General features: G+C 42.2%; 1 protein-coding gene across 11 annotated transcripts; it reads right to left on the bottom strand.

Moving 5' to 3' along the window:
* Positions 1–29,607: 29,607 nt before the first annotated feature.
* On the bottom strand, positions 29,608–98,960 carry LOC144603984 (E3 ubiquitin-protein ligase RBBP6-like). Of its 11 annotated transcripts, XM_078417915.1 has the most exons (19): positions 97,827–98,960; positions 89,208–89,307; positions 84,108–84,144; positions 79,411–79,500; positions 70,893–70,937; positions 64,292–64,380; positions 64,094–64,190; positions 62,937–63,076; positions 57,432–57,604; positions 54,776–54,879; positions 49,416–49,457; positions 47,760–48,154; positions 46,143–46,230; positions 44,436–44,496; positions 44,298–44,355; positions 38,475–38,834; positions 36,896–36,997; positions 33,438–35,225; positions 29,608–31,574 (listed from the first exon to the last, which is right to left on the bottom strand). In XM_078417915.1, the coding sequence occupies exons 1-19, from the start codon at positions 97,990–97,992 to the stop codon at positions 29,966–29,968; spliced, it is 5,544 nt and encodes a 1,847-aa protein (XP_078274041.1). In that variant the 5' UTR covers positions 97,993–98,960; the 3' UTR covers positions 29,608–29,965. The 11 variants fall into 11 exon arrangements, with proteins under 11 accessions (XP_078274041.1, XP_078274042.1, XP_078274044.1 ...); XM_078417916.1 differs by lacking the exon at positions 49,416–49,457; XM_078417918.1 differs by lacking the exon at positions 79,411–79,500.
* Positions 98,961–114,346: the final 15,386 nt, after the last annotated feature.

The following is a 114,346-nucleotide window of genomic DNA, read 5'->3' as shown; positions in this document are numbered from 1 at the left end:
CATGATGACCTTCAGTATTCATCCCAAGTGTGAGAAAAACGCTTTCTTCACCTCCCTGTCCATCTGACTTTCCACTTTCAGGGAACTGTGCACCTGCAATCCCAGATCTCCCTATTCTTGTCTACCATTAACTATGTAAATCCAGCCCTGGTTTGACATAACAAAGTCACCTTACACGTGTCCGAGGTCAATTCCATTTTCTAGTCCTTGGCCCACCTTACCAACTGATCTAGATTTTGTTATAAACTTAGATGTAGAGGTTTGCTTTAAAAAATACATCCATATTAAAACAGGGGAGCTGGAGGCAAACATATATTGGAAAGACCAGGTCTGGAAAGAAGCTACAAAAAATTAGGACAGCAAATTAAATTTAGTGTATTAAAAAAAGATGGAAAAGGATAATGCTTATTACTGATTACATAAGGAAAGTGGAAAAAAGAGGTACAGTGATAAAGAAAACAAAATATGATTTTTTTGATCAAGATAAAAAATAATCAAAGATTAATCACACTAATAAGCAAAAAATAGACCAAATGCAGGCAGAAATGCAGTTTAAATCAGCATCATAATAGGAATTGATATTGTAGGCCGAAGGTCATGTTCCTATGTGGCACTGTTCTGTGTTTGTATGCTCTATTTCTGGATGAGGGGTGGAAGCAGAAATATTAAAAGATATTCAAGAAATGATTAAAATACATGAAATATTTATCATTGGATATTTCAACTAAGCCAATGTTAACTGGGCTGAATAGATAGGTGAAAGAGTAAGGGAATGTATAGGACTCCTTTCTAACTGAATCGGCAAGAAGTAGCAAACAAACAATTAGGGGAGAAGTCAGAAAAGCAATTAGGAAGGCAAATACAATCTATGCAAATCATCAAGGAACATTAACAACATAGGAAAATATTTTACAAACATATTGTAAATAAGATTGAGATGGGAATAGGGTTATTAAGGGTAGACAGAACTATGCCACAGGTAACAACAGGCAGATGACGGAAATATTACGCCAATATATCATATGATGACACGTGTAGAGCATTTAAAATTTAGCAATCATTAACTAATCAGAAACAAATGGATAAAACCCAGAGTCTGGGTCAATAGCATCCACACAATTAAAAAAAGAGAGAGAACATACACATTATTTAGTCATTCATTATCAAGTTGCAGTGGAGGCTTAGAGAATAATCAGTTCAATACCTACTGTTAAGAAGAGTGATGGAATACATGATGGTGAAGTCATCTTAACATCGATGATAAGAGTATTAACGGCAAGGAGAGAGTCGAAGAACATCTAGAAATAAACAATACAATAATGAATAGTTGTAAAGGAATTTCGAACCTGAACAGACTTTTTTTTTTAAAGCTTGCACAGGGAATAGTTAAAGGAAATATAGTACATTGGATTTATGCAGTTTTTCCAGAAAGCCTTTGAGTAATGAATAAAGTCAGAGAGCGCTGAGGCGGAGGAGAAGGAGCAGACAAGTGCTAGCTGGCCTTGAGAGAGTAGGCAGGAATGTTAGCAAAGGATAGCTACTCACAGTGGATGAAAGCAGCTAGTCTTGATCCATGAGAATCAGGTTCTTCATAATTTATATCCATGATTTGGACAGAATCCTTGCCAACAGTATAGGGGTTGAAACATAGAAACATAGAAAATAGGTGCAGGAGAAGGCCATTTGGCCCTTCGAGCCAGCACCACCATTCATTGTGATCATGGCTGATCACAATCAGTAACCCCTGCCTGCCTTCTCCCCATATCCCTTGATTCCGCTAGCCCCAAGAGCTCTATCTGACAAATGGTGGCCATTCAGCTTGTCATGTCTTGAGCTTGCTCTACATCAGAGCAGCTCACAGGTTCCACCCACCCTTCTTGCAATTTTTTTCCTCATAATTATTGAATTCTGTTTTGAATGCGACAATGGAACCTTTATCCATCACAACCATGAACAATGCATTCCACGTTCCATCAGAGTCATCTGCATTAAATCATCTTTCTTCATAACCCTGCTAGAGAGGGGGCTTTACCCGATCTCCTTTTAGGAAATGATTCTGGGCAAATGGTTGATGTGTCAGTGAGGGAGTATTTTGGAACCAGTGACCATATTTCTTATTTGTTTCAAGATAGTTATGAAAAAATATAGGACTGCTCCTCAAGTCAAAGCCCTAAATTTAGGGAAGGCTGATTTTGATGGCATCATACAGGGACTTGAAGAAGATGAATGGGAGAGACTGTTTGCTTGTAAATTAGTCTTGGCCGGTAGAGGTTTTCAAAACTTGGACTAGAATAATTCTGAGCCAACACATTCCTAGTTGGGTGAATGGCAAGGCCAGCAAGATAAGGGAACCTTGGTTGACGAGGGTTATTGCGGGTCTGATCAAGAAAGAGGAGGACCATATGCCAAGAATAGAGACATAATGGTCTGCAGATGGTGGAATGTTGAGCAAAAAACAAAGTCCTGGAGGAACCCAGTGGGTCAAGCAGCATTTGTGGAGGGAAATAGATGTTTCGGATCATTCAGACTGATCATGTCAGGTATAGACTACTGTGATAAAGCCAATCCATTGAGTGTAAGGGATGTAGGAGTATACTTAAGAAGGAAATTCGGATAAAGATATCTTACTAAGGAGAATCCTGAAAGAACCTATAAATGTCTTAAAAATAAAAGTGTAGCTATGAAAAGAGGAGTTCCCTTTAAATATCAATGTGATAACCTATGTTTGGAACCCCAGGACTTGGGCAAGGTCTGGAATGAACACTTCATGTCTGTAATTACCATGGGGAAGGACATGAAAATTAGTGCTTTCCAGGAAGAGAACAGTGATCTCTGGAGTATATTAACATTTAAATGGATCCAGTGTTGGAGGTCTTCAAATGCATAAAGGTGGATAAATTCTTAGGACCTGACCAAGTGTATCCTAGGATATTATGTAAAACGAGAGAGGAACTTGGCAGGGATTGTTACATCTTCATTAGCTACATGGGAGGCATCAGAAAACTGGTGGATGGGCTGTAGTATATCATCTCCAGGTTTGACAATGACAACTCTGCTGTTGACCAAATCATGTGAAGTACAGGAGAGAGATAGAACACCTGGTTGGATGGTGGCACAACAACAACCTCTTGTCAATGTCAACAAAACCAATGGATGAATCTTTGACCAGATAGGGGAAGGTGGGGACCATTTGCCAGTTTTCATTTTGGGTCAGCAGTGGAGAAAGTTAGCAGCCTCAAATTCCTGAGCATTAACTTTTCGGATGACATGTTGTGAGCCCAGCACATGGATGTGATAATGAAGAAGAAGCATCAACAGTTCTACTTTTGGCATGTCACCAAGTACTCGAACAACTTCTACAGATGTACTGTAGAAAGTATTCTGACTGGTTGTATCATGGCCAGGTACAGCAATTCCAACACACAAGAATGCAAGAGGCTGCAGAGAATGGTCCATCACGGGCACAGCACTCCCCTCCGTTGAAAGCATCTACTTGAGGCGCTGCCTCAAGAAGGCAGCACCTATCATCGAAGATCACCATTGGGCCATGCTCTCCTCCTGCTGTTACCATCGAGCAGGAAGTATAGAAGCCTGAAATCTCACACCACCAGGTTCAGGAAGAGCCACTTTCCTATAACTATCAGGTACTTGCACAGACTTGCACAACCACAGTCCAACCGCAACAACGGAACGCTATTGGCCTCTTCATGCACTACCATGGATTTGTTTTCAAAGTGTGTATTTTTGCACGAATGTTTAGTTTTTTGCATATCTTTTTAATTTCACTCCTGTGTAATTTCTGTGTACCATATGCATAATTCTCATCTTTATTTGCTTTCTGTGTCTGTGCCTGTAATGCTGCTGCAAGCAAGATTTTCATTATACCCCGTGCAGAAGCCAATAAACTCGACTTGATGTCGTGCCTTCATTTAAGAGCAGCAGGGGTAAGCCGAAAAACTACAGTCACGGGAACCTTATATCAATGGTGCAAAAATTACTGGAAATGATTCTAGGGGTTGGGATGTATTTGAATTGTAATTGAGTGTATGTTCTGAGGCATCGGAGAAGAAGTTGAATGGAAATAAACAGTAAGATAAGGTAAGGTTTTTATTCTGCACTTCCTCCCAGTGCAGTCAGGATGGCAATGAGAGCGGGGGCATGCTCCTCCTGCAGATGTGGCAGATCAGGGTAATGTGGCGACCAGAACTGCACACAATACTCCAAATGTGGCCAAACAAATATTTTCTACAGATGTAACATGACTTCCTAACTTTTGTAATGCCCAGCCAAGTGAAGGCAAGCATGCCAAATGCCCTCTTTATTACCCTATCTCCTTGTGATAGAGCTATTGACTTGCATTTTTGCGTAATCTGCAAACTTGTTAAACAGCCCACCTACATTTCATCCACATCATTTATATGTGTCACAAACAATGGAGGTGCATCACTGATCATTGCAAAACACCACTAGTCCCACACCTCCAGTCAGAGAAACATACCTCACTATTACCCTCTGTCTTCTATGACTAAACCAATTTTGATCCTCATCTACCAAGTCACCATGGATCCCATGTATAGTAATCTTCCGCATCAGCATACCATGAGGGACTTTGTCAAATGCCTTGATAAAACCTTGTAGACACTATCCACTACCCCACCCTCATCAATCGTCCTCATCAGCTCTTTAAAAAACTCAATCAAGTTGTAAACTTACACAAAGCCCTTCTGATTTTCCATAATAAGACCATGCTTTTCCAAATGCAAATTAATCCTATCCCTAAGAATCTTCGCTGTAGCTTCCCTTTTACAGATATTAAGCTCTTCAGCCTACAATATACTGGATTGCCTTTCTTAAACAAAGGGACAACATTGGCCACTCTCTAGTCCTCCAGGACCTCACCTGTGGCTATAGAGAATACAAAGATCTTCATGAAGGTCCGACCAATTCTCTCTTGCTTCGCTCAATAACCTGGGATAGATTCCATAAGGCCCTGGTGACTTATCCTCCATAAAGTTTTGTAGAGACCCAACAACAACTCCTCCTTGATCTCATTTAGTGACTTACCTACTTCTTCTGACTCCACACATAAACTGCCTTTTGTCTTTTCTGAAGAAGGGTCTCGACTCGAAACGTCAACCATTCCTTCTCTCCAGAGATGCTGCCTGTCCCGCTGAGTTATTCCAGCATTTTGTGTCTACCTTTGATTTAAACCAGCATCTGAGGTTCTTTCCTACACATTCTTTGTCTTTGACTGGTCCTAGCCTTTCCTTAGCTGCTCTCTTGTTTTTAATGTATGTATACAATGTTGTAATCCTCACATAGGACATTTCATGCCCCCCTTCGGTCCTCTTGATTCCTGTTTTGAGTTCTCTCCTACTTTATATTCTTCAAGGACCTTGTCTGAATTCAACTTCCAGAACCTTCTATATGCTTCCTTTTCCTTTTTGACTGAATTCATCATCCAAGGTTCCTGAACATTGCCATCCTTGCCTTTCTTCCTCACTCGAACATTCCAGTTCTTAATTCTGATCAGCCAGTCTTTAATGACTCCCACATGAAAGACTGAGAGATTTGGGACTCTATATGACGGTATTGGATGCAGCTATTTTTTTTTTTTTAAATAGGATCAATATCATATTAAGTGTATAAAGTTATCAAGATATATGGATGAAAGGTTAATAAGTGGAATAATGGGACAGATCATTCACGAATGATGGATCCCGTTCAAGGGCCAATTTTCTTCTGCTGACTAGAAATTCATTATAACATTCTGGACAACAGAAATGGCTGCCTTCTTATTTAGGCACGTGTCCTCTTCTCTCTGGCATGCTGTGCTTGCCTCCTTTGGCAAGCCACTTGAACATTGCAATTTCTGTTGGTGAGCTTCAGTTGACCTCATCTGACTCACTTTCCTACTTGCTTCATGGGAGAAAAATGTGAAGAAAGTCTAAGCATGTACTGCAAATAAAAATAATCTCCAAATCTCCAAGATCTCCAAACTCCATAGAATGACAACTTAGTATTTTCAGAGAAAGGAACAAATTAAATTTATGATTTGCTATAATATGAATTAGTGCAGAAAGATTATCTTTGACATGTTAGCCCTTAAATGTTGAATTCCTTTCAAATCTCAAATGCTTTGGTGAAAATAAGTATAGCTTTATGCAGTATTATACAATTATCTATCAATGTGCAGATTAGTCACACCTCTTCCAAGTTGCATTAAACACAGAGATCAATGGACTTGGTTCCTGATCCAGGTAATTAGCCTTTTGCCTCAGAGGACACCAATCCATCCCTTTTTGGGGAGTTAGTAATTAGCCTTGAGAATACACAGGGTGACGGGTGATCTTAAACATTCTTCTATTGCAGGTTACTCTGCACTGACCAGGGCTAAATATGAAACAATTGGAGTGCATGGCACGGTGCCAACAACATCATGATTTAAAGATATTCTGTTACATTTAAGAATCCATTGCATCTCATGGTGGCAGTTTTGGATTCTTAAAGGAATAGTTGTGCAGAACACATTTCCTTGAACCCACATTACAAGACATTTTGCAGCCAGTCTGTAGAATGGAATTCTACCCCCAGGGATTGTAGCCCCTTACAGAGTTCACCAGAACAACTGATTGTATGCGGTATTGTTTTCATTCTGTAATTTGCAAACCCTGATGCTGGGTGCTGCTGCCTGACCTGCATGTTCCCCACACTGAGAATTAGTCAGTTTCAAAATCATTGTGAAATACAGCAGAGAAGTAAAGTGGTCTACATATGATTCAATTTTAATCTACACTGATCATGAAAGTACTTCAGTTGCAGAGTGCTGTTGGTCTGGTACTTACCACTGTAATGGCGTGAATAAAAATTAAAACACCAGAAACATTTTTTTTTTGAAAGCTGTACATTTTAAAGTCACAGAATCATAGTTATATGACACAAAAACATGCCTCAGCCCAACTTATCCATGGCGACTAAGATGTTTATCGTAATCACTCCCATCTGCCCACATTTGTTCCTACACCTTTAAACTTTTTTTATGCATGTAACTGTCCACATTATAAATGTATGGACCTCGACAGCTTCCTCTGGCGGCTCTTCCGTTAACCCACCACCTTCAGTGTGAAAAAGATTTTACATTCCCCAATCCTGGGAAAAAGACTGTGACCAGCCACTTTTTCTATGCTCCTCGTAATTTCATGTACTGCTACAATATCCCTCATAATACATAATCCCTCAACCTCCTCGGCTCCAGGGAAAAAAGTCTACCAGGCCTCACGTTATAACTCAAGCCCTCCACTCCCAGTAATAACCTAATGACACATTATTGCACCTCTCCATCTTAATATCCTTCCTGTAGTTGGGCGACAAGAACTGTGCATAATACTATAGACAATAGGTGCAGGAGTAGGCCATTTGCCCTTCGAGCCAGCACCACCATTCAATGTGATCATGGCTGATCATTCTCAATCAGTACCCCGTTCCGGCCTTCTCCCTATACCCCCTGACTCTGCTATCCTTAAGAGCTCTATCTAGCTCTCTCTTGAAAGCATTCAGAGAATTAGCCCCCACTGCCTTCTGAGGCAGAGAATTCCACAGATTTACAACTCTCTGACTGAAAAAGTTTCTCCTCATCTCCGTTCTAAATGGCCTACCCCTTATTCTTAAACTGTGGCCCCTGGTGCTGTACTCCCCCAACATTGGGAACATGTTTCCTGCTTCTAACGTGTCCAACCCCTTAATAATCTTATATGTTTCAATAAGATCCCCTCTCATCCTTCTAAATTCCAGTGTATACAAGCCTAGTCGCTCCAGTCTTTCAACATACGACAGTCCTGCCATTCCGGGAATTAACCTAGTAAACCTACGCTGCTTGCCCTCAATAACAAGAATATCCTTCCTCAAATTTGGAGACCAAAACTGCACACAGTACTCCAGGTGTGGTCTCACTAGGGCCCTGTACAACTGCAGAAGGACCTTTTTGCTCATATGCTCAACTCCTCTTGTTATGCAGACCAACATTCCATTGGCTTTCTTCACTGCCTGCTGTACCTGCATGCTTCCTTTCAGTGACTGATGCACTAGGACACCCAGATCTCATTGGACGTCCCCTTTTCCTAACTTGACACCATTCAGATAATAATCTGCCTTCCTATTCTTACCACCAAAGTGGATAACCTCACACTTATCCACATTAAACTGCATCTGCCATGCATCCGCCCACTCACACAACCTGTCCAAGTCACCCTGCAACCTCATAGCATCTTCCTCACAGTTCACACTGCCACCCAGCTTTGTGTCATCTGCAAATTTGCTAATGTTACTTTTAATCCCTTCATCCAAGTTATTAATGTATATTTTAAATAGCTGCGGTCGCAGCACCGAGCCTTGCGGTACCCCACTAGTCACTGCCTGCCATTCTGAAAGGGACCCATTTATCCCCACTCTTTGCTTTCTGTATGCCAACCAATTTTCTATCCATGTCAGTACCCTACCCCCAATACCATGTGCTCTAATTTTGCCCACTAATCTCCTATGTGGGACCTTGTCGAAGGCTTTTTAAGACTCCATGAATGGTCTTATCAACTGTTTGAGCAGTTCCAACATGATGTCCCAACTCTTGTACACAATTCCCTGACCAATGAAGACATGAGTCAACCGTGTTTAATTGTCATATGTACCAGAATCTGAGCAATGAAATTCTTATTTGCTCCAGCTTTACAGGCACATTAAATGCAGCAAAGAAAATAAATAAATACAAAATATATGTATAAGCAAGCATGCCAAATGCCTTCTTCCACACCCTGTCCACCGTATGTCCACTTTCATTGAACTATGTACCTGCATGTATCTCTCTTCTGCTATATTCTCCTGAAGCCTGTCATTTACTGTTTAAGTCCTGCCCTGGTTTAACTTAACTTATCAAAATGAAACACCTCCCTTTTACCCCAGTTAAATTCTGCCTGCTGATCCTTGGCCCACTTCATCTAGGTCCTGTGGTAATCTTAGATAAGACCATAAGATACAAGAACAGAATTAGGCCATTCGGCCCATTGCATCTGCTCCACATCTGCTCTGCCATTCGATCACGGCTGATCTATCTTTCCCTCTCAGCCCCAATCTCTTGCCTTCTCCCCGTAATCTTTGACACCCTTACTAATCAAGAACGTATCAATCTCTGCTTTCAAGCAAAGTTATTTGGACCCATAGCAAGAGTGGTTCAGAGTAGCGATCCTGAGACCTGTAAAAACAATTGAAGAATTCAAGCTCACTCTCTACCTCGGCAGCTGTGGAATTTAAATTAGGTCAATAAAGTGGAATTATTTAAAAAATACAAGTAAGCTGTCCTAAACGTGACCTCAGACCCGCCGACGTGACCCACTTTTTGTGTCTTCTGAAATGCCCTGCAAGTCATACAATTCCAAGGAACCTGGGGACAAGCATTAAATAAACAAAATAAATTTCCACTCTGCTGCTGCTGTTGCTGCTGCTACACTCCCTCCTTTCCAGGGCAGTTCTCCTGAACGTCCAATCCACTGCATTCACACCTCCTGCACCCCTTCACCATGTACCTCCAGCTGCGTCTCCTTCATAATAAACTGCAAACAAGAGTGCCCGAAACTAGACTTTTTCTTGGCTGTTATGTGGAACAAAGGGAAGTGAAACTGGAATCAAAGCTGGAAGCAATGTGCAGAATAACTAAAAACACGGCCTTAAGAAGTTAGCGAGCAGGTTTGAGGTCAGAGCTGGTGGTTTCCTGGAAAAGATTTTCTTGAGTTTCCCCATTGGTGTTTTGAAGTGACATGTGTACTAATCACACAAGCACATGCACTTCATTGTTTGGAGGTCAGAGGAAGGAGCATTAATATCAAACAGGTGAGGTGCTGGAGTTAGGCAAGTGGAATGTGATGGAATTCTGCAATCACATCAAAAACACAGCAGTCACAAATCAGGATCAAAGAGGCAAATTATTTTATTTTGGAAAGGTCATATTTTACTGGCAGAAGTGTGAAAAACCATGAAATTGATTTAGCAAAACCCTGCCTGGAGACCAGGAAAAACACTCTGGAGCAGCCTACATTCTTGCAGAAGGTCACAGATGAAAGTGTAATGAAAATGCCACATAAGGGAGTCAGACACAAATAACGTGTAGCTTGCAACCTGGAATAACCACAGCTAATGACAGAGAATCACAGAGTTAGCACTCAATCAGGCCCTTCAGCCCACATGTCTCTGATAACAATCAAGCACCCATTTATATTAATTCTCCCACCTTTCCATCAACATCCACCAGTTTCAACCATTCTCCTACACAGAGTGACAATTTACAGGGGGCTGTAGCTGACTTCAGATCAGAAGGCTACGTGTTCAAATCACGTCGGGGTCACCAGATGTTGCGGACACGGAGCTGTCCGTCGAAGAATGAAGCAGCACACGACGTTCATCCAACACCACTTTAATTCCCTCCACCACTCCTCTCTCCCCTCTCTGCCGCGCGCCAGCTTCCCATACTCCCCCGGGGCACCTCCTGACCTGTCCCGAGCCGAAGGTTATGTACTGCGCGTGGTTCACCACCAGGGGGCGCTACACTATTAATTCACCATTCCACATCTTTGGAATGTGGGGGCAACCCAGGGCACCTGGAGGAAACCCACAGAGTGACGGCCAGCACCAGAGGACAGGGAGAGCAGCGCCACCTGTAGGAGACGCCACACCCAGGCGCATGGCTTACTACATAATGGAAGAGTAGATCGTTGGGATGTGAATTTCCAGAAAATATTTGATGATGTGCCTGTTACTTTTCTTCTTTGGCATTCTCTTAGGATCCTTGCTCTCACCCATGTTGTGAGGTGTTTACGAGGTCATTGTAGCGAACGGCAGGCTGAGGGGGCAGACGGAGAGGTGATTTAAGCGGCGGTGTGGTGTTTCTGTCACTTGCACAGAGCTTCTCTGTTCACAGTGTGTAGTCCCGAGCTTCTCCAAACCATGCTGGAGAGTCACTCCCTACTTGGTCATGGCCAAAGAGTCTCGTCCCCAGTGGAGTTATTGAATTCATAGAACATAGAACAATAGCCCAGGAACGGTCCCTTCGGCCCACCTGTACATCCCAAACAAGAAGGGTCTCACCTATTCCTTTTCACTGGAGATGAATGCCTGACCCACTGCGTTATTCAAGCATTTTGTGTCTATCTTCAGAGTAAACCAGTATTTGCAGTTTCTTCCTTCTTAAACATGAGGCCAAGTTAAACTAATCTCTGCCTCCATATCCCTACTTTCCCTACATATCCATGTGCCTATCGAAAAGCCTCTGGAACATCACTATCATCTTCCTCCGCCACCACTTCTGGGCGAGCTTTCTAGGCACCCACCACTCTCTGCGTAAAACTAAACTTGTCCTGCACATCTCTTTAAAATATTGCCTCTCTCACCTCAAAGCTATGCCCTCTAGACCTTGACATATCCACCCTGGGGAAAAAGGTTCTTACTGTCTACCAATCTATGGCTCTCATAATTTAATATTATTCTATCATAGAAACATAAAAAATAGGTGCAGGAGTAGGCCATTTGGCCCTTCGAGCCAGCACCGTCATTCAATATGATCATGGCTGATCATCCAAAATCGGTACCCCGTTCCTGTTTTCTCCCCATATCCCTCAAATCCAGTAGCCCTAAGAGCTCTATCTAACTCTCTCTTGAATACATCTCCCATATCAGATCTCCCCTCAACCTCTATGTTCCAAAGAAAAGAATCCAAGTTTGTCAATCTCTCCTTACAGCTAATGCCCACTAATCCAGGCAGCATTCTGGTAAACACTTCTGCATTCACTCCGAAAGCCTCCACATCCTCCCTGGAAAAGGGCGACCAGATCTGCACCCAATACTCCAAATGTCACCTGACCAAAGTCCTACAAAACAGCAACAGGACCAAGGAAGCTTTAAGTACATAGTCAATACAGCTATACAGCATGTAAACAGGCTCTTCAACCTAACGTATCCATGTCAATCACATTGCCTATCCGAACTAGTCCCACTTTCCTGCACCTGCCCCATGCCCCTATAAACTTCCAAGTTCATAGCCGAATAAGGCCATTTGGCCCATCAAGTTTACTCCGCTATTCAGTCGTGGCTGATCTATCTTTCCCTCTCAACCCCATTCTCCTGTCTTCACCCCATAACCGCTGACACCCTTACCAAACAAGAATTTGTCAATCTCCACCTTAAAAATATCCATTGACTCCACAGCCTTCTGTGGCAATAAATTCCACAGATTCACCACCCTCTGACTAAAGAAATCCCTTCTCATTTATTTTCTAAAGGTACGTCGTTTTATTCTGATGGCCTCTGGTCCTATACTCTCCGACTAGTGGAAGTACCTGTATAAGTATCTTTAAATGTTGTAATTGTACCGCCTTTACTTTTTCTTTCCTTTGGCAGCTTATTCCACAAAAGCACCACCCTCTATGTGAAAAAGTTGCCGCTAAATACCTTTTAAATCTCACCTAATCCTGTGCCCTCTACTTTTAGATTCTTCTGTCTGGGGAAAGCGACTATGGCTATTCACCTTATCTGTTTGCCTCATGATTTTATATACAGCTATAAGATCACCGCTCAGCCTCCTGTGCTCCAGGGGATGAAGACTCAGCCTATCCAGCCTCTCCAGATAACTCAAACTTCTAGATCCGGTGACATCCTTGTAATTCTTTTTTGTACCCTTTCCATTTTAATTACATCCTTTCTGTAGCAGGGTGACTAGAACTACACACAGTACTCTAAATGTGGTCTCACCAATGTCTTGCACAGATGTTACATGATGTCCCAACTCTTGTATTCAATACCCTGACTAATGAAAGTTTCCTTGAATCATTTTCTCAGTTCTCAGACACACAGGCACAGACACACACACACACACACACAGCCACACACACACAGATACACATACACACATGCAGACACACAGGCACAGACACACACACACACACACACACATAGAAGCATAAACTGACATCACAGGCACACACAGCCACACATAGATATACACAGGGTCACACAGGCACAGACACGCAGACACAGATACATATACACACACAGATACACAGACAGGCACACAATTACATTTCTATACAAATAGATTTGGACACTAAATGAAAGGAATGAAAAGTTTTTAAATGGCCGCAATATTGAAGCAAAGAGGCAGCACGGTTGCACAGTGAGTGGAGGGCTTCTAGCTCACAGCTCCTGTAACCCTGTGTTCACTCCTGAATTCAGGTGCTGTCCATGTGGTGTTTGCGTGTCCTCTCTGTGATCATGTGGGGTTTTCACTACATGAGCGGATTTTGTAAGGTTGTGGCCACAGTAAATTGTCTCTGGCGTGTAAATGTGTAAATGTGAGCGTAAGTGTAAAGCATCATAAATGATGGGATGGAACGGCCTCCTTCTCTGTCTTAAGAAATATACAATATGGAAACAGATACTTGATCATTCCATTATTCTCTTCTTGAAAAGTCATTGTTCTGTAAAAAATTGCATAATATCCAAGACTATGAGAAAAAAGCTTAAATTCTGACAGTTAGATATTATCTGAATAAACTACACAAAATTAAACCAACGAGGAGATGTAACAGTGATGTATCAATATCCTAGAGCTCCATGACAGAAAGGCAAATCAGATCCACAAACATCACAAACTCAACCGCTTCCTTCTGTGTTGCAGTTGTTCAATGATTCTAAATTTCCAATGATAGGTGTTTGCATTTTCTGGCCCAGCTGGGAGTGCTTAGGTCTACAGCCATGAACCACATTTTTTGTAAACCACAATGAATACCTGTGGCCTTGATTCATTAATGAACAGTGATTTTTCTGCTTCCTTTCAACATGCCATGGTATTTTTTGTAAGGAGCTGCCCTTTCTTCAGGAAACCCTTTAAGGCCCACACCTTTCAGTGCTGGTTTGAATCCACCTTATACAATAACAAGGACTCACATATTGCTTCAACTTGTGTGCAATGGCATCAGTTCAACAACACAGCAACTGAAGTCTAACTGCAGATTCAGCCCCCTGCTGTATATGTAAATACTCAAGGCTGCAGATACTGCAAAGAAGAATTTAGGATTTATTACAGTTCAATAATGATGGTTCGTTACTGGCTGCCTCTTAAAGAATATTCTCTGGTTGTTGGACCTGTCATGTTCTCTGCAGGATTATTTTCCTCACTCATTACTCTCTACCTTCTACTGGTGTGGTCACTGAAGTGGGAAAATAAATCGATAGTACAGGCGGCTGTAACTGTGTAGCCGAGGAGACAGTAGTTTGGCAATCACTTCAGTAGAAACCAGCAGCAGCTGTTGGGTTGAAAAACAGTGTCATGCTATGATTCTCAGAACTGGAGCTAGTCTGAGTACAACAAGGCTATGATCTGGAGTTCTAGAGTTAGAGTCAGGAGTAGAATTGTAGGTATATAGAATCAGGATTAGATCTGGAACTGGTTGGATGTTGAAGATTCATATCATCTACCAGAAGTCAAAAAAGTATGTTCTGCAAAATAATTAGTGAAGCTCGATTGGTGAGTGAGCAGCAGAGAGGAGGAGCAGCTAGGGAGATTAAAAACTAGTAAGGGCGGCTCAGTGACGTGGCGTTAGAGTTGCTGCCTTGCAGCACTGGAGACCTGGGTTCGATCCTGACTACGGATGCTGTCTGTGTTGAGTTTGTATGTTCTCCCTGTGACAGTGTGGGTTTTCTCCGGGTGCTCTGGTTTCCTCCCACGTTCCACAGTTGTGCGGGTTTGTAAGTTAATTGGCTTCTGTAAATTGTTCCTAATGTGTAGGATGGAACTGGTGTATGTGTGATCATTGGTCGGCACAGACTCGGTGTGCTAAACTAAGCTAAACTAAAACCTTTAATGTCCTGGAGAGTCTGCCCCTAGGGGTTGTGGAAGGTTGTTTTTCACAGACTGGAGGCCTGTGACCAGTGGTGTGCCTCGGGGATCAGTGCTAAGCCCATTGCAGTTTGTCATCTATATCAATGATTTACACGAGAACATACAGGGCACGATTAATAAGTTTGCAGATGACATTAAAATATGTGGTACTGTAGACAGTGAAGATGGATAACCAAAATTACCACCGAATTTTGATCAGCTGTGCAAGTGGGCTGAGGAATGGCTGATGAAGTTTAACTCAGATAAATGTGAGGTGTTGCATTTTGGGAAGCCAGGACAGGATCTTTGTAATGTGCAGCAGGGGCCTGGGAAGTGTTGTAGAGCAGCGGGATCCTGGAGTATAAGTATATAGTTCCCTCAATGTGGAATTGGGTGTAGAAATTGTGAATGTAGAAGAATTATACAAGATGTTGGTGAGGCTGCACTTGGAGTTTTGACCAGATTTGGTCGCCACGCTGTAGGAAGGATGCCATTGAGCAAAATAGCCTTTTACCAGGACGGGAGGGCCTGAGAAGTTGGAAGGGAGAACGGAGAGGTTGGGCTATAGGGAGATGCTAGGACTGTATTCCTTGAGAGCAGGAGGCCGAGGAGTAATCTTGTAGAGGTGTATAAAAACACGAGGGGAATAGATAGGATGAATGCACAGAATCTCTCCCGAGGGTAAAGGAATTAAGTACAAAAGGGCAAAGGTTTAAAATGAAAGGGGCAAGATTGAATAAGAGATGCAAGGAACTGTTACGTGAAAAAAAAAAATTCTTGGATATACTTAAACATCTTAATGTTCACTGTAAACGTATGCCCTCCATCGTAAGACATCTCTGCCATGTGAAAATGTTTCTTACTACCTCCCCATCTATTCCTTTTAATAATTTTGTAAACTATTGATTCCACCCCCTCGTTTACTGAATTGAATTGAATTAAATACTTTATTGTCCATGTGACAAAGTCACTGTGGAATCCTTTGTTTACAACATCCACGTTCAACGTTCAACATTCAACATTGCTTTTGGGTAAGCATGCTCTGTTTACCCAAGGTAAGGTCATGTGATAGGAGTAGAATTAGGCCATTCTACTCCATCTTACGAAGGGAGAGGGGAGAGGAAGGAGGGGGGAGGGAGGGGGAGGAGGGGAGGGGAGGAGGGAGGGGGGGAGGGGAGGTGGGAGGAGGGGAGAGGGAGAGGGGGAGGAGAGGGTGCTGCACCAGTGCAGGAGAGGTTTGGGCCCAACGGGTCCACTTGGTCTAGTAGGTATTATTCCTGTAGTTTGGAAGTGACGTGAACATTCAGTAGTTCAATGATACTTATTGTCACATGTACCGAGGTACAGTGAAATTCCTTTTTTGCAAACAGTTCAGTTTCTACACATAAGCACAATCTTAGTTAAGTATGTGTATAGGAATAGTACACTGAGATAGTATGCACGAGTTGCTATTTTTGGCACCATTTTTCAAGATTCAAGTATGGAAGTTGTTATAAATGTAGAGGTCTTGACTTGACCACAAAGGCCGGTTGTCCTGGCGGCATTGCAGGGTCGGGCTGGCCAAGCAAGGTTGTTGTCTCCTTGCCCACCGCTCCACGCTTCGTGCCGCTGCAGGCCGTGTCTGATCCACATGCTCGGACTCTTTTTTTTATATCAAAAAATTTATTCAGTTATTTAAAAACAATATTTACAATGCAATAAAACAAAACAGAACCCACCGCCAGAATACAATTCAAACAAATATACCAAATGAAACTATTAGACAACTATATTACAACCCCTATCCAGGATGCATCCAATCCCCCGCGCTGCCCAATGGACCCGGAAATCCCCCAGGGTGCCCGTGGACAGCACGTAGTCCCTCTCCAACACCACCCGGGCGCGGACATAACCCCGGAAAAGGGACAGGCAGCTGGCTCAGGCAGAGCCCTCTTCCACCTGGTGCCGTGAGTTGTGGATGGCCAGCTTGGCCAGGCCCAGGAGCAACCCAACCAGGACATCCTCGGCCCTGCCCTCTGCCTTACGCACAGGGTGTCCAAAGGTGAGGATGGTGGGTGAGAAGTGCAGCCAGAAGGCAAGGAGCAGCTCCTTTAGATATTGGAACAAGGGCTGCAACCTCACACACTCCATGTACAAGTGGTACACAGACTCTTTCAGCCCGCAAACGTGGCAGGCGGCTGGCGAGTCTGTGAACCGCCCGAGAAACAGGTTGCAGAGGACTCCTCGGTGCAGTGCCCTCCACCCCAGATCCCCGATGGAGAGGGGCAGAATCCCTGCGCAGAGGGACCCCCACCGGGGGGGGGGGCATGCTCGGCCTCGGAGCGGCACCCGATCCAGTTGAGCCCCACGCTGCTGCAAGCCCACTCCACTGTGTCCTCAATCTGGACGCATCGACCTGCGAAACATCATCCCTCACCTCACCCCGCCAGCACTGAGTCCCCACATCCCGGGGGCACCTTCTGTAGCCGACCTCATGAGTAAGACCTCACTCCATTTAGCGGCACCTTTGTTTCCCTGCATCCGCCACCACCGCCATCTTGAATCTTGAAATGATAAGCGGTGGGAGAATATGGGTGGAAGGGGAAGAGGGAAATATAGGACTGAGACACAGGGGAGACGCAGGTGAAGGATCCATCTATGACAGCAGGGGGAAACCACATTTACTAAAGAAAGAGGCATCCTGGATCTCCTAGAATGGAAAGCATCTTGAGAGCAAGTGCCACAGAGATGGAGAAAGATGGAGAGCAGGTGATAGTATCTATGCAAGAGACAGGGTGGGTGGAGGCATCCTCCGGATAACAGTGGGAATTGATGGGTTTCTAATAGACATCAGTTGATTGTCTGTCCACCGGGATGGAGACAGAGAGATCAAGAAAGGGGAGAGAGGTGTCAGAGATAGTCCAAATGAATTTGAGGGCAAGGTGGAAATGAATGGTAAAGTTAATGTAATCAACGAGTTCTGCACTGGTGCAGGAGGCAGCACCGATGCAGTCAATGATGTAGCGGAGAAAGAGTTGGGGGATGTTGGCAGTGTATGTTTGGAACAAAGTCTGTTTGAAGTAACCAACAAAAAGACAGGCATAGCTGGGGCCCATGTAGGTGCCCATAGCCACACCTTTAACTTGAAGAAAGTGAGATGAATCAAAAGAAAGGTTGATGAGAATGGACAAGTACTGCTTGGAGGAGGAGAGTATTAGTATAGGGAAATTAATTGGGTCTCTGTTCAAGGAAGAGCCGGGGGACTTTTAGACCTTCCTGGTGGGGGATGGATGTGTAAAGGGACAGGACGTCCATTGTAAAGATGAGGCAATGGGGGCCTAGAAATTGCAAGGTATTGGAGTGCATGTGAAATGTTGCAGATGTAGGTTGGAAGGGACTGGACAAGGGAAATGTTTCTTCACCCTCTTTAACTTGAGCACATCCTTCCTATAATCTGGCACCCAAGACAGTACACAATATTCCATGTGCAATCAGACCAATGTCCTGTACAACTAGAAAATATTGTTCACCAATTGTGCTGCCAGCTTCAGATATCTTTAGACATGGACATTGAGTTTCCTTAATACTTTCCAGGGACCTGCCATTCATAGGGTCTTGGCATCTTGTTCTGCACAGACATTGCAGGCTGTTGGGCCTGTTCTTGCGCTGTCCTCTTCCATGTTCTATGTTCATGGTATGTCCTGCTCTCGTTAGACCCCCAAAATGCATCACCAGTACACCAACATTCTGCATTGAAGCATAAATCTAACATCAAATTATCAATGGATGATTTGCACGTAAAATAACCAGTTCATGGTTTGCACTTGAAATCAGCGTTGCATGATTTGCACGTAAAATCATTCGTGCATGATTTGCACATAAAACGTGAACAAAGGATATAATCTTCTTGTGGAGGCTTTGTAGGCCAATAGTGTCCTCTGGTGGACAAGTCGCGTTACTCCACATTTGTGCAGCATTTTGGAGAAATGTGGACATCTATCTCCAGGCTTTTCCCCAGAGCTGCAGCTGTGCCTTTGAGATATGCTCCATGCTTTGTTCTTAACATTTCCTCCATCTTTTCTGTATATATGATTGGGCAGGGTGGAGGGGAGGGGAGGGGAGTGACGGGCGAGAGTAGGGGGGGGGGAGAGTGGAGGGGGACAAGGTAGAGGGGGCAGAGTGGAGGGGGCAGTCGAAGGACAGAGTGAAGAGACAAGGGATAAAATGGTGGAGGGTGGAGTACAATGGACAGAGAGGAGGGAGTGTAGTGGAGGGAGACAGGGTAGAGGGGATGGTGGAGGAGCATAATTGAATGGCAGAATGGTGGAGTGGAGGGGCAGAGAAGAGGGTATAGTGGAGGGGGTTACACTATGGGGGGGGGCAGGGTGGAGGAGGAGAGATGAGTGTGGTAGAGAGGTTAGAGTGGAGGTAGATAGTGGATGGGAACATAATAGCGAGGGAAGAAAGGAGGGGGATAGAGTGGAGGGGGATAGAGTGGAGGGGGATAGAGTGGAGGGGGATAGAGTGGAGGGGGATAGAGTGGAGGGGGATAGAGTGGAGGGGGATAGAGTGGAGGGGGATAGAATGGAGGGGGATAGAGTGGAGGGGGATAGAGTGGAGGGGGATAGAGTGGAGGGGGATAGAGTGGAGGGGGATAGAGTGGAGGGGGATAGAATGGAGGGGGATAGAGTGGAGGGGGATAGAGTGGAGGGGGATAGAGTGGAGGGGGATCGAGTGGAGGGGGATCGAGTGGAGGGGGATAGAGTGGAGGGGATAGAGTGGAGGGGGATAGAGTGGAGGGGGATAGAGTGGAGGGGGATAGAGTGGAGGGGGATAGAGTGGAGGGGGATAGAGTGGAGGGGGATCGAGTGGAGGGGGATCGAGTGGAGGGGGATAATGGATGGGGAAAGAGTGGAGGGCAATAGAGAGTGGAGGGGATAGAGTGGAGGGGGATAGAGTGGACAGGAATCGAGAGGGGATAGGAAGGAGGGGGACAGGACGGGGGGTAGAGAAAGGGGGTGCAGAGGAGAAGCAGAGAAAAGTTTCTGAGAAGAGTTTAGTCAAGGAGTGGAGGGGCCAGAGAGAATGGAGGCTCAGAGGAATGGGCTCTGAGATGAGTGAGCTCAGGGATGATGGGCCCAGAGATCAGGGAAGGCTAGTTTTGAGGGGCTGTGGGTGTTGAGTAGATAGAATGGAAGTAGAGGGGTGTGAAAGAGGGGGGGGGGGGGGGGAGAAGAGTAGGCGGAGAGTAGGGGACAGAGAGGAGGGTGTTCAGAGAGAAAAGATGAGTGTGTGAGATGAGATTGTGACAAGTAGTGGGGAGAGGAGGAGGTGGGAAGAGGAGAGATGTTATGAAGGGACGAGGAGAGGAGAGGGGAGAGAGAGAAGAGGGGAGAGGTGAAAGTGGTCCTGCGAAATGCTGAATTTCCTCAGTCTCCTCAGGAAGCAGTGGCATCAATGTGGTCGGTCCACGACAGGTCATTGGTAATATTAACGACAAGGAACTTGAAGCTCTCAGCCATTTCCACATCGGCACCATTGATGCTGACTGGGGCATGTACTCCACCATGCTTCCTCAATAACTAGTCAATAACTAGGTCCTTTGTCTTGCTGACATTGAGGGAGAGAGAGGTTGATGTCCTGGCACAATGTCACTAATTTCTCTATTTCCTACCTGTACTCCATCTCCTCATTGGTCATGATTTGGCCCACAACAGTGGTGTTGTCTGCAAACATAGATGGAATTAGAGCCGAATTTAGTCATACTGTGTATAGAAAGTATAGTAGAGGACTGAGAAAGTATCGAAGGTAGACACAGAATGCTGAAGTAACTCAGTGGGACAGGCAACATCTCTGGAGAGAAGGAATGAGTGATGTTTTGGGTCAAGACCCTTCTTCAGATTGAGAAATTATCCTTGTGGGGCACCATGGTTTAGAATTATTGTGGAGGAGGTGTTGTCACCTCTACTTCCTGAGGAAATTAAGCTTGTCTCCAATGACTATTACAAACATCTACATGACTAATACAAACATGTATCATCTAAAACATACTGTTAGGTTCCATCCCAGATTAGATGTCTCTGCAACTGATGCACTATAATACTAGGAACTTTAATCTATCTATTGTACTTGAGTTTAAAGTGATTGTATCTATGTGCGGTATATCTGATCTGTTTTGACAGCAAGCAAAACAAAGCTTTTTACTGTTCCTCTGCTGTATGAATAATAAACCTAAACCTAGTTTGACAATTTCATTGTTGTGTTTTAACTCTCCAGGGGTCTCCCTTTCATTCCAAGTGAGGTTTGGCTTATCTCTAACTATGGATATCTTTCCAATGGCTGATTTTGTCCCATGAAGTTGAAAGTTTCTTTGGGACTTCTTCCTCCTAAGGTGTCCAGTTTGAGGGTGGAATGAAGGGTGTTTCTATTCCAAATCACTAAATTGATGCATTAATTTGATTTTCATACACCTGTATAACTTCAGCAATTCCATCGGGATCTGTTCTATATGGGGTTTTAGGATTAGGTTTATTATTATTGTCACATGTACAGTGCAAAGCTTTGTATTGCATGCTGACCAATCAAATCTAATCGGATGATACTATACATAAACACCATGAAGCCAAGCTAAACTACAATAGGTCCAGCAAAGGGGAAGATATGAAGTGCAAAATATAGTTCAGCATTGTAGCACACCATTTCCAGAGACAAAGTCCAATGTCCACAATGGGGCAGAGGTTAACCTTACAGTACCCTGGCTTATGGAAGGACTATTTAGAAGCCTGATAACAGAGAGCCAAAAGCTGTTCCTGTCTGGTGGTAGTTGTTTTCAAGCTTCTGTACCTCCTACCCAATAGGACTATAGAGAAGAAGGAATGACTGGGGTAGGACAAGTCCCTGATTATGTTGGCTGCATTTTCAAGGCATAGGGAAGTGAGGATGAGATCAATGGTGGGGAGTCTGCTCTGGACTGTGCTACATCCACAATTCTCTGCAATTTCCTATGATCTTGAGCAGAGCTGTTCGCAAACCAAGTTGTGATGCATCCCGACAGTATGCTTTCTAAGGTGCATCTGTGAAAGTTTGTAAGAGTAATTGGAGATGCCAGATTTCCTCAGGCTCCCGAGGAAGTAGAAGTGCCGCGATGCCTTCTTGGTTCTCGTTTAAAGTTGGTCCACAGCAGATCATTGGTAATATTAATGCAGTTGGTACAAAGGCAAGGCCCCTTTTTAGTATCCTCACTTGAGTTTTAGTGGAAATAAATATTTGTTGAAGATTAACAATGTTTTTTCCAAACAGTGGGATCTGCCTCTCTTAATTTGGGGTGCACTTTAGTTTAATGAATGCATCCATATTCCATATTTTTTTGTTGGGGCTTTATTCTCCATCCAGTTAATATTTCACCTGGACAGCTTACAACCCAACAGTATGAATATTGATTTCTCTAACTTCAAGTAACCCTTGCTTTCCCTCTCTCTCCGTCCCTCCCCCAGCCTAGTTCTCCAAATATTTTCACTGTCCTACTGATTAAATGTTACTGATTGTGTGCCTTGTTGTCACCTTAGACCTCAACTAACAACATTCTACATTTCCTTGATCATTGTATGCTTTGATCTGTTGTTTTCGCACCCTACCTTTCCATATCTCTAGTCTCCCTCTCCACTGACTCTCAGTCTGAAGAAGGGTCTCGACCCAAAATGTCACCCATTCCACATCTGGGAATGAATAGGCATTGGAGAGGGTCCAGAAGAGGTTTACGAGAATGATTCCAATCACTCTACAACTTTGGAAACGTTGAATTACTCAACTTGCAGTAAGCAGCATTTGCCTCCCTGTATCTTGCAATAACCTTTCAGGGCAAGGTGCTTGTTGTCAGAAATAAGAAAGAGGTTTAACCCCAGAGCTTGCATGGTGGGGAAGCAGGATGGGGAAAAATAGCCAATATAGGATGTTAGGAGGGTAATACATAGATGTGTCATGTATTTAGCTTTCATGGCACAGCTAGCTTAGGTGGGGTAAAAATAGCTGCAGGAGGCGGCCATTTGGCCCTAGTTTAAGGTAATAAAACTAATACACTCTGAATAGCAAGCTTCCTTATCTATTGAGGGTGTATAGTTGTTCGCAGTTCTGTTTAGGTTATTATCTGCTACAACCCTGGCATTACAGCTAATTGACATCTATGGGAGAGAGATTTTAAGGAAGTGTGGATTAGAGAATTCTGGGGAAAGACAAAGATGAAAGGTTACAAAGACATTGATTAATGGTGACTTATTTCAAATCCACAAGTCACCATTGTGTCATGAGAATATAAAATGCTGTAAGTACTGTGAATCTTTGAAACACTTTGGGTTCCTCAGTGTTTCCTGGTGCACACTGTTAAGATCTTCAATAAACCGACTTGTTATAGACTCACCGCTGATCTACGAGCTGTTTTATTTTGTGTCTGTGTCTACCTATGTAAGTAAAGCCAAATACAGGGTGTGGATGTAGCACAAAATTCCCTCCTACAATTGGCGTCGTGAGTAGGATACTACACAGGACAATCTTCAACAATGTGGCTCTGAAATAGGCTAGTATGTTTAATTTTACCATCCATAGTTAGAGGAGATTCCATATAGTTGTTGGACGACCATAAGTTGTAGTATCAAAAGGACAAAGTGGAGAAAAATAAATAAAAAGGAAAAACATGTTCACTTTACTGGACAAGATCAGTGAAGAAGTAAGACGACAGGTACTACTAACGCAGTGGGGCGCTGTGGGACAGACACAAGGCAGGGCAAGTTGTGTTGGTGACAAACTTAAACGTGGTTTAAAAATGTAAAATATCAGTTGGATACTCAACGTACTGAGGATGGCTACTGGTAAGAAAGGTGCTGACATCAAATGGCAAGAGGTCCATAGTACAAACTATAGTAAGCATTGAAATTAAAATGTCGCAGAATAGAGATCTGGTCATGGTAAAATCCTCCCGAAAGGGGGTTGCTCTCCAGCCCCGGTGGGAGGGATCAGTGTTATTGTGGCAAGAGAAACATGTGCCCTAGTGGACATGAGAGTGACTGCTAAATGGAAACATTGGACTGGGTTGAAATAGTATAAACCAGAGAGGAAGAACTCAACACAACTAGCAATTAGCTGGATTTATTTATGTTTTTGCAGGTTTCTAATAAACACGCATCAGGCTAGATTCATGAGCGCTCCAACGAGACATTTAATCATCAGAAGCCCTAACTGGTACAAGAGGGAAATTGGTGGGACTGGATACATTTGTTAATTATGTAAATACAATCACCTGCACAAATGGGGCTACACTAATGATAAGAGAAGTGGTGCAGTGCGGAGGGGGAAATGTTAATTAACATTTGGGAATTGTAATGTTTGGCTAACCTGAAGATCAAAGGGGAGACACCTGTGGCATGTTCTGCCTCAAAGTGGGGCTGGAGAACCCATTACCATATGTTTGGTTAAATGGGTGTTGAACTCGCTTAACCCAAACCACAATTATCAAGAGCCTGACCCTCTGTGCTGAGGATGTTAAGGTGGTAGATGGTCATGGGTTAGTGAGGAAAAGTAACCTTTGTTCTCCATTACTGGCACATTGGGGTACTGCTTAGCCTTACAGGGTTGGACATTCTGGAATGGTGCTCTACACCTGCAAGGGAAGTATTCAATATTTGTTAAGGGAGCAGTTATTGGAAGGGGGGGGGGGGGCAGGAAGGTATAAAATATGCAGAATTCTAAGAGGGCTGGTGGGATATGCAACAAGGCTATCCACACCAAATGATAGATGTAGCAGAATAATTCAAAGAGCTGAGAGAAAAGATAGAGATGATACAGGGAATACAGCAGCTATATTGATCCCATGATATTGAGGAAGGCTGAGGGGGAAACAGTGCAAGTATTTCTCAGGTTAAAATGCTCAAACCATGAGGGGACAATAAGTAGAATGTTAGAGTGAGTAAGATTTCCCAGGAAGAGCATAGGGAACAGTGTGTGGTGTTTATTCCAACTGGTTAATGTTACTGGCATTCCACAGTTAACCAAGCACCAAGTTCCCAAATGGATATTGAAACAACTGAAACAATGGAGTCAAGACATGCAACCTGTCACCTCAGATCACTGACCAAAGAGAATCATGTGGATCATATGCCAATATACTCGGAACATATATTAGTGGAGTTCTCCATGTTCCACACCAGCTGAAGAACAAGACTTTTATCCTATATCAGGCGTATATTGGACAATATAAACAGGGAGCTTGGATAACAGTAAACAATGCTCCTGACCATGCTGTAATAATTGATGAACCAAGGAGCATCAGATTGGACAGATTTCATCAAAGGGGAAATCACTGTGCCTGTCCAGAAGTAGTAATGAATACAAGAGTCTGGTTGTTGATTGATCCATTATAATAACTATAAGCTTACAATTGATATATTGCTGCTTTTGCAAGTGCTGATCGATCGCTGGGAAAATATTATGTTTCTATCCCTGCTAAATGGTTGGAAGTGTACTCTACCTGGTAATAATCCAAGGTCTTACGAGACAGATCACTATTGGAGACAAGAAATTGATTGTACCACCAGAGGAAAATTTGATAACAGTAAATTTGGTTGCAGTACGAAATGACTCGGGCAAGACATTAAGATTTATCATAACCAAACCTCTGCCAATACCACACCTCCATGCACATTGGAAGTCACTGATGGAGGGCGAGATGGTTATTCATGAATGGTCTGAGAACACTAAGACTATTCGGAAGCATGGCAGAGAACATTTTGAAAAAATATACTTGGTGGGAGAGCCTGGAACTGGGGACTGAATGCTAATGTACACCGATGGATTAGGATTTTATCACATGTAATTGTAGTTATTAATTGTAACTATTTTGATTCTTATTTTTGTATAACAGAAGAGGATAAATTGAAAACCTTTGTTTTTGCAAAGGTTATTGCAATAGTCATGGAAGTGAATGCAGCTTGTAGCAAACAGACCAATTCAGTGCTTACAAACCTGTAGTTATGTCCTATACATCGGCCTCTAACTGAACTTTTCAGGGCAAGGTGCTACATTCAAATAAATGACTAATCGATTCAGCTTCATGAGATACATCAGAAAAGTTAGTTTACACACATTATTACCAATTACATTTTAGTTGGAGCCCAATGTATGGTAAATATCTCTAGATTTGATAACACTGAATTAGGCTTTTGGCAGTAAGCAGCATTCACTTCCATGAATCTAGCAATAACATTTCAGGACAAGGTTCTACAATCAAACAAGTGACTCCAATCGAATCAGCTTCATGAGATGCATCAGAAATGTTAGTTCATAACACTTTCTTACTAACTGTATTTCAGATGCCTCCTGCATCTGATCACATTTGAGGTACTGTGTGCAGTTCTGGTTGCCCAGCTCCAGGAAGGATATCATTCAGTTGGAAAGGGTGCAAAAGAGATTCACTAATACCTTAAGTGGGCTTGCAGTTATATGGAGAGGTTGGATAATCTGGGACCTTTTACCTTTGAGCATAGGAGGCTGAGGAGTGATTTTATTGATGTGTACAAGATCATGCTGGGTATGGATAAAGTTGTCTTTTTATCCAGGGTATTCTAAAACTATGGGGCATGGGCTTAAGATGAAGTAGTTCATGATAGAGTCCACTGGCATTGGTTGTTTGATTATAATGCCTTTTCCTGAAAAGTTAAAGAAATTACTGCTCTTTGGTGCAGTCCAATTTGATGGCTCTAATGCAGAATAGTGGTGTTTCATTCAACAGCTATTAACTAAAAAGCACATGGTAGCAGCTCAATGTAAACGACTTTACTGGATGTAGTCCATGATACTGAGTTGATTGGTATCAGCTGTTTTGATACTGAAACCTTGCCCAGAAATGTTATTGCAAAGTTAATGCCAATGAATGCAGCTGGCTGCAAACAGTCCAATTTGGTGTTTCCAATGCAGAATAGTTGTTTCATGAAACAGCCCTTAACTAAAAAGCACTATTAAATAGCTGAACAGAGTGGTGCAGCTGGGAGAGCCGCTACCTCACAATACCAGACACCCTGTCTTGACCTCTGTGCTGCCCTAAGTATTTTCAATCTATTAATTCATAAACTGCAATTGTAAATGAATTAACTCTGAAAACCCATTCTTCATATCATATGGAAAACATTATGACTATTGTGCCCAAGAGAAAATCAATTTAAAATACTTGAAGGATTGCAGATGAACATAGTTAGCAATGACTGAAAATGGATCTTTTTGTCTAGGTCAAGTCAACTTTATTGTTACGTGCAAAATTACGGTGAGGAACCGGTACAATGAAAATCTTGCATGCAGCAGCATCATGTAGACTCAAGAACATAAAGTATACATAAACCCACAAACAGTGAAGACTGTGCAAAACAAGACATTAGCACAAAACAATTAGAAAGAGATCAACAAAATGGTCTGTAGTGTACCATTGTAGAAACATAGAAAATAGGTGCTAGAGTAGGCCATTCGTCCCTTCGAGCCTGCACCGCCATTCAATATGATCATGGCTGATCATCCAACTCAGTATCCCGTAACTGCCTTCTCTCCATACCCCCTCATCCCTTTAGCCACATCTAACCCCCTCTTAAATATAGCCAATGAACTGGCCTCAACTACCTTCTGTGGCAGAGAATTCCACAGATTCACCACTCTGAAAAAAAACTTTCTCATCTCGGTCCTAAAAGACTTCCCCCTTATCCTTAAACTGTGACCCCTTGTTCTGGACTTCCCCAACATCGGGAACAATCTTCCTGCATCTAGCCTGTCCAACCCCTTAAGAATTTTGTGATGGCAGAATTAGGGTTGTGCAGGTCAGTTCAAGAAACCCGAGAGTCATACAGTACAGAAACCGGCCCTTCTGTTCAACTTGCCCATGGCGACCAAGATGCCTTATCTACATTAGTCCCACCTGACTGCATTTGGTCCATATTCCTCTAAGCCTTCCCTATCCATGCACCTGTTCAAATGTCTTTTAAATTGTTATAGTACCTACCTCAACTATGTCCGCTGGCAGCCCATTCCATATAGTCTTGTGTGAAAATGTTGCCCCTCAGGCTCCTATTAAATCTTTCCCCTCTCAACTTAAACCATGTTCTTGATTCCCCTACTCTGAGTAAAAGACTGCATTCACACTATCTATTCCCCTCATGATCCTGTTCACCTCTATAAGGTCAACCACAGCCTTCTGCACTGCAAGCAATAGAAGTCCTTGCCTGCTCAAGCTCTCCCTAAAGCACAGGCCCTCAAGTCCTGGCAATATCCTTGTAAAAATTTTCTCTGCACTCTTTCCAGCATAACATCCTTCTTATTGCAGGATGCACAAAGATGAACATAATGATCTAAATGTGATCTGACCAACATCTTGTACAACAGTAAGATAACATCCCAATAAGATATTTCAGAACCTAGTGATGTGAGACTTCAGTCTTCTGTACCTTCTGCCCGATGGTAGCAACGAGAAAGCAGCATGGACTGGACAGTTGGGATCCTTGAAGGATGACAGGTGTGCATTTAGCTCCGAAATATATACTAGAGGTTGGCCAATGATATAAATTATTGCAATTCAATTTGAACTGCATGCAATGTTCAACTGGAACCCTCAAGCATTTACACAGATTTAGATATTCTCAGGTGAATTATGCTTCAAAACTCAGTGTACCCAAGAGGGAATAAATTCACTGCGTTTCACTGAATACAGTTTTGGAAGATTATCCTTTGTTCATAAGAACATAGAATAAGGACTCTATTTCCCTTCAGTTTGAGTCTCAGATTTTCCATAACAATATTTGTTGATATTTCTGCACTGGCATTTGCTGATCTCACTCATTAATACTACGGCAATCTTTGTTGTTCACATTTCATCCCAGTACCAGCGCATCACTGCAGTTTCTCAGGCTGTATCCCGGACCCAATTATCTTCAGTTACTCCATGCCTTTCCTTTCCAAAATAAATGTTTGTTAAATTCACCACTCCTGTATTCAGGAAGATGAACAATAAATACGGGCAGTGGCTCCTTGGTGGGAAATATCATTGACAGCATATAAGTATCAGTCACTAACATTTTCTGAGAGAACAATGCCCATGCCATTTAATGGTATCATCACAACTTCCACCATCAATAGCCCTGAGTGGCCACATTTATTGAAACTTAACTGCACCAGCCACATTAATACCATTTCCTCAATTGTGCCCTCCTACCTTCTACAATTCACGGGTCAGGGACATGCAGTTTCTCAGGCAGTATCACACTTCTGGATTAATTCAGTTTCAACAATTCTGAAGGATTTTCAATCAGTGAAACAGCCCTCTTAACTGGCACCCCATTCACCATCTTAAATATTAGTGGCCAACACAGTGGCTACAATGTGTACCAGCTATGAAAATCCAAATCCATACCTTTCACCGTATGGGAACACCACCACCAGATTTCCTTCCAAGAAACGCACCAACTTATCTTGGAAATGAATCACTGAACCAGTGAAAAACACAGTATGGGAGTGAGAATCACGACTCCATCATAATTAGCTGTCCTCAGAAATCCATGGTATTACCAACCAAAAATGTAATATGTGATATGATTTTTTTTTGCTGAGTATTTTGGTTAGCTTTGTAAACTGGAAATGGGAAAAACACAATGACCAGTATTTAGAGACTAATGAATTCAATGAAAATTTATTCAGTCAAAAGATGACACAGTGAGGCTTTGTACTGCAAATCATCAAGCAAAACATTTACATTAATTACACTGTCAGCTTGTATACACAACTATAAAAAAAAGTTCAGTGAAAATTTCACAGTAGTTCCCAGTGTAGTCTTATAGTTCACTTAAAAATGCTGCAGCATAATCTGACCATACTCATGGTCAAACATAATTCTGTACAAAAATTGCTAATTTATAAATCCTCAATATTACAGAAAACAAAATCTCCAGAATAGCAGTTCAGTGGACTCAGAGCAGAATAGCAATGTCTGAGTGAATATTTACAAAGCTTCCAAATACTTGCGGCAGAGTCTGATCAAACAATGCAGATATCTGTCTAATCCGTTTCTGCTGTTCGGACAATGACAGATGATCGGACCTTTTGGTCACTGTCTTTGTCCTTATCTTTGTCTTTGCTTTTTTTGGACTTTTTCTTTTTGTGTTTGTGTTTCTGAGTTTTGTCCAGCTCTAATTCAACACCAAGATGTTTCTTGTGCTTTTTGTGTTTCTTGTGCTTTTTGTGCTTCTTTTTCTCCTTTTTTCTCTTTTTCTTCTTGCTATCCTGTGTGTCCTCTGAGCTGGCACTGCTGCTGTGACTGCGTGTCTGACTCTCACTTGGGCTGTGGCTGCGACTACAACTAGGGCTTGGGCTGCTTTGGGTGTGACTTTTAGCGGCACTACTCCTGGAGCCCACAGACACACCTTTGACCTCTGTCAGTTCATCTGTGATCTCTTTTGTATCCTTTCCATCCTTTACTGTATGCTCTGCTTCAATTTCACTGTCACTTTCACTGTAATCCGGTTCAAAGGCTGCCTCGTCTGTTTCCCTCGCCAGATCCAAGGAGTGCCGGGAGAGTCGGTTCGAACGGCAGAGTGACCCTGGCATCCGGGGGCGGCCATGATCCCTGTCACCCCGCCCGACACAAAGCTCCTGCTCATTCTTTTCAGTTGATACTTCAGTTTGATGTGACAGCTTATTCCCACTTACTTGCCTGTCCTTGTTGCTCCGAGTTTCAAAGGCAGGTTTTTCCTTGCCTCGGCTGGAGGTGACCAATTTTACTTCTTCAGTACCGGATCTCGATTCTGATCCACTTCTTGGGGTCGTCTGTGGCTTCCTGTCTTTCTCAGGATGGTGATCGGTTTTCCTGGGTTCGGTACTGCCTCTTCTGCTCTCTGTCTGTTGTTCCCTTCCCTTTTGTCCATGTGTCAGTTCTTCACCCTTATTGGGGGAATCTCGCCTCCTTGCATCGCGGCCCCGCTCCTCCCTCTGTTTGGTGAGTGGGATGTGCCTGTTGATGCCGTCTGTCTTGCTGTCAACATTAGGAACCAAATCTTTGTTTGAGGCACCACTTTTATTTGGCTCCAATTTTTCAACCTGCCGCTCCTTTGCAGACGAAGCAGAATGCTTTCCATTTGCTGCCTCAGTATCCCGCTCTGCAACTGTTGGCTTGTCGAGCTGAACAGCTGCTTTCTTCTTGTCCAAAACCTCTCTGTCTGCAATACTATGCTCTTTATCTTTGATCTTTGCAACTTTCTCAATCAGCATTATGCTTCTTCCAGGTGTTACAGCCTCCTGCTGAGGTTCCTCCACATTTAGATCCTTAATGTTTTTTTGAGGTTTCTCAGCAGGAACAGCATCTTTATCAGTTTGCTTTGTTGGGTTTATAGGCTTCACACTTTGCCCAGAACTGGCAAGTTTTCCAACGTTTAATGCTGCTGCCGCTGCCGCTGCCGCTGCCGCTGCCGCTGCCGCCCTTCCTTCATCTTCATCTGTCTCGTAGTCCTCCTTCTCCCATTTGGATCGAGGGACTTGAACAATGACAATTTCATCTTCAGCAGGGGGTCTGGTATCACTGTTGTACTCCTCCATAGTCTTAATCACTGTCTTCTTTGCATCCAACTTCTCTTCAGCTCTTCTCAGAGGGCTCCCTCCTGCAGAACTGGTGCTGGGAGTGAAAAATAAAAAGTATAATTATCCCTTTACTGTCTGTAATGCTACCCATTATATCAACAGTTAGAATTCCCACATATGGCTACTTAAAGGCTCCTGCAGTTCAAGATGGCACACATCCATAGATTGACGTTACTTTGTCTTCCCACAGAAAACCCCAACACAGAAAGGAAAGTGAATGTTGGCACTGTGTTTTCAGACTCTATCTAAACTCTCAAGATGTATTTGGTTTACCATTGAAAGGAAAGCCCTTGGAATCAGAACCTTTAGAAACCGGGATGTACAGGATCAGAGAATCTAACCCTAACCCTAATGCATGATCTTCAAGGCCAGGCTTAATGTATTTATCACATATTTCCATGTTTCTAACACTTATAAAGGCAGATTCAACACACACATGATGAGGGAAGATTAAATTTTGCAGCAGTAAACAGTTAGCACTTGGAGCGAATGCGCCAAGGCGGTGCATAAAAAGCAAGCATACACTCATGGAGCTGCCAGATGGGAGTGGCTGTGTGAAGGTGCAAGTGATCTGTGGAGAGTACGTGCAAGCAAGACAGAGTCTGAAGAAGGGTCTCGACTCAAAACGTTAGCCATTACTTTTATCCAGAGATGCTGCCTGTCCCGCTGAGTTACTCCAGCATTTTGTCTATCTTTGGTGTAAACCAGCATCTCCAGTTCCTTCCTACAGAGTATTTTAACGTGGAAACAGGCCCTTCGACTCAACTTGTCCACACCGGCCAACATGTCCCAACTACACTTGTCCCACCTGCTTACAATAGGACCATGTTCCTCTCAATGTACCAGTCTATCTCTGGCAGTTTGTTCCATACACCAACCACCTTTTGTGAGAAAATGTTACCCCTCAGGTTCTTTTAAATGTTTCCCTCCTCACCTTAAACATATGTCCTCTGGTTCTCGATTTCCCTACTCTGGGCAAGAGACTTTGTACATCTACCCGATCTATTCCTCATAATTTTGTACCCCTCTATAAGATCACCCCTAATCTTCTTGCACTCCAAGGAAGAGTCCCAGCCTGCTCAACCTCTCCCTGTAGCTCAGGCCCTTGAGTTCTAGCAACAAGCTTGAAAATCTTCTCTGCATCCTTTCCAGCTTAACAACATCTTTCCTATACAATGGGCCCAAAACTTAACCCCAATAAATGTGGCCTCACCAATGTCTTATACAACTGCAACATGGCCTCCCAACTTCTATACTCAATACTCTGACTGATGAAGGCCAATGTTCCAAAAGCCTTTTTGACCACCCTTCCTACCTGTACTCCCAGATCCCTCTGCTCTACAACACTCCCCAGAGCCCTACCGTTCACTGTGTAGGTTCTACCCATGTTAGTGCTCCCAAAAGGCAACACCTTACCTCACCTCATAGATTAAATATAACACACCTCATAGCAACCGGCAGGGTTAGCGCCATGAGCTTGCCGAGGGAAGGCAGTGACATTGAACATTAGGTCAGTTTGTGCAACTTTGGATGATGAAGTGCACGGCACTCTTAATCTGAAGATGACTTTTCTTAGCAAATCTAATTTCAGTTGAAGAGTATGCTTACTATTAACAGAAATTCATACTTTATAGGGAGAAATGGAGCATATTTTCTACCCTGTTTTGCAACTAAATCTACAACTGCAATACTTCACATTCCCAATAATTGTGGGGGTTATTTAAAACATCAACATCATGATGGTCATATAAATTTGCAGGGTTTATCACAATGTGACTGCAATAACCAAATACATAATCAAAAAATGGGCCATTCACTGCCCGACTAAGCTCCCAAGAAACCAGATTACGATATTAACAAATGCAAGCATGATAAAAAATACATGAAACATGCTAACCTTGTATAATCTACCAGGACTGAACCTGTCATCTCATTCCCCGCCATTTTCCTCCTTGCCTTGGTTTTCACTTTGTCTGATTTGGATTTTCCGCCATTGACTTCCGATAACTCGGGTGCCTCCTCCTGAGGAGCTGGAGATTCTCCACTTACAATCTTCTTTCCACTCTCCCTATTTATTTTGATCTTCCTCACTGGAAGATTTGCTGGAGTGACCGTCTCATTTTCACAAGATAATTCTACAAAATCTTCGGCTGCTTTCTCAGTACCAGACGTGGTCTTTGGTTTCGCTGAAGGTTTTGCAGCCTCGGACATTTCTACTTTTGATGATTTAGTTGGAGGCGTTCCAAGCTCTCTGTCTGCCACTTTTTCATCACTTTTCCTCTTACGCTTGTCAACCTTTGCCTCTGACTGCCTTGGTTTCTCATCTGCTTTGACTGTCCTTTTCAGTTTTTCATCCCTGTTGACTGTTTTATCATGCTTCTCATGTTTTGTCTCCTCCCTGGGATAATCCTTTCTTTGCTTTTCCTCCTTTGCTGGTTTCGTTTCTTTGTACTCTCGGCCCAGTTTGAGCTGCAGCTTCCTGGGCAGAAAGAACTTCTCACTTTTGGGTAGCGGGTGGACTTTCACACTCTCAACCTTGGCAGGACATTCCTCCCTGTTTTTTTTTATGCTGAGCTCAATATGAGGTGACTTATCCCGTTCTTTCTCTGGTGGCTTCTCTTGTGCTACTTTGGCACTTTTACCGGAGGACTCTTTCTTGGGCATGCTGCCCTCTGCTTTCCGCTTCACTTTTTCCATTTTATTAGATTTAGATTTTTCTTTCTTGTCTTTGTCAGACATGGATTTATAAGCAACCGATTCCCCTTCCATAGGCTCATCCCTCACTGGTGTGGCATCATCTCTGCTGGGTGGCAGAAACAAGGAAGATCCTTTGCTATCATCACCTACTGTCTCCACAGCCTTCTTTTCATCTCGACAAGACTCCAGATTACTGACTGGCTCAGTTTCATCCTTTTTCTTCTTCCTGTGTTTTTTGTGCTTTGCACCTTTCGAGTCAGGACGAAGGCTTGTTACTTCTTTTTCCTTTGACCCTCTCAGTTCTTTTACAGCATGAGTCTCTCTGTAAGAGTACTTTTCTGGATAATTGCAGGCACCACCCACATTACGGCCCCGAGGCAACTGATCTGTTGGATATTCGTCCCTGCGGCCCCGACCATGAGGTGAATTGTCACGCCTGGTACCAGGTGGGACAAAGCACTCAGGAGACAAATGGTCCTTATTTGTGGGAGAACGAGGTCGTGGTTGATTACCACCATTGTAACCTTTATAATATTCATACCATGCTCTGCATCGCCTCTCCCATTCTCTGTAGCGCTCCCTTTCGTAAGAGTCTCTTGGATCACGAGGTCTATCATAAAGTTCTCTGTAGTCAAACGGTGGTGGTGGTTCTCTGTAACGATCATGATACTCACGTTCATTTTCACCCTGTGGAATACTCCTTTTGTAAGGAGAATGGGGCTTGTAATTTGGAGATCGGGAACGAGACCGATATCCTCTGTAAGATGGTGACCTAGATCTGGACCTATGAAACCCACGAGATCTGGATCTTGATCGATAACCCCTACTCTTTCCACCACCTCTTCGATATGAAGGTGACCTTGAATAGGAACGACTTGGGGATCGACTGACTGATCTTGAATAAGATCGCGAGGAATGAGATCTCGACTTGGAATACGTGTAGGAGCTGCCACTGAACGATGATCCACTGTAGGAACGTGACCGGGACCTGAGCAGAAAATGAAGGCAGGTTAAGTATTAAATGTAGCAGCTTAAAATGAATAACCAAGGTGGCAGCAATCTCAAGGTGAATCTTCAAGGAGGTAGCCCACTAACAGTAGAAAACTTATATCAATGAATTGCATGAAGCCACTCTTAATTTTCTCGAGATAGGCCATAACTTAATTGGCATAGGTTTGAATAATTGAAGCTAAACCTGTCTGAGATGGAAGAAAGGTCTCGACCCGAAACTTCACCCATTCTTTCTCTCCAGAGATGCTACCTGTCCCGCTGAGTTACTCCAGTTTTGTGTGTCTATCTGACTAAGATGGATATGGGTGTAAGAGCAGTTAGCAAATTGGACTTAAGTTTTTTGTTTCGAGATACAGTGCGGAAACAAGCCCTTTGGCCCACACCAAACAATGATGCCCGTACACTAACACTATCCTATACACACTCGGGACAATTTATAATTTTACTGAAGCCAATTAACCTACAAATCTGTACATCTTTAGAGTGTGGGAGAAAGCCAGAGCACCCGGAGAAAACCCACGCAGGTCACGGGGAGAATGTACAAACTCTGTATAGACAGCACCTGTAGTCAGAATTGAACCCGGGTCTCTGTGACAGCAAGGCAACAACTCTACTGTTGCGCCACCGTGCCGCACACTTAAATGGTAGTCTTAAATGATCAAGACAAAAGCAAACATTTCTAATGCAGGCAAGTCCAAAGATATTTCAACAACACAAAAGATGCATATCCAAATGGCCCCCAAAAAGCTTTAAGAAATTAATTCCATTGATGGCTGATGGGACCAGTTATTTAGTCTGGTTTCTGTAACTAAAACTAATTAAATTTGCATGTGCAGAGAGCACTGGCACTGTGGCCAGTCACCTATTGTGGTGAGCACTTCTGCAGGCATGCAAACATTGTGACCAACATGAATGGCTATGACAAGTTCCAATACTGAAGCTCTAAGTATTTTCTCTCCATAAAACTGACAAGTACAGTTACTTCGCCATAAGGCAGATTCTGCTATATGTTCGAACCAATGTTAAAACAGCAGTTATAAAACTGCAATTGAAAATATCCTCATTAGATCTTTTCAACTCTACAAACATTGTCAGTCAAATTCGAAAGCGTGAGAGCATTGGCCTTGCTATTAGCAGAGAAGTGATCAGGGGGACAGGACTGATGATGTGGAGTCAGCCGCACCATAGTAAGAATTAAATTAGGGAATGGGGAGTTTAAAAAAATCAGAGGTAGGGGAGGCAAAGGTATCACAGAGCCTGAATGTCTCAGGTACTTACACAGCCAGATTTCAACTGCTCAAAAATCAGAAAGTAGCAGCAAGGTGGGGTGAACTATTGACATTGCTCCAATTAGTAAAGCCATGCCTGGTATATCTCAGTTGCAAAGTTCTGATGCATGATAAATGGAGAGGGCTGCAGAATATCTATTTCCCAAAAGATACATGTACTGGGGAAGGAAATCAATGTGACATGGGACTTTAATTTCAATTGAGAATGTCACTTTTGCTATGCTTTTGTTTCCACTAGCTGTTTGATTGGTTTATGCCTACCTTTGAAGGCCAAACGAATATTAGAAACAAACTTTAATTTTGTATCTGCTGCATGATGGGCTTAAAACTGTTCATTGATTCTATTACAACTAATTACCTGGAGTAGGAGCGTCGGCGCTCCTTTTGGATTTTTCTGTATTCCATTAGCTCTTTAGCAAAATCATTGGTGAACTCATCAAGCTTTGACTTTTTCTTCTCTCTGAAATGTCAAATAGATGAAAGGGGAAAAATAAATAAAAATGAGAGCCTTCAAATATTTCACTCAGCAATCGCACACATGATCTTTATCAGGAAGGAGGATTGGGAAGCATTGGGATACATTAAAGTGGATACATCCTCAGATCTATTCCAGAATACAAAGGGAACCAAGGGAGGAGACTTCCTGGGTTCTGACAGAGATTTTTGCATCTTTGTTGGCCGAAGGTGAGATAACAGAAGACAGAAAATGTTGTCCTCTTGCTCAAGGGCAATAGGGTAAGCCTGGAAATCACAGGCTGGTAAGCCTTACATCAGCAGTCTCATATATCGGACTGAGATTTTGTGCAGGCAAATTGATGAAAGCAGAGCAATAGGTGTTGCCTATGTGGACTGTCAGATTGTTCATCAGGTTCTGCATAGTAGGCCATTTCAGAAAATTGAGGCTCAAAGGAACTAAACGTGTTGATGAACTGGATCCAAAATTGGCTGGGCGATAGGAGGGAGAGAACAGCAGTGGATGGGTATTTTTCCAATTGAAAATGTGTAACAGGTCGTGCACTGCAAGGATTATTTCTGGGACCTTTTTTGTTTGTTGTATATATAAATTGCTTTGAGAACGTAGGATCCGTAAGAATGCGGATAATACAATAACTGACAGTCTTCAATAATGACAGATGTTTAAAGGTATAGTCAGACAGATCAAATTATTTTAGGAGACAGAGTAAATGGCAGGAACTTTAGGAACATTGATGTAGAGAGACCTTTGGCATAATGCCCAGAATTTACTAAGCGATGCCATAGGTGGAGGAGGAGGAATGTGGTATGCTGGCCTTCATAGGTTGAGGTATCATGAACAAGAGTAGGGGCTTCATGTTGTAGCTGTACAAAATATTGTTAAAGACTACCGCTGACAGCTCAAGTCCCCATATTACAGTAAGGACGTGGTAACAATCGAGAGACTGCAGATGCAATTCACCAGAAAGTCATCTGGAATGGAGGGCTGCAGTTACAAGGAGAGACTGAGTGGGTTGGATGTATTTCCACTTGAACAAAGGGTGACCTTATACAAGCTTAAATAATTAACAGATAGCTAATCTTTTTCCTCGGAGCAAAGAGAGTTTTGAACTAGAGAGCATGGATGTAAGGTAAGAGGTGATAAATTTAAAGGACAGAGTCGCTTTTTCCATACAGGCTATTTGGAATGAGCTGCCAGAGGATGTGGTGGAGGCAAATACTATTTTGAAATTGAAGGGACAGGTGTAGTGGCCTGAAATCTTTGCCATTCTTGATATATTTTGTAATATAACAACACAAATAGGCTTAATAACAAGCAGCACCCAGTTGTTTTGTCGCACAGGTTGCTCCTCTGTCTATTGGGCGCAAACAAATATAAAGGTGAAACCCATGCTCAGGATTTCATGGTGGTATCTGGAAACGCCAGATGTCACAGATATTGAAATCAATGCCCATTCACTTACTCTTCCTTTAGCCGTCGCTGCTCTCGGTAGAACTCTTCCCTGGACAGCGGAGGTACTTGCGTTACGGTTGGTATGACATTGGCAGGAGCTGCTGGAGTAGCAGGGGGTGCCCAGGGGGCAGATATTGTGGCTTGTGCTGGAGGGAATCCTGGAGGAGGGACACTAAATCCTGTAGGTGGGGGTTGGCCTGGGGGAAACTGTGGAGGAAATTGAGGGGGAGGCACCCCTGGTGGAAGAGGAACTGGGTGAGGTGGAGGAGGGTAGAGTGTTGGGGGGGGCACATAGACAGGGGGAGGGTTTGTAATTCCCTGTGTTCGACTTCTTGGAATCCGATCACTATGATGCCCTCTGTTGGATGGTCTAATGAAGCAGATTGAAAAACATATCAACAAGTGGTGAGACAACGAATTTGCAGATACACAAGCACTCAAAAGTGATGGCTAATACTTTTAGCAGTTGCCATAAATAGAGATGCACCAGTGAACATTTTTACAGCATCTTCAAATAAATATGTCCACATACTGTGGAAAATCTGGAATTGAGAATGCGAGGAACACTAGGTTCTAGAGATTCGTATTGATTACTCAAATCCAAAAAATAAACTGGAAGCAATTTCTTGGATAAATCACACCATTCTACAAACACTAAAAACTGCTTTTAAATTGCACTGTAATGTGTCAAAGCTAAATGGTAAACAGATTTATTGAAAAAAAACAATACTATTTCATTGGAATCAAATGTGCCGGCGATATATACTGGACTTGTGGAGGAACATATCTTTCTTGGAAGATAAGACGCAAAATGCTGGAGTAACTCAATGGGACAGGCAGCACCTCTGGAGCGAAGGAGTGGGGAAGAAGAGTCTCGACCCAAAATGTCACCCATTCCTTTTCTCCAGAGATGCTGCCTGTCCCGCAGATACTCCAGCATTGTGACTACCTTCGATGTAAACACAAATTGCTGGAGTTCTTTCCCACACGTTTCTCTTGGAGGTGGTGAAAGTTTTTTTTCAGTTTGATTCAAGTGACAAGGATTGTCTTGTGAAGATAGGTCAATTGGCATGGGGCTACACACTGTAGAGTTTAGGAAAATTAGATTTGATTCATAGAAGGATTGACTAGACAAAAGCTGAGGTTAATTTCTCTTGCTGAAGAGATAAAAATGCTAACTAATGAAGTAACATGGTTTGAACTCCATCCAGGACAAACTTTCTACTCAATGGCAGAGCACGTGTGATTCTCTTGATTCTATTACAGTAAACCTTCATTACCACGGAGGGAGGGAGAGCAGTGCCCGTTATTGCCCTGATTGGCCGCTATAACCGAGTAAGGGATTACCGAGTAATAGAGTATGATTATACGTAGTCGAAACAAAGAACTGCAGATGCTGGTTAATACTCAAAAGGCAAAGTGCTGGAGTAACTCAGCAGGCCAGGCAGCATCTCTGGAGAACATGGATAGGTGACGTTTCATGACCCTTCTTAAGACCTCCCAGTCTGGAACTGGGCCTGGAATCCAGGTGAATTGAGGAGAGGATCGGCAGTCATTGGTCCTGGCCCGCAGGCAGCTGGATTGCAGGCAAGGGTCAGCGTTGGTAGTGGCAGGTGCGTCCTGGAAGAGATCGGCAGCCCGTCCTGGCGGTGAAGGTTGTTCAGACCAGCCTGGATGGGATCAGGCAGGCAGTGCTGGCTGGGGTGTCGTCGGCATCCTGGCTAAGAAGCGGGAGGGTGCACGGAGTGATCCCGCAGTGGCTCAACTCGAAATATCACCTATCCATGCTCTTCAGAGATGCTGACTGGCACTTTGAATTATGCCAACATTGTGTGAACATCATCATTGCACAGGTGTTGATCGACGCAATTGGTTCTCAATTTCAAAAACCACATCAATGATTGATTGTGCAATTTTGCTGATTCACAATTACAATTTACAGTTTATAATCTGTACATTTGAGGTCTGCGACCAAAGGGAGAGATTTGGTTTGGTATTAGGATGGAGAGTGACACAGTTAATTCAGAGACTAGGGTCCTGAACTTGAATAAAGGAGACTTTGAAGGCATGAAATGGGAATTGGCTAGGATAGACTGGCAAATTATACTTAAAGGATTGACAGTTTTCATGCAATGGCGAAGATTTAAAGATCGCATGGATGAACTCCAGAAATTGTTCATCCCTGTCTGGCGAAAAAATAAAACTGGGAAGGCGGCTCAACCGTGGCTGACGAGGGAAGTCAAGGATAGTGTTAAAGCCAAGGAAGAGGCATATACATTGGCCAGAAGAAGCGGCAAACCTGAGGACTGGGAGAAATTTAGAACTCGGAGTACAAATGGGTTAATTAAGAGGGGGGAAAAGAGCATGAAAGAAAGCTTTCAGGGAATATAAAAACTGACTGCAAAAGTTTCTATAGGTATGTAAAAAGGAAAAGATTAGTGAAGACGAATGTAGGTCCCTTACAGTCAGAGACAGGTGAATTTATAATGGGAAACAAGGAAATGGAAGAACAGTTAAACGAGTACTTTGGTTCTGTCTTCACTAAGGAAGACACAATCTCCTGGAACTACTGGGGACCGAGGATCGAGTGGGAGGGAGAAACTGAAGGCAATCCACATTAGTCAGAAAATGGTGTTAGGGAAACTGTTGGGACTGAAGGCAGATAAATCCCCAGGGCCTGATGGTCTGCATCCCAGACTCAAGGTGGTGGCCCTAGAAATCAAGGATGCATTGGTGATCATTTTCCAATGTTCTCTCGATTCTGGATCAGTTTCTGTGGACTGGAGGGTAGCCAATGTAGCTCCACTTTTTAAGAGAGGGAGAGAGAAAACAGGGAATTATAGATCAGTTAGCCTTACATTGGTAGTGGGGAGGATGTTGGAGTTGATTATTAAAGATGTTATAGCAGTGCATTTTGAAAGCAGTGACAGGATTAGTCAAAGTCAGCATGGATTTATGAAGGGGAAATCATGCTTGACTAATCTTTTGGAATTTTTTGAAGATGTAACAAGTAGAATGGATAAGGGAGAGTCAGTGGATGTGGTGTATTTGGACTTTCAAAAAGCCTTTGACAAGGTCCCACACAAGAGATTAGTGTGCAAAATTAGAGCACATGGTAGGGAATTGACATGGATGGAGAACTGTTTAGGAAAGAACTACAGATGCTGGTTTAAATCGAAGGTGGACACAAAACGCTGGAATAATTCAGCGGGATAGGCAGCATCTCTGGAGAGAAGGAATGAGTGACGAAAGAATAGGATAGAGAACTGGTTGGCAGACAGGAAGCAAAGAGTAGGAATTAACGGGTCCTTTTCAGAATGGCAGGCAGTGACTAGTGGGGTGCTGCAAGGCTCGATGCTGGGACCCCAGTTTTTTACAATATATATTAACGATTTAGACATGGGAATTAAATGTAACATCTCCAAATTTGCAGATGGTATAAAGCTGGTGGCAGTCGAGTTGTGAGGAGAATGCTTTGAGACTGCAGGGTGACTTGGATAGGTTGGGCAGAAGCATGGGAGATGCAGTATAATGTGAGGTTATCCACCTTGGTGGCAAGAACAGGAAGGCAGATTGTTATCTGAATGGTGTCAGGTTAGGAGAAGAGGAGGTGCAACGAGACCTGGGTGTGCTTGTACATCAGTCACTGAAAGGAAGCATGCAGGTGCAGCAGGTAGTGAAGAAAGCCAATGGCATGTTGGCCTTCATTGCGAGAGGATTTGAGTTTAGGAGCAAGGAGGTCCTACTGCAGTTATACAGGGTCCTGGTGAGACTGCACTGTGTGCAATTTTGGCCTAATTTGAGGAAGGGCATTATTGCTCTTGAGGAAGGACATTATTGCTCGATGGAGTGCAGGTTAATTCCCGGGATGGAGGGACTGACGCATGATGAAAGAATGGGTCGACTAGGCTTGTACTCACTGGAATTTAGAAGAATGAGTTGGGATCTTATAGAAACATATAAAATTCTTAGAGGATTAGACAGGGTAGATGCAGGAAAAATGTTCCCAATGTTGGGGGGAGTCCAGAACCAGGGGTCACAGTTTAAGAATAAGGGGTAGGCCATTTAGGACTGAGATGAGGAACAACTTTTTCACCCAGAGAGCTGTGAATCTGTGAAATTCTCTGGCACAGAAGCAGTGAAGCCCAATTCACTGGATGTTTTCAAGAGTGCTAGTTTTAGCTCTTAGGGCTAAGAGAATCAAGGGATATGGGGAAAAGGCCAGAATGGGGCACTGATTTTGGATGATCAGCTATGATCATATTGAATGGCGATGCTGGCTCAAGGGGCTGAATGGCCTACTCCTGCACCTATCTTCTGTGTTTCTATGGTACTTGGGAGAGAAAGGAAGATACAACGATCTTCTAATATCTGTCTCTCTTTTCACAGGTATTGTCTAAACTGCTGAGCATTTCCAACATTTCCTGTTGTTATTTCCAATTTCCAGAATCTGCAGTTTTCTGATTTCAATTCTTTTTAATAATTATCATTTTGTATCCAGCTCGGCCAGGTGACAATGGGCTGCATAAATTCCTCAACGGGCTACAGTTCAGTCTTACCCCACAATTTTAGTGGGTGCAATATACATTACAAAAGTTTGACACTTCGAAATATCAATGGCAGAAATATGCATTTGGCATCTTGGAGTGACTGATCCTAGTGGGTGTATAAAAGGTAGATAGACACTAGTGGAGCATGCATGCTGGGACCAGCCATGATGAGAGTAAGTGCAAGGCTTTGGCTCAGGAGGCTTCAGCGTAGAGGGCAACAGCAGGATATGGTGCAGTCTGTGTTTTTCATTCATTCTTAAATATTTCTTTATCTAGTGCCTTAGTGGTGGCAGATAGGGCAGTTGTATACTCTTCCTTCAGGATGTGGGAAGTCAGGGACATTTCTAGTGTCTCTGAGCACTACACTAAGAGATGCATCCAGCTGCAGCTCTTTACAGATCACACTAGGGAACAGGAGCAGCAGCTGGACAACCTCAGGATCATCTGGGAGACCGAGAAAGTCATAGATAAGAATTACAGTGAAGTAGTCACCCCTAGGTTGCAGGAGAAAGTAGATGGGTGACCACCAGGAAAGGGAGGAAGCAGTGAGTGCAGGGGTCCCTGTGACCGTTCCCCTCAACAAAAGGTATGTATTTTTTCATTGGGAGTTATGACCAGTCAGGAGAGGACAGTAGCACTCAAATCTTTGCCGCTGACCTGGATTTGAGGCACTGCAGGGAAATGTGAAGTCAGGCAGAGTAACAGTGATAGAAGACTTGTTAGTTAGGGGAACATGCAGAAGACTCTATGGCAATAAACGAGACTCCAGGATGGTATGTTGTCTCCCTGGTGCTAGGGCTAGGATGTCTTTGAGCACCTGCAGAATATTCACAAGGGGGAGTGTGTGCAACTGGAAGTCGTTGTGTATGTTGGCACAAATGACATAGATAGGAAAAGGGATAAGGTCCTGTAGAGTGAACAGAGTTAGGCAAAAGGTTAAAAAGCAGGACCTTGAGGGTAGTAATCTTCAGATTGCTCCCAGTGCCATGAGCAATGGAAAGTAAGAACTGCAAGATAGTACTGGTGAATGTGTGGCTGAAGAGTTGGTGCAGGGGGCACGGATTCAGATATTTGGACTCTTCAAGAGCAAAGGCCTTTGTAAGGACAACAGATTTGGGAACGTGCTAAATAGATGTGTCTCCAAAGCTGAAATAACAATAGATTTAATGGAATAAGAAGGAACTGCAGTTGCTGATTTACAAAAAAGACAAAATGCTGGAGTAACTCAACAGGTCAGGCAGCTTCTCCAGCACTGTAGTGTGGATATAACAGTTCTTACTTACAGTTCCCAGCTTGATCTGTTTCCCGGTGGTCGAACACCACTTGTCCTCATTGGTTGACCTAAAAATAAAAATAATGCGCTGCTTAACTAGATTTTACAATTGGAAGTCAATCTGACAACCATTTCCAAAGTAACAAACCTGTTGTAGGGATGGATTGCCCATGTGAAGCAGGATGACCAAGAACAGGAACCTGATAACCCTGAAAATAGAACACACCAATCAAGCTTAATGGTACATGACAGACGGATAGATATGTGACCAACATTGACAAAAGCAGCAGTTATTGGTCGTCCCTAAAGTCTCTTAAAATTTAAAATGATAATCCAATAATTTCAACCCCAAACCAACTTTTAATTCTAGATTGCTTAATTGCTAGATTAATTAATTAAATTCCCCAAGCTGCTGCAGGTAGAGTGGTTACAATTACAACATTTAAAAGGCAATTGTACAGATATTTAGATAGGAAAAATCACAGAGAGATGTGGGCTTAATGCAGATAAATGTGATTAGTGTAGTGCATACTGCAGTGATGGGCCCATTTCTGTATTGTACTCTGTATTCTATGACAATGATCCCACTGCTCTGCTGTGATTTAAATGTGTCTCAGTAGAGTACCAATTTTGTAACTTGCCCTGGAAGTTTATATTTTGAACCAAGTATAGGCCACTGAACTCCACTGTTCCTCAATTATTCACACTGAAGAGTCCTAGAGATTTCAATTCCAACTGTATGAATTTCAAACATATCTCCTCTCTCCAATGGGAGTTTTGCGAGACCCCCTGTCATCTTTGTGATTTCTGCTCCTTTCCAGCTGCCTTTGTTCCAACTAACTGCCTGCCCAAAAATCCCCCTCGCCTGTGTCAACCTATTACCTGCCACACTTTGTGTTGCCTCTCCCGTTCTCCAGCTTTCTTCCCCCCCCCCAAAAAAAAATCAGTTTGAAGAAGAGTCTTGACATGAAAGTCATTTATCCATGTTCCAGAGATGTTGCCTGACCCACTGAGTTACTCCAGCACTGTGTGCTTTACCAACATATCAAGCTTTCTCAAAATACACAAGATAGCAACCGTCAAATATCATGGGTGGCAGTTGATAGAACTGCTGTCTCACAGCACCAGAAACCCGGGTTTGCCACAACAGCTAAACAGAGGATGCAATCTCACTGGCTGCAAAATCTGCACTGGACTACTTGGACAATAAATACACATAGCCAGGCTGTTATTCATAGATTATTGCTCGGCATTTAACACTATCATCCACTCCAGACTGGTTACCAAGCTCACAAAACTGGGTCCCCCTCTTTAACTAGATCCTTGACTTAGTCATCAACCTATCTGAACAGACCCAGGGGATTTATCTACCTTCATATCTTCTTCCTTTCCATTTATATTCCTTTCTCTGGTTTCATTGTCCCCACCTCTTCTATCGTTCTCATATTTTTGTGGGTCTTGGACGGAAATGTTAACCCTGTCTCTCTTGCCTGATCCGAGTGTTTCCAGCATTTTCTGTTCTATTTTAACTATTGTAACTTCTTTGACAAAATGGTTTTCCTGCTGGTTTATCTTCTCTGACCCCTGAAACTACACTCCTTCTTAGCCTTGTTATCCTATGGTATTTGAATGCTTAGTGTGTGCTGCTATATGTAATCTTCAAACGGAATGGGAAAACTGGCCTCTTCAGATAGATTTGCCCCTTAAAAGGCTCACTGAAGCATTCAGTTGTTGTGGCTGGCTGTGTAATATCGAGCATTGATTGTACCTTGCAAACCTTTGATTGTTAACTACTTTATCAGTAAGACATGCAAAACAACATTTAACTATAACATAGACAAGATCAGTAACTTACCTTAAGTGCCGAGGTGCTGCTTGTAGGTATGGATGGATTAGCAGTCGTTATTCCAGAGGTAACGGTCACAGTGGATTTGCCAATTTCCCTAACAGGAAGTAATAACATACATTGGTTTAAAAAAAATTCAAATTTAACTTCCAGATTTATTAAATTATTTGGGAAGCTGCAAACATCTATTCAAATTTATTCACCAAAGCGAATTTCCTAAATTCAGATTATAAATAATTTCCTACCTCAGTTCACTCACCACGAAAGGAAATAAATACATAATTTGTATAATACAAAAAGACCTCGTTCTGCAGCCAATACACATTAGACTTGGTTAAAACATTGGAATAGGCATGGAAATCTACAGTTAAAAGGCTAGAGAACGGGATTGGTATTGATAGGTACTTTGTCAGCATGAATCTGGTGGACTAAAGGGTCTATTTCTACATTGTATGATTCAACAATTACAATGGTGCGTTGGGATGGTAATGTATTTAGGACATGGTGTGGATATTGCTAGCATAGGGAGCATTTATTGGTCATCACCCAAGGCTCTTAAATTGAATGGCTTATTCCTCCTTTGCCAAAGGGAAGTGAATAATTAACCACATTGTTGCTGATCTGGAGTAATAAATTAGTGAATAAGATAGGTTTTATTAAGAAAATGGCAAACCAGCAGTTTCACAACCCGGAAAGCTATCTTTTATTCGAAACAGGCCTGTTGGCTACTCATTGTACTCACCAACACAAATACCATTTATTTGCATTAGATTCATAGTGTTCTATGTCAAGGTAATTCAAAGTACTTGTCAAGTAGTCAGCATGGCTTGATGAGTTGGTAACTGTGCCTCATGAGTTTGAATTTTATTTTGAAGAGGTAACGAAGAGGACTGGTCTTTGATGAGGTCCTACATGGCAGGCTGGCAGAGAAAGTTTGATCACATGGGATCCAAAGTGAGCCAGCCAAATGGGTACAAAATTGGCTTGGTGGTAGGAGTTGAGGGTGGTAGTGAAGGACTGCACTTCGGATTGGATGCCTGACCACAGGGATTGGCGTTGCATCCACTGTGGTTTATCATTTACATATTAACCATTTGGACGAGGACGTTGGTGGCATAATTGACAACATTTGGAGATGACCTAGCCAGGACATACACAGTGAATGGCAGAGTACCAGAGAGTGTTGTAGAACAGAAAGACCTAGGAATACAAGATTCTGTAAATCTTTACGCAAGTCAAATTTTACACAAGTCGGCATCACCTTGGAACTAGGTAGAAACAAAAAATTGCAGTTGTGAGCTACAACAACCGATGGTGCGCCAGCTGGTGAAGAGCTTGCTGGTGCAGACCAGTGGCACTGGCGCCTAGTTTTCAGATGAAACGACAAAGTGTTGGAGTAACTCAGGTCAGGCAGTATGCCTGGAGGACATGGATGACTGATGTTTCAGGTCAGGACCTTTCTTCACACAGACTAAGTCTGCTGAATTATTCCATGTAGGAGAGGCACATGAATAGTAGACTGATAGCTACTCCTGTGCAGAAATTCTTATTTATATATACAACCTGCTAAACAGTTTTCTCAGTTGCTTTTCAATCTTTATCTGTTCTTACAAGGATAAAACTTACAGAATATCTCCTTCCTCGTGTTTTGAAGGTAGCTGATGAAGGTGAACAGCTACTGTTGACACGTCTGGAGCAGGAGGGATACTGGCAGCAGAGGAATCACGATTTCCTTTTGCAGGAGAAGCAGCACGGACTGGGGTGGAAGCTGCACTCGGAAGGGAGACAGCAATAGAAACTTGCCCAGGTGCAGAAGCACTAGTGAGTGGGAGATCTGCTGACTTTGAGATGGCTGTTCTAGTTAAGGGCAAAACAGTCTGAGGGTTGATGGAATGCAATGGCCTCAGACTGGGCAGCAGATTTTGAATTGGAAGAGAAGGTAGCCTTGGCTGCTGCTGGGTCAGCTGTTGTTTACGAGCTCTTTTTGTGTAGCCGGTTTCATTTTTGAAGTTGTTAACAGCCTGCAAAAGCAAAGAATTCTATTGATGTGATTGAACAGAAATGCCATCCACTTCAAGTTATTGCTTAGTTGATCCAAATGAAGTCAAATTTATAGAATTTTGTTTATCACCAACTTACTGATTTAGTTCACACAATTGTTTGCCAAATCAAATTTGTAGAGATTAAGCTATTAACACAAACCATAGAACAGAACAACGCAAAAACAGGCCCACCGGCCAACAATGTCTGAACATACGAAGTGATGCCGAACATGATGTCACTTATCACATAGCCTACATTCCTCCATATCCATATGCCTATCAAAGGTCTTTTAAATGTGACTGACGTATCTGCTTCAACTACCACCCCCAGCAGCACGTTCCAGGCACTCATGAGCCCATGTAAAAACTTGTCCTGCTTATCTCCTTTAAATTTTGCCCATCTCACCTCTAATATTTTATTTTTCAATCCTGGGAAAAAGATTCTGTCTACTCTATCTATGCCTCCCATAATTTTATATACTTCTATCAGGTCTTCCCACAACTTCTGGTGTTCCAGAGAAAATAAACCAAGTCTGTCCAACCTCGTCCTATAGCCAATACCCCCTAACCACAGCACCATTCTGGTAAACCTCCTCTGCACCATTTCCTAAACCTCCACATCCTTCCTGTAATGGGAAAACTAAATCTGCACACAATACTCCACATACCAGCTAACCAAAGTCCTATAAAGCTGCATCATGACTTTCTGACTTATACTTAATGCCTGACCTATGAAGGCAAGCATACCATTTGCGTTCTTTACCACTCTTATTTACTTGTGTTGCCACACTCAGGGAGTTATAGATTTGGAGCCCAAGATCCCTCTGTACATCAATGCTGTTAAGGCTCATGCCATTAATTATATATTTCCTCCTTACATTTGACCTCCCAAAGTGCAACATTCAACACTCGCTCAGATTAAATTCCATCTGGCACTTCTATGCCCATTTATGCAGCTGATTTATGATCCGCTGTATACAAGCCTTCCTCAATGTCCGAGACCACAGCAATCTTGGTGTCATCTGCAAACTTACTAACCAAACAGTCTACATTTACACCCAAGTCACTTATATATATCACAAACAGCAGCATTCCCTTGTGAAACTCCACTGGTTGAGGACCTCCAACCTGAATATTCTCTTTCCACCGTAACCCTGTCTTCTATCAGCAAGCCAGTTCCAAGTCAATACGACCAAGTCACTATTAAAAATGTACAACTTAATCTTCTGGATCAGCCTACCATGGGACGTAAACAAATTCCATCGCCCACCTTCGTCACCTCCTGAAAAAACATGAGCATGTTCATAAGCCACCACTTGCCGTGTACAACCCATCACTAATTAACCCATTCTTTTCCCAATGGAACTAAATCCAATCCTGAAGAATCCTCTTCAATAGTTTCCCTACCACAGATGTGAGGCTCACCGGCTTATACCTCCCTGGATTCTCTCCATTTCCCTTCTTTAATAAAGGAACAACATAGCTACTCTGCAGTCCTCCAAGACCTCGCCTGTGGGTAGAGAAGATTCAAAAATCTTCGTCAAGGTTCCCAAATCTCCACTCTTGCCTCTCGCAATAACCTGGGATAAATCTCATCAGGCCCTGAGATGCTCCTCAAATGCCCCAACCCACCTCCTTCTTAATCTCAAACTATCCTTGCATATTAAAATTCTCCACACTGATCTCACTGTCTTCCTTATCCCTTTCCTTGGTGAAAACAGACATAAAGTTTGGTATCTCGCCTAATTCCCAGACTCCAAGCACAAATTTCCCTCTTTAGCCAGGAGCAGTCCTACCTTCTCCCTGATTTTAATTTGTTTTTAAACCATTGTTTTTAACATGGACTTAACAAAATGTTGGAATTTTCTTTAATCCGACTTGCAGACATTTCATGGGCCCTTTTAAATCGCCCTCTTGAGGTCTTTCTTCCTTTCATTATATTCCTCAAACACCCTGTCTGATTCCAATCTCTTAAACCTTGATGTGTTCCTTTTTTTGACCAACTTTACAACCTCTTTCCTCATCCAAGGTTCCCTTAAACCCCGTCCCACTTAGGCGATTTTTTAGGCGATTACAGGCAACTAGGCTGTCGCCACATAGTCGCTTGTATGGTCGTGAGGAGTCTCCTCAGTCGCCCAGAGTCACAGCGTCTTTCTGGTCGCCTCTGGATTTTCAGAATGTTGAGAAAAAAATCGGCAACAGCGGGTTTGACGCCAATGAGAGTAACTTGACGTCTCCTGACATAGGTACTGTCGTAGGTTATCGCCGTTGCTGACTTCGATGAATTCCATTGATGTATGAATGAATGAATGAGTTTATTGGCCAAGTATGTGCATATACAAGGAATGTGCCTTGGTGCTCTGCTCACAAATGACAACACAAACATAGTTAACAATTAAGAATAAAGCCTAACCACATCAAAACAATAAGGATACAACATTAAGGTCTAAACATGTGGGTGAAAATAAACCAGAGCAAAAAAGAGACTACAGACTCTGGTTATTGAGTAGAACTATCACTCATGGGAAAAAAGGTGTTTTTATGTCTGGCTGTGGCTGCTTTGACAGTCCGGAGTCGCCTTCCAGAGGGAAGTGCTTCGGAGAGTTTGTGGCCAGGGTGAGAGGGGACAGAGATGATCTTGCCCGCTCGCTTCCTGGCCCTTGCAATGTACAGTTCGTCAATGGGGGGAAGGTTGTAGCCAACAACCTTCTCAGCTGTGCGAACGATCCATTGCAGCCTCCGGATGTCGTGCTTGGTGGCTGAGCCAAACCAGACCATGATGGAGAAGGTGAGGACGGACTCAATGATAGCAGTATAGAATTGGACCATCATTGCCTGTGACGATTGTGTTTCTTCAGTTGCCGCAGGAAGTACATCCTCTGTTGGACCTTTTTGACTGTGGAGTCGATGGTGGCCCCCCATTTAAGGTCCCTGGAGATGATGGTTCCAAGGAACTTAGAATGGCTCCACAGATGTGACTATGGTGTTGTTGATGGTGAGTGGGGGGGAGGGGAGGGGGATCTCTTCGAAAGTCTACAATTAGTTCCACTGTCTTGAGTGCATTGAGCTCCAGGTTGTTGCGATGGCACCAGGACGCCAGCTGTCACTTCCCCTCTGTAGGCAGATTCCTCCCCATCCTGGATCAGTCCAATCAGGGTAGTGTCACCCACAAACTTGAGGAGCTTGACAGAGGAGTCTGTGGAGGTGCAGTCATTGGTGTAGAAGATATTGTATTTCAGAGTAGGGTCTCATGGCAACACTTTCAAATATTTTAATTTCATATATTTTGAATAATAAAACAAACACAAACACTAGCATTGTACTACATTGAAAATTAAACTCTTTTGGGAGGATGTGGGTGGCCCTGAAAAGGGGCTTTTCTTGTGGTCTGTCGTGGGCTCTCCTCCTGGAGTGGTGGACTTCCGTTTGTGGTGTGGGCTGTTTGCTGTTGATCTTCAGATCATGTCGTTCTGCCATGGTACACTGCCTGGTTCGGAGTTGTATTAAGTGCAGAGATGGTCTCTCTGGTCCTTGGCTCTCTTGTTGGAGGTGTTTCCTGGCAATATCTCCAGTCCCCACCATCAGGGAAGCCTGTCCTCCAGTTCTCCATGAACCTGGAGTTATGTTGCCTGTCTGGTTGTCCACTCGGTCACCCTCCATCATGGCTGCTGCACTTCTGGTGCAGATCAGCTTGTGGAGGACACATGCTGTGTAGACAATGGTCTCCATATTCTTGGGCTCCTGCTCCATTGCAGTCAGCAAGCAAGCATCTGAATCTGCTGGCAAGGACGTCAAAGGCGTTTTCCACGACCCTCCTAGCCCTGGACAGCCTGTAGTTGAAGATCTTCTGCTCCCTTGACATCTGCCTGTGAGGGTATGGCTTCATCATCCATGACCTGAGAGGGAAGGCGTCATCACCAACCAGTGTGTATGGGATGACAGGGTTGGCTTCTCCTGGCAGAGGTTCTGGATCAGGAAAGCCTGCTCTTCCTTCTTCCAGTGCTTCCCCAAAGGAGGTCTCTCTCCAGATCCCACCATCTGTGACACTGCCAGGTGTGCCCATATCCACAAACAGGAAGTTATAGTTTGCATCCACCACAGCCATGAGTACGATGGAATGGAACTTCTTGTAGTTGAAGTACATCGAATCTCCATGGGGTGGACATCTGATGGCCACGTGCTTGCCGTCCACTGCCCCACATGTGTTCTGGAAGTTCCATCTGGTATCAAAGCCCTGCACCACTCTCTTCCACTCATCTGGTGTACTCGGGCAGTCCATGACTTCATCTTCATAAGCAATGATGATGGCCTCACAGGTCTCTCAGATAACCTTGCTGATTGTGTTGTGGGCCACAAGAAAGCTGTAGGAGAGGCTCTTGCAGGAGTCTCCTGATGTCAGGTAGCAGAGGCTGATGGCTCGGCGCAGGCCTGGTTCCAGTGGCTTCATCATGAACGTCTCCTTTTTCTTCAGGAGAGGGCCCACCCGTGTCTTCAGCCCGTGAAACAGCTCAGGGGGGAGCCTAGTGAAGTTTATGAAGGCAGCTACATCTTCTTGCTGGAGCTAAGTCATCAGGTTGCCATACTGGTCCAAACTGGGTCTCTTCAGGGACAAGGGCTTCAACCACACAGACGTCTTCTTGGGCTTCTTCTCCCCAATTCTTCTTGTCCTTCTGTCTTGCTGATCTTTAAAGCAAGAGGGCCGCTGCAAGCAGCAGGGCTTCTTCTTGTGAGAGCAATGCTCTCTGATGTTGCTCCATGGCAGACATGATGCAGAATGATTGGAAACCCTACCCTACACCCCCTTTTTTATAGGGAAACTGGGTGATTCCATTGTTTGGGAGGCCAAAATGACATGAATTGTCATCAGTTGTGCCGACAGGGTCGTAGCTTGTCGCGGGTGGACATAGACTGATTTTGACTGTCGTAGGTTGTCACCTGTGTGGTCGAAGGTGTCGTCGTAGATGGACGTCCTGTCGCGACGATTGGGTCGCCGGTAGCTTGACGTCGACTAGGTGGTAGGTTGTTGTAGCTTATCGTAGACATTGTCGTGGGGGGTCCAGTCGCCGGATTTTCAGCAACCTGCTACGACTATGACAGTCGCAGGCAGTCATCTAAAAAAAAAAATCGCCTAAGTGGGACAGGCCCTTAACTTTGCCATCCTTATCCCTCCTCCTTATTGGAACAGGCAGTCCTATACACCGATCAACTGGCCTTTTAGCAACTCCCACATGTCAGATGTGGGCTTACGCAAAAATAATTGCTCAGTGTAGCCACCCGATCCACTGCCTAATAACGTCATAGGTTGCCTTAGCACCTTCCTGCAAGGTCCAATCTTCTCCCTATTCAAAACAATCTTAATCCTTAAGTGTTGTGATCACTACCCCCAAAATGCTCTTCCACTGAAACACCTAGCTTGAATCATTACACAACACAAAGTTGAGTATGTTCCTCTTGGGTTAGTCGATCCACATATTGTTTCAAGAAATCCTCTTGGATACACCTCTCAAACTTTGCCTTCGTCTTTGGCACTGAGCAAGTCCTGGTCCATATTAGGAAAGTTAAAATCATCCACAAAGACAACCCTGTTGCTTTGTCATCTTTTGGTAATATGTCTGCATATCTATTCCTCTATCTCCAGCTTGCTATTGGGGGCCGATAGAACAATCTCATTAAAGTGTTGCACCTTTCTCGTTTCTAAGCTCCTTAGAAAACTCCCATAGCGCCTCAGCGGAAAACCCTCCAGTATGTTCTCTCTGAGTGCCGCCTTGACAGTCTCCACGATCGCCACAACCACATAGTCCCAAGTCAAGTCAAGTCAACTTTATTTGTCACATACGTATACAAGATGTGCAGTGAAATGAAAGTGGCAGTGCCTGCAGATTGTGCTAAAACTACAAACAGAATAGATTTTTTTTTTTTAAAGACACAACACAAAAGATAAATTAATACAGTAAATTAGTCCCTGGTGATACGAGTTAACAGTCCTGATGGCCTGTGGGAAGAAACTCCGTCTCATCCTCTCTATTTTCACAGCGTGACAGCGGAGGTGTTTGCCTGACCGTAGCAGCTGGAACAGTCCGTTTCTGGGGTGGTAGGGGTCCCCCATAATGTTGCTGGCTCTGGATCTGCACCTCCCTGATGTATAGGTCCTGCAGGGGGGCGAGGGTAGTTCCCATAGTGCATTCAGCCGAATGAACTACACTCCGCAGAGCCTTCCTGTCCTGGGCAGAGCTATTCCCAAACCAGATTGAGATGTTGCCAGACAAGATGCTTCCTGCAGCCCCAGAGTAGAAGCACTGAAGGATTCTCAGAGACATTAATCAAGCATTAATCCAAGTTCTAGGTTTATCTGCTTTCTCCACAATACTCCTTGTATTGAAATAAACAAACTTCAGCTCATCAGCATCACCATATTCTTTCACCTCTCCCTGCCTTTGAGTCTTACAGGTCCTAACCTGCACTACTCTGGTTCGCACTCTCCTGCCTAAATCTTAATACATTACGTTGAGGATGATGGATCAATCTACTTTGTTGTATACACATTTAAATTGGTGACATTAGATTTTGAATTGAAGCATTATGCAAGAAACTCAAGCATACCTGTCTTAAAAATTTATTTGCAATTAGAGCATCTGGAGAAACATCCGTTTGGTGGCAGGTAGGGCAGGTGTGTTCCTCAGATTCCAGTAGTGATGTTCTAATACCTGCATATCATAGAAAGAGAAAAATAACCAATTTGTAAACAATAAAATGCAAAAAATCACTGCAGATCTGATATACAAAACGTGCCCAGTAATTTATTGTTCATGGCACAAGTAGTTAAGGGAGCAGATGATGCAACACATGGAGCCATGAAGATAAATGGTAGATATAGGATTAGGGCTGCACAGTGGCCCAACTGGTTTGACCACATGGATTTTCTCCAGGTGCTCCAATTTTTTCCCACATTAGAGACATGCAAGATTGTAGATTAATTGGCCTCAGTAAATAATAAATTGTCCCTAGTGTGTAAGATAGTGCTAGAGTACTGAGTGATCGGTGGCCGGAGCGGACTCTGTGGGCTGAAGGGTCTGCTTCAATGCTGTATCTTTCTGAATACTCTGAAGTCTTTTGATCTCAAATCCCACCTATTCAAGAGAGCACCATTTTCCATACAGCACAGAAAAATCTGTGTGTTGAAAATGCTTCATGAGAGAAGACACAATAGCTACGATGAGGTTAGATGCATCCGTCTTAAATTATCACATTCAGGTCTGGTTCTTGAAAGTAAAAAATCTAAATTGGGGCAAGACCAACTTTGAAGGTATAAGACAGGAACTCACTCAAGTTGATTTGAGCAGGTTGTTTGAAGTAAAAGGGAAGTTAGGAAAGTATTAAAAAAAGTATGCTAACAGGAGTCCAGGACATGTATGTTCTTGTTAAGAGTTAAGGGCAAGACAGGTCAGCGTAAGTAAAATTGGATGACAAGGGAAATTGAGGCTCTAGTCAAGAGGAAGGAGGTGGCATGGGACAGGTAAAAGCAGATGGGATCAAATGTATCCCTGGAGGAGTTTCTTGAACTGAGGAGCAAGCTAAAAAAGGAAGGTATCCTCATGTCTTCCTCCACAGTAAAAACAGAGGAGAAATACTAGTTGAGGACCTTGCCCATCTCCTGCAGCTCTAAACATAGTTGACTGCATTGATTCCTCAGGGGTTCTATTCTCTCCCTGGTTATCATTTTTCCTTTCATATACTTATACAATCTCTTGGGATTATCTTTAATTCTATTTGCCAGAGTGATATCCTGCCCCTTTTTGCCCACCTGATTTCCTTTTTTAGCTTGTCTGGAGAAGGATCTCGACCCGAAACGTCACCCATTCCTTCTCTCCTGAGATGCTGCCTGACCGCTGAGTTCCTCCAGCATTTTGTGTCTAGCTATGGTTTTGTACATGGTAGAGTGTGTCTCACAAATCCGATTGAGTTATTTTGAAGATGTGACCAAAAAGGTTGTGTAAGAAAATAACTGCAGATGCTGGTACAAATCGAAGGTATTTATTTCACAAAATGCTGGAGTAACTCAGCAGGTCAGGCAGCATCTCAGGAGAGAAGGAATGGAATGGTTGATGAGGGGAGAGCTGTAGATGGATATATGGATTTCAGCAAGGTATTCAACAAGGTTCCACAATGATAGGCTGCTTAGGAAGGTTTAATAGCATGGGCCCCAAGAAGAAAGAGGTAAAAGGATAGAAAATTGGTTTCATGGAAAGGAGTAGAGGATGATGGTGGAAGGACGTTTTTAGACTGGAGGCTTGTGACTAGTGGTGCGCCTCAGGGTTCGGTGCTGGGCCCATTGTTGTTTGTCATCAATATCAATGCTTTGGATGAGAACATGATTAGCAAGTTTGCAGATGACACTAAAGTGGCTGGTATTGTAGATAGTGAAGATGGTCGTCAGAAATTGCAGCTGGATCTTGATTGGTTGAGCAGGTGGGCTGAGGAATGGTTGATGGAATTTAATACAGAGAAATGAGCTATTGGATTTTGGGAAGTCTAACACAGGCAGCACCTACACAGTGAATGGTAGGGCTCTGGGGAGTACTGTGGAACAGAGGGATCTAGGAGCGCTGGGGCATAGTTCCCTGGAAGTGGCATCACAGGTGGATAGGGTGGTCCTGAAGGCCTTCATCAGTCAGAGTATTGGGTATAGAAGGTGGGAATGAGGTTCAAGATTTACCAGGTCGTTGCCAGGTCTCAAGGGATTGAGCTATAGGGAGAGGTTGAGCAGGCTAGGGCTTTATTCCTTGGAGCGCAGGAGCATGAGTGGTGATCTTAGCAGTAGGTAAAATCATGGGAGGAATAGATTGGGTAAATGCACCGTCTTTTTGCTCAGAGTAGGGGAATCGAGAACCAGAGGACATAAGTTGAAGGTGAGGGGAGAAGGATTTAATGGGAACCTGTGGGGCAACTTTTTTTTACAAAATGGCTGGTGTGGTATGGAACAAGCTATCGGAGGAGGTTGTTGAGACAGGAACTATTGCAATGTTTAAGAAACATTTAGACAGGTCCATGGATAGGGTAGTTTTAAAGGGATATGGGACAAATGTAGGCAGGTAGAATTAGTGTAGATGGGGCATGTTGGTCAGCGTGGGCAAGTTGGGCCGAGGGGCCTGTTTCCATGCTGTATCACTCCATGCAAGCAGATAGGCTTCATTAAGATACAAATACAAAAGTTTACAAAAAAAAAGTCAAGAAGACACAAATACTCAAAACCACTTGCATTCATCACAATAACTGTTTCCACAGCACGGTATGACAACAGCATCCGTCATGAGATCTTTGCAGATAAGGCACAACAGTTCATCGGGAATTGGATCTTCCTCTTCTGATGATGATGAAGGTTCCTCTGGCAAGAATGGTGGTTTTTCCTTCTTGCCTTGTGCATATGCCTCTCTAGAATATACAAGATATGTTAGTTAGGTACCAAGGCAGCAAAGGTGAATATCTAAAATGGAGTCAGCAGTGCAGAAAACAAAAGCAGGACTACCAGTGAAAAGGTTCACTTTTTGGATATTGAACTTGCCCTTGGATTATTAAATTGTCTCTATTCATAATCATACATAAGGGTAATCAGTGCCCTCTTTTCACTGTTGGTATCCTGCAAGAAATCAAAAGTATTGATGAGGTTGAAACTCTCCCCTGGATGCGCATTTGAAAAGCTATGAGCTACAATGCAACAGATCAACTATGATTTGGGAGCAATAGAACAGTTCTATTTTTGATCGGTAAAATAGCCATTCTTGTGCTGTAAATTTATCTTATTCCTTGCAAGTCATTTAAACTAAGAGATCAAGAGAGCGTATTACGAAGAAAATACTTGGGGCAAGCTGTTACACAAGAATTCAAAATTCTTAATAGAAACATAGAAAATAGATGCCGGAGGAGGCCATTCGGCCCTTTGAGCCAACACCGCCATTCATTTGTGATCAAGGCTGATCGTCCACAATCAATAACCCATGCCTGCCTTCTCCCCATATCCCTTGATTCCACTAGCCCCTAGAGCTCTATCTAACTATCTCTTAAATCCATCCAGTGATTTGGCCTCCACTACCATCTGTGGCAGGAAATTCCACAAATTCACAACTCTCTGGGTGAAGTAGCTCCTTTTCACCTCAGTTTTAAATGGCCTCCCCTTTATTCTAAGACTGTGGCCCCTGGTTCTAGACTCGCCCAACATTGGGAACATTTTTCCTGCATCTAGCTTGTCCAGTCCTTTTATAATTTTATGTTTCTATAATATCCCCTCTCATCCTTCTAAACTCCAGTGAATACAAGCCTAGTCTTTTCAATCTTTCCTCGTATGACAGTCCTGCCATCCCAGGGATCAATCTCGTGAACCTACGCTGCACTGCCTCAATTACAAGGATGTCCTTCCTCAAATTAGGAGACCAAAACTGTGCACAATACTCCAGATGTGGTCTTACCAGGGCCCTATACAACTGCAGAAGAGCCTCTTTACTCCTATACTGAAATCCTCTTGTTATGAAGGCCAACATGCCATTAGCTTTCTTCACTGCCTGCTGTACCTGCACGCTAACTTTCAGTGACTGGTGTACAAGGACACCCAGGTCTCGCTGCACTTCCCCCTTACCTAACCTAACACCATTGAGATAATAATCTGCCTCCTTGTTTTGGCTGCCAAAGTGGATAACCTCACATTAATCTATATTATACTGCATCTGCCCACTCACTCAACCTGTCCAGGTCACCCTGCAACCTCCTAACATCATATTTCGCAGTTCACACTGCCACCCAGTTTTGTGTCATCCACAAACTTGCTAGTGTAATGGAATAATTAAAATCAAAACCTGAATGACACAGATAGGATAGTTATTTGGTCTGTATGAGTACTTGGAACATTGCACTGTATAACACAAGAACAGGCCTTTCTCAGCCTACAATGTCTGCGCCCAACATGCCAAGACCATCACTTACCTACTACCTGCACATAACCCATATACCTCAATTTCCTGCCTATCCATATGCTACCCAAATTCTTTTAAATGCCACTAACGAAGCTGCTTCAAGCACCACCTCGGCGCTGGCAGTGCTTTCCTGGCATTCACCACCCTCTGTGTAAAAAAAAAAACCTTGGCCCACCTATCTTCTTTAAACTTTGCCCCTCTCATCTTAAAGCTATTCCCTCTAGTATTTGATTTTTCCATTTTGGGAAAAAGATTCTGTGTACCCTATCTAAGTGCCTCATCATTTTATTTTATTTTAATCAGGTCCCCGCAACCTCTGGCATTCCAGAAAAAACCCAATCCAAGTCTGTCCAACCATTCCCTGTAATTAATACCATTTAATTCAGGCATCACTCTGGTAAATCACCTCTGCACCTTTTCAAAGCCTCCACATCCTTCCTATAATGGAGCAACCAGAATAGCACACAATACTCCAAATGCAGCCTAACCAAAGTCCTATAAAGCTGCAACCTCGTCAGTTCTATGTAGGACAACACTGTCAGTTCCTCTTTCCCACTCTCTCACCTTAGCCCTATAGAATACTCTCCCTTACATAGAACATAGAATAGTACAGCACAGGAACAGGTCCTTTGGGCCTCAATGTCAGTGTCGAACATGATGCCAAGATCAACTCTTATCTGCCTGTATAAAATGCATATGTCTCCATTCTCCTTTAATGCCCATCTAAATCCCTTAAAAAAGGCCAAAAAGATTAATGCTTTCTCTGTTAAAAGTGTTCTTCCACACATCCCCTAAATACTATTATGAGAAATCTGTGCTTCATGATTCTTGATCTATCCACTAAAGAGCTTCCATGATTTCATCTACCTAATCTGGCATACCTCTTTAATCTGAGGAAAATACACATAGTCTTACAATTGAAATTCCTAATCCTAGGATTCATTTAAGTAAATATAAGGAATTATAGATGCTGGTTTACCAAAGAAAGACAAAAAATGCTGGAATAACTCATACAAGTTTGAAGAAGGGTCCCGACCTGAAACGCCACCTATCCATGTTCCCCTAACAGGCTGCTTAACACGCAGAGTTACACCAGTATCCTGTGTCTTTCAAGTAAACAAAACTTTCATGCACCCTTTTTAAGACCTTCACATTGCTCCTACAGCTTGATCAGAACTGGCCACAACAGTCCTGTTCAGCCTACCAATGCTTTAACTCCCCAGCTTCTTTATGAACCTAGGATCCCCTATGCCCTGAATACCATGGCCAAGTCTCCTTGCATACTTAGAATTGCATTATTTAGGCTGCATTGTCTCATTCTTCCTGCCATAATACAGCATTTCATTATATTAAATTTCCACTCGTCAAACATTCTGTAATAGGCTTAATTTAATTGTTTACCATTAATTTAATTTTACTCTTTACTCTCAATAATAAGACAAGTTATCCAGCAATTTTCAATCTTTCATGCTTAAATACAAGGGTGGGCTGACACTTCATTAAATGACAAATTTGACTATCCAACATTCTTCAAACTTAGTGAGTGACTGCAAACAGAAGTTATACTGTGCACAACAGCAAAAAGGCAATGGTCCTAGTACTAAATTTGGAAATCTCCACTGACAATACTTCAGAGTAAAAGCAGCCAATCTACAATCATGCTGTCCATCCTTTGATTGGATGGACCTCAATTTTGCTTACTTGCATTTTGTGCAGGACTTTAATACACATTTTGCAAAAATCATATGCATCATCTATCTGCATTCTCTTCACCAACCTTCTGTTACTTAAAAAGTAACAAATTATGCCAGTCAGTCATTATTTTCCAATCAAATCTGTGCATTCTTTGCACCATCAACCAACACCTCAAGATGACAGTGAATATTTTCCCCAGATTACTGATTCAAAAAGTTTATCCATAAAAGTAGATCAGCTGTTAGGCTTGAAGTAGTTGCCCATATCCTGACATCTCATATTTAATGCTGTTACATTTGTTAGTTCCTGGTGATAACTGGAAGATTGTGGCAAACCCTTCCTCAAACATCAGCCCCAACACTCTCTTGGATGCAACCCTTCTAAACCAGGGGACTTGTTCACCCCGAGCACAGCCAGTTTTACTAGAACCTCATTCTTTATCCCAAACACTAACTCTACTAAAATTCTGGTAGCTTCTTTTCAAGAAAATTGGAACGACAATAGGCCACTTGGCCCCATAAGCCTGCCCCACCATTCAATAACATGGTTGATTTACCCCAGAACTCATTTCCTCCTCCTGTGCCTCTTTTTGTTGATCTTTCAAAAATGTATTTCCTCTTTCAATAGCCCCAGTAATCCAGGATACACAACTGTCTGGGATAGAGAATTACAGACCATTACCTAGTAACTATATCCCCTGAATCTAGGTTCTCCCACAGTACAAAATCTACCCGAGTCTCTGCTCAGGATCTTAAGTTTCAGTAAGTTTACTCCACATTCTTCAAAATTCCGAAGAAATTGTCAATTTCAGCCTTAAAAATACCCAATGACTTGGCCGTCACAGATGTCTGTGGCACTGAATTCCACAGAATTACCACCCTCCTCTAACTAAAGAAATCCTTCTCATCTCCTTTCTAAAGGCACATCCTTTTATTCTGAGGCTATGCTCTCTGGTCCTAGACTCTACCACTAGTGTATCCATCCTTTCCGCATCCACTCTATCCAAGCCTTTCACTATTCGGTAAGTTTCAATGAGAATCCCCCCTCATCCTTCTAAACTCCAGTGAGTACATGCCCAGTGCCATCAAAACACTCATCATACATTAACCCAATCATCCCAGGGATTATTCTCATAAACCTCCTTAGTATCCTCTCCAACACTAGCACATCCTTACTCCAATATGGGTCCCAAAACTGATCACAATACTCTAAATGCAGTCTGACCAGTGCCTTATAACGCCTCAGCATTACGTCCCTGTTTTTATACTCTAGTCCTCTCGAAATAAATGCTAACATTGCATTTGCCTTCCTTACGACTGATTCAACTTGCAAATTAATCTTTTGGGAATCCTGCACCAGCACACCCAAGTCCCTTTGCATCTCCGGTAGTGCGGCACAGTGGTAGAGTTGCTGCCTTACAGCGCTGGAGACCCTCGTGTATTGGATAGTTTTAGCGTACAGGGATCGCTGGTCGGCACGGACTCGATGGTCCGAGGAACCTGTTTCCACGCTGCATTTCTGAGTTCTACAAGGAGACAGCTCTCCAAGACCAGACCCCTGATGCAGTGTCTCCAAGTTCCCACATTACCCTATTTATGAACACTATTTTTCTGTCCACTTTACATTCCCAGTTTACTGGAGAGCAATACATCCTTTAATTTTTAAGTATTGCTCAAATCTACATTTAGTTTGAAATCCGAATTGATTTAACTTTCTTTAAAAAAAAGTAACTTTTCACCATTTCCCACACTGACTGAATTCTCCTTTGTACTTTGTTGGAGATACATTCAGTTACAGTTGCATCCGTTCTGTGCTACCACTTGCAATTCCTAGCATGTTTAAAAATCTCACCTCAAGTTTTGAATGTGAAAACTCAAGACATAATATGGCTGAAAACAAAAGCAGTGTTTAATCACTTTGTCCGAATGCATGCCGAGATAGAAATGGATTAAGTAGGAAATTTTGAAGTGGTTGTTACAAACGTAAACAATTTAACCCATTGCGTCACATTATTTAAAAGCATCCAATTACATAAATAAGACCATGACCACCTATCAATATGAGAAGTGCAGCTTGGAAATGCAGATAACTGTTATGCTACTTACGCATCAATTGTAGGTATGGCATATTTCCCAGTGTTGGTGAGCATTGCACCCTTCATATTTGGGTCATCAACTTCTACCATGAAACTGCGGGGAATACCCGTGCTCTTCTTAATCCTTGGCACAGCTTCAAAATTTTTGTCCTAAATGTTTTTCACAGATAAATTGCAGTGTTTATTTTTTTATTATATGAATCTTCCCACACATACAGCAATGTTAGTAGATAGACAAAATGCTGGAGTAATTCTGCAGGACAGGCAGCATCCCTGGAGAGAAGGAATGGGTGACATTATGGTTCGAGACCCTTCTTCAGACTGAGCTCAGTCTTAAGAAGGGTCTCGACCTGAAACGTCACCCACTCCTTCTATCCAGAGATGCTGCCTGTCCCGCTGAGGTACTCCAGCATTTTGAGTCTATCGCCAGTGTAAACCAGCATTTGCAGTTCCTTCTGACACAGCAATGTTAGTAATTTTGTTGCTGTTGTAAAGGACGTGAGTCCGAAAACATTCTAGAGCCTCCATCTTATCATGGAAATTTGTCTATTGTCACAAAAACTCAGTTGTGCAAGTACAATGGGTAGGAATAAGAGTGCATTAACAACTGATTTGCTTAAGACTTTGCACAAATCCAGATTTTCTTTGCCTGGGAAGTTGTTTGGACAATATGTAAACATGTTAAGGATATTACTTGTCAACTCTAACAATGGGCCAAAAGGAAATCCATTAATTTCAGCAGTAAACAATCAGCAACTAAATTGCCTAATGCTGTTCGATGTGACCAGTATTCCAACTGGACTGACACTGCTTTGGAAATAACCTCAAAGCAACAGTATGCTGCAATGTTGCTCTTCTCTTAATTGAGATAATTTTCTGGAAGCATTTCTCACAGGAGCACTGAATATTCTGACAATGTAATTATTGGTGCAGCCACAGAAGACATGGAGCTACCTCAAGAGCTACAGTTTTAAACAGAAAAATTAGAGATCCTCCAGCAAACCAATGAAAACATTATTTATTTCTCCACAGGTGCTGCCTGATACGCTGAATATCTCCACAACTTCCATTTTTCCTTTCCCAGGTGTCTATCTAGTTTTTGTTTTTTTTTGCCTTTAACACAATACCATCACAACAATGTTAAAAAGCTAAACTAGTTTTACCCACCCCATTTGTTGGGCAATTTTTAATGTAATGGCCTGGTTTGCCACAACGAAAACACGTATATGTTGGAGGAGGAGGACCCAAAGGTTTCTTCATGTAGCTGGGAAAGAAAATGTAACATAATTAATACACAATGTCCTTTACTACGAATGGATTATAAAACAACATTAAATGTTATCAAATTTCATCTTTCCAACTCACTTCACTGGATCATATTCTTGACCAGACTGAGTCATCATAGCCTTAATTTTATCTTCCTCGGAGGCATTAGCTTCAGCCAGATTGGCCGTCTGTTTGACAGGTGTGTATTATTAAAAAAAAGTAGTTACCCAGAATTTTCTATACACTCCAGTTCACATCCTGTAATGAACAGCAAGATGTCCAGTATTTATCGCAACTATGTTATCGAGAACACTGTTGATCCAGCTTGCCAATGATCCAAGGAAAAAGAAGTTGACTCGGACACGGGAAATGGTGGAAGAATCAAAGGGTTGGGGGTAGGTGTTCCTCAACCCTGGTACTGCTGTTAATTATAATACTTTCAATCGTATACAATTGAAACACCAATGAAATTATTAGCAGCATTTCCATCATATCATGGAGGTTATGGAAATCACATTTTTGCAATTCCATGGGTAATCACCTCCAAAATGAAAAATGTTATTAAAATGATAACCATGCAAAACAATTAAAACAAATACTTTTGTTAATATTTAAGTGGATTATCTGGTGGTTTCTGGGATAGTCTGAACTAGGTTCATGCTTCAAAGTACTCTGACACCTGTTACAGGAAAACGACTTCACCCAAGTTGGGCCAAGTATGTCGATGTCACTCTTACTTCAGGATAAGTCCACAGCCCAAGTAATAGGATCAAAAAATGTTCAATAAGCTAACATTTATGAAAAATAAATTAAAATTGAGAAACTTCTTGTTTGGCAACAGGAGGGGATATGTTCTTCCACCATTTACATGACTTTAAAACAGTGATATGCCAACAATTCAAGTACAAGAACCATAAAACAATTCTTTGATGTTCCAATATCTGGCTCTTTGGGTTCCATTCTGTTCAACTTGCACACACAGCTTAGGGCACCACCCCAGACAAGCAGTAAATATTCACATGTACAGTAAAACCCTTGGTGAGATCAAGTCTGCTGACATTTCATTGGAATTAATATTTTCATCCTTGCAAAGTCTACTGGTGTGGACAATGTCGGTTTCCGAGCCTCAATCTTCTTTGGATATTTTGGACTAAGAGTAAATTTAAATATTCAAACTCTTATTTCAATGCCGCTGCACATCAATGCCTGGGAGGCAACCTGTAAACATAACTGCAAATAAATTCCACTGTGGGGGGACGGGGGACAGATTCCACCGTGAAGGGATTCAATTCTTTTTTCAGATGAGCTATCAACTGTGATGCTACCAAGTGGAACACTGCAATTTCTCGTGTTGGAAGGGATAAGGAGGAAAACAGATGGTGCCAGACTTAGAATGTGGGCTTGCGAACATTGAATTCAAAATTCTGGTTAAAACAAAATGGACTATGATTTTCAAAAGAAACAAAACAGGATCAAAGGAGAGCAGTAAATGAGGTTGTCATGATCATTATTAGAGATGTTATTATTTTCCAGTGTGATTTTATTGCAAAAAAAAATAAAGACTATCCTATTCACTCCACAATTATTAAAAGCATGATTTATCATCCAACACATTTGGAATGGCCCATTTCCTCTAAAAAAAATATCCACCTAAGACTACAAAATATTGGAAACTTTGGACAGGAAGGCCATTGTCTAATGTCCATGCTGCAAATCACACTGGAAAATAATAACATCTCTAATAACCATAATAATGATCATGACAACCTCATTTACTGCTCTCCTTTGATCCTGTTTTGTTTCTTTTGAAAATCATAGTCCATTTTGTTTTAACCAGAATTTTGAATTCAATGTTCGTAAGCCCAATAATATATATTATTCCTTTATATAATGCCTAGAGTACAATATACTCCCTTAAACATGGTGCACTCTGATACCCCAGTCGCCCAGATTAAATCCCACTATAAAACTTGGGATCTCTCGCTCACTAAAACACAACTATTCCTAAAGGCATCACCATTACTATTGTTGTTGGCCAAATCACGGATGGTGATGAGTCAGTGTGCAAAAGATAGAACACCTAGTTGAGTGATGCCACAACAACTTCACCAAACACTCAATGTAACAAAACAAAGGAACATTGTTGACTAAGAAAGGGGTATTGGGAGACCAAGTTACAGGTGGTTGACAGTGAAGAGTAAGCAACTTCAAATTCCTGGACGTTAACATCTCAGATAATCTGCCCTGGTCCTAGCGCAAAGTTGAAATCGCAAAGAATTGTGAGCATTTCTCCTTTCTTTGATTTTTAAAGAGATTTGGCATGTTACCAAATACTCGTAACAAATTTCTACAGGTGGATGTGATGCAGCTGCAAGCATGCTTTTATTGTATCTGTACCTCACTGTACTTGTGAAGATAATAAAGTTTATTGCGGCAGCACAATGGTGTAGCAGTAGGGTTGTTGCCTCACAGTGCCAGGGACCTGGGTTCAATCCTGACTCTGGGTACTGTCTGTGTGGAGTTTGTACATTCTCCTTGTGACCACATGAGTTTTCTCTGGGCGCTCTGGTTTCTTGCCACATTCTAAACGTACAGGTATGTAGGTTAATTGGCATCTGTAAATTGCCCCTGCAATATGTAGGATGTGAAAATGGGATAACATAGAACTAATGTAACGACGATTGCTGGTTAGCGTGGACTCGATGGGCCAAAGGACTTGTTTTCACACTGTATCCTAAAGTAAGCTCTAAACCAAGAACAAATGGAAAAAGTGCAGAGAAGATTTATGAGGATGTTTCCATGACGCGAGGGTCTGAGCTATAGGGAGAGGTTGGGCAGGTTTGGGCTTTCGTTCTTGGAGCGCAGGTGTGTAAGGGGTGATCTTACTGAGATGCATAATATCATGAGGTGAATAGACAGAGTCTTTTACCCAGAGCAGGGGAATCGAAAACCAGAGGACATGGGTTTAAGGTGAGAAGGGAAACCAAAGAGCGCAGGTACTAGGAACAACATTTGGACAGATACATGGATAGGAAAGATTTAGAGGGGTGAGGGCCAAACGTGAACGTAGTGTAGACAGGGCATCTTGGTCAGCATGGGCAAGTTCGGCTGAAGGGCATTTCATGCTGTACGTCTCTATAGCTAAATAGCATTACCTAGAATTGGCAGCATCTCTAGAGAAGGACGAAGAAGGGTTCTGAGCTGAAACATCACCTATTCCTTTTTTCCAGAGATGCTCCATGACTAACCACTGAGTTACATCAGAATTTTGTGTCTATCTTTGGACATATTGTTTTTGCTGGAGCCTCAGGGGCCGATGGAAGACGATAGAAATATATAAAATTATAGGGGGGACAGTTAGACTCATTTCTTCCAGGGAGGAAATATCAAAGATGAGAGGGGAAAATGTAAAGATTTTTTTTAGACACAAGAGTAGTGGATGCCTGGAACCCAATGTCAAGTGTGGTGGTGGAGGCCAATATGACAGTAATATTTAAGAGGCTTTTAAATAGACGCAGGAATTGCAGGGAATAGAGGGATTATGTGCAGGCAGAGATTAGTTTAATTTGGCTTCATATTCAGCAAAGATATTGTGGGCCGAAGTGTCTGTTTCTGTGGAGTTCTAAGACTGATTACTTGGTTACTGACATATAATTGTTTCTGGCGAGTTCTGCTGTAATCCCTATAACTACATTTCAAAAATATTCCACAATCTAAAAATAAATGGCACTATATGAATCCAAATCTTTTTACATCTTCTAAATACACATCTCTTTAATTGGATAATACAACACTACTCCAAAGGGTTTTTAGTAATTCAAGTCAAGCTATTACATCCCACCTCCTTGGTGTCTACCTTCCACTAAAGTTTTAAGCGCAATAGTTAAACATTATATTTAAAACAGAAGTATTGTCACTGCTAAGCAACTTCCTTTCATCAGAAATCTCTTACGTTGGGTTTTAACCTTCAGGACTTTTACTTTGGAAAAGTTTTCTATTTCAGTTGTCACGTTTCAGTGACCAGTAAGGAATCCTGTAATTTATTACTTGACCAAAGGGGCTTCTGGTAATCTGTGTAAATATTATTTACCCATCCTTCAGTGATTCCAGGCAGGTTGAAGACTGTAAATTAAACCCATCTTTGAAATTTTAATCCCTCTATCCATTTCAAGCAGTACTCCCAAAGTAATATCTAACATTTGTTTAGATACAAATGTAGTTACAAATGAAAGTTAAACTATAGTATTAAACAATTACAACCAAGCTATAATTATTTATATTGGATACTGCAATGCAAAAACTTGGGAGAGCAATATAGAAATCAAACCTGGAGGGTATCACCAAAAAGGAATGAGGGCAATTGTCATTAGGAAACATTGATATGTAGAATTAGGAAAACATGATTATTTCAATTGTAAAACCATAGATAATTTCTATGGTGAAAAGACAATTTCCATGATAGTTATTGGTGCTGCAGAATACAGGTGTCATATCAATAAGGGGGAAATTAAGACAGTTGATTTTTTTGCTAGGTTTGCGATTCAAATGGGGTCTTCAAGTTGAGACTAAAAAGTGTTAAAATGTGTTAAGATGCGTAATTATTAAACAGCAAGTGTACACCGCAATAGATTATTTGTATTATCTGGTGATATTTACCAAATTTAGGATGCATGGTTCTTTTTTTGGGGGGGGGGGGGGTTGAAGGTTCAGAGGTTGATGGCGAAGTGGGCAAGGGTTCAGTTTACAATTTTCTAAAACCTAAAGTCTTTCTCAATGAGGAATCGATAATCTGGTACAATTTTATTCTAAATTATTGCACCATTGACCCTTAATGATATCTGAGCATAATCCAGTACTAATATTGCAATGACAGTTCCTGCTTATCCAATAGCACTCAAGTCATCTGGAGATATGCCTGGATAGAAAATAGGTTCCTTCTTGGATTTTCGCACTTGATGTACCATTGTGCAGATTTGAGATGATTTTCCTGTTAACCAAGTAAGGTTTTCATGTCAAACCCTCTGCATTTGAGTATTAAACGAGGATAAGCAGGGAGCTGTCAAGACTAGGATGACTTCTTGATAGTTGCTCGGATTTAAGCCAGTCCCTAGGCTTCAGAGGTAATGCTAACTCAAAAGGAAATGTTCTTGGTCATCTCGGCAAATAGGTGCAACTCATCAAGTTGGATGAGAAAATAAAATATTCACATGTCATGCCAATGTAACAGAGAGGGAGGGGCACTACATGCTGTTGAACTTTTGGTATTTGTCATAGAAGACCACTTAATTTGTAATACTGAGGATAAATGCAATATTTTTAAACCACCTTTTCATTTTAGGAACAATTCATTTCAAAAACAATATAAAACCAAACACAATTTCAATGTACAAATCAAAGTGCTTGAACAGGAAATTCCCACTGGACATTTAATAGCGCAATGTTTCAAGTCTTGCATGCCAAAAGCCCCATTGACAAGAAAACCTCACTGCTCACCCATTTTCCACAGGTATTTAGTATTTTAACTCTAGTTCCGCCATGCAGCAAATGATCCTATCAAGGTTTTACTGTACTGCTCACACAAACAAATTTGTTTGAACCCAAACAGTAACCTTACTTATAAAACATGAATGTCACTGTCAACAATGGATAATGGTGAATGGATATATGGCTCTCCAGGTCCCCAAATGGGAATATGCTTAATGCACACTTGGTTTAAATTCAGATATCTCTAAACACCAGAGAGCTAAATAAGAAAAATATATGCAAGCGCACAGCCATTTCTGGTATGCACACCTTTAACCCTATGCCGTAAGCATCTGCTAACATGATAATACTCTTCTCTTCTTATGAATCAGCCATGCAAAGAGTACGCAATAAACAAATGATTTTCATATAGGTTTACACAGTCTGTGTTCAAACAAATGAGAACCCATATACATTCTCTCCAACATCTGGTCTTAAGAGAAAATTTATTTTATTTTATTTGGTTTACATTTACATGTTCAAAACTAAGTTGGGTCAGTACAACACTGGGGATTGTCATACACTTGTTAAATTGATTTATTTGAGTGCATTGACATTGCTATAAAAATCAGAGAAAATTTACACACAGTACATCACAGAAGCTTTCAATCCTTGGATGTGTTGCCGAAATTACAGTCCTTTTATTTACAACCGTACACGGATTTGATGGTGCGAAAGGCAAGAACCTTCATACCAATATCCAGTGATTTGGGCTTTTTCATTCTTCTACCACCTCCTTTGCTGGCAAAGAGTTCAAACCCAAAGGTGAAATAACCGACTTAATATTCACCACATTTCAAGTTAAGAAAAAAAAACATTTTGCTATGGTTTTTTCTGATGTATTTTCAGAACTAACCAAAGTAGGCAAGAATTATGGTAGCCAGGTCAGGCTATCAAGGGACTCCCTTTCCATCACCCCCATGTTACTCGTTCTTTACAGGATATTCAGGATATATTAATGCTATTAACATTTATGCTCAATTACAGTAACTTTTGCGACAAAAGAAATGCATTTGAACAAGTAACATAATGCAAAATAATACACGGTATTGGAGTAAATTTACTAATGCAACAATTACAGATTAGAGGATTGCTGAACACAATTAAATTTTAAAGTACTGAATTTGGAGGAAAAGAAAATTCACCACTAACAACAACAAAATAAAACATTTTCTACCTTTGTAAGCTGCGCCAGTGAGATAGAAGTTCCAGAGTCATCAATCTGTTAATGGAAGAATTAAATACAGACATTCACATTTAAAACATAAGGCACATATTTTTAACCCAAACAGATAGCTTGTTTACTAATAGTGTTCCATTTGCAAACTCACCTTTTTGCATGTGTATGTGCGTGCGTGTGTGTACGCGCACATGAGAAAAAAGAAAATTCACACTACATAGCAATACACTTTAATAGAAGAACAGGGATGTTTATTACAAGAGCTTGACCCTTAATCAGCAAGTGAATTCATACAATTGCTTTAGCAAAGAAAATAATTTGAAGAATTTAAATGTGGTGTGCAGAATGCATATCGAAGAGAGCGTACAAATTGTGCATCAAACCTACTGTTCGGTTTTGCAATTACAAGGAAGTGAAAAAGCATCAAGAGTGTTTTGAGGACATGTTTTGAACTGCTTAGGATATGACACAATCCTTGCAGTTGTAAGGAATATTATGATCAAAACCAAAAATGAAGTGTTACTGAAGCTATAACTCAAACAAAATGTTCCAATTTTTTACCGGTATAATGATAGGTCCAATTGTACAAAACCAGTTTTACACATGCAGGGGATTTAGCTTTTACATATGTTTTGAGTTACAAATGTCAGCTGAAAGTAGAATGTAATGAGCAGCCTTGGCAATCCAAGTCATTCAGCACGGAAACAGGCCCTTTTGCCCAACTCTCCAGGATACCCCATATAAGATAGTCCCATCTACCCATGTTTGACCCTTTTCCTTCTAAATCTTTCCTGTTCATCTTTTTATCTAAACATCTTTTAAATGTTGTTATTGTACCTGCCTTAACTGCTTCCTCACAGCTTTTCCACATAGCCGAACACCCTCTGTGTGGATAGTTCCTATTAAATCTTTCCCCTCACACCTTAAACTTATCCCTCTAGTTCTTTCTACCCATACTCTTGGAAAAAGGATTGTGCATTCACTATATTTTTAGATCCAAATGCACAACTTAATGTTGAACTGGTGTTCAATAATAGTACATTCCAGGTGCATCCCTGTCCTTGTGCTCTATAACATTGACCAACAACATTAACTACAGTCTGTATTACAAGCACCAAGTCAAGCAAAATATACCCATGATAGAATTTTGAAGTTAAGATAGTTGGAGGATATTCAGGTCAAGCAGCAACATTGAATAGAGAAATTGTTTACAATTTCAAGTCATTAACTAGTACTGATGAAAAGTTAGAAATAAAACAAGTTGTAAAGAATTGAGGACAAAGTTAAGGGAGAACAATGGAAAAAACTGTGAAAGGATGGGGATGAAGATAGGCCGAATGTCTCACTCCTGCCTCTCCCCATGGTTCTTTGTACACTTCCTCCCTTAGTAACAATTTTTGAATTAGAAATAAAATTCTGATGAGACGACTTGACCCACATTCTTTCACTGCGTTTTACTATTCACAAATACGGTGTAATTATTTTCCCCATAAGAAGCAATAAACCAATAAACATGTATACTACAGAATCCTGATATTTGGATTTAAGACATTCACTAATACGGTGATCTTAAAAAATCTGTACACAGCCTTCCTCCCTAATCCACAACCCACTGGTGAAATTAAAAGGCATGGACAGCAAAATTGACAAAATAGGTCATCCACAATTTCATAATATCAGCTAATTACCTTGTGCTCAAGTGTTCAAAGCCTCGGTTGGTCAAAAAACAGGCTTGTCATTTACATAAATGTTTTGGGCAAAAGGTGCCCTTGGAAAGCGGCTATTTTCTTGTTCAGAAACATCAGCAAATATGGGCTTTGATGGTATTATTTGTCTTTGATCACACACAAGTGCCTCAATAATAGGGATTGCTCCATTTGAAAATTTAGTGACAAAAGGGGATTTGCAGATACAAAACAAATGTTCAGTGTATCTCAACAGCAATAAGTATGATTGTGTGAATCAGAAATTAATACAAGGATTGAAACATTTCATGTTAACAGGAAAGGGAGTAGGCAGAAGATGCAGGTCAATGCAGAATTTAAAATGACGCAATACTGCTTGACAGAAAGGGAGAGAATGACATTTACATTAAAATAGTCAAAATATCAAATAGAATAGAGCAATAAATTATTGATTTTCTCTGGATGTGCTGTTTTTTGGGGGTTTTTTGTGTCACGTCAAGCATTTACAGGCTGGTAGGTTATTTGGGCATTGTGAATTGGCGAATTAGTGAAGTTCATGAAAGAATAGGATTAGTAGAAATGGGTACTTGACAGAGTCATACAGCATTGAAATAGCCCAACTCGTCCATGCAACCATGATACCACATCAAAGCTAATCCATTTGCCAGCTTTTGGTCCATATCCCTCCATACCTTTCTTTTCTACGTACATGTCCAAATGATTTAAATGCTCTTAATGTACCTGCCCCAACTACTTGGTCAACAAAGACCTCTAGACATGATCAAAGGCATATTTCCATGCTATCTGAAGCATATACAAAGCCAGATCTTAAAATGTAAGTTGAAATCATGTTTCTCCTTTTCGCAGAGAAAATACAGATGACATTACACACAAAGAAATTAAAAACATTATCGCAGTTTGGAATTATAGCAAGTGCATACTAAAAGGACAAAAAAAAAGTGCCAGGAAGATGTGAGTTTACAGTTACAAAGACATGTTTTCTCCTGAGATCTCCAAATATGAATGATTAATGAGATGATGGAGCTTGTCCCAGAGAGGATAATATTAGGTCAAGTAAAACAGCAAGCTAGAAAAATGTGCTTAACGACATTAAGGATATAGAATCTGGAATTTTGCCACAAACCCATTGTTGAGGACATTTGCGAAATACAGACTTGATGCAATGAATCCTCAGCTCAACACTATAATCTGCTTCTTTATGGCCTCAGAAAAATCATGACTCAAAATGCAAGACTTTTGGCAAATACAAGATGATCGGCAACAATACTTCCCACTCAAATAATATCTGCTTTACAAAATTTCTGGAGCAAATGACTTAAGACCAGGGAAGTCATTGGAACTATTCATGAGAATGGACATTAACTTTTTTGTAAGCACTATTATTTATCCTGCACTTTTACAACAAAATCGGAGGTGCATTAATCTATAAGCAATAGAGGGCATCCCAAAATCCATTTTTGCTGAATTTGAATCCATTCAAAACGGAGGCACAATTAACAACTTAATTATCTGCTCATGCATTAGACATGACATTTCAATCAGCTTTGACAGTTCAAGTCCACTTGTTGCTTCACAAATAATTTATCCATTGACATTCCTCAGACTGGCCAACTTTGCAAATTTCACTCGCATTGCCAAGCACAAGATCAATATAATTGAAATTTCTCCAAATTTGATTGTTGTTTCCAAATGTATGTCATGTTCCAAGATATTTGCACATGTACACATAACTAACAGTTTAGGACATCTTCCCTGGAGAGAACTGCTCTTTACTAGTTATGAGTGCCTGTTCACATCCAAAAAATGCTGCATTCCAATTAAACACATGTATTTGTTGAAACATTATTTTCCATTAATACCATGAAAATGCTAACCTTCGTCAATTACACGTGTGTAATAGTTCCGATGTTGCCTACCATCTCTAAAATGTTAGCAATTAGCAATCTATTAACAAATGTTCTATTTGGAAACACATTTACAGGTCCACCACTGATTTTCCAGCAACTGGTGGTCTGGCACCTCCTTTAATCGGGACAAAACAGGGTGCACCTGAACATTCCCATAGACAAATTCTGAAGCCAACTTTGCAGGCTGGTATCGCGATTCCTCGGCTGCCTAGGCGGAATGTTCCCATACTGTTGGACTCCTCTTATGGGCTGTGACCTCTGTTGGTTCGGCAAAATGCACAATTCAGAAAGACTCTGGAAACAGAGGTGCCTGAAAATCGGTGGTGGACATGTATCGAAAAAATATTAACTGCCAAACTACTAAGTTGTTCTGTGATGCAATACCCGAAAAGCTTCAGCAATCCAAATGGTGACCTACATGTGCCCGAGTAATGTATACACTGAGATGAGAACAACAGCACAGCTTTCCTATGAGGTTTTGGATTATCAAGGGGAGGTTCTTTTCAGAGATTTTATTTAAACTGCTTTCACACAATGAATTGCCAACGAATCATGATACAAGTCCTGCCTCCAATCTGGAAGTCATCCTTCGACTTACTGGAAGTAATGAAGGGAAGATTTAATAGAAACCAATTTGATAATAACTCAATTCCAACAACATCACCCACACATTGCAATAAGCTGCACAAATCTGTTTTGAGATCTATAATTGCACACATCTGACATAAAAGTTGATTTATGGTAACAAAATGATTAAGAGCATTCCAGTTATGAAGTCTATTCAAGCTAATCTTAGAATTTTGATAGATGTTTAAATAGCTTCTGAAATGACCCAACAGGCACTAAAATGCTACGTCAAAACAGGGGAGATCACCTGCATTGCCCCAAGCACTAGGTCGGCACAGTGGTGCAGTTGTAGAGTTGCTGCCTTACAGCGCCAGAGACCCGGATTTGATCCTGACTATTCAGTCTCTTCCGAAGTACATCTGAGACACCCACACCTTCAACAGTTCAATAACTTTCAAATCCTAGGCCCCCGTTGCCTCATCTTTATCATAGTCATCCATTTCCTTTACACCTCAACACCCCACCAGGAAGGCCTCAAAGCCGTCCAGTTCTACCTTGAACGCAGACCCAATCAGTTTCCCTCCACTAACATTCTCCTCCACCTGGCAGAAATTGTCCTCACCCTCAACAACTTCTGTTTTGACTCCTCTCAATTTCTCAAGTTAAAGGGCACAGCAATGTCTGCCTTTTTGTTGATTATGTCAAACATTCCTTGTTCCAAAATTATACTGGCACGATGCCCTAAGTCTTTCTTGCTACATCGACAATTGCTTCTACTGCCTCCTACATCCCTGCAGAACTCATTGATTTAATTAACTTTACCACCAACTTCCACTTTGCCCTCAAATTCACTTGGACCATCTCCGACGTTTTTCTTGAACTCTCAGCTTCCAGGGGACAGATTATCAACAGACATGTATTACAAAGCCAGTGATTCCCAGAGTTAAGTTATCTGGACACCTCCGTCCACCTTGCAAAAATGCTATCCCCATCTCTCTCAATTTCTGCTTCTGCTGATGTGCTCACAAGATGAGGCTTTCCATTGTAGGACACATGTCCTTTTTGTTTCGTAAACATTGTTTTCCCCCTGCTGTCATAGATGGATCCCACGCCCGCATCTCTTCTGCTCACATTCTCCCCAGATGGAACAAGGACAGTGTTCCTCTGGTCCATATCTTCCACTCCAACAGCCTCTGCACCCAACACATAATTCTGACATTTCCACCACTTCTTATCCCAACCCCTTTCTGCTTTCCAGAGTCCACTCCATCGGCAACTCCTTGGTTCACTCGTCCATTCCAACTTAAACCACCTACTCCCCTGATACTTTCCTTGAAACCACAGAGGTTCTACCCTGTCTCTATATCTCTTCCCTCGCATCCATCCATGAAACTCAGCAGTTCTTCCAGATGCACCTCCTCTGAGCTCATCTACTGCATTTGGTGTTCCCAGTTTTTACATCGAAAAGGCTATATAGTCTCGCTGAACAAATGCACTCAGTCCTCAAAGGTTTGCTGGATCTCCTGGTTGCTAGCCATTCTGCCTTGGGCCTCCTACATTGCTAGAATGAGGCCACACATTAAATGGAGGATTAGCACCTCATTGGCCGTTTGGGTAGCCTACAACCTAATTGTATGAACTTTGAATTATCCAATTTTAGGTAACTGGCGTACAAACAAACCTCCTCCCCACTTTTGTATTCCCTTCCCCCTCTCTTCCTTGTGCTATACTTGGGGTCGCAAACATTTCTCCCCTTCCACTTATATCCTTCCACTGACTTCACAATTTGTACAACTTCTATCCATATCTCACACTGCCTTTTCATCGCTGGCCTTTGTCCAACCTTCTGAGGATGAAACCCACCCCCCTTCATGTATCCACCTATCATTTGCTAGGCCTTGTACTTCCCCTTCCGTACTATTCCTTAGTATGGTCAGCAACTCCTCCGCCATAATACGGACTGTCCTCAACATATCTCCATTAACTGTACCAAGTTCCCTAGTCTTCATGTCTTTCTCCACAGTAAAAACAGAAAAAATACTCATTGAAGATCTTGCTCATCTCCTGCGGTTCTGCACAAAGATTACCTCTTTGCTTTCCTAAGGGCACATTCTCTCGTTATCCCCTTTCCCTTAATGTACTTATAAAATATCCTGATCCTATACTAATTCCAGATATAAAGAAATTCAACCCCACTGCATGTCTGTGATAACTATGGCTCACAAACAATAATTTCCTCCACATTTTCAACGCATGTCCAGGGATCCTGCTCTACAACCCCCCCTCTCTAATGGCAGAACAAATCCAGTTGCAGTCTGGAAATATCTGTACATTGAATCTACACCCAATGAAGTCATCAGGCCACAAGATCCTACAACTGATAGATAGGTTGCTGAAGAGGTTGAAGGATAAAATATATATTTGGAAAAAAAGTTGACTAAGAGAGCATGTCTCATTAATTAGATTAATTTTTATATAAGTAACCAAGTGACCCAAAGTAACCAGAACACCTGGAGGAAGCCCATGCGGTCACAGTGAGAACGTGCAGACTCCACACGGACAGCGCCCGAGGTCAGGATCAAACCCGCATCTCTGGCGCCTTGAGGCAGCTCTACTTGATGCATCACTGTGCAGCCTGCTGCCTATTAAAAATAAAATGGCAAAGGTAGTAGAGCTGCTGCTTCAGGCTCCAAATTTCTTGTGCTGTGTGCAATTTGCACATTCTCCCTGGAGTGTTCTGGTTTCCTGCCAAATGCCAAAGACGTGAATGTTGGTAGGTTAATTGGCACTATAAATTGTCCCAAGCAGTTAGGGATATGGTAGAATCTCACAATTAATGGGATTGTGGAGACAATAAATGTGATTAGTATGGGAGTAGTGTAAATCTGTGTTTGATGTGTTGGCAGACTTAGTAGAGCAAGAAGCCTGTTTCCATGCTCTACATCAAAAATCACCCAATATTCACTGGCAGTCACATTATCGATAGCTGATCTAAAGTTGTAGAAGGATACAACATGGAAATAGGGTCTTCCAACTACCAAGCCTATCGATCATTTAGACTCGTCCTACCCCAACACTTTTTATTCCTCCCACATTTCATCAACTCTACCCCTCCCATGGATTCTACCACTAATTTACACAATAGGAACAATTTAAAGTGACCAATTAACCTACCAACAAGCACAGCTTTGGGATGGGGAGGAAACACACATGTCACTAGGAGAATGCACAAACTTGACAAGGACTGAGCAGCTCAGAATTGGACCTGGGTTACTGGAACAGAGAGCGAGCATTTTTGTTAGCGGTGTCACCCAAAACAAACTGGTTAAATACTTCTTTCAATCAAATGAAATTGGAAATTGCCAAGTACAGTTCTAATAGAGTATCCTGGAGGCATAAACTCAAGACCAACAGTTTCACAGCAAATACAAGTTCTCCATAGGTTATGGACACCACTACATAGGAACAAATTCCCAGATTATTAAATTCAAAAGTTCAATGTATGTACATATAGACGTTCATTTCTACTAACGACAGAACTGGTTTCCCTCTCACTCCACTGAATAATTCCTTACACTGCTTTTGATACCATTCATTACAATACTGTGGAGGTATGATTACCATAAAGTTATTTTTATGCATTTTCTGACTTATGGCCAAAATTGACTATGGATATGTATAAACAGACCCTCTTCAATACCTGGGGACAATCTGTAGAGTACTGACCTTGCTGTGCCCTCCTGCCGATCAAGAGTCACTTTGTACCATCTGTTCCCTATGATCACCATTGACAAAATGAAAATCTTGTGCCGTTTCTAAATGTCAGCAGCATCAGATATTTCTAACACTTTACCAGAACTAAGTGGTGCATCACCAGCTGTTAATGGATTTTGTGCATCAATTGTGTAGTCTTGCTTGCCAGGCACCTGAATGTGGATAAATGTTAAGCAAAGATCTGGCCCTTTTCAAACACTACCCTAATCATTTAAAAATTAGTTGGTCAACAAGTAACTATTTCAATATTGTAATAGCGCTAAAAACTCTTGACCATATTCTCAAATTCATTTAAATATTTTTAAAGAGCATTTTCATTCCAGAGCTTAAAGGCTTGAACATGCTAATATGCAGTTTTGAATCTACAAGTTACTGAATCAGGAACAAGTTTACTGAGAAGGGCTTTCAACTCAGATGAGCATTTTTAATATTCAAGAGCCTGCATTGCCAAGAATACGAGAACCGTCTCCCTTCCATTGAAACCCATCTACCTTATCTATTCCTTCCATAGTCATCCCATTAAATACATTGTATATCCCTCTACTACTGCTCAACACTGACCTCATTCAGCTTTCCCTGCAGTCTGGCAACTAGGTCTGACACCTCTTTCTCTTGCCTTCCCCTGTTGCTTCCGTGAGCAAAAGGATAAAACTTGACAAAACAGAATAAAGAAAGACTGTGAATTTGAGGCACTAAAAATACTAAAAGTAAAAGTACAAGACAATCATTGGAAAAAGAATAAACGACCATATATCAAGCTAATGGGTTAAACATTACAGCATACAGATTTTGGAAAATTAACATACTGAATTTACATTATGATGACATCATCATCAAAACCAGAGCATGCCCAGACACGAATGTATCCAAAATATAGTAACTCAAGAAAACATTAGAGGACAGGTTGTTCTGCTATAACTCGTGTTTCCATAATGCAAATTGGATATAATATGACTGATCAATTAGGAAACATTATCTTTGTAACATGGCCAAATTGGTTAGATGCGACTTTGACTGGGAACTAGAACCACTTAAAAGTTCCTTTGGAAATCGACAAGCAGAAAAAATGCTGTCTTGGGAAAAAACCCATCAATGTTAGAAGAAAAACATGCAAAGCCCCCACAGTAATCAGACCTCATTGTTTCTTAAGAACACGGCTGCCAGTTTTGTCACAGGAAGCCATCACAATTGACAAGCAATTGATTCTATTGACACCTGTGCAATGCACTTGTACTCGATTACAAATAACACACAGCTTTTGGTGGTTTTAGGTTGTAGTGCCAAAATTAAACTTGGCTATTACAAATTTTTTTAAATGCAGGAAAACATAACTTCTAGCAAATCAAACTCTCTAGCCCCAACCCCCCCCAATCAAAATAATTGTTTCTACAATACTAGGTTTCTTACGAATGCAACTATTGTATTATATCCAGATTTCTGTGCGGAGCTTGCATGATTTCCCAGTTACATATGGACATCCCCAGATTCTCACAGATACCAATGATATGCTGGATGATAAATTACTCAGCCACTGTAAATTGTCCATTGTGTGGTGAGTGGTGGAATCTAGGGGGAGCAGATGAGAATATGGGATGAATTTAAAAAATAACACCAATGTGGAAATAATGTAAATGGCTGGCCAATGATTAGCGTAAACATGGTGGATGAAAGGGCCAGTTTCTATGCTCTCTCTTTTTATGACTAAGAACCAGTGAATTGAAGCATTCACATGAAGAATTATGGCACTGGATTTAAACAAAAGTATTGTTTTCATGAAATTTGTAGGTGGATAATAAACACGTTCTGGGCAAGATCTATAACTATGCACATGACTATATACAACAGCTACCCCCAATATCAAGTTCAAAATGTTTCACCTCCTTCATTGCATACTTCAACTCCCAAAATGCCATCTTCCGACTTATAATAGCTATACACTTGAACCCTTCCAATCATGTCCCTCCCATCAAGGTAACCAAATATCTCACATCAAAATGAATATCTTGTATAAGCATGAACTTTTTTCCCTCCTTACCCAGTTTTTGATATTATTGACCAATGCCTCTCAACTATCTTCCACCTGACCGATATCACTCCTGGTTCAATTCGAAAAACCATCCATAACCGGCCACCACTTGTTTTCATACTTGGTATTGCCCCATTCCACATTAGGATCATTTTTTCATTTACTTGTTTCAACACATCCAATTTACCCTGAGCAACTGCTCCACTACCTTTCCAGAACACATTCCATGATAAAGTGTTACAATACTGGCCACATACCAAGTTTTGTTGAACTGAAATTTTCCTCAAGTCATCATCATTTTCAGCCCTGATTCTAAACTCAATTACTCAAGACAATTCATTGCCTCACCCTGGAGATGATGAACCAGACAACTTGTCATTTTTGTGTCTTATTCAACTTTATGACATCGCTTAGCTCGTCCCTCAGCTGCTGCTGAAAATCTATTTGTAACATTGACTCCCACATTTTTCTCTCCACCTTGGCTCCTGTGTGTGGAATTTGTATATTCTGCTTGTGGCCAATGGATTTTCCCTGGGTGCTTTGGGTTCCTCCCATATCCCAAAGAAATGCAAACTGTGGAGTTTAATTGGTCATTGGAAATTGTCCCTCATGTGGAGATAGATGATGGGTAGAATGGGAGAGGGGTTGCGTGGTTTGGACAGGAGATTTGATTATAATGCAGGGAGAATAAAAAATGGGATTAATGTAGATTAGTGTAAATGGGTGGTTGATGATCATCAGGAATTCAGCTGATTGAATTGCTCGTGGCCATGTTATACCTCTCTACAACTCTATGGAGCTTGAGCTCAAGATGATTTGACCAAGGGTAGCAAACCTAAAATTTTGACTGTTTCTTTTTTTTGTATATACTGCCTGAATTGTCAACTTTTTTCAGCATTTTCTGTTTTCATGCCCAGTCAGATAGTGCTTCAATTTTAATATTCTCATCTTTGCATTTAAATCTGAGAATTGTCCTCTCTTACTTCTTCAGGTCTTACCACTTAGTTTTGGCCACAAGCAATCTGATTTTCACTTACTTCACAATTTGCAGTTTCAACTATCTGGGTCCTTATCTTCAGAAATTATTTCTCTTTGCCACCCCCTTAAGCTTTGTGTTAGGATAACATACCCTTTGATACCTTTGTGGCAGATTTTGATATTGTGTCTGTGAAGCTTTCCACACATGAAAATTAAATAATAAAATACTATTACAAGACCACAATATGATATATATCTTATCCCACTTGCTGGTCATTCATCACATTGTCATTTGGGGAACAACATTAAAGGGGACATTGGCATTCATGTAAACCACTTGTGAAGCACTTCCAGCGACTGCAGAAATGAGAATCTTGAGCAAAAAAACCCAAAGTGCTGGAGGAACTCAGTGGGCAAGACAGCATCTGTGGTGTCTGAGAGTACAGGAGAGAAAGCTGGAAAAGTGATTTAGAAGTGGGGCAAAGCCTAGCAAGTGATGGCCTTCCAGTTTGCAAGTAGCATCACTCTGGCAGTGATAGAGGACAAATTCAGACCTGGGTTGGGCTAAATGAATCTACTCTCAACTCGTGAACACCAAAAACATGAAGATTTCCATGTTCTCAATGCTAATGTGTGAAGCATGCTTCAGCTTTCTTGCTTTTGAAGCAATTTTCACAACCATGAGTTTCATCAGTTAAATCCACAACCTATCTAACAAATGTGTTATAAAACTACTGCACTACCCATTTTGAAGGCCAAGAATGCAACAATATTGTTTAGAAATTTGATGGCAAAAATCAACTATGTGCTCAGTCAGTGCAATGATTATGGAATTCCCAAATCCTCTTCCCCAAAGTAGACTTCAGTAAATCATTAGCTCTAAGTTCAAAACTACTAAAAACATCTTTATTCTTTTTACATTCATGAAGTGCTAAATATTTTTGCAAATGGCCACAGAGCTAAGCCTTGTTCATAAAACCAGTAATACAAAAATTCATCAATTTTCAAATCCACTTATATTTAATCAAAGCAGAAAAACTTGTTTTCTTTTAAATATTACTTCACTGAACTGACAACCAATAAAGCAATAGAAAACAACTTTTTAAATTGTCTCAGTTAAGTTGCTTCTAACAATTTACGTCCTCAAAGAGTAAAAACTTTGCAGTTTACATTTCACAACACATGTTTGGATATTGAAAATTAAATCAAGTACTCAATAGCTACATTTATTCGACAACTTAATTCTATGTGTCTGACTACAGAAGTTTAGTGCTTTTTAAAAAAAACAAATCCATATTTTATAAAATGGCTCAAACAAAAAGTTATGCTAAGATTGCAGAAGAAAACAGCCAGATCTGAACTTTAAATTAACAAGTCAGGAGATTTCTGTGGTGTACCGGTACAAAATAAAATACATAATGTATGAAACATCGGCTTGTTACTAACACACATATAAAATTTACAATTGTTTTAAGAGCACCACAAAATCCTACTAACTTCCATGTGTAAAGTTGGGAACAGGAAGGGGAGGGGTGGGAGTCAAAACAAAGACATTATTTAACATATATATTCTAGATGCGGCAAATTTTGTTTATTTGAGCTCAAATATAATATATACTGATATGAAAGTTATAGGAAAGTTGTTAAACTGCACAAATTCAGCATTTCATTTACAATCACAGTCATCTAGCATGCTTTTCATGTGACTTATGATAGTGTAAAGCAACCCATTACACCATTAAATCATACCTAATAAAGCATTAAAAACTTGAGTGATACAATGTGAAATGGAAGATAATACACTTCAGACATTCTTTATTTAAAGGAAAATGCACAAAAATCCCTATACACATAATGCTAAAAGACAGACATTGCAGGAACACGTTCATGTTCTCCACAGCAAACTGTTAAACCAGTCTCTAAAAATCACACACTGATCTGTTACAGACTGTGTCCGAAAGTTAAGTTCCAGTTTCAATATGAAATACAATGCTTTACCTTGCACTATCAGGTCACACACATAATTGATCTGTAGGTGGGGCAATTATCACTAAGTGCTGCCCAACAGCATTAAAATATTACCAATGTACTTTGGTAGGCATTACAAAACATGACCTTGTCAGGTATGTATACTTGCTTTAAGCATTTTTTAAGCACTCAAAAAACATTAATGACTTATGAATAGCATTTATTAAAAACAACAACTTAGATTTAACCAATAGAAAGGTTCAGATTGTATTTTTGTTTTACATACTGCTTTCGATGTCCCACTTGCTGGTTCAGATCGATCTCTGGAAAGTAAAGATGTTTCAAGTTGTTACAGTCATGAAATTTTCATTTCATAAATCAAATTATATCAAAAATAAGCATGGGGAAAACAAGATGTTTTGACATAGCGTGTTCAGTGTTCTGTTTTCTTCCACACCTCAAAGCTATGCAGGTTGGTAACTAAACTGCGCAGTGTAAATCCTTCAATGTGTAGGTGGTGTAATCTGAGGATGGGGAAGGAATGAAAATGTTGGAAGAATAAGAAAAACTAGATAAATGGACAATGGTTGGAATGGGCTAAAAGGTCCATTTGTGTGTGGTCTCTTTCTGTGGCTGGTATATTCAAATTTCTAACATTTAAACTAAATGTACTCCAAGTTATTCCGAGTTAACCATCTGCAAAACATTAATCCAAAGACTTAAACGGATATCTTTGGGGACTGATCACGATAATAAAATAACCTGGAATACTGAAATCATGCTAATTATGGATTTGTCTAATTGAGGGCAACACTAAAGCGCTGGGGAGTGTTATCTTGTCAATTTCATTGTTATGTCATCAATGTTTATGGAGTCATGACATGTAAATAATTGGACAATTTCTAAAACTGCCTTTAGTTAAAAATGTATAAGTTTGCCAGTGAGGTTCAATACATTGCTATGGTCTAATAGATCCTTGAGGACCAATACTGATCCAACAGCTTTCTCCCATCACAATAATTCTGCTGCAGTAATTTTAAAATTATAAATCTGTAAGTACGTCCTTTATACACTTGCCTTTTATTCATTCCATTCTGCGCAGGAATAAGAATATCAGAAATGCACAGTATTTGCCGAGAGTTACCATTAATTCAGATGATGCAGTCATGAACAATGCAGTTTCTCTTCCCAACATGGTTATCCTAGCCATCCATCATGGCTCCTTCCACAATTTTCTGCCTTTGTTTAATATTTCAACCATTCAACAGAATTTGGCTTTTGTATTATCATTTATAGATTTTAATTGGGGTTGGAAATGCATGTAGGAGGCATGATCAAACAACACAAAGATTGGCAGAGTTGTTGACAATATGGAAGATGAGTACAGTGATATCGAAGTGTCAATAAAATGGACTGAGAACTGGCAGATGGAGTTTAATCTAGATAAAAAAGATAGACAAAAATGCTGGAGTAACTCAGCGACTCGGACAGTCGTCGAAAAAGGACGGGTGACGTTTCTAGTCGGGACCTTTCTTCAAGCTAAAAGTATGAGGGTGGGTGGGGTGAAGAACTGGAGTCGAGAAAAGACCAGGACCATTCAAGGCTGGCCACAAATGACCTCACGCAGGGCAGTGCCGGGTAAGCCCATTGTTGGCTAAGGAAGGTGTGATCCCAAGAGGGAAAGTTAGGAAATCCTCAGTCTCTGCTGCAACTGCTCCCAAGATGAGGTGTTCCATACTAGGGCATCCATGATTTTCTCATTCTTCAGAGTACGTGGCCACTCCCCTTCTGTCATAGATGAGGTCCTCACGTAACTCCTTTATGTCCCGCAAGTCTGCTCTCGCTCCCCCCAGACGCAACATTCAAAGTTCCCCTGGTCCTCACCTTTCACCCCACCGGCCTCCACCACCTCCTAAGGAATCACACCATTAATCACATCTTCCCATCTCCACTCTTTTCTGCCTTCCACAGGTATTGCTCCCTCCACAATTCCTTGGTTCACTTATCCTTTTCCACCCAAACCACTGCCTCCCCAGGTTACCCTGCAACCGGAAGAGATGCAACACATGTCCTTGTATCTCCTCCATCAAATCCACCCAGGAACCCAGACAATCCATTCATGTTAGACAGAGGTTCACATGTACCTCCTCTAACCTTATCTACCGCATCCAGTGTTCCTGAAGTGTGTTCCTGTGCATCAGCAAGACCAAGCGTAGATTCAGCGACCGGTCGGCGAACACTTGCGCTTGGTCCACCTAGGCCCGTGGAATCTCCCAGTTGCCAACCATTCCCTTCCCATTTCCACAGACCTTTCTGTCCTGGGCCTCCTCCATTGCCAGAGTGAGGCCACATGGAAATTGGAAGAACAGCACCTCATATTTCGCTTCAGTAGCTTACAACCAACCCAGTGGTATGAACAGTTTCACAGTTCTCCAAGTTGTTTTGCATCTTGAGATCAGACCTTCCCGAGCCAGCGATGGGCTTACACGGGCATTGCCATGCCAAAGGTCATTTGTTTAATTTAGGGATACAGTGCGGAAACAGGCCCTTTGACTCACCAAGTCCGCGCCAAACAAGGATCCCCGCACACTATGGACAATTTACAAATATAGCATGTCAATTAACCTACAAACCTATACATCTTTGTAGTGGCAGGCCTTAATTGGTCCTGGTATTTTCTTGCCTCCAGTTCTTCACCTCACCCAACACCCTACTTTCAGTCTAAAGGATCCCAGCCTGAAACGCAACCACTCTTTTTCTCCAGAGATGCTGCCAAACCAGCTGAGTTACTCCAGCACTTTGTGACTATCTTTGGTATAAACCAGCATCTGCAGTTCCTTGTTTCTACACTTAATCCAGATAAATGTGAGGCTATAATGTACAACATTAATGGTAGGATCTTTGGGAGTGCCAAGTACAAATCCAAACAAACTGCGAAGGTAAGGTGGCAATGGCAGATTGGTAATAAATTAAGGTGGCATATGGGATGATGACCTTCATTAGTTGGGGCATTGAATACAAGAGGAGGGAGGTTTTGCTAATACTGGACTAAAGCTGGAACAATGCGTAAAATTCTAGTCACCATGTTGTAGGTAGGATGTGACAGTAATGGGTAGGGTGCAGTGGAGAGTCACCAAGATATTGCCTGGGATGGAATGCTGGTTATACAGAGAGACTGGGCCTGTTCCCCTCAGAGTGAAGGTTAACTGGGGACATGATTGATATCAGGTATAGATACCATAGACATAGAAAATAGGTGCAGGAGTAGGCCATTCGGCCCTTCGAGCCTACACCGCCATTCAATATGATCATGGCTGATCATCCAGCTCAGTAACCTGTACCTGCCTTCTCTCCATACCCCCTGATCCCTTTAGCAAAAAGGGCCACATCTAACTCCCTCTTAAATATAGCCAATGAACTGGCCTCAACTACCTTCTGTGGCAGAGAATTCCACAGACTCACCACTCTCTGTGTGAAGAAATGTTTTCTCATCTCGGTCCTAAAAGACTTCCCCCTTATCCTTAAGCTGTGACCCCTAGTTCTGGACTCCCCCAACATCGGGAACAAACTTCCCGCTTCTAGCCTCTCCAACCCCTTAAGAATTTTATATGTTTCTATAAGATCCCCCCTCAGTCTTCTAAATTCCAGCGAGTACCAGCCTAGTCTATCCAGTCTTTCTTCATATGAAAGTCCCGCCATCCCAGGGATCAATCTAGTGAACCTTCTCTGTACTCCCTCTAAGGCAAGAACGTCTTTCCTCAGATTAGGAGACCAAAACTGCACACAATACTCCAGGTAGACAACAGGACAATATTCCCTAGATAAGGCACAGAAGAGATTTAGATAGGATCTGAAGGATCCTGTTTTCCCACACAGAGAATGGTGTATACTTGGCTTTTCTGCTGTGTTTTATATTTTAACCCCGTCTTAATTAATTAATATAGTTATATAATCTTGCACTTAAATGTAATATTTACTCATTACAGTTCCACCGTTCTACAACAGTTCTACAGTTGAGCCCTTCAACCAGCAGATGCACACCATTGCCTGGCACTCTTGGTTCCAGAGTTTTGCTGGTTTATCCAGCAGGCCAAGGAAGTTGGCTAAGGGGATAGATGTGCTGGCTCCAGCTGGGCTGGAGTTCAAGAGCCCCGGCCGCAGGTTGCAAATTCAACCCACCGATCGACCATGGAAGTCCCGGTGAGGTTGAGATTGGCTGCCTTGCCCAGCCTAGGTGCCAATGTTTTGGGGAGACTTCCAGGGTGCAAAAGGCGATCTAATCCTCTCATGATTCTATACCTCTAAGATCACCCCTCATCCTCCTGCGCTCCAAGAAATAGAGTTCTAGCCTGCTCAACCTCTCCCTATAGCTCAGGCCCTCAAATCCTGGCAACATCCTCATAAATCTTCTCTGCACCCTTTCCAACATCTTTCCTATAACATGGTGCCCAAAACTGAGCACAATACTCTAAATGCAGCCTCACCAACATTTTATACAACTGCAACATGACCTCCCAACCTCTATCCTAAATACTAACGGCCAATGAGCCGAAAGCGTTTTTGACCACCCTATCATCTGCAAACCACTTTCAACAAACTTTGTACCTGTACTCCTAGATCCCTCTGCTCTATAACACCCCCAGAGCCCTATCCATCACTGTGTAATAGGCCTAGCCCATGTTTGTACTCCCAAAATGCAACACCTCACATTTCTCTGTATTAAATACCATCAACTGTTCCTCAGCCCACCTGCCCAAATCATCAAGATCCTGCTGCCATTTTTTGATATGATCTTCACTATCTACAATACCACCCACTTTTGTGTCATCAGCAAACTTGCTAATTGTGCCATGTAGTTCGCATCCAAATCTGTCTTGAAACAAAAGCCCTCCTCCGATACAAAAATGATAAGCGACTTTAATTTTCACAGCACCACTTGGAGCCTCTCTTTAGAATTAATGAAGTGTAATCAGAGACATGTGGTTAATGTAATAGACAACTTGTTCATAGCCAATCACAAAATGCTTTATGACAAGAGAATCAACTTTTACTTTTAATGTCCATAATCCTTCAAGTTGAGTCACAATTTTCATCAAAATACATGATCAAATATGTTTTACAAAATCGAAAAACCTTATATCCAAAATTGAAAGTTGTCTTTCACACCATTCTATTCACTTTCACAAGTCACCAGCGAGCCTACATTTTATCATATAAATGTAAATTTTTAATCTCTTAAACATTCAGTAAATTACTAATTTGTTAATTAAAAAAATAAAATCAAGAATACATTCAACTCTGAAAGAATACTATTCCCAAACCATTTGAATTTGTTTCACTGTGAAAGTGCAATAGGTTAATCATTAAAATAAAATTGCAGACTTACATGACAAATGATTTGCCAGCAGATTTCACACCTCCGATGGGAATTCTTTTTATAATGACAGATGAATTCTTGGGTATTAGAGCATTATCATCTGTATATTCTGTAAAGAATTAACGGTGTCAGAATAAAAACAAGAACATTCTATTCCCAGGGATACTTTATATCATTGAAGATTTTATTCACTTTGATTTATGGATTCATCCGCAACTACATGGATAAGGGATGTTTTCCCCACGCAACAGCTTTTGGATTAAGTACTTTTGATCAATGGTGAGAAAATCTATTTATTTTTATTTATTTAGAGATACAGCATGGAAACTGGGCCCGAGTCCAAGGCGACCATTGATCACACTAGTTCTCTCCTACACACCAGGAGGGAGGCAATTTACAGAAGCCAATTAACCTACAAACCTACGTGTCTTTGGAGTTTGGGTCGTAACCGGAACACTCGAAGAAAACTCTTAGGGTCACAGGGAAAACGTACAGCCTCCACACAGACAGCATCCGTAGTTAGGATTGAACCTGGATCGCTGACACTGTGAAGCAGCAGCTCTACTGCTGCACCACTGTGTCAGCCCTTTTATTTACAACAAAACCTGCATGCAAACAACCCAACACAAAAGTCAGAATGGGAAAGGGAAGTTAAAATAGTTAGCAACCAGGAGATCCATTAGGCCTTAATGCAAATGTTCGGCAAAACAGTTACCGAGTCCACTATTGGTCTCCCTGATGTAAAGGAGACCACATCAGGAACATCAAATAGAGTATATGAGGTTAGATGATGCACATGAACCTTTGTCAGATTATACAGGATTTTGTGCATTATATATTTTTGGGCATTTTGGCGTATATTACTTTGATCAGAAGTTTGACACTCTTTAAAAGGTTTAGGACACAAACCCTGAAGCATTTCACTAGAAAGTTCCATTTAATTTAACCCGAGTGCTGATTCACCTTGAGTAAGTACACAGGATTATGAGCATTTGATTAGAGTGAAACAGTAGCTTAGTAATGTGGGAACACTGCTCATGCAACAGCGGGTAGATGCACAATTATCCTGCCATAAATTTAGTATTCTTCCATAATTTTTTTATTTGCTTTTTATCCTTCAACCCTGGAGCTAACAGACTGGCTTCAAATTCTGAATAGATGCAATGAGAATTGAAAGATATTTTCTGTACTTAATTAGACTGATTTTCCAATCACGAGTCATTGGATGGCAGTTTACTTGATGTCCAACTAGGATCAAATTTGATAAGACGTTGGAGGGACGCAAACCAGAAAGCAAAGCTCCTTGCCTAGTTATTTCTCAATCCCTAATTTGTTCTTAGTTAAAGGTTTTTGAAGTGAAACTAAGTAAAAATATCTCTGAATTAACTTCAGTTTAAACAGTCAGCAAACAATGTGCAGAGATTTTGCTGCTGAAGTCCTAAAGGCTTCAAGCCACCAACAAAGGCCTGCATCCAAACCAGATAAGAAGGGACAAGGGCAAAAACAAGGGCAGGCATGTCAAACAAGCAAAATACTCTGACATAACTAAAAATTCATTTTTATAAATGGCATAGTGGTCATCTTCCAAATTCTTTAGATTCTGAAGTACATTCTACAGATTGGATGGAGGCAAATATAACCCCAGTATTTAAAAGAGGGGATAAAAGCCAGGGAAGCCCAACATAAGTAGCAGAGAAAATAACAATCTACTTTAAATGAGTAACAGAAGACATATTGCAGGATTGGACAAAGCTAGCATGGGGTCTGAAAACAAATACTGAAGTCCACATCCGCAAACAATCAAGTAATGGATACAATAGTTAATGGAGAAAAAACAGGTCTTCTTCAGATGGCAGACAGTGACTATTGGGGGGACCAGAGTTCAGTGTTCAGGCCCCAGCTGTCCATAATATATCAATAATTTGAATGAGGGGTCCAAATGCCACATCTTTAAATTTGCAGATAACAAGGCTAGAGAAGTTGCAGGAAGGAGAAAGAGACACTGAGCTGCAAGGATGCACGTAGTCAATCTGCAACAACTCCTTGGTTCACTCATCACTTCCCACTTAACCCACCTCCCCTTTTCCCCTAGTCAGAGGATGCAACACCTGTCCCTACACCTCCTCCCTATCCAGACACCAGCAGCCCTTCCACGTGAGACAGAGGTCCACAAGCATATTTTCAAACCTCAACCACTGCATTTAGTGCTCCCGATCGGGCCTCCTGTACACACGTGCTCTATCCGCAAAGGCCTGCTGGATTTCCCAGCTACCACCCATTTTAACTTGCCTTCCCATACTGACTTGTCCCCTGCCTTCTCCAGTGAGGCCATGCGCAAAATGGGACAGCACCACATATAGTGCTGAGGTAGCTTACTACTCTTGGCATTGATGTGTTAGAAGCACTATCGCTTTAAAATGCATACCCTTTCTCCCTACAACAGATTTGTAAAGTCAATAGCTAAAATAATCTTTTATCTTCGGAACAATCCATGGGGGGAAATCCTATATTTGGACAGTTTTAAAACAAAATCCAAATTTTAAAAGTCAAAGTCAAAAGGGAAACCTGTTGAAATGTTTGAATTATAAAGTTTAGAATCTTTTGAAATGAGAAATGCAAATCATAAAATAACAACCAGTGACTAATTTGTCTACTCTTTTGTAAAATAATTAATGGCAGATTTTGACATATGCCTTAGCTGCAACTTATTTGAGGAAACACGATTCATATAGTGTTAATGCCCAAATAAGAAAATATAGATATTAAGTTAATTTGTTTATATTTATGTAAGTGCTTTGAATGTAGTACGAGTCCCAAAATGCTTCACAGGAAAATTATCAGGCCAAAACTGATAACATAGAAAATTGATGCAGGAGGCCATTTGGCCCTACGAGTCAGCCCCACCATTCATTGTGATCATGGCTGATCATCCACAATCAGTAACCTGTGCCCATATCCCTTGATTCCACTAGCCCCCAGAGCTCTATCTAACTCTCTTAAATTCATCCAGTGATTTGGCCTCCACTGCCCTCTGTGGCAGAGAATTCCACAAATTCACAACTCTCTGGGTGAAAAGGGTCCTTCTCGCCTCAGGTCTGAATGGCCTCCCCTTTATTCTAAGAATGTGGCCCCTGGTTCTGGACTCCCAACATTTTTCCTGCATCTAGCTTGTCCAGTCCTCTTATAATTTTATATGTCTCTATAAGATCCCCTCATCCTTCTAAACTCCAGTGAATACAAGCCTAGTCTTTTCAATCTTACCTCATACGGCAGCCCCGGCATACCAGGGATCAATCTCGTGAACGTACGCTGCACTGCCTCAATTACAAGGATGTCCTTCCTCAAATTAGGAGACCGAAACTGTACACAATACTCCAGATGTGGTCTTGCCAGTGCCCTATACAACTACAGAAGAACCTCTTTGCTCCTATACTCAAATCCTCTTGTTATGAAGGCCAACATGCTATTAGCTTTCTTCACTGCCTGCTATACCTGCACGCCAACCTTCAGTGGCTGGTGTACAAGGACACCCAGGTCTCGCTGCACTTCCCCCTTACCTAACCTGACACCATTGAGATAATACTCTGCCTTCTTGTTTCTGCCACCAAAGTGGATAACTTCACATTTATCTACATTATACTGCAGCTGCCATGCATCTGCCCACTCACTCAACCTGTCCAGGTCACCCTGCAACCTCTTAACATTCTCTTCACAGTTCACAATGCCACCCAGCTTTGTGTCATCTGCAAACTTGCTCGTGTTACTTCTAATTCCTTCATCCAAATCATTAATATATATGGTATAACTTGAAAATAAATTAGTACAGGTGACAAGATGGATCAGGTGCAGGCTTCATCAAAATGTCTCAAAAGTGGGAGGCTTGTGGACAGAAGGAAATCCTAACTTCAGGTGTAGATGTTTGCATAGGATGGGCAAGTGAAGCAGATGCAGCACAAAACGACAGGGTACTTATTGGATTGCTCATCTGAAGGAATTGAGCTAAGAACAGGTTCCAAACATGTTAAAAATGAGATGGTGAGACAAGTAAAGGTAATTAGAAAGTGGAAAAATAGAGCTTGTACAAATTAGGACACGATTAGTGGGGTTTATGGAAGCTAGTTTGGCGAGTGGAAAAGGAGACCAACCAATCAGTTGTAAGGTCAACAGACATAAAGGTTGTCAACAGCCTGATACACAAGGTAGAAGGAATCAACTACTTAGACCATACTTTGTGGTGACATGGGAATGAAACCCAAAATATTTTATTTTAGAGACACAACCCTTCAGCCCAGAGTCCACGCTGACCATTGATCAAACATTCACACAACTTCTATGTTATCACACTTTCTCATCTACTCCCTACATACGAGGGGCAATTTAGAGTGTAATTAACCTATAAACCACAACTTTGGGATGTGGGAGAGCACCCAGAGGAAACCCATGCACTCAAAGGGAAAACATGCAAACTCCACATGTACAGCACCCACAACCAAGATCAAATTGGGTCTCCTGGGCTGAGGCAGCAGCTCTATAATCACGCCATTCTACCACCCATACTTCAACTCTCCAATTGCATTCAATTTCAAGAAGTGGAGGCTTAACCAAGGATGCAAGATGTTGCCTGGAAGGTATAGATTGTAAGAAGTTGGGATAACCTTGGATGGCATTTTCTGGAAAGGAGGCTGAAGGGAGGTATAGATAGGATAGACAAGTCACGAGTCCAGGGTGGAAATGTCAAACACTAAGGTGAGAGGGAAGGAGTTTAAATGAGATGGGAGGGGCATGTTTTTATTTTAGGTGCCTGGAACATGCTGTAACATGGTGGAAGTACATGCAATGGGATTACTTGTGGCCTTTAGACAGGTACATAAATGTACCGGAAATGGAGGGATGTGGATTACATAAAGGCAGAATGCATTGACTTCTCCAACTTAAAAGTAACCCTTGCTTTCCCTCTCTCTCCGTCCTAGTTCTCCGACTAATCGACTGTCCTTCTGATTAAATTTTATCTTTGTATGCTTCATTGTTACCTTTCCCTAGCAAACAATGATCTATTCTACATTTTCCTTGAACCGTTCCCTTTGATGTCTAATTTTCACACCTTACCCTTCCATATCGGTGTCTCCCTCTCCCCTGACTCTGTCTGAAGGGCCTCGACCCAAAACATCACCGATTCCTTATATCCAGAGATGCTGCCTGGCCGACTGAGTTACTCCAGCATTTTGTGTCTATCTTCAGTGTAAACCAGCATTTGTTGTTCCTTCCTACACTCCTATGCATTAGTTTAACTTGGTATCACATATCGTGGGACAAGTCTTCCTGTCCTGTGCTATGTAAAAACAGACAAGTTCACTAACACAATCTTTTAAAATGGAAACACTGACTTAACCCACGCTTAATTTTTAATTGAGCAAAGGAAATGTTCAAAGAGTACACGTTGCCACAGATAAAAAAGAATGGCATTTGAAGCCACGATAGTAACCCTGGCTAAGTCGAAAAGGACGCTGATACATACTAACAATTATGGAAACCCTACAAGGAAATAGAAAGTAGAAGGAAATTGCAGGGACAAATTATGTGATGTGAAATGTTTGGCGATAAAATGCTGGAATCAGTTGAAAAATAAAGTCTTCAATTACAAAGGCAGATTAATCATCTGGAAAGGATTTTTTTTTTGATCAACCATTTTTTTCCAATGGAAAGAGGATTGATGAGTTCAGTCGGTCTCAAGTGGAGTATGAACGTTTTTTTAATCAGGTTAGCAGACTTGTCAAAAGAACAAAGGCATTTATTTTTACAGCTGGAATTGCTACCAGTGGTATTCGACAAGGCTCAGATCCCATTCTTATTATTCTTCACTCTTTACAGCAACAATCTGGACCCAAATATTGGAGAGCGAAGCGATAATGAAATTTGCAACAATACATAAATTGTTGACATGAAAGAAAAATGCATTTACGTACACAGAACAATATGGTTAGATGGCGCTGCGATTTGGGAGAATGTCGTCAAAACTTACCTCGATGTGTTTCATCTAAAGAGAAATGTGTTAAGTTAACGGGGGTGCGGGGGGGACAGACATGCAAGTAGGAAAGACTCTCCCCTAGACTGAGGCATCAAAAATTGATGGGACAAGAGGGGCGGGCGGCATCTGAACTGGAGAGGGACCAGTATCCTTGCAGTGAGGTTTGCTAATTCTCCTCGGGAGGATTTAAACTAGAGACAGGAGAGGTTGGGAGTAGGTTAGGCTATTGAAGGAGCGTTGGGAATCAGAGGTTAGGACCTGTAAATATCAAAGGAAGAATAGATAGAGACAGGAGAAGAAATATGTTGATGTTGAAGTGTTTCAATGCAAGCAGTATTGTGAAGAAAGCCAATGAATCTAGAGCCTGGATTGATGTTTGGGACAATGATGTTATGGCCATTATGAAAAGGTAGTTGCGGGAGGGACATGGCTGGCAGCTCAATGCTCCAGGATTTTGATGTTTCAGACATGATCAAGAGGGACGCAAAAGAAGTGGCAGAATTGTGCTGTTTCAGTAAGGACAGTAGGCATGGCCTTTTACATGGCAGGTTGTGTCTTACTAACTTGGTCAAGTTTATTGAGCGGCCACAGGTGATGGTTGAGGATAGGGGATGCTGTCTACATGTACTAGATCAGAACTAGCTTATTCATAGTAGACAGGGTTGTGGTGGAAGGGCAATATTCGGGCTGGAAGTCTGACCGGTGGAATTCCCAGGGACCTATGCTAGGACCTCTGCTTTTGTGATTCAGATGACTTGGTTGTAAACATAGTTGGATTGGTTAGCAAGTTTGCAGTTGACACAAAGATTGCTGGGGTCTCAGACTAAGCAAAGGCTGTCAAAAATACAGCAGGATATAGATCACCTACTATAGAGGATACAGAGATCACCTCCATCTACGGGTGGAGAAATGGCAGTTGAAGTTTAATCTGAGCAAGTGTGAGGCATTGCCACTTGGCAGGTCAAATGCAAGGGGAAAATGTACAATTAATGGCATGACCCTTAACAACATTGATGTACAGAGAGATCATGGGGTCCAAGTCCATAACTCCCTAAAAGTAACTGAGTGGTAAAGGTGGCATGTGATGTGCTTGCTTTCATAGGTCAGGGAATTGAGAAGTCTGGAAGTCATGATACAGCTTGAAAGGACCTTGGTCAGGCCACATTTGGAATATTGTGTGGTTTTGGTTGCCCCATTACAGGAAAGGTGCAAGGGCCTTGGAAAGGGTGCACAGGTTTATCAGAATGATTCCTGCATTGGTAGATATTACCTACATGGAGAGATTGAACAAACTTGTATTGTTTTCCCTGGAACAAGAGAGTCAGAATCTTTTTCCCTGGATGGAAAAATCAAATACTTGAGGGTATAACTTGAAGGTAAGAGGGGCAACGTTTAGAGACATGCAGGGCAATTTTTTTTCTAAACACAGAAGCTTGCGGGTGCCTGTAACGCACTGCTGCGGATGCTGGTTGTAGCAGATACGTTAGTGCCATTTCAAAGACCTGGATAGGCACATGGAATGAAAGGCATGGAATGGAGGGGTATGAGTTATGTGCAGGTAGATAAATGACGGCTTTGGCAACATGTTTGGCACAAGCATTGTGGGCCAAAAAGGCCTGTTCTTGTGTTCTGTTCTATGTTCTACAAGTCAAAGCACCTACAATTGGAAATAGAGTTGGAGGAACGATGCGAGTTACCCCCATCCAATCTCTGTGTACTTCACTGCTGGAAAAACATGGTAAAGAAACATTGACCATGCTATGCCTCAATATTAGTTCGACAATTGTAATGTACAGGGATCAAACAGTGAAAGTGAACTTGGTTTGAGTGGCGCTTTTCCAACATTAACAGTCAGAAGGCTTCTCCTTTCACAAATTTTCCACAATTCAAAAATTTGGAATTTTAGCCAAAGTCGGTCCAATAACAAACCAATCCTACTGATGTGTCATTAAAACTACAGGAGATCAAGCTCCATACAATGTTTTACCAGCCTAAACAGCAGGCCATGTGGAATTCGAAAACCCAGAATCGTGTAAAAGTATGCAGCAATTAAATATAATTTGTGGTTTCATTTAATATGTGCTATCTTGCTTTTAGTCTTTAAACTGTTTTATGAAGATTTAAACCAAATTCGACAACTCCAACATACTTTCCAACTTCCTTATGTTTTGTTGTTTCTTAATTTAGTATATTGTTTTTGACTGCCAGCATCTGACAGATTATAGGCGGGTACAATGTGACCTCCAGTTATGAGCTCTTCCTCGGGTCACCAAAAAGCTCACCACAGTTCTCGAAACCCAGAAGAACAGATTGAGAATGACGAAAGGCAAGGAACGGATTTCATATTAAAAACAACGGACAAAGAACAAAGGTGAACATTTTAAAACTGTGCAGAAAATTCGACGGATCAAATCAAAATTACAAACGTAATACCCAGCATATATTTACATCTTTCAATTTCCTGTGTCCCGGACATACAGCAAGATTTCCTAATGAAATCAGACAAATCCAGCAATCCGCGCCATCTTGTCTACTACAGAACATGGTTAGAGAAAATAAAAAAAGGACAACCTGAAACAGTTTAAAAGTCACAGTTCATTTACCTTCCTTAGTCTGTGCATTGGTGATTTGTAAATCGCAGTCTGCTGCCTTCAGCTTCTCCCGGGCCATGATAGTCTTCTTTAGATCGCTCAAAGAAATATGAAGCCCATCGAAAGTGACCGTGTCATAGTTCAGTTTAGAAGAAAATTTGTAATGTATACACGACATTTCTGGTTTTTTAATGGGACAAGTCTTACCCACAAAAAATACCCTTTTAAAATTGCAAAAATAAAACAAAAAAATCTCTTTTCTCACAATTTAATTCCCATATCTGAAATTCAAGTATTTAGACTTTGTTGTATTATAGCATTTTTTTTTAAAGCACTAAATCTGGACCGTAACTCAATAAGCAACTAGCTTCCTTTTAACTTCACAATGCACAAAAAAAATCATATACTGGCTGTTTTACTCACTAATAAACCGGGTAGTTCAAAAGTCAATGGTATATTTTAAACGTCCATGAAATTGAATGAAGTCCAAAGGATTTAACTCGCAGAGAAATAGTTCGCAGGTCTTGAGATTGCTGTCCCTCGTGCTTTTTATTACAAAGCCGCAATGCAGCAAGTCTGGGCGCAGTCTTTTTTTAAATCTAAGACAATAATGTCCACTGCTCCTGCTCCTCGTGGGAAAGTCCGGACGACGTCGATCCGGGGCGCTCCTTACCGCGGACACACGCCGGGGTCGAGGCGCCAATGACCAATCTCACGTCGGGCGGATTCCACTCCAGCGACGGTCAACCAGGCCTCAGTCGATCCCTTCTCAACCGTCAGCTGGATCCATCGGACAAGCAAAGGCCATGGAGCAGATGGGGATGGGAGCACGAACGGGAACTAAAAGGGGAGGGATGGGGAGGGAGGGGGGAAGGGGATCTGGGGCAGGGCCGGGACAGGAGACAAGGCTGCGGCTCGGGTGGCAGAGCAGGGCCGCACCCGGCTCAGCAGCCGGCGGAAGTGCAGACCGCTATCCCCACACACATCGTCGCGACGTTGGCCCAGTCCAGCCCGCCAAAGCGCACAAACAACGGGCAAACGAAGCAGCGGAAGGCCGCGGGGGCGGCGAAGGATCCGTAGCCGCTCGGCGGTGAGCCGACACCTTCAAACCGACACCACCTCCAAAACAATGGCGTCTCCAACGCAATAACGCCAGGGGTCTCCCGCAGCCCAGCGCAGGGGCAGTGACGTCACAATCGCCGCCAAAAGGCACCAGGAGGCGGACGTTGCGCGAGCCTTTATCCCCGCCCCTCCCCGCGCTGCGGCCGCGCGCAACGCAACCCACCCCTCCCCGCCCGCCAACCAACCATCCTTCCCCGCTGCAATGACGAATTGTTTCCAAGTCAAGATATTGTGCGACTGGGAACAAACGCTGAGGCCATGCGTTTGGGATAGTACCAAAAATGTGACATGGTATACATTGCAGATTACATACAACGTACATTCTATCAGTTTAATTATGGGGAGTGTAAGTGATTTTTCATTGAACTGAAAGAATGATAACGAGTGTGGACACAAGCAACTGCGGATGCGGGTTTACAAAAGAAGACAGCAAAAAGTGCTGGAGTGACTTGGCAGGTTGGGCAGCATCTGTGTGGAGAGTATAGATGGGTGATGTTTCGGGTTGGGACATTTCTGAAGAATGGTTCTGATCTGTGATATTGACCATTTGTATTCTTCAGGAATGTTGCCTAACCTGTTAGATTGCCACCCCCTCCCCTCCAAACCACCCCCTCCCGAGGTACCTTCCCCTGCAACCGCAGGAGATGCAACACCTGTCCCTATACCTCCTCCCTCAACTCTGTTCAGGGACCCCGACAGTCCTTTCAGATGAGGCAGAGTTTCACTTACACCTCCTCCAACCTCATCTACTGTATCTGCTGTTCCAGGTGTAGACTCCTATATATCAGCGAGATCGTTTCGCTGAACACCTCCGCTAATTCCGCCTTGGCCTATACGATCTGGTTGCCAAACACTTGAATTCCCATTCTCATACTGACCTTTCTGTCCTGGACCTCCACTGTAAAAGTGAGGCCAAATGCAAATTGGAGGAACATCACCTCATATTTCACGTGGGCAGCTTACAACCCAGCGGTATGAATATTGATTTCTCTAGTAACCCTTGCATCCCCTCTCTTTCCATACCTCCCCCACCCTTGTCGCTGTACTAGTTTCACTATCGTTCTATTGAGTTACACTGTCTGTACAACTTGTTATCAATGGACCATTGTGGGCTCCACCTTTCCTTGATCATTGTTGCTTTTTACATATCTTTCATCCATTTGTTCTATATATCTATATCATATCATATCATATCATATCATATATATACAGCCGGAAACAGGCCTTTTCGGCCCACCAAGTCCGTGCCGCCCAATGATCCCCGTACATTAACACTATCCTACACCCACTAGGGACAATTTTTACATTTACCTGTACGTCTTTGGAGTGTGGGAGGAAACCGAAGATCTCGGAGAAAACCCACGCAGGTCACGGGGAGAACGTACAAACTCCTTACAGTACAGCACCCGTAGTCAGGATCGAACCTGAGTCTCCGGAGCTGCATTCGCTGTAAAGCAGCAACTCTACCGCTGCGCTACCGTTTCCCTTTCCTCAATTCAGTCTGAAGAATGGTCTCAGCCCGAAATATCACATTCCTTTTCTCCAGAGATGATGCCTGACGCGCTAAGTTACTCCAGCTTTTTGTGTCTATCTTAATATGGGTGGATGCAGTTGTGGGGGGTTTTGATGGCAGATGTTTGGACAGCCAGAGATGAAAAGACAAATTATGTCAGATAAGGATAGAAGAAATGGGAATTTTGCCCAACCAATCAGGATTGTGCTGCAATTTTTGACAACCATCTTCACTGTCTACAATACCACACACTTCTGTGTCATTTGCAAACTTATTAATCATGCTGTCTCCAGGACAGGACAATGTTTCCTCCTCTACCTTCAAGCTCTGTGCTGAACAACTGGCACCAGTCTACACAGACATTTTCAATCAGTCCCTGCAAACCTGCACTGTCCCTGCCTGCTTCAAAGTCTCCACTATTGTTCCTGTACCCAAAAAGCCAAGGATTACTGGTCTTAAAGACTACAGGCCTGTCGCACTGATCTCTATAATCATGAAGACCCTTGAAAGATGTGCTGGCTCACCTGAAAAATATCACAAACCCCCTGCTGGACTCCCTGCAGTTTGCACACCGGGCCAATAGATCAGTCTGTGGAATCATTTAAGTTCTTTGGAACCATCATCTCCAAGGACCTTAAATGGGAGGCCACCACAAACTCCACAGTCAAAAAGGCCCAACAGAGGATGTACTTCCTGCGGCAGCTGAGAATACAATCTGCCACAGGCAATGATGGTCCAGTTTTATACTGCCATCATAGAATCTGTCCTCACTTTCTCCATCATGGTCTGGTTTGGCTCAGCCACAAAGCATGACATCCGGAGGTTGTAAAGTATCGTTCGATCAGCCGAGAAGGTTGTTGGCTGCAAACCACCCATCGACGAACTGTACATTGCAAGGGCCAGGAAGCGAGCGGCTAAGGTCATCTCTGACCCTTCTCACCTTGGCTACAAATTCTGAAGCCTCCCTGTGGAAGGCAACTCCGACTGTCAAAGCCGCCACAGCTAGACATAAAAACAGCTTTTTTCCATGAGCAGTAGCTCTATTCAACAGCCAAAAGTATGTAGCCTCCTTTTGCTCTGGTATTTTATTTTATTCTTCACATGTTTAAATTATAAGGTTTTATTTTTAATTGTGTGCTGTATATTGTGTTGTTATCCTTGCGAGCAAAGCACCAAGGCAAATTCCTTGTATGTACACATACTTGGCTAATAAAATTTATTCAATTCAATTCAGTTCAATTCAATTCTACACTGTCATCCAAATCGTTGATATAGCTGACAAACAGCAATGGGCCCAGCACCCATGCCTGAGGCATATGAATAGTCACAGGCCTCTAGTCTGGAAAAACAACCTTCCACCATCCCCCTCTGCTTCCTTCCATGAAGCCAATTTTCCATCCAGCGGGCAAGCTCTCCTTGGATCCTATGTATCTAATATTCCAGAGCAACCTACCATGCATAACCTCGACAAATGGCTTGCTGAAATCCATGTATGCTATGGATTCATCAACCATTTTGATGACATCTTCAAAAAACGTATCAGATTTGTAAGATACGATCTCCCACATACAAACCCGTGCTGACTATCCCTAATCAGCCTCCGTCCATCTAAATACATGTATATCTTATCCTTCAGAATACTCTCTAATAACTTTCCGACCAGAGATATTAGACTCACTGGCCTATAGTTCTCAACCTTTTCCCTGCAGCCCTTAAATAGATGCACAACATTTGCCACCCTCCACTCTAACCGCGCCTCACCCATATTTAATGATGACATAAATCTCAGCCAGGGCACCTGCAATTTTCTCTCCAGCTTCCCAAACTGTCCTAGGATTTTTCTCAATCTTCTATGGAAGTAGATGCATTGGTGGGATTTCTTTCTGACTGCATAAATGTGCTGGGTCTAGGACATCTTCAAAGATATGCATGCCCAGGAACTTGAAGATGTTGATTCACTCCACCACCGACCCGTAGATAAAGGCAGGTTTGTGGATTCTCAGCCTTGCTCTTCTAAAGTCAACAATCACTTCCATGGTATTACTGACTTTGAGAGCAAAGTTGTTGTTCTGGCACCATTTAATCAGCCAGTCAATCTCCGTCATACACTGATTCATCATTACCTGTAATTCGTCCAACAACAGTGATTTTGTTGGCGAATTTAAAGGTGGAGCTGGAAATGTGTTCGGCTACACAGTCATGGATACAGCGTGAATAGAGCAGGGGATTGAGCACACAGCCTTGAGGTGTTCCTGTGCTGATGGTAATCTCGAGGAGGAAATGTTGCCAATTTGTGTTAATAAGAATAAGATTGTGGAATAAGAAAGGTCCACACTCCATAAAGAAATGTTATTTTTACACCTTTTGATCTTTATGCTGATTATAATAATGTGCTGTTTTACACATCATGTGGTTTTTTTAGCAGATAAAGCTGCATTTACCACAGAACTTGCATCATCTGGCACAATCTGGCATCATATCAAGCCCTTAACATTTCAGAAAATACTCAATCCAAGAGATGACAAACAATGACAATTTAAATGTTAAAAAAAGGCCTCTTTTTCTTGTAGATACAGACTTGAACCCTTAATTCTTGCTTCTGGCAAGGTAATTGTCAGAAATTCCTCAGTGGGAATACTTTGATTGTGCTGTCAGTTATTTCAGTTCTTGGTGATTACTGACATATGGATTTGGTAATAGGTCATATGGGATGATGACCACTTCACCGTGCGACGAGTCCTGTAATCTCACACCTGCAGTGTGACAAACAGTCTTTCCAGGTGAGACAGAGGTTCACCTACACCTCCTCCAACCTCATCTATTGCATTCACTGCTCCAGATGTCAACTTATTTACATCGGCAAATCCAAGCGCAGGCTCGGCGATCGCTTCGCTCAACACCTGCACTCGGTCCGCGTTGGCCAAACTGGTCTCCCGGTGGCCGAGCACTTCAACTCCCCCTCCCATTCCCAGTCTGACCTTTCTGTCATGGGCCTCCTCCAGTGCCATAGTGAGGCCCACCGGAAATTGGAGGAACAGCACCTCATATTTCGCCTGGGCAGCTTGCAGCCCAGTGGTATGAACATAGACTTCTCCAACTTTAGATAGTTCCTCTGTCCCTCTCTTCCCCTCCCCTTCCCAGATCTCCCTCTATCTTCCTGTCTCCACCTATATCCTTCCTTTGTCCCACCCCCCTGACATCAGTCTGAAGAAGGGTCTCGATCCGAAACGTTACCCATTCCTTCTCTCCTGAGATGTTGCCTGACCTGCTGAGTTACTCTAGCATTTTGTGAATAAATACCTTTGATTTGTACCAGCATCTGCAGTTATTTTCTTATACTACCTAGAGTGTGGCGCTCACCATTAGAGATCCATTTGTTGTGGTGCCCACTTTAAAATAATTGATCAGCTCATTTCCTCACAAATCAAATTTAATGATCCTATTGTTCAGAATGCAGAGATCACAGTTGTAACCAGCATCTTAGCGTGGATGTGTGCTACAAAATGACGTGTCACCTTTACCAAATATAATGCTCCTGAAACAATTAGACGCGCAATACACTTCCTTTTGCAAGTTTCCTTTGCAGACTCTTATCAAGCCCTTGACTGAGTTAATGCTCTACAAGCAAAGACATTTGCAGAAGTAGCCAGCTTGTAGTGGCCACTCTGTAGTGACAAACACAGCCTCTGGGTGAGTTAGCACAACAATAGACAATAGACAATAGGTGCAGGAGTAGGCCATTCGGCCCTTCGAGCCAGCACCGCCATTCAATGTGATCATGGCTGATCATTCTCAATCAGTACCCCGTTCCTGCCTTCTCCCCATACCCCCTGACTCCGCTATCCTTAAGAGCTCTATCTAGCTCTCTCTTGAATGCATTCAGAGAATTGGCCTCCACTGCCTTCTGAGGCAGAGAATTCCACAGATTCACAACTCTCTGACTGAAAACGTTTTTCCTCATCTCCGTTCTAAATGGCCTACCCCTTATTCTTAAACTGTGGCCCCTTGTTCTGGACTCCCCCAACATTGGGAACATGTTTCCTGCCTCTAATGTGTCCAACCCCTTAATAATCTTATACGTTTCGATAAGATCCCCTCTCATCCTTCTAAATTCCAGTGTATACAAGCCTAGTCGCACCAGTCTTTCAACATATGACAGTCCCGCCATTCCGGGAATTAACCTAGTAAACCTACGCTGCACGCCCTCAATAGCAAGAATATCCTTCCTCAAATTTGGAGACCAAAACTGCACACAGTACTCCAGGTGCAGTCTCACTAGGGCCCTGTACAACTGCAGAAGGACCTCTTTGCTCCTATACTCAACTCCTCTTGTAATGAAGGCCAACATTCAATGGCTTTCTTCACTGCCTGCTGTACCTGCACGCTTCCTTTCAGTGACTGATGCACTAGGACACCCAGATCTCGCTTTTCCTAACTTGACACCATTCAGATAATACTCTGCCTTCCTATTCTTACCACCAAAGTAGATAACCTCACACTTATCCACATTAAACTGCATCTGCCATGCATCCGCCCACTCACACAACCTGTCCAAGTCACCCTGCAACCTCATAGCATCTTCCTCACAGTTCACACTACCACCCAGCTTTGTATCATGTGCAAATTTGCTAATGTTACTTTTAATCCCTTCATCCAAGTCATTAATGTATATTGTAAATAGCTGCGGTCCCAGCACCGAGCCTTGCGGTACCCTACTAGTTACTGCCTGCCATTCTGAAAGGGACCCATTTATCCCCACTCTTTGCTTTCTGTCTGTCAACCAATTTTCTATCCATGTCAGTACCCCACCTCCAATACCATGTGCTCTAATTTTGCCCACTAATCTCCTATGTGGAACCTTGTCGAAGGCTTTCTGAAAGTCGAGGTACACCACATCCACCAGCTCTCCCCTGTCAATTTTCCTAGTTACATCCTCAAAGAATTCCAGAAGATTAGTCAAGCATGATTTCCCCTTCGTAAATCCATGCTGACTCGGAACGATCCTGTTACTATTATCCAAATGCTCCGCAATTTCGTCTTTTATAATTGACTCGAGCATCTTCCCCACCATTGCTGTAAGACTAACTGGTCTATAATTTCCCGTTTTCTCTCTCCCTCCTTTTTTAAAAAGTGGGACAACATTAGCTACCCTCCAATCCACAGGAACTGATCCTGAATCTATACGTTAAAATGGATGGAAGATTTATTTGCTGTTTCCCCTGTAGCCATTGGATTTTTGTTTTGTTTAATATAGTGCTCATCCTGTTGGTGCTGAAGCCTTGAAGGACTGATGTTTGATGACATCTGCTTATTATATAATCATGGTCCTCTGACCCGAATATCTAATATTTCTTCTTGGGTATCATAGATTACCTCCCATATGTTTACTTTGGCATACACTGACACATCCTCCACTTCTACCTCTTCCTCAGGTTCATCCTCTACCATAAGAGTTATCGTGCCATTCTTGCTCTTTCTTCCTGGTCCTGATCACCATTGTTGATTCCAGGATCACCATTGTTGCTTCCGGATATAAATGATTCTCACCTCATCTTGAGGAACGTCTTTATGTGTCTATTGCAAATAATCGGTCTAATGACACAATTTTGCTGACAGAAGAGCCGACAAACATTGTTACTCATCCATTTTGGGTACTTCATGTATATTTTTTATATATGATTTTTAAGATTTCATGTATTGTACTTTATTAACATGTTATTTACTGCTAATTATAGTATTTATAGTTTATTATCTTGACATTCATATTTAAACCAACATGTGTTTACTCATGGAGACACAAGGAACTGCGAATGCTGGAATATTGAGCACAACAAAAAGAAACAATGCTAGAGATATAAATGAGACAAATGGGAGTTAGGAAAGATAAGAGGAGTGAAATTTGACGGGATCCCACCACCAGTCACATTGCTCCATCATCATCCCTTTCTGCTTTCTGTTGAGACCATCCTTCCGCAACTCCTTGGTTCATTCATCCTTTCCTATCCAAACCACCCCTTCCCGGGTACTTTCCACTGCAACCACAGGAGATGTAACACCTGCCTCAACACTCTCTCCCTCACTTCCATCTAGGGACCATAGCAACCCTTGTAGGTGAGATAGAGTTTCACATGTCCTTCCTGTATATTGGCGAGATCAAGTGTAGACTAGGCAACCATTTCACCGGAACACTTGCACTTGGTCTGTCAAAGCCTGCTCGATTTCCTGCTTGTTAACTATTTTAACACCTTACCCATTCCCAGACTGACCTTGCTGTCCTGGACTTCTCCATTGCCAGAGTGAAGCCACGTACAAACTGGAGAAACAGCACATCATAATCCGCTTGGGTAGCTTACCAGCTAACCATATGAACCGTACGGGGGGAGGGGGGGATAGGGGAGGGGGGGAGAGGGTGCTGCACCAATGCAGGAGAGGTTTGGGCCCAATGGGTCCACTTAGTCTAGTAGGTTACAAATCCTTGTACAAATGATTAAAGTGCACAATTTAATGAAATGAGAATCTGTAGTTTGTTTACATGACTTATTTTCAGAAAATTCAAATAATGAATCCTAACCAACATGCAAAAACATATGAACACTCCTGTGAAAAGGAATGAATTACTTTAGGTCAACATATGACAGCACCAGCTGACACGATGAATTAATGGTAACAACAATTGTAGTCAAAACTTGAATTATTTTGAAGATTGGAAGAAAACAAGAATTTCATGAGGAAGAAATATTAAAGATTGACTAAAATTGACTTATATTAACATTGGTGCATCGTTGTCACGCAGTTGAAAAATGACCAATGTAGAGACAAACATATTCTCAGATTTAGAGAAATGTGTGCTTCTGAGATTAAGATGATTACAGCAAGAAAACATGATCACAGAGAAACTCTTCTATTGAGAGGTACTCGATGACTCCCTTGAGCATTCGATCGAGGAAAACTCCTCTAGCACCGGTAGCATATTAGAACAACTGATTGAATGAGAATCTGCTCATGGGAGGAATCTTGGCATGAAACTGACGGGTGGCACAGCTGGTAGAGCTGCTGCCTCATTCTACCAGAGACCCGAGTTTGATCCTGACCTTGAATGCTGTCTGTGCAACTTTTGGTTGTTCTCCGAGACTCCGTTGATTTCCTCTCACATTCCAATGATGTGCGGGTTTGTAGGTTAATTCGCCATAGTAAATTGCCCCAAGTGTGTACGGAGTAAATGCGAAAGTGGGATAACATAGAACCAGTGTGAACAGGTGAATGATGATCAGCGATAACTCGGTGGGCTAAAGGGCCTGCATCCATGCAGTATCTTTCAATCAATCGTAACACCTGAAGCTGACCTGGTTAAAAGATATTTCAGCCAGCGTTGGAAGCTGACTAGGTTCAAAAGGCTTATTGTGGATTAAGTGGATCTTTCCCACTATCAAGATATATATATATTACTGACCCATTATGCCTTTCAGAATAAAACCAACCTGTGCCAAGGACCAAAGGAAGAAAAAAGCCATAAGGCACACATAGTTACCTAAAAAGGAATATGGTGTTAGTAAAAGAAAAGATAAGGTCTACCTCAGCATAGTTAGGTCATGCCATCCACTTGATCTGGGAAATTTAACCTTTGTACATAGATGATGCAGTTAGCTGAAAAATAGTGTAAAAATTAGAAAAATGGAGGATGTTTTTGGAATTATGTGTTCGAAGGAACAATGCAAAGACACAGAATGCCTATATCATTAACATGCAATACAATACAATACAATACAATATATCTTTATTGTCATTGTACCCAGGGGTACAACGAGATTGGGAATGCGCCTCCCATACGATGCAATAATTTAAGTAATTAACAGCAACCCAACGAAACGAAACAATTGTAACAGTTTTTAGACAGGGTAAAGTGCAAGTTGATCTATGCGTTGTGGCCATCCGGCTCAGCAGGACCGGTTCATAGCAGCTATGGCCCTGGGGATGAAGCTGTTCCTGAGTCTGGAGGTGCGGGCGTAGAAGGCCTTGTATCGTCTGCCCGATGGAAGGAGTTCGAACAGACTGCTGCAGGGGTGTGAAGAGTCTTTGTGGATGCTGGTGGCTTTTCTGAGGCATCGTGTGTTGTAGATGCCCTCCAAGTCTGGTAGCTGTGTTCCGATGGCCCTCTGAGCTCTATGGACTACCCGCTGTAGAGCTTTCCTTTCTGCCTCCGTGCAGCTGAGGTACCACACAGGGATGCCATGCGTTAGGATGCTCTCTATGGTGCAGCGGTAGAAGGTCGTCAGCAGCTGTTGGGGTAGACCAGACTTTTTCAGTGTTCTTAAGTAGAACAGTCTTTGTTGTGCCTTCTTGACCAGCGCAGCAGTGTTATTGGACCATGTTAGGTCCTCCGAAATGTGAGTGCCCAGAAATTTGAAGCTGGACACTCTCTCCACACTGTCCCCGTTGATAGAGATCGGGGCATATTCCCCGTTATGTGACCTACGGAAGTTGATGATCAGCTCCTTGGTCTTGGTGGTATTTAGGGACAGGTTGTTATCCGAGCACCATATGACTTGTTTCTCTGTAACTCAATGGTATGTTTTTCTAGTACTGTATGAATAGCATTTCTGTTTTGCAAATCCTTTGTAAATTATAACCTTTGCAGAATTTTAGACTTTACTTTGGAGATACAGTGCGGAAACATGCCCAAGTCTGCACCGAAACAGTGATCACCCCATATACTCGCACTATCCTATGCACTGGGGACAATTTTACCAAAACCAATTAACTTACAAACCAGTACGTCTTTGGAATGTGTGAGCACTCAGAGAAAACCCATGTGTTCACAGGGAGAAGGCAAAACTCTGTACAGAGAGCACCCACAGTCAGGAGTGAACCTGGGTCATCTCAGGTTGATAAATCCAATCTCCCTATAGTCAGGCAGCTTCTAGATGCTTAAAACAGATAGGGCTTAAAGTCTTGACTAAGGCTTGGACTCCAGAATGGACTCAATATTGTCACATCTATACCTAAATGAGCCATTGAACGAATTTATTGTGGAATTAAAAGAGGCAGATCAAAGGAATTGTACCTAGTGATGCCTTCCAAAAAAAGATTGGGGTTTTTTTGCAAAAATCCTTGACATTTAGTTTCCTGGTTTAGGCAGTTTCCTCTTGATTCTTTGTCTGTCCCCTTGTACTAACAAATCAATTGTAATCAAATTATCCCTCAAGCTTATGATGGGTTAATGAGCAATTGTACTGACCTGAAACTAATTGCTGTCTATCGATGCAATCCAGATCTATAATGAGCTTGGTTAAATTATCAAAAGTTAGTACAGTGTTGTAATTATCAGACATTTTACCTTTGTTATTGTCAACTTCGGTTCTATTTTACATTTGAACCATTTGAACTAGTGAGTTAAAGAGACACTGCATCAGGATCATAGAATCATGCAGCAAAGAAACAGGGCATTCAGCCCAACTTGTTCATGCTGACCAAGAAGCCCCATCCAAGCTTGTTCCATTTGCCCACATTTGGCCTATATTCCAAAAAACCTTCCTCCGCCCATAGCTGTAAATGATCTACATCCTTTGACAGCCTTCTTCACTCTCCAAAATTCTACCAAACTCTGTGTCATCTGCAAACTTACTAACCAACCCATCAAGTAATTTATAGATATTAATAACAGAGGTCCCAGCACTGAACCCAGCAGAACAACACTGCACACAATCCTCCAGCCAGGCTGACACCCTTCTACCACTACTCCGTCTTCTATGAGGAAGCCAGATCTGAATCCAAACCACCAAGTCACCATAGGTCTCATGCATCCTAAACTTCTGGATGAGCCTACCTGTCCATTATCCCTCTAAGACTCTCCTATCCATTTACCTGGCCAAATATTTTAAAAATGTTATTGTACCCCTCCTACTCTAAGTATTGCTCTGTTGTGACTAGCCAAAATGCAACTCTTCACACTTGTCCGAGTTAAATTCCATTTGCCATTCTGTGGCTGACCTTCCCAATTGATCTAGATCCTGGTGTAAACTTGGATTTCGTTCCTCACCCTTCACCCTAAGAGGAACATGCTGCCCATGTACTCCTACTATCTCACATTTGAAAGCCACCCACTTGCCAGTCATCCCCTTACTGCAAACAGACGGCCCCAAATGACCTCTAAGTTCCTGCCTAATACCTCCACAATTGGTCTTGCAGCAGGTTAAAACCTTAACTTGTGGACGAGTCCTGTCTTTCTCCATTACTGCTATAAAACCAATGTAATTATGGTCACTGGTCCTGAAGTGCTTCCCCACTGACACATTAATCACTTGTACCACCTCATTTCCGAAGAGGAGGTCTAGTGTTGCACTGTCTTATAGAGGCCTCTGTATATTGATAAAGGAAGCTTTTTTTGACAAATTGAACAAATTCCAATTCCCATTAGTCAACATTAGGAAAACTCCTACTAATACTGCCCTATTATTGTTACAGCTACCTGCAAACTCCCTGCACATCCACTCTTCTAATTCCAGCACAATATTTGGGGACCTAAAATTCAGTTCCATCAAAGTAATCATTTCCTGGAACATAGAACAGTACAGCAAAAGAACAGGCCCTTCTGCCCAATGTCTTTGCTGAACAAAATGCCAAGATGATCACTTATCTACTTGCATATAACCCATACCCCTCCATTCCCTGCATATCCATGTGCCTAACCAACAGTCTTTTAAATGCCACGAACATATTTGTTTCAACCACCACCCCCAGAAGCATATTTCAGGCAGTCACTGCCCTCTGTCTTAAAAAAAATTGCTCTGCACATCTGCTTTAAACTTTGGCCCTCTCACCTTAAAGCTATGCCTTCTGGTATTTCATTTTTCCATTCTAGAAAATAAATATTCTGACTGTCTACCCTATCTAATTTTACATGCTTCTAGCAGGTCTTTCCACAACCTTTGACATTCCAGAGAAAACAATCCAAGTCTGTCCAAGCTCTCCCTGTAGTTAATATCCAATAATCCAGGTATCATTCTGGTCATCCTACTTTGCAACCTTTCCAAAACCTTTATATCCTTCCTGTAATGGAGCAAGGAGAATTGCACACAATGCTCCAAATGTGGTCCCACCAAAGTCCTATAAAGTGACATCACGACTTCCTGACTCTTATACTCAATGCCCCGACCTATGAAAGCAAGCATACCTTTGCCTTCTGAAGCATACTATCTAATAGTGTTGCCATTTTCAGGGAGTTTTGTACTTAGTCCCCCAAATCCCTCTGTATTATCTTCAGTACTGTTAAGGGTCATGCCATTAATTATATATTTTCCCCTTACATTCGACCTCCCAAAGTGCAACACCTCAGACTTGCTTGGATTAAACTCCATCTGCCAGTTTAGTTTATTATTGGCACGCGGACCAAGGTACAGTGAGAAGCTTTCTGTTTCTGTTCGACCCACACCAGTTTGCCTACAGAGCAAATAGGTCTACAGGGGATGCCATCAACACTGCTCTTCACACTGCACTGACCCACCTTGAACACCAGGGGAGCTATGTGAGGATGCTCTGCCTCGACTTCAGCTCTGCCTTTAACACGGTCATCCCGAGCAGACTGGTCACCAAACTTTCTAACCTTGGATTTTCCCAAACCATCTGCCAATGGATCAAGGACTTCCTGACCAACCGCCCCCAGACCGTCAAAATAGGCCCTCACCTCTCCTCCACCATTACACTGAGCACCGGCTCACCATAGGGCTGTGTGTTGAGCCCCATCCTTTACTCCCTCTACACTCACGACTGCGCCCCCACCCATCCCACCAACACCATCATCAAGTTCGCGGATGACACGACTGTGGTTGGACTCATCTCAGAAGGAGCTGAGACAGCCTATAGGGATGAAATCCAAAGGCTGGCAGCATGGTGTTCAGTGAACAATCTTGTCCTGAACTCCTCCAAAACAAAGGAACTTATAATTGACTTCAGGAAAACCAGTGTAGAATACGACCCACTCTACATCAATGGGGTCTGTGTGGAAAGGGTACCCGCTTTCAGGTTCCTGGGTACGCACATCGCAGAGGATCTTACCTGGTCTACCAACACCATCACCACAGTAAAGAAGGCACAGCAGAGACTCCACTTCCTGAGGATCCTCAGGAAAACCAACCTGCAGGAGAAGCTCATGATGTCCTTCTATCGCTGCTCCATCGAGAGTGTGCTGGCATACTGTATAACCACATGGTATGCCAGCTGCTCAGAAAAGGACAGGAAGGCCCTTCAGAGGGTCATCACAACGGCCCAGAAGATCATCGGCTGCTCACTGCCCTTCCTGGAGCACCTGTTCAGCCTACGCTGCCTCAGTAGAGCAGGCAAAATAATAAAAGATCCATCCCACCCCGGCCATCTGCCCTGTTCATCTGCCCTCTGGTCGACGTTTCAGGTCGATCAAATCCCGAACAAACAGACTTAAGAACAGTTTTTACCCCAGGGCCATACGAGAACTGAACACTACCTTCTGCACTACGCAACACCGTTAAAAAATCTTTGTACTTAATATAATTGTATTTATTTGTTTTTGCATTTATTGCATATATGTTTGTACGCACCGTCAGGATTGGCTATTTTTTAATTTCATTGTACTCGTTGCAATGACAATAAATGAATATTATTATTATTATTATTATCTATATCCCACTGTACACTTCAACAGCCTTGCTCGCGGTTCTTGACACCAGCAATTTTGGTGTAATCTGCAAATGTACTAACCAACCCGTCTACGTTTGAATCCGTCATTTATATAGAAATCACAAACAGCAGCAGCCCCAGCACAGGTAATTGGATCCCTACTGGATACAGACCTCTAGCCTGAATATTGTTCTATGTCCGCAAGTGGTCCTACGTTTTCCCTAGTTAGCCTTTTGTTTTTGATATAGGTATGAAAAGTTTTGTATTTTCTTTAATCTGATACACCAAATCCATTTTGTGGCCCCTTTTGGCTCTTCTAATCAACCTCTTCTTTCCTCGTTTTTTTATATTCCTCAAAGGCCCTGTCAGATTCCAACCTCTTAAACCTTGCATGCGCTTCCTTTTTTTTGAGCAAATTTACATCCTCTTTAGTCAAACAAGGTTCTCTTTGCCATCCCTCCTCATTACTGGATGTGGACTTGCCCACTAACAATTGCTCCTGATGTACCCTCCTGAGCTCCTACCTCATAACATTACAATTTGCCTACCTCCAATTTACTTTCCTACAAGTTCCAGGCTTCCCCCTAATCAAAACAATCTTAAAGCTTATAGAGATGTGACCACTGTACCCATAATGCTTTTCCACTGAAACAACAGTCACCTGACCAGCCCTATTTCCTAGCAGTATATTCACTTCTCGGGTTGGACTATCCACATACTATTTCCAGAAACCGTCTTGAATGCATCTCACTATTTTTGCAATGTCTAAGCCTTTGGGACTGAGCAAGTCCCAGTTAATATTGGGAAAGTTATAATCACCCATTAAGACAACCTTATTGCTTTGGTACCTTTTGGAAATCAGTCTACATGTCTGTTACTCTATCTCCTTGCTATTGGGGGGCTTATTGTAAAATTCCATTGGAGTGCTTGCACCTCTCTTATTGTTAACTCAACCCATAGCGCCTCAGCGAACAAATCCTCCAGTATATCCTGTCTGAGTTCCACTGTGACAGTCTCCCTGACCAGCAGCACAATTCCTCTAGCTCTTTTGCCTCCCTCTCAATCACATCTGAAACATCAAAATGCTGCAACATTCAGCTGCGAGTCATGTCCTCCCACAACATTTCTACAATGGCCACGACATCATAATCCCAAGCCTTAATGCAGGCTCTAAGTTCATCTGCTCTCTCCACATTACGCGCATTGAAATAACCACATTTCAGCCAATCAGCATCACCATATTCCTTCA

The sequence above is a fragment of the Rhinoraja longicauda genome, chromosome 21 (assembly GCF_053455715.1).
Source record: "Rhinoraja longicauda isolate Sanriku21f chromosome 21, sRhiLon1.1, whole genome shotgun sequence".
NCBI classification, from domain to species: Eukaryota; Metazoa; Chordata; class Chondrichthyes; order Rajiformes; family Arhynchobatidae; genus Rhinoraja; species Rhinoraja longicauda.
Note: the sequence above shows the minus strand (reverse complement) of the source record. Positions and strands in the feature narration are given on the sequence as shown.

What these genes read in the sequence shown, in the direction of transcription:
- LOC144603984 (XM_078417915.1), bottom strand. Translation starts at nt 97,992, where the DNA reads ATGTCGTGTATACATTACAAATTTTCTTCTAAACTGAACTATGACACG. An exon ending in AAACAGTTATTGTGATGAAT is followed by an intron (nt 54,880 to 57,431) that starts GCAAGTGGTTTT and finishes TATGATATGCAG; the next exon opens with GTATTAGAACATCACTACTG. An exon ending in GCAATCCATCCCTACAACAG is followed by an intron (nt 44,356 to 44,435) that starts GTTTGTTACTTT and finishes TTTTATTTTTAG; the next exon opens with GTCAACCAATGAGGACAAGT.